We start from the raw sequence: 128,157 nt of genomic DNA, 5'->3' as shown, positions 1-128,157 counted from the left end.
ACAAGCCCAGATCCCCATGATTTGCGTGAAGCGGAGGTGGAGAAAAAGGGGACAGAGAGCGTGCTGCCTTCTGAGAATTCATAGGCGATCGGAAAAAAAACTCCACTTCCTTCCGTTCTGCTAGCAAATGTGCAATCTTTGGAGAATGAAATCGATGACCTACGTGGAAGATTAAACTAGCAACGGGACATTCAAATCTGTAATATCTTATGCTTCAAGTCGTGGCTGAACGAAAACACTATCAACATACAGCTGGCTGGTTATATACACTGTACTGGCAGGATAGAACAGCAGCGTCTAGTAAGACAAGGGGCGGCAGACTATGTATTTTTGTAAATAACAGCTGGTGCAGGATATCTAAGGAAGTCTAGAGCTATTGCTCGCCTGAGGTAGAGTATCTCATGATAAGCTGTAGACCACGCTATCTACCTAGGGAGTTTTCATCTGTTTTCATCTGTATTTATCATAGTCAGAGGCTGGCACTAAGACAGCATGGAATGAGCTGTATTGCGAGAGCAAGAAAAACGCTCACCCAGAGACGGCGCTCCTAGTAGCCGGGGACTTCAATGCAGGGAAACTTAAATCCATTTTACCAAATTTCTATCAGCATGTTAAATGTGCAAACAGAGGGGAAAAAAACTCTGGACCACCTTTCTCCACACACAGAAAAGCTCTCCCTCGCACTCCATTTGGCAAATCTGACCATAATTCTATCCTCCTGATTTCTGCTTACAAGCAAAAATTAAAGCAGGAAGCACCAGTGATTAGATCAATAAAAAAGTATTCAGATGAAGCAGATGCTAAACTACAGGACTGTTTTGCTCGCACAGACTGGAATATGTTCCGGGATTCCTCCTATGGCATTGAGGAGGACACCACATCAATCGTTGTATAAGTGCCAGCCATGGATTACAGGCAACATCCGCACTGAGCTAAAGGCTAGAAATGCTGCTTTCAAGGAGCGGAGCTCTAACCCGGAAGCTTTTAAGAAATCCTGCTATGCCCTCCGACGAACCATCAAACAGGCAAAGTGTCAATACAGGACTAAGATCGAATCATACTACACCGGCTCTGACGCTCGTCGGATGTGGCAGGGCTTGCAAACCATTACAGACTACAAAGGGAAGCACAGCCGAGAGCTGCCCAGTGACACAAGCCTACCAGACGGGCTAAACTTCTTCTATGCTCGCTTCGAGGCAAATAACACTGAAACATGCATGAGAGCACCAGCTGTTCCGGATGACTGTGTGATCACGCTCTCCCCAGCCGATGTGAGTAAGACCTTTAAACAGGTCAACATGCACAAGGCTGCAGGGCCAGACGGATTACCAGGATGTGTACTGCGAGCGTGCACTGACCAACTGGCAAGTGCTTTCACTGACATTTTTAACCTCTCCCTGTCCGAGTCTGTAATACCATCATGTTTTATGCAGACCACCATAATGCCTGTGCCCAAGAACACTAAGGTAACTTACCTAAATGACTACCGACCCATAGCACTCACGTCTGTAGCCATGAAGTACTTTGAAAGGCTGGTCATGGCTCACATCAACACCATCATCCCTAGACCCACTCCAATTTGCATACCACCCCAACAGATCCACAGATGATGCAATCTCTGTTATTATATGCTATTCATTGACTACAACTCAGCGTTCAACACCATAGTGCCCTCAAAGCTCATCAATAAGCTAAGGACCCTGGGACTAAACACCTCCTCTGCAACCAGATCCTGGAATTCCTGACGGGTCGCCCCGAGGTGGTAAGGCTAGGTAACAACACATACGCCATGCTGATCCTCAACACAGGGGCCCCTCAGGACCTCTATACCAGGCGGTGTCAGAGGAAGGGCCTAAAAATTGTCAAAGACTCCAGCCACCCTAGTCACAGACTGTTCTCTCTGCTACTGCACGGCAAGCTGTACTGGAGTGCCAAGTCTAGATCCAAGAGGCTTCTAAACAGCTTCTACCCTCAAGCCTTAAGACTCCTGAACATCTAATCAAATGGCTACCCAGACTATATGCATTGCCCCCCCTCTTTTACACCGCTGCTACTCTCTGTTGTTAGCATCTATGCATAATCACTTTAATAATTCTACCTACATGTACATATTACCTCAAATAACCGGTGCCCCCCGCACATTGACTCTGTACCGGAACCCCCTGTATATAGTCTCGCGATTGTTATTTTACAGCTGCTCTTTAATTACTTGTTACTTTTATTTCTTATTCTTATCCACATTTTTTAAAACTACATTGTTGGTTAGGGGCACATAAGTAAGCATTTCACTGTAAGGTATGCATCTGTTGAATTCAGCACATGTGACTAATAACATTTGATTTGATTTGATTTGATCTACCGCTTCTTAGACTTGTTATAGACAAATCTATAACTCACATTTCTATGTGAAATTGGTCGGGTCGCCCAAAAAGTTACATATTGCAGCTTTAGCCAAAACAGCAGCAAAAATATCAGGCTGTATGGACAGCAATAGATGTAACAAAGACATTCTGTAAAGGAAGAGAGATATAAGGTGTTGTCTGCATTACTTGAAGGAACATGAATTTCTGTCAACACAGCATGTTCACACTGAAACATCAGTGTCCCTCTATACCTACTGTCTGTTAGCAGTCCTGTCTCAGTTTCTACTGTAGCTGTCGCGTAGTGGGCTGACTGAGACGGGGCGTGACCAATGTTATTATAGTTTTGTGGTTTTATATTCATTTTTATTTCTGTTAGTTTTTCGATTTTTATTTCAAATTCAGTTTAGTCTCAATTAGTTTTCATACATGATTTACTAGTTTTTCTTTAGTTTGAGTTCTATAAAAATGGATATATTTACTTTTTATATTATTTTGTTTCAGTTTTAGTGTTAGGGACACAAAGTAGTGGATGTCTTCCTTGTTAGCTGGTGATAACTAGTGATTGTGATACACAAGCTAGGCCTTTTTGAAACATCGACATCTCCTGTCAGAATTTCCCTGGCAGATTCAGAAGCTTGAAAACCCCATTAGATTTTTGCCCAAAGTTTAGAAGAAAAAAAAAGAAAAAACATAATTCATGATGGTTCATTTTGGAGTCAAATATAATAGTTTCAAACGGGTCTGTTAATTATGTTATTTCAGTTTACATTTTTTTTTCATCTTTAGTTCAGTTTTAGTTTACTATAATAACCTTGGACCTGACACACACCTGGTTAGAAACTGAATCTGCGTCCTATGGGCACTCTATTTTTTTTACATAGTGCACTGCTTTGGACCAAGACCCTGGTCAAAAGTGGTGCACTATAAAGGGAATAGGGTGCCATTTGGGACATAGGCCTACAAAAATACTAAAATGTGGGCTTTGGGGTGAATACTGTGGGTTCATTGATCACTCGACCTCTCAATCCGTTTGGTCTCAAGTTGAACACACATCATACAGATACTTTATTCGAGTCAGATAAAAGGCGAGTATGTATTTCTCTATGGATACTGGGTGTGAACAGGAGCTGAGGCAGTTACAAAACCATTTTGGGTGGAGGTCAGCTAAGTAGAGTGAGCTCTAATATAGGACTTCCACTTTCTCAGCTGAAGTGAGGAGACAATGGGATAAAAAGAGAATCAGAGTGTTCAGACAAGCCTTGGGTCGTTCGGTCTCGAGTCAAAATAGAATCTCAGTGATGAAGTATAAATAGAGAGTCTGAAGCTGCACTTCGGTGAAAACAGTCTAGACATCACTTCAATTTCAACAGATATTGATCAAGTATAACACAACAACAAATCATGTCCCAGTGCCTCGTAGATTATAAATATGAGGCACTGGGATATTATGTGCATCCATATAAGGGTATGAATATTGGATGTGCATTTTCACATATGCGCACACACACACACACACACACACACACACACACACACACATTTTCTCATGTCATAGAAGCTATTAAAAATGAAAATGCTATTACCAGTAAAAAGTGAGTACAGTGGTCTATTTTAAAGAGGTTGTACAGGGTAACTTCCTTCCCTTTCTGTAATTTAGGCTCAGGCCTACATATTATGGGAAGAGTGATGCTGCAACCTCTCTCTGCCATTTGTAAATAGGTTCTCAAACACTTACTTCATGCTCAGTTATCATAAGTTCTCTGAAATTACACCACTTTCAATAGAAACTATGGAGGTTGTCGGTCATGTAAGGGACATGGGACATGACAACCCTAGTTTTCGAGAACCCATGGGGCCTGTCATGCCAAATAGTGTCCCCTCTACGTCATTGTTATTCGATAAACTATTAGTGTCCGGTGTGACAACCTAATGATTCAAATTTTGGAGATTACAAACTAAATGACGTTTTTTTTCATCATCGCTATGCAAACAAGGCTGATTTCCGAGACAATTTCGCTGTTTAAACAAGTTTGTTTAGCTAATAAAATGGAAACATTAATTTGAACTACTTGTGGGCACCTTGTTATCATTACAACATGAAATCCCTGTCTTAAACGTTGCTACGTTGCAGAAATGGCAAAGAAAACATAATCTGCCTGACACATTAAAGTTACATACATTACAGATCATGAAGTCAGCTAATTTCCACTCTATTCATATGCAAATCCATTTGATTCATACACTGGCTTGTCTGGCTGTCATTCATGTTTTTATCTTAAACTGCACTGAAATAATATAATTTCAGTAGTCCTCTATTTTTTATATTATTAGTAGGTTCTATGATACAACAATGAATAATGTGGAACAAATAAATACCATCAAAAGATACCTTACAACTTACAATAATGATGAAACTTTGATAGATTTTGGTAGTTGTCATTAATTTATTTTCACATACTTTTTGTACACTCACATGGCATTCATAGACTAAAATACTGAATTCTGGTGTGTGGAATTCTGCCTGTCACTTGTTCTCAATAGGCAGCCAGTCTCAGAAGGGGGACTTGAAGAGGAAGACAGCAAAGTCCAGGCACTGCTGCTCTCTTTGTTCTGACTGTTTGCAGTGCTAGTGTTTTTAGTTCATCTGTGGATCTCACATATTATGTGCCCAGAATGATAAGAGCAAGAAAACTCTTAGCAGATAATGACAACAACAGTAGCTGTAGATGATGTAATGAAAAGTTGGAGGGTGGTTGGTAATGGAGGACATAAGGTGGATCCAGGTCTGGGTGTTGGGCAGAACCCCTAGGTACTGGAGAACAGGAGCAGAGTTAAAATGAAAAAGGTAGGAGACAGAGAAGTAAACAAGCAAACACACAGGTTAGACTTTACTGTGAGAAAATTTGATGGATTACTGCAGCATTACAACATAAATTAACAGCGGGCAATCATTTTTCCTGGTCAAAAACCTCCACACCTGTCACGAATTCCGCCAAAGATGGTGCCTCTTCCTGTTCGGGCGGCGCTCGGCGGTCGTCATCGTCAGGCCTACTAGCTGCCACAGATCCCCTTTTCTGTTTCATTTAGTTGTGTCTGATTAGTTGCACCTGTTTTGGGTTTAGGTTGTGATTGTGGGCTATTTAAACCCAGTAAGCCCGCCGGCTTTTGTGCGGGCTTGTTTCTCTGTTCGTTTTGTGGATGTGATATTTTCTGTATTTCTCCAGACTGTTTGTGTCCTGTTTTTGGGCAGGTCATTGTATGCGCCTGGTGTTTTGGCGTGACCTACTTTTCTCCGGAATAAATACAGTTGTCCTTTACCCTCTGTGCCTGACTCCGCACCCACTACTCCTAGAATTCGTAACAACATCCTTCTCAGTCTGTGCCTGAAGGTGGTAATCGAAGGCTTTCTAATCTGGATCGACAACTTCCACCACATCAGGTGGGGTTTCAGAGATCTGAAAGTAAGTTATACAAAAATAGCAATAGACAAACAACAACACTAAAAGTCACTCACAAATTTGAAAGACTACAGTATATGCAATAATTCTATATACAATTGCATTGTTTACCTTAGACAACAGCTGCGGCTCCCATCCATACTTGGCCTGGATGCTGCTGTTTTGTGCAAAGAGAATTACCTTCAGGTTGTTCTCCCAGCCTTCCTGGTATCAAGGGACTTGCCCATGGCAGCCTTGAGGGTCTGGTTTGTCCATCCACCAAACCTGGTGGAGGGGGTAGAAAAGCAATATCTATTGACAACGTAAGATATTAAAATATGTCTGATTATGTACCATGGAATAACAAATTGTAAAAAACAAATAAAACAAACCATTGTTGACAGAATATAACATATTACAACCGTACCTTGTTCCAGCGTTCATGACCTCGGTCACTCAAGATGACCTCAGGAGAACCATGGGTGCTGAAGATAGTGGACTATCGCCTTGGAGGTGGCCTCGCTAGTCTCGTCCTTGATGGGTATCATACAAAACAAAAATCTATTTTTGGTTCCAAGCACCCTTTTTAATGGGTTACATTAGGGAATTTAGAGTTAAGCACATACTCTTCCTTTACTGACCTTAATGGGCATTGCCTCCACCCACTTGGAAAGTGATCGTCGCTGGAAGACACCAGCTGTTGCCATTCCTAGATTTCGTGAAGGGTCCAATGAGTTCCACCTCTAACATTTAAAAAGTGTTAGAGAGAAGATGACTTTATTCTTACCTGTATCTGTATCATACAGTATGCAGATTTGTGTATTTGTAAGGATACTGACACACACACACACACTATAATATTGAACTATGCTGTGGTCAAAAAAATAAACCATTCCAAAACAACTTACCAGGACAAAATTTGAATTGGGAGACTTACCGATCATGTGCCATGGTGAACCGATCATGTGCCATGGTGAAACAACTTTGATGGGCTTTATCTCCAGTGCCACAGTCTTCGCCCTCTCAAACTTCTGGCAGGCTAGACAAGGTACTGACCTTTAAGCAAAAAGTAACAAATGTAAACATTGTGTGCTCTCTGACATGACATTAATTGAAATCATAATCATTTCAGATATAATAGAATGTGATTGATAAACAAAAGGTTATTTTACTTGCCCAGCTGTCCACCTCCTTGACAATTTCACGTCAGAAGAAGAGTAGGTTGATTTTGGCATTCATGCGCTTCACTCCAAAAATGTCCACATGCATCTCTGTCAGCATGGCCTCCTTCTCCTCCTTAGTAAAAATCAACCTTCTGTGTGGCTGGCCATCCTTCCCTGTAGGTAGATATGATTGCCTAACAAGTTGGAAGAGAAGAGTTGTTGAAATACTCAAGTCTAAGTATATTTGCACTACTGTCTTTCTCTCTCCATCTCTGTCTTCCACTCTCTTCCTACCTCTCACTCCCTCTCTCACATGTTCTTCCTCCCCCTCTGTCTGTCTAGTGAAGACACCAAGTTTAAACCTATCCATTTGATTGATCAGGTTTAACTTATAGCTAGACACCTCAATATGACATACATATAACTATATCAGTGGAGGCTGCTGAGGAGAGGGTGGCTCATAATAATGTCTGGAATGGAGTCAATTGAACGGCATCAACCACATGGAAACCACGTGTTTGGTACCATTCCATTTACTCCATTCCATACATTATTATGAGCCATCCTTCCCTCAGCAACCTCCGGCTGAACTATATGTATAGCTAACAACTACTATAGCTAACGTTAGATGGAAAATGGTTGTTGAAAAATGGTTATACATAGCTAAATATGTCGTTATCTAATTGAAGTTAACTGCTTAACGTTACCCTGAATTTCTCTGAATGTTGAGCCTCTTGTCGACATCAGTGGTGTCTTCATAGTACTTCCTCAGGTTGGAAAGATAAAAGAAAATCTCCTCGAGGGATGCCATTGAAGTGCAAGCTACATACAAACAGAAAGCTGCAATAACACTTATAGTAGCTTGCTTGCTATCTAGCTAACTAATATTAGCTTAGCTAAATAAAACTGTCTGGCTAGGCATGCTGAGGTATAGAAGTACAGTAGCTAGCAACGTCGATCTATAAAAACAACAAATTATGTATTCCTATTTGACAATATGTACAAATACATGGTAAAGAAAGTGTTCTCTTTCCAGTCCTCTGAGGCAGCAGGTAGTCACCGTCAAATACACCATCCTTGGAGAGCAATTTTGAGGTAATAATGTTGCGCGGACTAAGCGAGCGTTTAAACGGTGAAATATAACTCGAACTGCCCGCATCCCCTACGAGGCCAAATGGAGCCAAGCAACCAGCATAGCAACGGACGCTATGGTTCATTACGTATTCCGGTCAGAATTTTGCAAGTTCAAGCAACAGCCCTAGCAACAGAAGCTAGAATGTATCGAATCCTATTGTGACGTAGTAAAGGGGGACGCTATTTGGCATGACAGGCCCTCTTTGGGGTTCTCAGCTGAAAGTATGGACCACAGATGGTTCCAGGTGAATTACAATCCCCAGACTCTATTTGGAACTTAACTTTCATACCAGCGAGAACGAATCTTTCAAATACAAAAGATACACTTACTGTATGCAGTTTAGCAAAGTTGCATCTGGCTATAACAGTCTCCTGCCGAGATATGACACATCTTCTCACCTTGTGCTGGCATTTCCATTGGACCATTCCATATTTCTGGTTGCAAACACGTGTTACTCAAAACACAGCCAGGTGCAACTTTGATAAACTGTTTACAGTAAGTGTATCTTCTGTATGTTTCCAAAACTGTATCGCAAGGCATATTTTAGTTTAGATCTAGCATTTTGGCAGCGTTGGGCATTTCCCTCACAAGGCTAAAGGGGACGTCCAATGACCCAATGTAATACAATGGAATTGGAGTCATGATATGAGCTAGCTAGACACCACCCTGCACACAGTCTAAAAAGTCTGACAACCAATTATTGTGTATTTGAATCATTTGAGCAAGGCTAAAGGAACAGATGCAATGCCATATGAAGCTGCCAGCACTTTTAAATTAAGTTTTAAATGGGTTAATTTTCGTTACAGGTAGGCTATAATTTAATGTCAATGTGAATGCACCCACGATTTTTGCGTGATAAAGTAGGTTGATGGGAGCCAATAGCATGCCCTAGGGCTAGGCCTATTGCATTGCTTACCTTGGATGCTGTGAAGGTAAACTTTTAAACCAGAGCGAAGCTGTTGGTCGTCGACCCTCTCCAACTGATTGAAAACTTTGGCAAAGTTGTTCTGTACAGTTTCATTCCGCCGTACCTCGGCCCGAATCATATTGCAAAGCGAAAACTTGTTACTGCTGTTCATCTTGACACCTGTCTCCGGAGATTACAGGCGCGAGATTGTCATTCGTTATCCAATTGAGCGCGCTTCTCCAAACACTTCAAGCAAGGCTAATCGAACCTTTGCATTTAGCTTGAGAACGTCTGTATGTAGCCTACATCATTAATTTAAAAAATACGTTATTAATTTCAGCAAATTTCCTGTTGCATGTTGAAATATCTCCGTTTGTGCCTTAATGTCTACTTCCTTGTTTTAAAGCACCGCATTAATGGTGATGAGTTTTGTTTTGTCCTCGGAAAATATGACACCATATGAAGAGATTGTGTGTGGCTTTGTTGCTATACATGTGAAGTATATGGCATATCATATAATATGTTTCAAGTTTTAATGTCACGTGCACAAGTAGAATGAAATGCCTTTCTTGCAAGCTCTAATACTAAAAATAACATAAGGTTGAACAAAAACACACGATAAATAAGATACAAGAAGAAGACGAGAAAGTAAGTAAGCATACTATATCCATGGTCAGTCAGTTCCAGTACCATATTTACAATGTCCAAATCAAAGAAAATTGTCACATGCTCCGAATACAACAGGTGTAGTAGACCTTACGTGAAATGCTTACTTACAAGCCCTTAACCAACAATGCAATTCAAAAAATTGAGTTAGGAAAATATTTACAAAATAAGATGACGTAAAAAATCTAATTAAAAGTAACCCCACTCACCACCTCGCTCAATTCTCGTTGCTGCGACTTGCTTGCTAGTTGAGATTTCACTAGTAATGACAAGTCGGTTTGGCTATTTGTTTCAAGTGTATTAGTCTATAAATAAATCATTTTGCCAAAATTCGTCATCCCTCCCATGCCCTATTCGACTATAGATGTTCTGAAATTTTACTCTCTCCTCTGTTTAATATAACACACATACATTAATTATTAATTTAGGTTGCCTATCCTGACGTGACGTTGGTTCTATAGAATGTATTTGAATCTAGTTACAAAATTAAGGAAATTAGAAGGGCGGGTGTTCGGCAACGCCATTGCGGACCCAAGCCAAATATGTTCAGACTCCTGAGGGGGAAAAGGTGTTGTCGTGCCCTCTTCACGACTGTCTTGGTGTGTTTGGACTATGATAGTTTGTTGGTGATGTGGACACCAAGGAACTTGAAACTCTCGACCCGCTCCACTACAGTCCTGTCGATGTTAATGGTGGCCTGTTCAGCAACTCTTTTTTCTATAGTTCACGATCAGCTACTCTTGTCTTACTCACATTGAGGGAGATGTTGTTGTCCTGGCACCACACTGCCAGGTCTCTGACTTCCTCTCTATAGACTGTCTCATCAATGTCGGTGATCAGGCTTACTTACCACTGTTGTGTCGTCAGCAAACTTAATGAGGGTGATGGATTCGTGCTTGGTCACCCAGGCATGGGTGAACAGGGAGTACAGGAGGGAACCAAGCACGCACCCCTGATGTGTTGTTGCATACCCTTACCACCTGGGGTGCCCCGTCATGAATTCCATGATCCAGTTGCAGAGGGAGGTGTTTAGTCCCAGGGTCCTTAGCATATTGATCAGCTTTGTGGGCTTTATGTTGTTGAACGCTGAGCTGTCGTTCAATGAACAGCATTCTCACATAGGTGTTTGTAAGTCGCTCTGGATAAGAGCGTCTGCTAAATGACTTAAATGTAATGTAAATGTAAATGTGTTTGTTTTGTCCAGGTGGGAAAGGGCAGTGTGAAGTGCGATTGAGTCATCTGTGGATCTGTTGGGGCAGTATGCGAATTGGAGTGGGTCTAGGGTTTCCAGCATGATGGTGTTGATGTGAGCCATGACCAGCCTTTCAAAGCACTTCATGGCTATAGAATACCGACGTGAGTGCTACGGGGCGGTAATGATTTAGGCAGGTTACCTTTGCTTTCTTGGGCACGGGGACTATGTTTGAAACATGCAGGTATTACAGACTTGATCAGGGAGAGGTTGAAAACGTCAGTGAAGACACTTGCCAGTTGGTCCGTGCATGCTTTGAGCACACGTCCTGGTAATCCGAATGGCCCCGCGGCTTTGACCTATTTAAAGGTCTTGCTCACATCAGCTACGGAGAGCGTGATCACACAGTCGTCCAGGAACAGCTGGTGCTCTCGTGCATGCTTCACTGTTGCTTGCCTCGAAGCGAGCATAAAAGGCTTCTCTGGTAGGCTCTCGTCACTGGGCAGCTCACGGCTGGGTTTCCCATTGTAGTCCATAATAGTTTGCAAGCCCTGCCACATCCGACGAGCGTCAGAGCCGGTGTAATAGGATTCAGTCTTAGTCCTGTATTGATGCTTTGCCTGTTTGATGGTTCGTCTGAGGGCAATGTGCAGGGATACTGGAGTCAGTTATCGCATGGTTGACCTGTGTAAATTGACTCGAGCTTCGCAACAATATGAGCTGTCATAAGTGTACAGCCAGATAATAATTTACAATAATTCCAAATATGGTTAGGAAAAAAAGACGTTGCGCAGTGGTCTAAGGTAGCTGTAGCTGTGTTCGAGTCCAGACTCTGTCGCAGCCGGCCGCGACCGGAAGACACATGGGGCGGCGCACAATTGGGGAGGGTTTGGCCGGCAGGGATGTCCTTGTCCCATTGCGCACTAGCGACTCCTGTGGCGGGCCGGGCGCAGTGCACGCTGACATGGTTGCCAGGTGCACAGTGTTTCCTCCGACACATTGGTGCGACTGGCTTCCGGGTTAAGTGGGCATCGTGTCAAGAAGCAGTGTGGCTTGGTTGGGTTGTGTTTCGGAGGACGCATGGGTCTCGACCTTCGCCTCTCCCGAGTCCGTACGGGAGTTGCAGCAATGAGTCAAGACTGAGAAAAAGGGGTAAAAGTAAAAAGAAATGTAAAATACAAAAAATTATAATTATAAATCCCAAAGCATATGTGTTGACATATGCATGGATATATTTGCAATATTTGATCATTTATTTGTAGTACATGGTCTCGACCATGATGATTGGTTGAAATATATAATCCTTGATATATCTAAACCAATGACAGACAAGTGAGAGCATCTCTCACCACGCCCACTGATATTGACAGAGACAGGATAGAGGGTTGTACGGTTGAAAGAGTGAGCGGTGCTTCGGTTTCGTGAAAGTAGACAAAATAGTGAACAACGACCAGAGGGAAATATTCCTTGTAGTTGGCAAAGTTAGATAGAATATCTTCAAGATGGTTTGTGGGGGATTTACGTGTTCTAAAAATGCTCTTTGTTCTCTCAACGTGGTGTACATGGTAAGTGTCGCTAACTGGCTGTTGCTAATGTTTCCAGCTAACGTTAGCAGAAGAATGATGATGCTAACAGTGGTAGCAGCAGTACTAGCACAGAGCTAACTCGGATCAATGTCCACTATTGTTTCACTGAGATTTAGCTAGAAGCAAACAATGGACTCCAATTTACTGTCATCTGCAAATGTTGTCACTATCAACAAGTTAGCTACTAACATTTATCTATGATTTCTGAAGGAGTAACGTTAACCAGCTAACGCTAGCTAGCTAACATATGATTTCACAAGATATTGAAAATGATTACACAATGATGTGTGGCGCTTACAACAGGCAGTAACGTGACAAATCATTTCTGATGATTGACTTGATTACCCGTTAGAGGTTGAATTGTATGTGTGTCGGGTATAAACATGATGGAAGGGTAGCTAGCTACAGTACGCTAATTAACATTTGATTGTATTTGGACCCATTCAGAGGGCATCAGATATGCTCTAGCTAACTCTAAACTTTACGTTTGTCAGATGACATAGCTGATTCTGTTGACAAGTGACGGGTAGCTAGCTATGTCACAGATCTCGTGATAGTAAACAGACAACAGCATTATCTCTGTAATGTCAACCACAGCCATAACTAGAAATGATCTGTATGTACGAGTCATTTGAGGGTTGAAACTCCAGTCATCATACATAGCTAACTGTTATTGTGCCCTTTAATGACCATAACCATAATAATAAGTGTCATTGCATTGCTACTGCACAGGGAACACATTGATATAAGATTAAATATATTGCTGCACATCTTGACAAGTGTTCAATCAGATATCCTGTGTTGGAAAATCTAAATGGTTTACATTGTCAGTGCTATGTGTAAATTGACTAACTTACCTCACCAGACATGCCACCAGGGATATTTTCAAAGGCCACAGGTCCAGAACAAATTCAAATAAACATACAATATTATACAGAGCCAAGATTGCATGAAACTTCCTTCCATCTCATATACCGCAAGTGAACAGCAAACCTGGTTTCAAAAACCAAATAAAGCAACACCTCACAATGCTTCTCCCCCATGTGACATACCTTTTGTGTGTTTGTACTGACATGTATGTGTAACTGATAGATGCACATGGACACTGTTAATGTTTTTAAATGTATGTAAATTGTAAAGTATTTTGTCTGTAATGTCTTTTTCATCATGCGTCAATCCCTAGTAAGGCTCGCTTTCGCCATTGGTATCAGCTAATTGGGATCCTAATACCATTAACAACAAAATCTCATGTATCAAATCTGTTGCATATGACTTGACACAATTAGATCATAGACATGTGAAGGTCTTGTGGAAAAAATAAATGTTAGCCAAGCACACATTCACAATAAGGTCTTGTCTCGTACCTAGAAGGTATATACCCCCTGACTGTTTCGGAGACAACCATTTTAAAATAGCAACCAATAGTCTCTGTGTTCAAGGTACATATTAGATTAGCTAGGCCAATTTTCTTTTCTTTTTCTGGTATAGCCTGGTTGTCACTAATAAAGGTTTACTTGTAGTTCATAGACACCAAGATGGACAAAAGTGTGCGTGCATAAAGGGCAATAGTCAGTGTCCGTTTCTTTGCCCATGTCTGTGTGTATTAGGGATTCATATTTTCCCGAAAATCAACCAAATTACAATCCCGGGAATAATTCATATTTATCCTATGGGTCCTGGGAAATACTGAAAAGATTATAAGTGCCCATTTTAAAGCGTTTAAAAGCAAGATATGGTCATTATGCCAGGGTTCTCCTCAAATAATGGGTGCTGCACTGCCTTGTCGGCTTGGCTGCACCACTATGTAAAGATTGTAAGTGTTGTCGGGACAATCCCGGGATCCCGGTTACTCATGTTATTCTCTAGTGTGTAATGTGTCAGTGTTTGTCTCATTCTCCCCTCACTTAGTTTCTCTCTCTTTAACCCCAGTTGGTTGGTCTGTTGCTGATTGGCGTTGCAGCGCGGGGGAAAGGCTTCGGCATCGTGTCCAGCATCCACATCATCGGCGGGGTCATCGCTGTGGGCGTCTTCCTACTGCTTATCTCCATCGTGGGTCTCATTGGAGCCCTCAACCACCACCAAGTCATGCTCTTCTTTGTATCCTTTATATAAAGGGTGTTTACAATCGCAACACACTTTACAATAAAACAATACAATTAAGGAGATCTTCACTGTCGGCCCTATTCATACCAGTATGGGCAGGCAGAGTTGGTCTATAATGTTCTAACAGTCTTTGGTATGGGTCACTGTGCGAGTTTCGTTTTACTTGACTGAATATGGGTCAGTAGTAAAAATGTATTCTCTGTCTGTGTGTGCAGCCTTTGAATGTTGGTCTGGTTCCTTGACTGCTCCTCTCTCAGTACATGGTCATTCTGTTCCTGGTGTTTCTTTTCCAGTTTGGTGTGTCCTGCTCCTGCCTGGCTATTAACAAGGGACAGCAGGTAGGTGTGCATGTGCGCGCGCAATCGTTTGACCTCTTCCAGCTCCTGTTTTCTATCTTATGTCCCATCGCTCTCTGTCTTTCTTATTGCACACTGCTCTCTATATATGGACGTGTGGTTGTCCCTTGCCTACTTCCGGCGCGTTCCTAGGAAACTGTAGTTTTTTTTTTTTTATGTGTAATTTCTTACATTTGTTACCCCAGGTAATCTTAGGTTTTATTACATCCAGTCGGGTGGAACAATTGGATATACGTCAACTCACCAACATTATGACCAGGAATACAACTTTCCCGAAGCGGATCCTCTGTTTGGCTTACCACCCAGGACAATGGATCGGATCCCAGCCGGCGACCCAAGACAACGGCGCCGTAGAAGGGGCAGACGGAGCGGTCTTCTGGTCAGGCTCCGTATACGGGCACATCGCGCACCGCTCCCGAGCATACTACTCGCCAATGTCCAGTCTCTTGACAACAAGGTAGACGAAATCCGAGCCAGGGTAGCATTCCAGAGAGACATCCGAGACTGTAACATTCTTTGTTTCACGGAAACATGGCTCACTCGAGACACTGAGTCGGTACAGCCATCTGGTTTCTTCACGCATCGCGTATCTCTCTGGTAAGAAGAAGGGCGGGGGTGTATGCCTAATGATTAACGAGACGTGGTGTGATCATAACAACATACAGGAACTCAAATCCTTCTGCTCACCTGACTTAGAATTACTCACAATCAAATGCCGACCGCATTATCTACCAAGAGAATTCTCTTCGATCATAATCACAGTCGTGTATATTCCCCCCCCCCCCAAGCAGACACATCGACAGCCCTGAAATAACTTCATTGGACTCTATGTAAACTGGAAACCACATATCCTGAGGCTGCATTTATTGTAGCCGGGGATTTTAACAAGGCTAATCTGAAAACAAGGCTCCCCAAATTCTATCATTGTGCTACCAGGGCTGGCAAAACCCTAGACCACAGTTATTTTAACTTCCGCGACGCATATAAGGCCCTCCCCCGCCCTCCCGTTGGAAAAGCTGACCACGACTCCATTTTGTTGCTCCCAGCCTATAGACAGAAACTAAAACAGGTCTGCGCTCAGGTCTGTTCAACGCTGGTCAGACCAATCGGATTCCATGCTTCAAGGTTGCTTCGATCACGTGGACTGGGATATGTTCCGCATTGCGGTGAACAACAACATTGACGAATACGCTGATTCGGGGTGCGAGTTTATTAACAAGTGCATCAGTGATGTTGTACCCACAGCGTCTATTAAAACATTCCCAAACTAGAAACCGTGGATTGAACTGAACGCGCGAACCACTGCTTTTAATCGGGGAAAGGTGACCGGAATCATGACCGAATACAAACAGTGTAGCTATTCCCTCTGCAAGGCAATCAAACAAGCTAAGTGTCAGTACAGAGACAAAGTGGAGTCGCAATTCAACGGCTCAGACACGAGAGGTATGTGGCAGGATCGACAATCAATCATGGACTACAAAAGAAAAAACAGTCCCGTCGCGGATCACGATGCCTTGCTCCCAGACAGACTAAACAACCTTTTTTCTCACTTTGAGGACAACATAGTGCCGCTGACACGGCCCGCTACCAAAACCTGCGGGCTCTCCTTCACTGTAGCCAACGTGAGTAAAACATTTAAAGGTGTTGACCCTCGCAAGGCTGCAGGCCCAGACGGCATCCCCGGCCGCGTCCTCAGAGCATGCGCAGAACAGCTGGCTGGTGTGTTTACAAACATATTCAATCAATCCTTATCCCAGTCTGCTGTCCCCACATGCTTCAAGAGGGCCACCATTGTTCCTGTTCCCAAGAAAGCTAAGGTAACTACCGTCCTGTAGCACTCACTTCCATCATCATGAAGTGCTTTGAGGACCATATCACCCCCACCCTACCTGACACCCTAGACCCACTCCAATTTGCTTACCGCCCCAATAGGTCCACAGATGACGCAATCGCCATCACACTGCACAATGCCCTAACCCATCTGGACAAGAGGAATACCTATGTAAGAATGCTGTTCATCGATTATAGCTCAGCATTTAACACCATAGTACCTTCCAAAGTAGTCATTTAGCTTGAGACCCTGGATCTCGACCCCGCCCTGTGCAACTGGGTCCTGGACTTCCTGACGGGCCACCCCCAGATGGTGAGGATAGGTAACATCTCCACCCCGCTGATCCTCAACACTGGGTCCCCACAATGGTGCGTTCTCGGCCCTCTCCTGTTACTCCCTGTTCACCCATGACTGTGTGGCCATGCACGCCTCCAACTCAATCATCAAGGTTGCAGATGACACTACAGTGGTAGGCTTGATTACCAACAACGACGAGACGGCCTACAGGGAGGAGGTGAGGGCCCTCGGAGTGTGGTGTCAGGAAAATAACCTCCCACTCAATGTCAACAAAACAAAGGAGATGATCATGGACTTCAGGAAACAGCAGAGGGAGCAGCCCCCTATCTACATTGATGGGACAGTAGTGGAGAGGCTGGAGAGTTTTAAGTTCCTCTGCGTACCCATTACGGACAAACTGAAATGGTCCACCCACACAGACGGCGTGGTGAAGAAGATGCAGCAGCGCCTCTTCAACCTCAGGAGGCTGAAGAAATTTGGCTTGTCACCAAAAACACTCACAAACTTTTACAGATGCACAATCGAGAGCATCCTGTCGGGCTATATCACCGCCTGATACAGCAGCTGCTCCGCCCACAACCGTAAGGCTCTCCAGAGGGTAGTGAGGTCTGCACAATGCATCACCGGGAGCAAACTACCTGCCCTCCAGGACACCTACAGCACCCGATGTCACAGGAAGGCCAAAAAGATCATCAAGGACAACAACCACCCGAGCCACTGCATGTTTACCCTGCTATCATCCAGAAGGCGAGGTCTGTACAGGTGCATCAAAGCGGGGACCGAGAGACTGAAAAACAGCTTCTATCTCAAGGCCAACAGACAGTTAAACAGCCATCACTAACATTGAGTGGCTTCTGCCAACATACTGACTCAACTCCAGCCACTTTAATAATGGAAAAATGTATGTAATCAATTTATCACTAGCCACTTTATATTATGTTTACATACCCCACATTACTCATCTCATGTGTATATACTGTACGCTATACCATCTACTGCATCTTGATGTAATGTATCACTAGCCACTTTAAACAATGCCACTTCATATGTTTTCATACTCTACATTACTCATCTCATATGTATATACTGTACTCTATACCATCTACTCCATCTTGCCTCTGCTGTTCGGCCATCACTCATTTATATAGTTTTATGTCCATATTCATATTCATTCCTTTACACTTGTGTGTGTATAAGGTAGTTGTTGTGAAATTGTTAAGTTATATTACTTGTAAGATATTACTGCATGGTCGGAACAAGAAGCACAAGCGTTTCACTACACTTGCATTAACATCTGCTAACCATGTGTATGTGACAAATAAATTTGATTTGCCTTGTGTGTTGCAGTCATTGCCATTCCGCAGCACTCCTGTCACTGTCCTCACCTGTGTGTGTTTGGTCTCCAACCCAGGTGAAGCTGTTGAGTGCTACCTGGGCATTGATGAGCAACGACACACAGCTGGGCGTGGAGAACAAGTTGAACTGCTGTGGGCTGCTGAACAACACCCAGAGCAAAGAGCAGTTCAACGAGGACGTGAAATTCTGCAATGCGGTGAGGGAGACACACCAGTTTGCTCTCTGTGCTCAGCCTTTAAGGCCTTTCTCTCTGGATGTGGTTCTCTGCATGTGGTTTAAGCCACTCTGGTTACTCTCTGCCCTCAACAGCTTTCCCAACCTGTCTTAACCATTACAGATCAAAAACAAAACCAGCACTGGACTGCCTATTATAGGTAGAAAGAAAGAAAAAAAACAGGATCGCAGTAGACCGTAATCTTATGGTTGGCCTTTTACTCTTTATGCAGATGCAGTCGTATGTTTGGACTTCCTCTCTTTATGTGATTGTTGTCTCATTGAAGGCTTTCTCGCTCCCTCTCTGTGTAGCCCTGTAAACATGACGGGTTATGTTTCACCTGCGGGGACTTGATGCTGCAGCACGCTGCAGAGGCTCTGAAAATCCTGGGTGCAGTTGGACTCTTCTTCAGCTTCACAGAGGTCAGGAAACTGCTCCTGACTATACATATAAGAGCTAAAATGCACACATCACAACACTCACACTCATCCCTAAATGCACAAAGGGGGGAATTCCGACCTGAGTTAAGCACGTAAATGGTTTGTAATTCTCTTTTTTATGCACTTTTCTCTCCATGCGTATTCTGACCTTGAACTTAAGCACGAGAATAGCATACTATTATCCGGCTATTCATTTGGATGGAGATTTAAGAAATGACGATGTCACACCGAATTCTGACCTTGACTTAATTCCCCTCATAATTCCACCACTTTTACGCGCAATTAATAAGGTTGAGCAACAACATCTTTAACTAACACCATTCTCCATGCACTGTAATTTACAAATTGACAAGATATCGATAAAAGCTAGGTAAATGAGTAAGCCATTTGGATAAGGTATTGTAAATATAAATTACAATTGTTTGAGATCTATTTTATCTTATGATCACTGGACACAAATGTGAAACCAGATATATATGGCAGCAAACTGCATCATATCAACATATTACCTTTTCCACTGTGAAGTTATGAAATGTTGGTTTTATACAGTAACTTGGGATGAAATGTGGAGGCTCAAGCAAAAGGCTTCTGTAGCCATGCACAAATGAAAGTATAGCGCCAAACCTATAGAGTTGATTTATGATTTCTACAATGTTTTAATTATAAGGCCAGACTTTTCAGAATTATTTTTTTATGTTATTATTATTATTTTATTTTTTTTTTTGTATCGTTAGCCGCTTTCAGTAGCCACCATCAGTTATACCCACATTTTATAATTGTCACTGACTTTAGTGTTGGATTCCATTACATTGTTAGTTTGTTCATGAGGATCACTAGCATTAGTGGATCATATTAGGCTACCGTATTACAAGTTGTGCAATAATTTGGGACATGTAGCCTTTTTGAGTCATTATGGAACTCAGACCACACTTAGCAGGTTAAACCTGGAGCCTGGCGCACTGTTCACAATGACTGGATTTTGTCACCACAGTTGCATGATTATTAGGGTAGATTTATAGGACTACTGTTCAACCCCTATTGTACACTTTTTTTCACCTTCCAATATTTCATGGATCGAACGATTGAATATGTCAACTTTCAGAATGAATCAAACTACTATATTTGATTCACAAATGTATTTTGTGTGTAAAGGCTCTCTAAACCAGCTTTTTATTATTCATAAATACTATCCTAACGCTAAATTGTATAGAAGATCAGAGCTTTTTTTTACCAATTGGTGCTGAAAAGGAGACGCGTGTATATTTACATGGCTTTCTTTCATTGAGCCCTAATATTCTGAATTGTTCTCTCCATTTATTTTAGTGAATCTGTCAAATTCTAATTAAAGGCAATCCATATTTAAAGGGATGGCTTTAGATAAATGTACTGCAAACTCCACGGGGAAATCTGTTGGCCAGCAAGTGGGAGGGTTTTCAGCGGTTTAATTAAATATATTCAGCAGGCGCAAGGGCCCACGCCTGTAAAGCCCATTACACAGCTGCATAAGGTAAATCTGAATACAAACTACGGAGAAGTGTGTAAGAAAGGCGTACATTTCCTTGGTCTGAATCGGGGCCCATACAGTATAGGTGAACACTATCACCATATACAGACACACACACACACATACACACTTCTCATCAATGTTGTTCTGTTTCAGATCTTGGGTGTGTGGCTGGCTGCACGTTACAGGAACCAGAAGGATCCAAGTGCCAACCCCAGTGCGTTCCTATAAGAGCAGAGCGTGAAGAGGTCCACAAGTAACGCACCATGGTATAGACATACACCAGGGTACCAAACATACACACACAAAATACAACATTGGAGATACACAGATGTGCCAATATGAAAAGAACAACACACACTCACAGCCTGATGCCAATTGACAACCCACTAAGGTCCTTCTGGTTCTCACATGTGCATACACACGCACTGGGGAAGAAAAGGCAATGTTGGTCTGTACAGTTTCTTCTCATGTATGATAGGATTGTTCAACAGCTTTTTTTTTGTATAACTTGTGTATGTCAGTGTTTCTCAACCTCTGGTCTGTGGACCTGCACTGCTCTTTGGGATAATGGGGACCACTCCCTCAGATGCTAATACTTATTTACTTGGTTCTTAATTAGAAGTTTTAAACAACAGTTCTCCAGAGGTATATCTGGTTCATGTTCATTAGGCACCAAACAGAAGAACATGTACAGAAACAAGGAGGGACCTGCACTTTTCCAATAAAAAGTTTTTATTTTCCTTTCTACGTTTTGCTACGGTGTGCCCTAATGAATATGAGCCTGTGCTCACTAGTCCCTGGGACCAAACCCATTCAGAGACCCCTCTCCCTGTCTGTCCATGATGTGGTTAGACTACACAGATGCAGCACCCTGTGCACCAACTACCAGCATAGCACTGTGTGTGATGGCATACACAGAATTGATCTTATTTTAACCAAGAAAAATCATTTATAATTTGTCTATGCCACAAAATGTTGTAATTGTGACAATTTTACATAGTAGGCTTCTGTTCATTTTTAACAAGATGTCATTGTGTGCGGTGTGGCCATCAATATTTCTTGACAAAGAAAGCGGTGCCATATAGATCATGTCATGTTAGTGCCTCGGGTGGGAATTAGATTTTGTGCCAAACTATTGATTAAGAGGGGATACTGAATTGGATAGTCTATAGTGACATTTCTCTTCCTTTGGAGCTAAAACATAACACTTTAATGGAGTTAAGAATGATGAGACATTTCAGACAAAAGTGTGTGTAATTCAGTTAACCCCCCCCATCCATTCACATAGCACTTTATTCAACACATGCATTTGCTCCTGTATAATATTACATTTGTTTTGTTTGTGGTACTATGGACACGAGGGCTTTTGACACTGAGTAAAAGTTGTCATTAAACAATTCATCTGGACCACCAGAGTTAATTGTGGAGATGCTACGGGAAATGCAACATGTTTTTCTCACATCTCTCCTTGGCCTGTCCTGATATGCACCACCATCGCCTCAATTGTCTCTAGACAGACCTAGGACATTTTAACATATTTAATGAACAAAACATGTTTGCCAGTGTTGATAGTTGTCACACAATCCTTTGTAAAATAAGTGCAGCCCGTTTCAAAAGTTGAGACAAACTGTAGTCTGGAGAATGTAACACTTTGATTAGGAATATACAATGAAGGGAAAATGTAGAACTACAGCACAAAGCAATGGGCAGCACAGTTTTTGGATGATCTAGCTTAAGTGGTGTTCCACTACCTGTCTTCATATATTGACACTGAACCATTTCAACCATCTGATCCTTTTCTGTGCATATGTTTCCACTTGATCTATTTTGTAATTAACCTGAAAGTGTTTTCCTAGTGGTACTTTGCCTGATTTTATTTATTTGCCTGTCATTGGAGGAAATTATTTTCTATGGCCTAATTGTTGTGATCTTGGAGGAAGTTTAAAACTAGGGATGTGCCTGTAGCTTTTAACCACCTGCCTAAATACTTAGCATACCAGTGACTGTTCACAACAATTGTCAATTTGCAGCGTCTTAACTGAGGAATGAGTTTTATTAAGTATTGCCCTTAATGGTAACCCTGCTAAAAGCCTTTGGTTGCACAGTGCCTCTGCACAGCAATGGGTTGTCAGAGTTAGTATGTTAGTTCCGTCACTTAAATTAGTTATGCGGCACTTCCAAAGGCTGTGAGACTGCCACTATACGTCCTGACTCAAGGTTTTGACCCCCCTAAAGTTTGTTCATGATTGACAGAATGACTTATGCTCACCCTCAGTGTTGACTTCCTGTTCTAGATTATGACAATGACTCAGCTTCCTGTTGCTTTTCACCCAAATGGCACCCTATTCCCTATATAGTGGACTGCTTTCAAGTAGTGCACTATATACAGAACAGGATGCCATTTGGGACTCAAACGTTCCTACTGTGGACTTGATTGCCTGCTTAACCTTAAGGTTTCTTTTTTGTGCAACACGTTTTTCCTATTAAATGTCATGATTCAGGAGCCTGGCTTGTTCAGTCATTTCATTCACTTCTGAATTTGTGAATCTGAAGTCATTTCAGATTAAAGAAGCAAACAAGACATTAATTAACACACTTTGAATTAACCTAGAAATTGAAAAGGGATATAAAATGTACAGTTAAATGCCTGTTAGTTGATTGGAGCAGCTTTATTAGTCTACATTGGGAGGGATGCTTGGTACAGAAAAATACATTGGGAGGGATGCTTGGTACAGAAAAATACATTTGGCCTGTAAACCTGTTCAACAAATGCCACTTAGCTACTTGTGTTCATGTGTGAATTTACAAAAATACATTAAGCTATAATATTAATGACTCAGGACAGTTATTCCATGTTGTATGTATGGGTGCACATTTCACTTGGGGAATGAACGAGTCAATCCCTCTTCAGGTTCATATCCATACGGTCCTAAAACCCCACTTCTCGCCTTACATTCTCCAGGTGGTCCACCGGGTGTGACTAGCTTGTGTAGTAAGATTTATTTTTTATTTTTTTTAAGGACCCACAATAGGAACCTGGCCTGAAATGCACTGAATGACAATTACACAAATGGAGTCAGGGTTACCATTCCTCATGGTACCGTCCTTCCATGTCATTAACTGCATTTCAACCATTTGTCACTTCTTCCTCATTCTCCTGGAAGTAAGGATGTTCTAGAGCATTCAGGGCAGAGATTCTTCTTAGAGGGTCAAAAGTTAGCATTTTCTGTGGGAAAAACAGAACACTTGAGTTTACAAATGTGAATCAAGTAAGACAATTACAAGTAGGGTTTGTCCTATCTTGTATACCGCCATAACTTTATTTTGTTAATCATAGCTTTTACAAGCATTGGTCTGGATAATAAAAGAATACACTTTTGGCCAGGATTCACACTAACCCAAGTGGATCCTGGACCGGTTTATACAATTCTACCATTTTGCATTTCAATGCTACAAAAAAGTTTGTTTTCAAACCGAATACCCTCCACAGCTGGTTAGAAAACCAAGAAGTCTCACCAGCAGCAACTCTGTCCCCTGTTTATTGATCTCTGGAGCGTAGTCGGTGATTGGGCGGGGGCTGATAGGACTGAAGTTGTGTCGTGAGAGGGTGACATCAGCAGGCCACTCCTCCTCAGGTGGCAGGCCAATCACACTGTGGAATGGCAGACAGGAAGTTTCAAGCCAGTCAGTTTGGCAAGCGTTTCAGAAGGAATTGACAGAAGACTGATCCAAAGTGACAAGACGGTTACGTCCCAAATGGCACTTGTCAAAAGAAGTGCACTATATAGGGTGCCATTTGGGATACAAACAAAGAGATTCCAGCCTATACTCACTTGAATATCTTTCCCAGTTGGTCCACTTCAGAGTCTCCACAGAACAATGGTCTACGTGAGAGAGTTTGGATTTGGGTTAAAGTGCTGTTGGCCAATTTCCCCAGCTGTGAAAAAAGCACTACCGTCTGTCTAAATGTCCCCATTTTATTGTACCGACCTATGGCCATGTCTGTGGGAGATTACAGGGGCCTGGCTGACCATTCTGTGTAGACTGGTGTGGCCTGGTCGTTAGTGTGGGACCATAATGATACAAGAAGAATCCCTGAGTGCCACAGCAGTAGTCTGCTATACTGCCATTTGACTACATGGTGGCAGCATAATCACAGAAATGAGTGCTCGGTCACACTACAGCCAGAAACAAATTGGGTTCGTCTTGCTCCATATGTGACTCGTTTCAGGAAACTAGGCATATGTCGCGGGTCACTACTTCACAGGAGAGCCATTTGAACAAAAATGTATTTTTTTAAATCAAAATGTGTTGTTTTTTTGGCAGAAATGCCTTCTGGAACACGTGAACTTTCATGTGCCTTAATAACAAATGTGTATGCCATCTGTAAATACGAATACAATTGTTAAATTACGAGCCTATTTGGTTAAGCCACAAAAAAAGCGAACAACCTTCTCACTAACCATGATTGGCTGGGATAATGAGTGGGCTGGACATGCCGAGAGGAGTTCAGATTGGTCTGCCATACAGAAGGCTTCTGTCTAATTGAGCTGATAAGTCTGTTGGTAATCTTGTCGATTACAGCTTCTTTTTTTTAAATTTATGTATCATGTAGTGGAGCTGCATCAGTGTTGATCTCCACTTTCTGGTGGATAGAGTTTTGAAATCAGTGGAATTAGAGTATGATAGCTAAAGAGATGGAAAAAAAACCTGTTTCTGGATTACATCTTCAAACTAAGGGCAACCATGGTATAGCATTCAGGGCCCCCGACCTCCAGCGGTCCACCAGATAGCATATGATAGCAAAAATGTGTAGAATTGGTCCAATTTCCTGCAATTCTACACATTTCTGCTATCATATGCTACCTGGGGGCCCCGGGGCATGTACCCTGGGTGCCCGTTCGGTAATCTGGCCATGAGTGTTTACTTTGCCGTGTGGAATATTATCGATAAATCCAATGGGAATCATGTTAGAATGTCAGATTAAGGGCCTCCCGAGTGGCGAGGTGGTCAAAGGCACTGCATCGCAGCGCTAGACCACCTTTATTCCACACACAGAGATGTGGACAAAGTTCTCCCTCCATTTGGCAAATCTGACCATAATTCTATCCTCCTGATTTCTGCTGTCAAGCAAAAACTAAAGCAGGAAGCACCAGTGACTCGGTCAATAAGAAAGTGGTCAGATGAAGCAGATGCTAAACTACAGGACTGTTTTGCTAGCACAGACTGAAATATGTTCCGGAATTCTTCCGATGGCATTGAGGAGTACACCACAACAGTCACTGGCTTCATCAATAAGTGCATCGGACGTCGTCCTCACAGTGACCCTAAGTTCATACCCCAACCAGAAGCCATGGATTACAGGCAACATCCGCACTGAGCTAAAGGCTAGAGCTACAGCTCTCAGTGAGCGGGACTCTTAACCCGGAAGCCTATAAGAAATCCCGCTATGACCTCCAACGAACAACAAAAAACAGGCAAAGCGCCAATACAGGACTAAGATCGAATCGTACTACACCGGCCTAGTTCTCCTGCCCAAGAAAGCGAAGGTAACCTGCCTAAATGACTACAGACCCGTAGCACTCACGTCCGTAGCCATGAAGTGCTTTGAAAGACTGGTCATGCTCACATCAACACCATTATCACAGAAACTCTAGACCCACTCCAATTTGTATACTGCCCCAACGGATCCACAGATGATGTAATCCCTATTGAACTCAACACTGCCCTTTCCCATCTGGACAAAAGGGCGGCAGGTAGGGGGTGGTGGGTACCCTAATGGTTAGAGCGTTGGGCCAGTAACCGTACATTGACTCTTTATCGGTACCCTCTTTATATAGCCTCGCTTGTTATTTTACTGCTGCTGTTTGATTATGTTACTTGTATTTTCTATTTTTACTTAACCAAGCATTGTTGGACATCCAGCCAATTTGATATAATTGGGATGCATTGGAGTCAACATGGGCCAGCATCCCTGTGGAACGCTTTCGACACGCTCCATGCTCTGACCAATTGAGGCTGTTCTGAGGTCAGGGGGGGGGGGGGGTGCAACTCAATATTAGGACGGTGTTCTTAATGTTTTGAACACTCATTGTACATTACGAGTCTCAAAAAGATAAATACAGGTATTTCCCAGTACATCAAATAAGCCTTCACAAGCCCTGACCACTCACTTGCGTCGGAACATCTCAGCAAAGATGCAGCCCGTGCTCCAGATGTCCACAGGCGTGGCGTAGGTGGACTGGAGCAGGACCTCAGGAGGCCTGTACCACAGAGTCACCACCTGAGAGTCGTGGAGGAGAGAGTTGGTAGTATTATGAATGCATATTAATTTTAATGCATGAAAACTTAAATCTGCCATACCGAATTTATACCAGCATGTCACATGTGCAATTAGACGCAAAACAAAACACTCTAGATCACCTTTACTCCACACAGAGACACATACAAAGCCCTCCCACACCATCCATTTGGCAAATCTGACCAGAAGTCTATCCTGATTCCTGCTTAAAAGCAAAAACTCAAACAGGAAGTACCTTTGACGAGCTCAATACGGAAGTGGTGCGATGAAACAGATGCTAAGCTACAGGACTGTTTCTCTAGCAAAGACTGGAATTTGTTCAGGGATTCATCCTGTTAGTCTATCCTGATTGCCTAGTCACATTTACCCCTACCTACATGTACAGATTACCACAACTACCTCCCCGGCACATTGAATCAGTACTTATACTCTTTGTATATAGCCTCGTTATTTTTTTTGTGCTACTATATCCTTTTATTTTTTGCACACACAAAAATACTGTCTAACTCTGCATAGTTGGGAAAGGGCTCATAAGTAAGCATTTCACCATAAAGTCTACCCTGTTGTATTTGGCACATGACAAATACATTTTTTTAATTGAATATTTAAAACATACAATATATACTTGCAGTGAAGCCGCTCAACAACTATATCACATTAGTGATGCAACCAGGGTCGACAGATCTCCCACAAGGTCAAAAACGGGGACCCGAACCAGCGATCCCTCAACCCAAGCTCCCAAACGCCAGCCCTCCAAGACCCCCCCCCCCCAGTTCCCCAAGAGATGCCACAAGAAGAAAAAAATGCATTTGATTTGATATGAGTAGGATGAGAGAGAAGTATGAATGCATATGAGTATTTATGCCAAGTGTAAAGCATAAGTAAGCATTATGGTGAATGCACAGAGACCCCTTCAATGCTCAACCATAGTGTGTGTCTTCCTACCACAGGAGTGAGGGCCATGTGGTAGCTGTAGATCCTTGCCAGTCCAAAGTCGGCCAGCTTCACCTGACCACGGCTGGTGACCAGGATGTTCTCTGGCTTCAGGTCCCGGTGCACCACGCGGTTCGAGTGGAGGAATGCCAGGCCACACAGCAACTGACGCATCAGGTCCTATCACACACAGGGGGACACATTTAACCTGCGTACCATGCTCGACCCACTGAACAGTCTTCCATCACAACCAGCCAGGTAGAATGAGAGGGAAACCTATACTGACTGTACAGCTGGTCCTGTGTGCAAACAAGCCTGGATAGGGCTGTGGTGGTCATGAAATTCTATCAGCCGGTGATTGTCAACTGCCGGTCTCACGGTAACTGACAGTTAAATAACAAACACATTTAGCAACTCCTAGCTTCCACGCGTAGTGTACCAGCCATTGATGCAGACCTTTGGAACATCTACATTTTAAACAGTCTAATAAATCCATGTAATATAACCTACACTATCACAATACATCCATTACATATTTTAGACGGGTCTAAAGAAACATGATATGAAGAAAATGTAATCTACTTCAGAAGAACAGAATAGCATACTCTGAGTTGTCCTTATGTTAGGCCCTGATCTGGCTATGCCAATTTTTTTATTTAACTAGGCAAGTCAGTTAAGAACAAATTCTTATTTACAATGACGGCCTAAACCAGCCAAACCCAGAAGACGCTGGTCCAATTGTGCGCCACCCTATACTCCCAATCATGGCCGGTTGTGATGCAGCCTGGGTTTGAACCAGGGTGTCTATAGTGATGCCTCTAGCACTTCCTTGGAAACCTCCAAACGAGCTTCAATGCCATACAACACTCCTTCCGTGGCCTCCAACTGCTCTTAAACGATAGTAAAACCAAATGCATGCTTTTCAACCGTTCACTGCCTGCACCCGCACGCCCGACTAGCATCACCACCCTGGATGGTTCCAACCTAGAATATGTGGACATCTATAAGTACCTAGGTGTCCGGCTCGACTGTAAACTCTCCTTCCAGACTCATATCAAACATCTCCAATCTAAAATCAAATCTAGAGTCGGCTTTCTATTCCGCAACAAAACCTCCTTCACTCACGCCGCCAAACTTATCCTAGTAAAACTGACTATCCTACCGATCCTAGACTTTGGCGATGTCATCTACAAAATAGCTTCCAATACTCTACTCAGCAAACTGGATGCAGTTTATCACAGTGCCATCCGTTTTGTTACTAAAGCACCTTATACCACCCACCACTGCAACCTGTATGCTCTAGTCGGCTGGTCCTCGCTACTTATTAATCACCTGACCCACTGGCTCCAGGTCATCTACAAGTCCATGCTAGGTAAAGTTCCGCCTTATCTCAGTTCACGATTACAACACCCACCCGTGGCACGCGCTCCAGCAGGTGTATCTCACTGATCATCCCTAAAGCCAACACCTCATTTGGCTGCCTTTCATTTGCTATCTGAGCAGCTAACCGATCGCTGCAGCTGTACATAGTCCATCGGTAAATAGCTCACCCAATTTACCTACCTCATCCCCATACTGTTTTTATTGATTTACTTTTCTGCTCTTTTGCACACCAGTATCTCTACCTGCACATGACCATCTGATAATTTATCACTCCAGTGTTAATCTGCTAAATTGTAATTATTCGCCTACCTCCTCATGCCTTTTGCACACAATGTATAAAGACTCTTTTTTTTAAATTTTTTGCTACTGTGTTATTGACTTGTTTATTGTTTACTCCATGTGTAACTCTGTTGTTCAGTTCACACTGCTATGCTTTATCTTGGCCAGGTCGCAGTTGTAAATGAGAACTTGTTCTCAACTTGCCTACCTGGTTAAATAAAGGTGAAATAAAAAATAGAAATACAAACATGACCTAATATGTTAAACACTATATATACAAAAGTATGTGGACACCCCTTCAAAATAGTGGATTCCACTATTTCAGCCACACCCGTTGCAGACAGGTGTATAAAATCGAGCACACAGCCATGCAATCTCCATATACAAACATTGGCAGTACAATGGCCTTACTGAAAAGCTCAGTGACTTTCAACTTGGCATCATCATAGAATGCCACCTTTCCAACAAGTCAGTTCGTCAAATTTCTGCCCAGGTCAACTGTAAGTGCTGTTATTGTAAAGTGGAAGCAACAACGGCTCAGCCGCAAAGTGGAAGGCCACACAAGCTCACACAAGCTCACCGAACAGGACCGGTGAGTGATTAAGTGCGTAGCGCGTAAAAAAAACATATCCTTGTTTGTAACACTTCCTACCGAGTTCCAATCCAAACTGCCTCTGGAAGCAACGTCAGTACAATAAATGTTCGTCTAGACCTGCATGAAATGGGTTTCCATGGCCAAGCAGCCGCACACAAGTCTAAGATCACCATGCGCAATGCCAAGCGTTGGCTGGACTGGTGTAAAGCTCGCCTCCATTGGACTCTGGAGCAGTTGAAACGCGTTCTCTGGATTGATGAATCACGCTTAACCATCTGGCAGTCCGACGGACGAATCTGGGTTTGGCGGATGCCAGGAGAACGCTACCTGCCCGAATGCATAGTGCCAGATGTAAAGTTTGTTGGAGGAGGAATAATGGTCTGGGGCTGTTTTTCATGGGTCGGGCCCCTTAGTTCCAGTAAAGGTAAATCTTAACGCTACAGCATACAATGACATTCTAGACGATTCTGTGCTTCCAACTTTCTAGTTTGGGGAAGGCCCTTTCCTTTTGGTCATGTAGTGTATTTAACTTGGTTTTACAGGGACCTAATAGGTTATATTTTACATGGTTTACGGGGACCTAATATGTTATATTTTACATGGCTAACGGGGAACTGAGGGGGCTTCTTACTTGGATGCGGCTGGGGGGCAGTCCTGGGGCGGGGGCCTTCTCTAGGTAGGTCTTAAGGTCCTGGTCCACGTGCTCAAACACCAGGGTGACTTTAGTCTCCTGATCCGTCCTCAGGGTGGCACACACGTCCATGAGCCTGACGTACACACAAACACAGAACACACACGCCCATGAGCCTGACGTACACACAAACACAGAACACACACGCCCATGAGCCTGACGTACACGCAAACACAGAACACACACGCCCATGAGCCTGACGTACACGCAAACACAGAACACACACGCCCATGAGCCTGACGTACACGCAAACACAGAACACACACGCCCATGAGCCTGACGTACACGCAAACACAGAACACACACGCCCATGAGCCTGACGTACACGCAAACACAAAACACACACACCCATGAGCCTGACGTACACGCAAACACAGAACACACATGCCCATGAGCCTGACGTACACACAAACACAGAACACACACGCCCATGAGCCTGACATACACACAAACACAGAACACACACGTCCATGAGCCTGACGTAGACATACAGAGTGTGTGAGTGATATGCACACATCCCTAACTTTTACACTAGTGCTGGGCCATCCACAACACCAGATAGAGAGCAAGCCCATTGTGTGTGCTGGTCTCAAGGGATTTAATTTAACCAGCACTACAGTTCAGGTAACATTTCAGCTGCCATGCCTTCTCAGAGATTAGTCATTATTGTGGTGCAGGTTAAAATCCAAGCACCTGACAGCAGCACACATACCATGTGTGGGATCGCTCTTAATACACAGTCAAACAGACAAGTTTATGGTCATTCATCATAATCTGAATGAGAGGCATGCCATGGTGAGTCCATCGCTAGCTAATAACCTTTATAGAACCTACTTATCAAAACATACCAGTCAGTCCTTAAGCATTACCCAGTTCTGTGGCTATGTGGGCGGAGGGCTGTAGAGATACAGGCGATCAGGTCAAAACTGAAGTCTCAGGCTACAAGTCACAACAAAACCAACACCAACTGTGTGATTGAGAGCGTTTGTGACTGTGTTAATGTGTTTGTGCATGTTTATGCAGTTCAAAGGCGCTATTGGTGGAGAGGAACAATTTAAGTGTATGGGTGTGTTGATTACTTTATGGGATTCATTCCCTTTTTAAAGTATTTTTTTTCTTCCTTTGCCTTTTTCATGATATCCAATTAGTAGTTACAGTATTGTCCCATGGCTGCAACTCCCGTGCAGACTCTGGAGAGGCAAAGGTTGAGAGCCATGCGTCCTCCGGGAAATGACCCTGCCAAGCAACACTGCTTCTTGACACACTGCTCGCTTAACCCAGAAGCCAGCTGCACCAATGTGTCGGAGGAAACACCGTAACGCTTGCAACCGTGTCAGCGTGCATGCGCCGGCCCCCCACGAGTCGCTGGAGCGTGATGGGACAAGGACATCCCGGCCGGTCATACAAGCAAACCACACAGTCCAAATGTGCACTTCACATTTCCATATCTGAAAACTCATGTAATTTACAGCATCAACGTTTATGATCGCTTTACAGTATCAACATTTCCAAGAATGACTTGACATACCCTAGGTCATCCTGACATGAATTAAGCTGTTTGTCGTATTGTGAAGAAAATTTGCCTCGGGAACCCACACTTGAATGCACTCATGACTCCATTCTATACGCACCAAAATTACAATTTGTTTGTCTGAAGTGCCTTGTGAAACACTATGGTCGTATTTTATTACTGAGCTAGTCATTTTGGCAAGAAGTTTTCAAATGATGCCCAGCTGACCCAGATTGCAAATTATAATAAAACGATTTTGGATTGCGTAAACAGTAATTGTGTGATGGTGGGGACGCAGGACTGTGTTCCAAACAAAAATTGTGCTTGCCTCAGTTCCTTCATGGCAGAGCTAGGAGAGCTAAAAAAAACACCTTTTAGTTGAAGGCTCTTTCCTTGAGTCATAAAAGTGCATTGAAATGACTTAGGAACTGTGCACAGTTTGGAGAGGTGTGGCCACTTGGAGACACCAGTTAGACCTTTTTCCCTCAAACATTTGAATTGTTCTTTCTTATGTTGCACCTACCCCAAAATGTACATGAATCTACTGACATTTGAAAGCAAGAGTATGTAACCAGTATGTGTGTTTATCGGTCGTCAAAGGCCTATTAGTGTGTAGGTGTGTTGGTTTTCAGACCTCGAAAGAAGTCTACTTAGGCTTATACCTAGATCTGCACAAAAGTCGCATGGAACGTGAACTCATCTGAAAACTAGACCTCTTTCCTGGCCTGAAAACATTTGACAATCTTTGATTTTGGTGTGAACTATCACTTTAAATAAAGGTTCAATGAATGAATGTGTTCTAACTTGACCACGTTGGGATGGTCAAACTGCTCCAGTCTCTTCAGCAGGGCCACCTCTCTGACTGTGGAGATAGGGAGGCCATCTTGGTCCGTCTGGACGCGAACGCTCTTCAGAGCTACAAACTGGCCGCTCTCCAGGTCCCGAGCTTTGTACACCGTCCCGTATGCACCGCCTCCGATCTCTGCCACCGGCTCGTACTGGACCTCACTGCCCTGGGCCATGGCCTGGCTGGCAGACGGAAAGAGAACAATAGGTACGGTATGACTACAATGTCCTTCTACAGTAAAACACTGTCACCTCCCTGCCACGTGCTTTCCAAAATAGAGGTCCACCTGTCTTAGGTCCAGCTCATTACCCCTCCAACAACCTTTCACCTTCTAGAGCACTTGACCTCATTAGCTGGGGTAACCTCTGCATTCCAGAGTGGAGAGGCTGTCAGGAAGATTGTGTGTGTTAGTGATGCGTGGGTTGACTCACAACTCGTGGATGGTGTAGGGTCACTACTGTCTGGCTGAAGGGCGGGTGGGTGGTGAGTTGTATAAAGAGAAACAATACCTTAAACCCATAAATCTAGCATTCTTGTGCAATTCATATAGGCTACATTGAGGTTTTTCTGTCATTATTTTAGGCTATCTGGTATTAGTGCATAAGCCTAAACATTATGGCTTAATTGTAAACACACCAAATTGCCTACACCAAATAATGCTTTTGGGAACGGGCAGAAAAAGTTAATATAATTCCACAGAGGCAAAAAGGTAATTTTCGAAGATTAACTCAATGAGACAAAAGCTGCAAAAAGGAGAGTTGAAAATAAAGAAAAGGGAGTGCCAGAAAAGTAATGTTTAGAAAATATTTGGTGAAGTTTTAAAAGAGGATGATAGTAGTGCTGGCTGGCTATGTTATGTTTGATGATTGTGAGGCGCTATACAAATTCGACAGTCACAAGACGGGACTTGAAATAGGCCCATGGCATGTCAAAGGAACTGTAGCCTACTGTCTAGATGGGTTCAATGGAAACTGAAATCTAAAAACACTATTTCAATAGAGATTCACCATATATAATGTCTAGGCTTAATCTGGGTCTGGGAAACCAGTCCTTAATGTTTTTACCAAGTTGCCATCCTTAGCTACTCCTAGAGCCAGCAAGTATACAATGGGTAGTCTCCTGGTTGACAACCAGGCCAGGACGGGACATTTTAACAAATTGGTATTTTTCCTATATTTAAAATGGTCCAAACAATGGTACATCAAATACATCTGAAATATTTCCTGTGGCTCTATATTCTACCCAAGAAAACAAAAGGTTGGACAACTTTCATTCTTAATTTACCTATGTCCATATACAATGGTAATAACCATCATGTAATATGTAGTTGTCCTTGTATTTTATCACCAGAATAAAACTTCTAAGCAAGCAAAAGTAGGTAACGCTAGCAAAATATTGGACAGAACTTGCGGCATAAGGAAGGAAAACGAAAGCCCCCTCCCCCCCCCCCTGAAACATGTGATTCCTCCATAACTCTTTTTTTGTTAATTAAATCAGTAAACACAGAATCGATATGCCACAATAACTCTTAAACGCAGTTTAAGACGTGCCAAAAAATATTTAATGTTAAATCATGGTTCCACACTTCTCTTTGGCATGGTAAACATTTGTAGAGGCAATAGGAAATCCATGCACCAAGTTGTGCAGAACTTGTGTGGTCAGGCCTATGATCTGACACTAGTGCCCCCAAACTAGCAGGAATACATTGCAACTAGCGACATCTGGTTTTTAAACATATTTACAAGATGATGTGAACAGTGTTTTAACTAAATTGGATCTAATAAGCTACTTACCACGTTTCTTGATGTTTTCGTTAACGTTAACTGGCTATACTGCTACATTTAGTGCATGAACGAAAACATGTTTTTCACTTGGTTATTTAGTATCAAACCACATTCGAGGTAGGTCGCACATAGATTTCACACTAAACTTGCGGATGTCTTCGATCAAATCCTTCGATTTAACTTCGGCCTTACTTCACTTTTCTTAAAACAGGCAAATCACTTGGTAGTGGAGGCGCTTCCTGTCGCCTTACAAGGCGGAGCCAAACATCTATTTACCCCCCCCCCAAAATAATCATGACAGCTTTGTAACATATAACTTAGCCACCCACTAAGTAGTTATGTTGTATGATACATCTGCCAATTAGCCTACATGTTCAAATGTTTATAAACGTTATGAGTGAGTGAATCTTTAATAAATAATGTTTTCTATGACATGCTAATTATTGACCTTTTTTTCTCATGTAAAACATTACCTGGTTTATTTCCTTCATAGACAATTTACACTAGAAACATTGAAGAAGAGTTTGTGACTCAGGTCTGCCCCGGCGCGCGCAGAGCTCCGTGAGTGATGAATGAGGACCGCGCACCAAACCCCTCCCAGCTCTTCATCGCGCTGCTATTGGCGGATAACTGCTGTTGCTAGGCTCATCTACTACTCTGGTTTGCTGTGAGAGACCAAACCCCCATGCATTCCAAAGGAAGTATTCAGAATGAGTTATTCAACTGAAATGATTCTGTATATTCATTTGGTTAGTGCTCTCCGTGATCTTGGGATGTCCATACCCTAACCCTATTTGTTTATTTTATTTTATTTGGATAACCATTAGCTTTTGCAGAAGCATCAGCTACTCTTCCTAGGGTCCACAAAAAAAACACAAAACATGACAAGTAACAGAACACGGATAGACAAGGACAGTCATTTAAATGTAAAATACGATATACAAACAATACAACAACAACAAAAAATACAAACAATACAACAACAAAAATGGTGTGTGTGTGTGTGTGTGTGTGTGTGTGTGTGTGTGTGTGTGTGTGTGTGTGTGTGTGTGTGTGTGTGTGTGTGTGTGTGCCTGTGTTTGTGTTTGTGTATCCTGCCGTTCCATGAGGTGTTATTTAATCCGTTTTTAAAGGTAATTTTGCTGTTTGCTTGAGTAATTGGAGATGGAAGGGAGTTCCATGCAATTATGGCTCTGTATAATACTGTGTGTTGCCGTGAATTTGTTTGGACTTGGGGACTGTGAAGAGAGACCCCTGGTGGCATGTCTTGTGGGGCATGCATGGGTGTCTGAGTTGAATGTTATTTGATTATGCTGACAATCTGGAATTGTCATCACAATAATATTTCTCATAAAAACTAGAAGAGAAGCAGTGAATCTCTCGTCGACCTGACTGGCATGTTGTTGATGTTAGTTCTGTATGTGCAGTTAAGAGCAAGGCATGCTGCTCTGTTTTGAGCCAGCTGCAGCTTTGCTAGGTCTTTCTTTGCTGCACTTGACCATATTACAGGGCAGTAATCAAGATGGGAGAAGACCAGAGCTGGAACCACTAGTACAGGTGATTTCTGTCGAAATCACAGAACATATTTTTATAACAGACATACCCCTCTCCATCTTCACAACAACTGTGTCAATATAACTTGCCCATGATAATTGATCATCCAATGTTATACCTAGGAGTTTATCTTCCTCAACTTGTTCAATGGTCACACACTTTATACACAACTCCAGTTAAGGTTTAGGTCTTAGAGAATGTTTTGAACCAAATACAATGCTTTTAGTTTTAGATCTGTACATAAGACCAGTTTATTACCATTCTGATAATGATTGTAACCAGTGGTGGAAAAAGTACTCAATTTTTTAAATACTTTTGATACCTAAGTACATTTTATCAAATATACCTAAACAAGATCCCACAAAGCACAAAGGGGAAATGGCTGCCTAAATATGATCTCCAATCAGAAACAACGATAAACAGCTGCCTCTGATTGGGAACCATACCAGGCCAACATAGAAATATAATCACCTAGATGACCCACCCTAATCACACCCCGACCTAACCAACATAAAGAATAAAAAACTCTCTATGGTCAGGGCGTGACATTCCAACTGGTTTGAAATTGGGAATGTCCTCAAATTGTTCAGAGAACATTAAGAAACAACATTCTTCTTTGAGAATTTCAGTACTTCAGCATAACGTTTCCTTCAGGTTTCCTTATGGTTCTATTTAAAGTCATGTTCTCACATTGTTCCAAGAACATTAAGAAAATATCCCATAAAAACCACAAGAAAACTTTAGTAATGGTCAGAAAACTTTCAGAAAGTATACCCCTTGACTTATTTCAGATTTGTTGTGTTACAGCCTGAATTAAAAATGGATTAAATATACTGAACAAAAGTACAAGCACTACATGTAAAGCGTTCAGTCATATGTTCATGAGCTGAAATAAAAGATCACAGAAATGTTCCATACGCACCAAAAGCTAATTTCTCTCTATTTTTGTACACAAATGTGTTTACATCTCTGTTACTGAGCATTTCTCCTTTGCCATGATAATCTCTCCATCTGACAGGTGTGGCATATCAAGAAGCTGATTAAACAGCATGATCATTACACAGGTGCACCTTGTGCTGGGGACAATAAAATGCCACTCTAAAATTTGCAGTTTTGTCACACAACACAATGCCACAGATGTCTCAAGTTTTGAGGGAGTGTACAATTGGCATGCTGATTGCAGGAATGTCCACCAGACATGTTGCGAGATAATGCAATGTTAATTTCTCTACCAACGTCGTTTTAGAGAATTTGGCAGTACGTCCAACCAACCTCACAACTGCAGATCATGTGTAACCACGCCAGCCCAGAACCGCCAGTCTAGTATGGCATCGTGTGGGCGAGCGGTTTGCTGTTGTCAATGTTGTGAACAGAGTGCAGTGGCGGTGGGGTTATGGTATGACCAGACATAAGCTACGGACAATGAACACAATTGCATTTTATCGATGGCAATTTGAATGCACAGAGATACTGTGACGAGATCCTGAAGCCCATTGTCGTACCATTCATCCGCCGCCATCACCTCATGTTTCAGTATGGTAATGCACGGTCCCATGTCGCAAGGATCAGTACACAATTCCTGAAAGCAGAACATGTGCCAGTTCTTCCATGGCCTGTATACTCACCAGACATGTCACCCATTGAGCATGTTTGGGATGCTCTGAATCGACAGCGTGTTTCAGTTCTCACCAATATCCAGCAACTTCGCACAGCCATTGAAGAGGAGTGGGACAACATTCCACAGGCCAGAAACAACAGCTTGATCAACTCTATGCGAAGGAAATGTGTCGCACTGCATGAGGCAAATGGTGGTCACACCAGATACCTACTAATTGTCTGATCCAGACGCCCCTAATTGTTTTAAAGGTTTCTGTGACCAACAGATGCCTATCTGTAATATATTTCAATTGACTGATTTCCTTATATGAACTATAACTCAGTAAAATCTTGAAATTGTTGCACATTGCGTTTTATATTTTTGTTCACTGTATATTTTTTCTCTCACCCATCTACAAACAATACCCCATAATGACAAAGTGAAAACATGCTTTTAGAAATTATCGCAAATGTATTAAAAATGAAATACAGAAATATGTAATTAACATCCGGATCCACACCCTTGAGCCAATATATGTTAGAATCACCTTTGGCACCGATTACAGCTAGAAGTATTTCTAGGTGAGTCTCAAAGAGCTTTGCACACCTGGATTATACAATATTTTAACATTATTATTTTTTGAATTCTTCAAGCTCTGTCAAGTTGGCTGTTGATCATAACTAGACAGCCATTTTCAAGTCTTGACATAGATTTTCAAGATGATTTAAGTCAAAACTGTAACTAGGCCACTCAGGAACATTCACTGTCATATTGGTAAACAACTCCAGTGTATATTTGGCCTTGTGTTTTAGGTTATTGTCCTGCTGAAAGGTGAATTTGTCTCAGAGTGTAACGGTTTTCGTCTGGTGAAGGAGAAGAGGACCAAGGTGCAGTGTGGTAAGTGTTAATTTTAATAAACAAAATAAACTGAACACTGAAATGACAAAAATAATAAAGAGCGAGAATGAAAACGAAACAGTTCTGTAAGGAATACGCACAAAACAGAAAGCAATCACTGACAACCAAAATGGGGAAACAGGTTACCTACGTATGATTCTCAATCAGGGACAACGATTGACAGCTGCCTCTGATTCAGAACCATACCAGGCCAAACACAGAAATGGAAAACATAGAAAAACAACATTGAATGCCCACCCCAACTCACGCCCTGACCAAACTAAAACAGAGACATAAAAAAGGAACTAAGGTCAGGACGTGACACAGAGTGTCTGTTCAAAAGCAGACTGAACCAGGTTTTCCTCTAGGATTTGACCTGTGCTTAGCTCTATTCCATTTATTTTTATCCTAAAAAACTCCCTAGTCCTTGCTGATAACAAGCATACCGATAACATGATGCAGCCACCACCATACTTGAAAATATTAAGAGTGGTACTCAGTGATGTGTTGTGTTGGATTTGCCCCAAACATAACACTTTGTAGTCAGGACAGTTCATTTCTTAGCCACATATTTTGCAGTTCTACTTTAGTGCCTTATTGCAAACAGGATGCATGTTTTGGAATGTTTTATTCTTTACAGTCTTCCTTGTAATTTAGATTAGTATTGTGGAGTAACTACAATGTTGTTGATCCATCCTCAAAGTTCTCCTATCACAGTCATTATACTCTGTAACTGTTTTAAAGTTACCATTTGCCTCATGGTGAAATCCCTGAGCGGTTTCCTTCCTCTTCAGCAACTGAGTTAGGAAGGACTCATCTATCTTTGTAGTGACTGGGTGTATTGATACACCATACAAATTGTAATTAATAACTTCACCATGCTCAAGGGGATACTCTATGTCTGTTTGTTTGTTTTTGCCGTCTACCAATAGGTGCCCTTCTTTGCGAGGCATTGGAAAACATCCCTAATCTTTGTGGTTGAATCTGTGTTGAAATGACCTTACAGGTAATCGTATGTGTGGGGTATAGAGATGAGGAAGTCATTCAAAAATAATGTTAAACACCTAATATTGCACACGAAGTGAGTCAATGCAACTTATTATGTGACTTGTTAAGCAAATGTATACTTAGAATTTATTTAGACTGCTATTACAAAGGGGTTGAATACTTCTTAACTCAAGACATTTCAGCTTTTCATTTTTTATTAATTTGTAAAAATGTCCAAAACCATAATTCAACTTTCACATTATGTGGTATTGTCTGTAGGCCAGTGACACAAAATCTCAATTTAATCAATTTTAAATTCAGGCTGTAACATAACAACATTTGGAAAAAGTCAAGGGGTGTGATTCACCATGTGAATACTTTGTGAAGACATTGTACGTTCCGTTCTCTGCATCAACAAAACTCTCTCTATCCTCTATCTTGTTAAGAGTGTTCAGGTGTGTTGGCCATGGCCACTAATTAACTACACCTGATCTTAATGAGTGCTCGTTTCCTTTTAAATGGGGTATGTTTGAGTAGACTGAAATGAACAGCTTTGTTTGAGTTTAAAAAAAACATGGCATACGAGATCCTTCCTGGTGGCTCAGTGGACTAATTCCATGGATTGAGAACAGAAGATCATAGGTTTACCTCTCACTGATGCCATGCCACAATAAAAAATAAATGTGTTTGCATGATTAATGCTTAGGGAAATAAATGTATTTCTGTGCTTGGAGTTCAAAACAGTTAAGCGAGCAGTGTTGTTAAAAGTCTTATTGAAACATGTTCTCAGAACGTTATTTAATTATCTTCAAAGAAACTAGAATTTCCACTCTCAAAACATTATTAAAACCCCAGGAAAACTTTCAGGGAACCATAGTAAAACTTTCTGGGAACCTCATAGCAACTTAAAAATGTATGTTCCCAGAACAGACAAAATATTAACTTCCATTCTCAGAACGTTTAAAAAACGTTCACTTTTAATGTTTAGGAAACATATGGCTTTGTTCCCAGAACCAATGGGAAACCAAAAACCTACGTTCCCACAACTCCCAAGGAACTAAATGTGCTAGCTTGGCACAAAAATATTTCTCTAATACCTTCAATGCTGTTCTATTTGTACTTAAGTTAACCGGGCTTCTTAATGATACTATTATATACTTCATCATGACCCAGTTGGGTCTGAACACCTATAACGATAACATTCTGAAGGAGGGAAGCTCTTGTCTTAGTAAGTTGCCAACACCATGGTGAAGTTGGATGCTCTCAGGCAAACGAGCACAGGGCCCTATCCTGTCTGTGGGCCCTCAGTGGGCCCTCTGCCAGGACCCTCCCTGCCATGCTGGCCCATATGCCAGGGTATATTTCACTCAGAGTGGCTGGCTGCAATAACGGTTGCGGTAGCACCACTGAGTTGGGATGACCATCTGTCCACCAAAGAGCTAACAGGGCCTGGGCAGCCTGCAGCCTATCAACTACTAGACCAGAGAGTAGAATGATCTCCAGTCAGTTTGTTTGAGGGACCAAGATTATCCAGTAGTGCCTACTTTTAAGTACTCTTATAAGTCAGGGTTATGGGTGGGTGGGGGGGCGTATTAAGAGCATCCACAACATTCTGTATCCTATTTTGTATCATTTTCACTTTTAGAGTTTATTATTCCACTCTATTTGTTTGTTTCCGATGGTCAAAACCGCAGCAAATGACAAAGAGTAGTCAGGCTGATCATTGATTTGTAAGGACCCACAATAATGGGAAGAGGATAATTGGGTGAGAAGTTCAGGGCCAGGGAAGATAAGTCTTGGTGAATGTAGTATTTCTGGTAAACAAGCTAGACAGCTGAACTGAGAGAGTTTTCTTTGTACTTTGAACACGCTGCCTTGCCAGTACAATCTGTGTGCATTTCGTGTGGGTGACGTGGCTGAGTGTAGACAGACTGTACTCAGCCAGGGCGGTGTGTGTGTGTGTGTGTGTGTGTGTGTGTGTGTGTGTGTGTGTGTGTGTGTGTGTGTGTGTGTGTGTGTGTGTGTGTGTGTGTGTGTGTGTGTGTGTGTGTGTGTGTGTGTGTGTGTGTGTGTCTGTGTGTGTGTGTGTGTGTGTGTGTGTGTCTGTGTTGGTTTGAGTGTCTAAGTGTCTGTTTTGTGTACCTGTGTCTGTATCTTGTCAGTGTTTTTTTGTGAGTGTCTGTAGTCTTCTAGTGTGCTGGTGTGTGTTATTATTCAGACTGATGGTCACAAAGCTGCTCAGCCCTTGCAGATAACCTATGAGACATAATGGTGTTGCTTTGTTCTTGACCAATAGCCAATATTACTAATGTCTCTATGACATAACCACCACCCTCTTTCACCCTCTCGCTTTGTCCATCTGTTCCTTTAAATTTTACACTATATTTGTTGATCTCTTCCTTTGAATTTTACACTATCATCTTTCTTCCTTTTGTCATTTCTGCTTTCTCCCACGGTAGTTATCTCCCAATTACTTAGCTAACATTGTGTGCTGTAGTGGTGTCTCTCCCACTGACAGAATCTCAGAGTTAGCCTGCCTGGACAATCCACTGGCCTTTCAAAGGACATTGCATTTGACATTTGTATTTAGCAGACGCTCTTATCCACAGTCAGTGCATTGATGTTGTAGTCAACAGTTAGCCTGTTGATGTCAACTGACTGAGCTTATTTAAGCTTCATGTTCTTAAATAGATAGTATGAAATGTGATGTAGGCCTACCTACCTGTTGTTGATTTTTTAACACTCATACAGACAGTGGTTGTCAATTTTCCATTGTAGACTCTAAACCTAAATCTATTTTTCTCTCTACTTCTGGGTTCCCTGTCCTCTCTTGGCTCTTGTCCTCCACACACATGATCTCATTTCAGCACTAATATGTCAGCATATAATGAATTGTACTGGTTTTAATTATCTTTAACACTCTTGTTTCATCAGTTTAATTGATTAATACATTTAGTGGATGGGAGAGTGTGAAAATACTTGAAGTCACTGAAAAGTTTGTGTTATATTGTAACGCTGAGTATAAAGCTGAGTTATGGAAGTGGCAGACTACTAATATCAGTCCCTGTCCATTGACATTACATACACCGTTTAGATTTCCCGGGATACACTGACTAGATACACTGACTAGCACGTGGCCGCAACGTCACATGAAAATCAGAACCTCGGATAGCGGCTTCTGCCAATGCGCAGTCACACGGCAGATATTTTTTTCCTTCGCGGATAGACTGAGGAAGGAATAATCTTAGGAAAACGAGGTGACAACAACGATACAAAAAAAAACACATATGTGTTTCAATTAGGCTAGCATGCATTTTTATGGCAGGGTCCTCTGTTTGTCCGTCCACCAAATCTATTTCGATGGAGGCACTGCTGACAGAAGCAAGTATTTATACAATGCCACGTAAAATAGCGTTTTATTGTTGTTGAATGGACGTAATTAGTTATTGGTAGTAAACGAACCCGTTATTTGGTGGCAAAGTTGATCTGGCATGGCGATGTAATCGGTTTGCTTCGTTCCCATACTCTGGGGGGTTATTCCGTGGCATCTCTGTTCTTCCTGGTGTGTGTTCTGCAGGAGTCGCTGCAGGAAGAACAAAAAACAGCATGGAATTTCAATGGCAAAGGGATGTGTGTTCTTCTACAGGTTTTTGGTGTCTCGTCCTATCCTGTTTAAAATGCGAACACGTTGGATAGCGAAGTGGCTCTCGGACTTAGGTGGAGAGGGAACCGTGTGGGACATATTCTCTATCTATCAGCCAGAAAAAAACAGTGATGAAACAGGGGAAGAGAAAAATACGGTGTTCTGAAGTCTAGCATGCCATTGAGGGACAAACAAAAGAGATGGTTGTCAACTGGCCTTTTTTGTACGGACTAAACAGAGGAAAGCAACACCCAAAAATGAATCGGTGGAATTACTGATGACATAGCGACATCTGTTTTTTAATAACATTGTATATTATCCCTGAGCCTTCAACGCTACCCGCTCCACTCTATCTTGCTCCCGCTCAGCTTGCGATAGAATTTTCTTTCTGAACCTTGGACAGCTCCCGTTAAACGCAAGCTTTCCCATTGTGCCGTAAGTGACTGGATCGAAAATGTACATGAGGGGATTCAGTTTGATCCTATTGCTGTTTGGTTATGCTCATCACTCACACTGAAAGCTATCGGGAATTGTTGTATCGGCATCCGTTGAATCCCAAAAGAAACTGCCCATCCATGAAAAACTTCCGCATTGTCTATCGGCTACACATGGTAACAGAGAAAATGTAACAAGGAGTGATACAATATATTTACATTGTAATATTTTGATTTCCATTGACCAATATTTTTTGGTCGGCAGTCATGCTTTTTATAGAAACGTCTGATATTTTTGTTTTGATAGTATAGCCCATAGCAAGAGAAGGCGATTTGAACCAAATAGGTTTGCACTTTGTAATAATAATAGGCTACTTTACAAAGCCCATTTTGTCTCTCAAATCGTGCATAAGAAATGCCTGATTTATACAACTCAATGTATTGATACCTTCTATTTCACCCTACAGCCGCATTTTTCCTATGTGGGCTAGTTCATGATGTTAAAGTACCGGATCCGTATGTTTTTCAATGAACTGAAAGTGCTGGTTTTGATGCGGTCTGGCTTAAGACGGGGGACCGATTCTGACACAAACCCAGACAGACGAACAAGCAGCATGCGAGGGCTCGGGATAGGAGGCTGCGGGTGGCCACCCTTCGACTGCTCTACCCGGGACGACGAGGAAGAGTACTATGGCACCAATCCCCGGCCGCGGAGCCTGGCATTCGAGGAGAAGAATGCGAAGCTCCAAGCGAGCCTGGACACTGTATCGCTCACAAGCAGCTTGGACAGTGGCATGCGCTCGCCGCAGTGCCGAATCTGCTTCCAGGGCCCCGAACAGGTAGGCTTTCCTGTCCTTCACCTATCCATCCACGTCTACGCTACAGTTCCCTATGCCCCTGTTGGTTACCTATCGTCTCCCCATTGTTTCCAGGGCTATGCCTGTAAGTCCCTTCAAGGCTTCAAAGTTGGTTCTTCACATGTATTTTAGGTTTATACATAAGCCCATACTGCAGGGAAGCTCAGGCATCACCGTATGGCTAAGAAAAACAAGCATGTCTTTGATCAGGGCAAATACCAAACTTTTCTACAATAGATAAAGTCAGCCTTTGTCTCCAAAGACCCCATAAGATATACATTGGCTCCATGCAGACTGTTACCTTCTCTTGGAATCCAGAATAACTAATGCTGATACAAAGCTTTTAACTAAAACTTTGTTGACATGTTTCTGCATCCTCATGTTCCCGCTGCAGCCCAAACAGACAGTGATACAGCTTCCTCCCATTGAGGAGCATAAGCAGGGTTTTCCATCAGTGACTAACAGCTCCAGTTAAATTTAAGCAATGCAATTGTGACCCCATTAGGGTGCCACAAGTTTGGTTTCATGAAGCAACTCATTAAACATCAAATCTGGAAATGTCTCCAATGGGTCAAACTTTCACAAAGTGTTATAGAGAATTTACATCATGGAAGGCTATCAGTGCTGTGCCAATATTAAACATTATTGTATTGTTATCCTGTTTGAGGGACAGTTTTCCAATAGACAGCACTTTTTTTCTTCAATATAGTTGTTCGTATTTGGTTCCATACATTGTTCCATACACATATTGTTCCATACATACAGTACATGCAGTACCTGTCAAAAGGTTGTTCACACCTACTCTTTCCAGGGTTTTTATTTATTTGTATTACTTTCTACATTGTAGAATAATATTGAAGACATCAAAACTATGAAATAACACATATAAAATCATGTAGTAACCAAAAAAGTGTTAAACAAATCTAAATCTAAATATATTTTAGATTTTCAATTCTTCAAAGTAGCCACCCTTTGCCTTGATGGCAGCTTTGCACACTCTTGGCATTCTCTCAACTAGCTTAATGAGGTAGTCACCTAGAATTCATTTAAATTAACAGCTGTGCCTTGTTAAAAGGTCATTTGTGGAATTTATTTGCTTCTTAATACATTTCAGACAATAATTTGTGTTGTGACAAGGTAAGGGTGGTATACAGAAGATAGCCTTATTTGGTAAACAACAAAGTCCATATTATGGCAAGAACAGATCAAATAAGCAAAGAGAAATGACAGTCCATCATTACCTTAAGATTTGAAGCTCACTCAATCTGGAAAATATCAAGACCTTTGAAAGTTTCTTCAAGTGCAGTCTCAAAAACCATCAAGTTCTATGATGAAACTGTCTCTCATGAGGACTGCCACAGGAAAGGAAGACCAAGAGTTAACTCTGCTGCAGAGGATAAATTCATCAGAGTTACCAGCCTCAGAAATTGCAGCCCAAATAAATGCTTCACAGTGTTCAACTAACAGACACATCTCAATATCAACTGTTCAGAGGAGACTGCGTGAATCAGGCCTTCATGGTCGAAATGCTGCAAAGAAACCACTACTGAAGGACACCAATACGAAGAAAAGACTTGCTTGGGCCAAGAAACATGAGCAATGGACATTATATTAGTGGAAATCTGTCCTTTGGTCTAATGAGTCCAAATTTGAGATTTTTGGTTCCAACCGTTGTGTCTTTGTGAGATGCAGAGTAAGTGAACGGATGATCTCCGCATGCATGATTCCCACCGTGAAGCATGGAGGAGGAGGTGTGATGGTGTGGGGGTGCTTTGCTGGTAAGACTGTCAGTGATTTATTTATAATTCAAGGCCCACTTTACCAGCATGGCTACCACAGCATTCTGCAGCGATATGCCACCCCATCTGGTTTGGGCTTAGTGGGACTATCATTTGCTTTTCAACAGGACAATGACCCAACACACCTCCAGGCTGTGTAAGGGCTATTTGACCAAGAAGGAGAGTGATGGAGTGCTGCATCAGATGACCCGGCCTCCACAATCACCTGACCTCAACCCAATTGAGATGGTTTGGGATGAGTTGGAACGCATGAAGTGAAGGAAAATCAGCCACCAAGTGCTCAGCATATGTGGGAATTCCTTCAGGACTGTTGGGAAAGCATTCCAGGTGAAGCTGGTTGAGAGAATACCAAGAGTGTGCAAAGCTGTCATCAAGACAAAGAGTGGCGACTTTGAAGAATCTCAAAAATAAAATATACTTTGATTTGTTTAACACTTTTTTGGTTAGTACCTGATTCCATATGTGTTATTTCAAAATGTTGATGTCTTCACTATTATTCTACAATTTAGAAAATGTTTTTTTTAAATTAAAAAACCCTTGAATGAGTCCAAACTTTTGACTGGTACTGTAAATACATACATACTGTACATAAATACATACATGTTGTTTCATATATTGTGCCAATGCAGATCTTTTAAGGTTAAAACAGGCAGTGGTTCCACCACCAAGAAACAAATAAAGATTAATACTGTAGCTATATAACAAGTAGTGTAAGACACTATTGTCACGACTTCTACCGAAGTCGTTGCCTCTCCTTGTTCGGGCGGTGCTCGGCGTTCGACGTCACCGGTCTTCTAGCCATCATTGATACATTTTTCATTTTCCATTGGTTTTGTCTTGTCTTCCCACACACCTGTTTTCAATCCCATTCATTACCTGTTGTGTATTTAACCCTCTGTTTCCCCTCATGTCTTTGTCAGAGATTGTTTATCGTCAGTGTAGTGTTTTTGTATAGGTGCACGATGGGTCTTCGTACCCATATTTATTTATTATTTCATTTGTCTATTTAGTGTTATGGAGCATGTTACTTGGACTTTATTAAAAGACTCCATTTTACACTCCGTTTGACTCTCCTGCGCCTGACTTCCCTGCCACCTATACACATATGCCTGACAACTATGAAGAAAACAATTGCTTTAATATTTATTGCTCCGAATTTTAAACAAAGAACAATAACCTGTAGGCCTAAGTGTACAAACATATATTTTTTTTACATAGTTTGCATATATAGCACAGGAGGTTGTTGGCATCTTAATTGGTGAGGACGGGCTCGTTGTAATGGCTGGAGCGGAATTAGTGGAATGGTATCAAATACATCAAACACGTGGTCCTCCTCTCAGTAGCCTCCACTGATAAATAGAGATGGATAATGCTAGCTAACTCCTGTGCATACCTCCTGTGCATACCCGGATATCTCAGAGGCGTTTTCGTGTGTCATGTCATAGATAACATGGGTAGAGCAGAAGTGCTTTCAATAATAATCTGTTATAATTTGCTTCACTGTCAGTCAGAACCTGACACTACCTGACACATCATTTCATTGTCTAGTTTTGTGTTACATTTGATGAATATACATAAAATCAACAAATGTCACCATGTCATTGGATTTAGGTTAAAAGTTTTTTTATTTTTTATTATCTTACCCGGTGGGAAGGTCCTGTGACTTCATCACAGGCAGAAAGGAAAACACAAATAACTTCAAAAGAAGTGTAACATGTGAGGGACCAACAATGACAATAGGACATCCATCAGATTGAATACAGTAGGACATACAGTAGATACATTGAAATACAGTAGTAAAGTGCATCATGGGGTAATGCATTTAATGACATTTGCCCATTTATCATGACAACGAATCACAACTAATCAACAAAGATTCTTGTCTGTGCAAAATATTTGAAACACTGACAAGAAACACATACAAAAACAACCCTTAAAAGTCTATTAGTGATTGTAGAAAATGTCTTTTTCTCTACCAAATACTTTTCCTGTATACTTGAGTGAATTAAATGAAAATGTGTTTTGTTAGAATTATTTGACTGTTTGTTTAAAAGCAACAACAAAAAAGGCCTGAGCTAAGTCTCCCTGTAAGCGAGCCTTGGGCTGTAATATTATAGTTAGAAACTGTCTCTGTTCCAGCACCATGTCCCATGATATAAGTATCCACTGAGGGAATCAAATGAGACAGAACCCCTGAATACTTTTAATTAGCCTTGGTGGTGTCCTTTGAAAGGAGGCACGTGGATCCATTGATAGAACGGAAATGACAACATTGTGTGGAGTTGATTTATAGGAGTGTCGTGATGGGGACTTACTGTGCAGGAGAATAAGAGAGATGAAGAGAGGACTGTGGAGTCTGCAGAAACCCTGTACCTAGGGGTATAGTGCCCTAACCTTATCACAAATCTACATACAGTGTATTATTCCACCGCTGCACTGGGGAATGATAATCCTTTCAAACCTCTAACTGTACATGTATATTAAATGGGTAAAATGTTCTCATTAGTTGAAAGACTGCAGATAAAGAAAAGCTTAGGAAGGGGGTTTCAAATGGGAGGTCGAGGAGTCTCTTATCCTAGATGAGAACATGTTTTGAAAGTGTATTAAGTATAGTTCTAAGAACATCCTTGAAACAGCTGGCTATAGCTCTATGTTATTTGCAGTGAAGTGGTGGTGGTGCACGTGTATGGACCCAGGCTCTGCTGGTTGGAAAGGGCTGATGTGTAAGGCATTGGACTGCAGGCAGAGTCTGACATTCATCCAACATCACTGGAGAGACATGCTCATGGAACCTATAAGTGCCCACAGTGGATTGTCAAGATGGACAACTGTCCCACATGCAATCCCATGGTTTTAGCTGAAACTCATACCATGAAGATTGTACTCACTCCACCCTTTGTCTTCCTACACATTCTTCTATATACCTGTGTATTAGTGCTCTAAATAGAAACGATACAGAAAGTGGTCATTACCATATGGGTGGAAGAATCTGATCACCTTGTGCATGAATAAATATATGCTGTTTTTTTCACATGGGTCTAGTCAGAGAGGAATGTTGTAAATCATGTCCCCGTCTGGTGTTTCTGGAGCAGTAGTAACTCTGGAATTATGCACATGTCAAAATATGTGTGTTTGCGTGTGTATGTGTGTGTTTGTCCGAGTGTGTGCCAGTGTGTGAATGCATGCGTGAAAGTGTGTGTGTGCGTCTCATTTATATGGTACAGGCCAAATTATATGGACCAGGGCGAGAGCAAGATCATAAAGTAGAGATGATAAGAGATGGAGAAAGAGAATGGGGGAGGGGGAGGGGAGGGGAAATATACAAAAGAGAGAGAGGGCTTCAGAGAAAAGGGGGGAGAGATGGACAGTAAGGTAGAATAGTACAGTGGGGAAAGAACAATAGAATGGGGAAAAAGGTGATGAAAATAAAATGAATATTTTAGGCATTCTCTTATCTCTTTAAACCACATGGTTAATTGAGAACCTACATTTTTTATTTGCCTTTGCAGCTTTTGTCATGATGATTCTGTGTAAGCTATTCACAAAGACTACTCCTTGGCTTTGATATTGTTACAGTATGACATTTCCATGCATCAGCCCATTCTGTAGCTAGGTTATATTCAACTTGATAAACACTTGAATGCCAGTTATTTTTTCAATTCAGGAAGTAAACTAGAATTCCAATTCCATTTCCAAATGTTTATCATTGAAAGTCATTGAGGGAACAAGCAGAGTATTTGGAAGCGCACAACATTAATCACCTACAATACCACTACAACAACTATATGACTCCTCTATAAGTTTCTCTAGTACAGTCCCAGAAAAAATAGTGATATGTAGCTCCATTTGTCCCTTCAGGAGAACCCTGTGAAAATAGGCTCCAGATAGAACCCTTTTCAGGTCAGATAGAAGCCTTTTGAGTTCCAAATTGAACCTGGGTTCCAAATACAGATGTAGGATCTTATTTTGAGGCAGTTTGCCACAGCAGGAAAATAACCCTGCAGCAACAGGAAATGTGAATAGTATGTGGATTATAATTAATGGACATTTTTGTAGGGTTTGATAAATTTTTTGTTAGGGCAAATCAAGTCTGACATTTCAAAAGGGGAAATTGCAAACTTTAGAAGCCTAAACCAAAAGTTTGCATTTCTCAGCAACACAAGAGTGACATCTGTAGAACCTGTTAAAGGGTGCTATTTAGAACCAGAAAGAGTTCTATCTGATCTTAAATTATTCTGTAGGGGAATCTTTTTGTAAAGGGTTCCTCTAAAGCAGGGGTGGGCAGCTCCAGTCCTCGAGGGCCTGATTGATGTCACACTTTTTCTCCATCCCTAGCAAACACAGCTGATTAATCAAATTACATTCTGAACTGAAGATCATGATTAGGTGATTATTGGAGTCAGGTGTGTTAGCTGGGGCAAAACTGTGACACCAATCAGGCCCTCGAGGACTGGAATTGCCCATCGAGGACTGGAATTGCCCATAGGGACAAATGGTGCCATATAGAACTATTTTTTTCTGAGAAAGTAGTCTATTCTCTCCTCTGTCTCCTCATCGATTTCTCAGGTTAAGTGTCTCAACAGATGATGGCCCAGCCTCCCTGGCGTTTGCCATTTACCTTCGACAAACACAACTAGCCACCTCATCAGGTGGTATCAAATATTCATGCTCATTAGCAGGCCACCCTCCAGTGATGGGGGTGACTCCCTGTTGACACTCAACCTGAGACAGAGAGATGGACATGCTGTGTCACTGTGCATCAACCAGGCCTGGGCCTGTATTCACAAAGTGTCTCAAAGTAGGAGTGCTGATCTAGGATCAGGTCTACCCTGTCCACATAATCTTATTCATTATGATCATAAAGGAAAACTCCCTCCTGCTCTGAAACTCTTTCTGAATACAGGCCCTGATGTGTGTCATGTCATGTAAACTGTCTGTCTCAGCCTCTCACATTCTGTACCTTTATTGCTTTCTCTGTGTATTGTTTTTCTTGTATCTGTCGTTTCCAATTTTCCCAATAGTTCTACAATTGTTGCTTCTGTTCTTCCATGTTCCATACTCCAAGCTTCCAAGGCTGTTGTGTGCTATTATACATGGCCTATAAGTACATTTCCTTGGTTACTAAAAATATGTTGTTGGCATGAAGGGTATGTCATCCCTTGGTTCGTTAATAACCATTGATTAATGATAATATTATCACCTAGAGCCATATGTATCAAGCGTCTCAGAGTAGGAGTGTTGATTCAGGTAAATGTTTTCCTTTTTTTATCACAATGAATAGGATTACATGGACAGCAAGAACCTGATCCTAGATGAACACTCCTACTCTGAGACACTATATAGACATGGCCCCTTATCTGCCTATCTATAGCTTCCAAATTATAAAGACATCCTCCGCATTTCATAGTCATGAGATTATCACTCCAGCTCACAACATTGCATCAGGCTTATATCAATATCAACAGGCGACACCATTGAATTCATGAAGACATTACTGTTACACCGATCTCCTGGTATCTTTCAATCATAATGTCATCATTGGTCCACCTGTCTCTCCATAACATCACATTAACAAAGACCATTGGTTCACCTAGCTGTCCACTTTATTTGATTCATTAAGGCATTATGCCCAAGGAGCAGATTCACGTACCCTTGACTTACCCCGTTTAATGTTGCTGGTGCTTTTTTGCCCCAGTCCCTTCCATCCTTGCCAGCTGAACCATCAACTCGCGTGGATATTTACATGCCCCGAAACAAATCATATTTATATAACGTTGTTGTGATGGGCACTCTGTGCGTGTTTTGGGATGGGAATCAAGTTTGGTCCCACCCATGCCCCACACCCACCCATCCCCCACACACACCCATGCCCCACACGGCCACTCCCTTCCCTAACCCCATATTCTTTATCCGCCAAAACATCATAGGGACAGAAAGGCAAAGATACATATTGTCACGTTCTGACCTTAGTTCTTTTGTTATGTCTTTGTTTTAGTATGGTCAGGGCGTGAGTTGGGTGGGTTGTCTATGTTCTTTTTTCTATGATTTGGGATTTCTTTGTTTGGCCTGGTATGGTTCTCAATTAGAGGCAGCTGTCAATCGTTGTCCCTGATTGAGAACCATACTTAGGTAGCCTGGTTTCACCTTTGAGTTGTGGGTGCTTATTTCCTGTTTAGTGTTTTTTGTCTTTCACCTTACGGGACTGTTAATTTGTTATTTATTGTTTTGTTCAGTGTTCTAGTACGTCATTAAAAGCTATGAACACTTACCACGCTGCGCATTGGTCCTCCTCTCTTTCTCCCAACGATGAACGTTACACATACAGTACAATCCAGCTAACAATTGTTGGTTCTCAGAATGTTCATAGGTATTTCTATAATAGATTTGTATCTGCGTATTCAAGGAATGATCATGCCAGATACATTCCATGAATAGGTCAGAAACGTTTTCATAACACTGAGGAGACATTCTTTGAAAATGTCATTAGCATATGAAGAGAATGTTTTCTATTGACCATGTCTGTGAGCATTAGATGCTTGCTGAGAATATTACTTGATTGACGATGAATTCACTGTTGCTCAATTACTACACCCAGACATCTTACTTTATTCTTACTGAACCCCAAGACTGCGATACACTTGCTTTCAGGTTTGAAATACAATAACATTTTCACAGAATGAACAACAAGGAGACCAATAACACTATTCAATGCAGAGAATAAAATATGTGCAATAGGGGTGAGAGAAATTAGTCATAATATTTTGGATTACTTAGAGGATTGATCACATTGGAAAAAACTCCCTCTGTGATGTCACTACTATGAAGGCGCTGACCAGCACTGACAGACTGATTACTCCACATAAAATACGCCCATGAAAAATTGACCGCATTAAAGTTCAAGTGTGTTTTGCAAGTGTGCGTAATGGTAGGGTTTTCATGGCACAAGCCATTGGCTTTCAGGATGGCCATGCCACACTGACAAACAGGCAGTGAGCTGACTCACCGTCCACTCCATCCCCCTCCCTCCCTTCATCCGTCCTCCCCTCCGCCTCTCTCTCCTCTCCCTCTCTACAACAGCCCTGTGGCTATCTGGAACACAGAGAGAGAGAGAGAGAGAGAGAGAGAGAGAGAGAGAGAGAGAGAGAGAGAGAGAGAGAGCAAAGACAGAGCCTTAACTAAACTCACAATAACATGGGCTTTCCAGAGAGGGGAGAGGAGACATAAGAAGTGAGAGAGGGGGAGTACGAGAAAGAGAGAGAGAAAGGTAGCGGGAGAAAGGGAAACAATGAGAGGGGGAAACAGGAAAGCGAAAGGAGAGAAAGAGAGTGAGGGGGGAGAAGGAAAGGGGGATGGGAAGATAAAGCTGTTTGCACTTTAGGCATTTAGAAAAGAGCAGGAAAACGAATGGGAATCATTATCGCTGTGGTAATGAGAGCATTTACAAAAACATACAGGCTTATTCCAACACACTCCTCTGGTAGCCACTGTCTTTTCATTCATTATCCCTGTTACATTTAGCTGTAATCCGCACAGCCAGCCCTTACCATTACACTCCATCTCCGTTTTTCTTTATCCTTCTCCTGCCCCAAGTCTGCTTTCTCAAACCCAGACAAATGACAACAGCAACAACAACAACGATTGTACACAGTATGATGATCAGAATTGTGCTCCAAACCTATCTAGACTTTCACTGCTACGAATACTGATTTTATTTTTGAAGATATATCCTGTGAGTCAATGATTTTCATTTAATATAATGTTAGGGTAGTTCGGCGGGAATCTGGATTAGCATCTGGATTAGCAGCAATGCCATTCTCTCTCAAATCATGTTCCACTAGTACACATTCTTTAAATCAATACATTCTTGCCATTCTTATTTACATTTTTGAAAAGATTTTCTGGAATCGTGCCAATCATTTCCAATTAATGTGGGGGCTATATCTGGATTAGCAATGTCATCCTCTTCCAAATCATGTAAAACTATACATTCTCTCCCATGAACATCCTTGATTATCAATCATGAGCTAAGATCATTCTCAGCATTTAACAATTTCCTTTCATGTTCTGTGCTTGTGTACAGTAACCACAATGCAAACTTTAATGCCCCAGTCACTTATCCACTGACATTTATATGCCTCTTACTGTATACACAATGTACAATCCCTGTACACAATTTTGTAATGTGTTGTAGTGGGCTATCCTGGCGAATGTATACCATCTTATTACCATGGAAATGCTTGTCCTCTTCCATCCTCCATCCTTCCTCTACCACAGTGAATAATGTCCAGCACTTGATGGCAGGACATAATGGAATGGAATAAATTATCTGACCCTGACCTCTCACCTCAGCCAGTTGCTATATGACATCACAATTTCAGAAAGCAATCCAGGGATATTGCTAGATATCAAGTTGTAGGTGTACTCATGTGTGTCTCAGATGACAGATGGATTGGCAGAGGCTGTACAAACAACACCCTTATTCAGTGGGAAAAGTAAAGAGAAAACCCTGTGTACAGCAGTGCGTCTAGAAGTCCAGGTGCTGGTTTTGGCAGGAACAACTATTATTCCAAAACAAGTGTAAAAATCCCACATGTTTTAGAACATCCGTGTCAGCTTCACCAACCATTCAGTGCTTATCCAGCTAAAAACTAACATTCCCACAACTTTAGAGAACCTTCCCTTTAGGTTTCATTAGGTCATTAACTAACGTTTTCAGAGGAATGTTCCTGTGATGTGCAAGCAATGTTTCCAAGAGACCAATCCCTTAATGTCAAATAGAACTTACCCAAAACGTGGTTACCATTTCTCAGAACATAAGATATTCATGTTATAAACACGTTTCATAGGAAGATTGTGAGAACATTCATGTGTCCAGCTTTCTGTGGGTTAGGAGAATATTCCACTAACGTCCCACCAAATATACACAGAACATGGTTGGCATGTTATCAGAATATAAAATAAGGTTTTAGAAACATTTCAAATCAAATCAAATGTTATTGGTCACATACACATGGTTAGCAGATGTTAATGCGAGTGTAGCGAAATGCTTGTGCTTCTAGTTCCGACAGTGCAGTAATATCTAACAAGTAATCTAACAATTCCCCAACAACTACCTAATACAAACAAATCTAAAGGGATGGACAAAGAATATACACATATAAATATATGGATGAGCAATGCCTGAGTGGCATAGGCAAAGTGCAATAGATGGTATATGGTACAGTATATACATACAGTGGGGCAAAAACGTATTTAGTCAGCCACCAATTGTGCAATAGGTACACTTCAATTATGACAGACAAAATGAGATTTTTTTTCTCCAGAAAATCACATTGTAGAATTTTTAATGAATTATTTGCAAATTATGGTGGAAAATAAGTATTTGGTCAATAACAAAAGTTTATCTCAATATATACAATATATACCCTTTGTTGGCAATGACAGAGGTTAAACGTTTTCTGTAAGTCTTCACAAGGTTTTCATACACTGTTGCTGGTATTTTGGCCCATTCCTCCATGCAGATCTCCTCTCGAGCAGTGATGTTTTGGGACTGTTGCTGGGCAACACGGACTTTCAACTCCCTCCAAAGATTTTCTATAGGGTTGAGATCTGGAGACTGGCTAGGCCACTCCAGGACCTTGAAATGCTTCTTACGAAGCCACTCCTTCATTGCCCAAGCAGTGTGTTTGGGATCATTGTCAAGCTGAAAGACCCAGCCACGCTTCATCTTCTCAATGCCCTTGCTGATGGAAGGAGGTTTTCACTCAAAATCTCACGATACATGGCCCCATTCATTCTTTCCTTTACATGGATCAGTCATCCTGGTCCCTTTGCAGAAAAACAGCCCCAAAGCATGATGTTTCCACCCCCATGCTTCACAGTAGGTATGGTGTTCTTTGGATGTAACTCAGCATTCTTTGTCCTCCAAACACGACGAGTTGAATTTTTACCAAAAAGTTCTATTTTGGTTTCATCTGACCATATGACATATGACAATCTTCTTCTGGATCATCCAAATGCTCTCTAGTAAACTTCAGACGGGCCTGGACATGTACTGGCTTAAGCAGGGGATACGTCTGGCACTGCAGGATTTGAGTCCCTGGCGGCGTAGTGTGTTTCTGATGGTAGGCTTTGTTACTTGGTCCCAGCTCTCTGCAGGTCATTCACTAGGTCCCCCCGTGTGGTTCTGGGATTTTTGCTCACCGTTCTTGTGATCATTTTGACCCCACGGGGTGAGATCTTGCATGGAGATCCAGATCGAGGGAGATTATCAGTGGTCTTGTATGTCTTCCATTTCCTAATAATTGCTCCCACAGTTGATTTCTTCAAACCAAGCTGCTTACCTATTGCAGATTCAGTCTTCCCAGCCTGGTGCAGGTCTACAATTTTGTTTTCTGTTTCCTTTGACAGCTCTTTGGTCTTGGCCATAGTGGAGTTTGGAGTGTGACTGTTTGAGGTTGTGGACAGGTGTCTTTTATACTGATAACAAGTTCAAACAGGTGTCATTAATACAGGTAACAAGTGGAGAACAGAGGAGCATCTTAAAGAAGAAGTTACAGGTCTGTGAGAGCCAGAAATCTTGCTTGTTTGTAGGTGACCAAATACTTATTTTCCACCATAATTTGCTAATAAATTCATTAAAAATCCTACAATGTGATTTTCTGGATTTTTTTTCCCTCATTTTGTCTGTCATAGTTGAAGTGTACCTATGATGAAAATTACAGGCCTCTCTCATCTTTTTAAGTGGGAGAACTTGCACAATTGGTGGCTGACTAAATACTTTTTTGCCCCACTGTATGAGATGAGTAATGTTAGATATGGTAACATTATTGAAGTGGCATTGTTTAAAGTGACAAGTGATCCAATTATTAAAGTGGCCAGTGATATGAGTCTCTTTGTAGGCAGCAGAATCTCTGAGTTAGTGATTGCTGTTTAGCAGTCTGATGGCCTTGAAATAGAAGCTGTTTTTCAGACCTTCGGTCCCAGCTTTGATGCATCTGTACTGACCTCGCCTTCTGGATGGTAGCGGCTGAACAAGCAATGTCTCGGGTGGTTGTTGTCCTTGATGATCTTTTTGGCCTTCCTGTGACATCGGGTGGTGTAGGTGTCCTGGAGGGCAGGTAGTTTGCCCCCGGTGATGTGTTGTGCAGACCACACCACCCTGGGGCAGCAGGTAGCCTAGCGGTTGGAGCGTTGGGCCTGTAACTGAAAAGATGCTGGATCGAATTTCTGAGCTGACAAGGTCAAAATCTGTCGTTCTGCCCCTGAGCAAGGCAGTTAACCCACTGTTCCCTGGGCGCCGAAGATGTGGATGTTGATTATGGTAGCCCCCTGCACCTCTCTGATTCAGAGGTTAAATGCGGAAGACACATTTCAGTTGAATGCATTCAGTTGTACAACTGACTAGGTATCCCCCTTTCCCTTTCTGGACAGCCCTGCGGTTGAGGGTGGTGCAGTTGCCATACCAGGCAGTGATACAGCCTGACAGGATGCTCTCAATTGTGCGTCTGTAAAAGTTAGTGAGGGTTTTAGGTGATAAGCCAAATTTCTTCAGCCTCCTGAGGTTGAAGAGGCGATGTCTGTGTGGGTGGACCGTTTCAGTTTTTCCGTGATGTGTACGCCGAGGAACCTCTCCAGTACTGTCCCGTCGATGTGGATAGGGGCGTGCTCCCTCTGCTGTTTCCTGACGTCCACGATCATCTCCTTTGTTTTGTTGATGTTGAGTGAGGGGTAGTTTTCCTGACACAACACTCTGAGTGCCCTCACCTCCTCCCTGTAGGCTGTCTTGTTGTTGTTGGTAATCAAGTCCACTGCTGTGGAGTCGTCTGCAAACTTGATGATTGAGTTTGAATCGTGCATGGCCACGCAGTCATGGGTGAACAGGGAGTACAGTAGGGGGCTGGGCACTCACCCTTGTGGGGCCCCAGTGTTGAGGATCAGCGAAGTGGAGATGTTTTTTCCAACCTTCACCACCTGGGGGTGGCCCTTCAGAAAGTCCATGGCCCAATTGCACAGGGCGGGGTCGAGACCCAGGGCCTCAAGCTTAATGATGAGCTTGGAGGGTACAATGGTGTTGAATGCTGAGCTGTAGTCAATGAACAGCATTCTTACATAGGTATCCTCTTGTCCAGATGGGATAGCGCAGTGTGATGGCGATTGCATCATCTGTGGACCTGTTTGGGCAGTATGCAAACTGAAGTGAGTCTATGGTGGCAGGTAAGGTGGAGGTGTTGTGATAAGGGGTAAGTCAAGTCCTGTACAATGCTTTAACCGTATCATACAAATTATCCTTAAAGGGACCACTCTGAACATTCCTCAGAATACTTTGTCACCACTCACGTACGTCAACGTGTTAGTGTGCTAGTTGTATATTATTATTTTTCTATTCTTACTTCAAATGATCATCATAATAACCCATTATACTCAATATTATGTTACTTTATCTATAATAACCCATTATACTCAATATTATGTTACTATAACTCTAGTAACATTATACTCAATATTATGTTACTTTAACTCTAGTAACCCATTATACATTTGCGTTACATCACAAATTCCTCATCTAGATTAGTGTTCTATTCATACTGGGGTTTAGATATTTACACTAGCTCTATTTAGCATCTTATTCGGAAATAGTTCTCTCTTCTTTCATATCCCCATACATAATAAAGTTATACATCAAACTCCACTGATGAGACATGTTATCCTCATATAATCTAAAGTCATGTTATCCTCAGAAACATGTTATCCTCGTTACCAATGAGACATGTTATCCTCGACATTAACGAGGCATGTTTTCCTCCTTACTAATGAGACATGTTATCCTCTTTACTAATGAGATGTTATCCTCTGAGATTTCTGAGATGTTATCCTCCTTACCAACAAGACATGTTATCCTCTGAGACATGTTATCCTCTGAGTTTTCTGAGACATGTTATCCTGCATTGTAGATCCAACGGCGGAGTTGGCCAGACCTTAGATAACGTTACTAATCAGCTCCCACAGATCCCACAGAACTGGAAAACTCAGCTCAAAGAACTAGTTGTTGCATTCATTCACCTCTTTCACACATAAGCTAGTCCCTTGACAGCTCTCATTCACTCAATACTTAATAGCTAAATTTCAATACTCTTATTATCCATACTTCAATCTTATTATCCAAATTCCAAAAGTCATAATTTCAATCATTTGTTATCCAAATTTCAATCAGCAAAATTTAAATAAAGTTAAAATGTCATATCTCACAATCACACACCTTTCACATCCACATTCACTGAGTACTATTCCCAAATACACTAGGTAATTTCCTCATTAACCACAATCTCCAATGATTCTCTCTGTCATAACTTGCTATGCACATAAATAACACCCTGTACTCAAAAACACCTAGTGTTATTTTTTATGGCTGCAGACCACATAGACATTTCTTGTAAATGCCTACAGACAGCTGTCAGCGAGGCTTTCCATGGTACCGTTACACGCTCGCTCTAGTCTTCTCATTAAACGAGGGAATAGTCTTCTCTCTATAAGACTGTGGGTACCTTTTTATGCATTACTCACCTTGATTTTCTTTTTACACAGATTCATTTAAATTGATTTACTGAAATCAGTTGCCGTCCCTCAATTGTTAGTGGATGATGTGACTCCTCCTGGGCAGATCACAGTAAGAGTCTGGTCTGGGTTGGGTCCTCGCCCTCTTTTGGTCAGACAGGAATTTCCCTCACGCTTCATAAAATGCGCCACCGGTTTTCCTCGCAGACCCCCACTGGAAAACTCCGCAGGCAGAATCAATCATGCTGTTCGTTGACACCAAATTGTTGTGGAAAAATTACACAGGGACACTCAATGTCAATTTTTCTCTTTATATTTATTTCTTAGCTTGAAAAAGTGGTAGAATTTGCGAAATAATTTACCCTACCCTACTCTTGATGGCTATTTCTCAAAAGTTTCCGACAGCATGTCAAGCAGAACTACTAAGAAGTAGACCAAAACCATTGCTGATCCAGGCACAATGGATCTAGTGATCCAAAAGATGACTGATAACATTACTAAAGTGATCGATGTCAAGATAGGAATGGTCTTAGAAGCAATAACAGGCCATTCAGCCAAACTACAGAAGGTTGTCAAGCATGGAAGGAAGAATTGCTACTGTGGAAACTTCAACTACACCAATGCACCTGTTTCTCAAGACACTTGAGAAACAGGTGCATGAAATGGCGGAGCACATTGATGACCTGGATAATTGAGGACGGAGATGCAATTTCCTTAGAAATGTTTACAAATTCATTATAAATAAAAAACTGAAGGGACACGCTCAGTTAAATTCTTTGAGGAATGGATTCCTTGGTGCTGAATCTGATGGTATTCAGCACACAGGACCAAGGGTCTCATTCTTCAAAGACTACTCCACGGCGGTTGTACGAAGGCGTTTGATGAGGTGAAGAACCAACTCGAGAGAATGAAGATAGACTACTCACTTCTGTACCGTGCCACATTGTAGATTATGGTCAACAGAACGAACGCCTAAGAAGCTTTACACGGTCTTACCTATTCTTTGCACTGACTAAATTTAGTCTAGGTGACAACTTTATAGAATGTGTTAAGGTTTTGTATGATGACCCTCAGGCTAATGTCCTTACTAATGGGCTAAGGTCAAATAGCTTCTCCACACACAGAGGTACTAGACAGGATTGTCTTATGTCCCCTCTCCTATTTGCGCTCGCTGGCGGAGGCCATCAGAGTAACGCACGCTATATGGGGTCTGCTCATTGGTGACGTTCATCATAAAATAAGCTTGTATGCTGATGATGTTTTGATATTCATCTCTAGCCCTGAGACTTCAATTACATCTCTTGTTAATATTATTGAATTATTCAGTGTATTCCCAGGCTACAAGATTAACTAAATCAGAGGCTATGCCACTTGGTAGTTTTAGCTTTGTACCTACTACCGCTCCCCCCTTTCCTTTTAAAATGGTCTCCCTCAGGTTTAATGTATCTGGGTATTTTCGTAACTCCCAAATTCTAGCAAATGTACAAAGCCAATTTTGACACAATAAGACAGGATCTGGAGTGCTGGAACTCTCTTCCGATTTCATTATTGGGTAGAATATCCCTCTTGAAAATGAATATTTTACCTAGACTACTTTACCCAATCCAAATGATCCCAGTCTTACTTTCCAATAAGGTAATAAGATATTTAAAAGGCTGGTTAAGTTCTAGGGGACTTGGATCTGCCCAATATGAGGTTTTATCAATGGTATGCCCACTTAAGTTATATTTCTGACTGGATTACAAGTGATGACTCCTCTATTTGGTTAGATATTAAGACTTATTTTTCAACAACAAAAAAAACTTGCATAATCTTTTATTTTTCAGAAGCTTCAAATCTGTAAAAGATTTCTGCAATAATCCCATCACACTTAATACACTCAAAGCATGGAGGTCAGTTCAACATTTTTTGGGAAGGTCCAAACTAACCTCTGCTCTTACCCTGATTCTTAACAACCCAGATTTTGGACCTGGATTGCTGGATGCTGGCTTTAACATTTGGTTTAATAAGGGTTTAGGCAGACAAAATAATTTATTCAGTGATAAGATGTTATTGTAATTTGAGCAGATGAGAAACAGTGACTCCCAAAGCAGGACTTTTTCTGCTTTCTACAAGTTGGACATTATATTTTGAAGAGCACCACCTTGATTGGCAACCCTGATGTGTCTGTCATTGAAATAATGTTTTTTTTCTTACAAAGGAAAATGTCTGTGAGTGTATTTTATGATGATTTAAGGTCATTTTCTACTGTTAACACAAGTGTGGGAGAAAGAATTGTCTGCTACTATTGACGAGGTGACGTGGGAGGACATTTGGAGATATGCAAAAACAAGATCTGTAATCGTACTAGAGCAATCCAATTAAGAATAATACACAGATTGCATAGATCCCTGAATCACAGACATGCTTTTAGCATGCTCTTCCTCTTCTCCTCAGTGTCTCAAATGTAAAACTGATACAGGCACCCTAACACATTGTTTATGGTCACGTTCCAAAGTACAAAGGTACTGGTCTCATGTTCTTCAAGAAATCCTAGGGCCGACCTAGAATTGGACCCAGTTTCTTTGCTATTAGGTCTCCCTAATAGGCATGTTACTTATGTGGGTAAGAGGAGGCTTTACAACATCCTTACCTTCTCAAAAACATCCTCTTACAGTTGATTAGTGTGAGCGGACCAAGTAATTGGGCGTCACTCTAAAGCGGGAAGGTGGAATAAACGAGTCAGGAGTAGGTTTTCTTGATTGAACACAGTTCTCTATTGAGGGCATTTGGTCAACAAAAACATTCCAACATAATCAATGAAAATATTCCAAGGAAAAACATACATCTTCTTCTCCAGATGAAACAGGAACACAATAGGATTATCTTTAAACAGTGTGGGAAGTGTTGGATGAGAGCGAGAGGGGAAAAGGATACAAGGTAGTGGTCGGAGACTTGGAGGGGAGTTGCAGTGAGGTTAGTGGAAGAACAGCATCTAGTAAAGATGAGGTCGGCGTATTGCCTGCCTTGTGAGTAGGGGGGAAGGTGAGAGGGTGAGGGGGAGGAGAGGAAACAAAAGGTTAAGTCGCCCAGGACTGTGAGAGGTGAGCCGTCCTCAGGAAAGGAGCTTATCAAGGCATCAAGCTCATTGATAGTCACGGGATTGTCACCGTCTTAGTGGTTCTTCCTGGATAGCTTCTCTCTCTCGGTGGCCATCTTCCAGAGATAGTTTTCCCCTCCTCCTCTGCTGGTCCCATTCTCTCTCTTACAGGGGAAGGAGAGTATGCCATTAGTACCGTCAGCTGTGCTTAATTGCCTCTGGTTACCTTGTCTCCCATGCCTTGTTGGGCTACTATCCGTGAGCCCAGCCTGCCCTCTGGTGGTCCTTCCACATACCTTCCCCCCCAGGACCAAACCGGAGGGTCGGGCGCCAGATGCACCGTTCCACGATCCGGCCCTGTGGATGACATGGAAAGAGAACGGTTGTAAAGACAAAAACCATCTGGCTATTCTGTTGTTATTGTTTCTCTTACCAGCCATCCACGTGAGGGGCGCATGGTCAGTAACTAATGCAAACCTCCGACCCAGTAGGTAGTACCGGAGATAATAGAGGGCCCACAAAGAGGCTAAGGCCTCTTTCTCTACGGTCGCATATAGAAGAACGTCTTAGATACCAAGTAATTGTAGCGTCTGTTCCCGGTCGCTGAGCTTCCTACTAATGAAGAGAATCGGCTTCTCTGCTTCACCTTTACCCTGAGCTAGTACGGCCCCGGTCCCCCTGTATCCGAGAAGCGTCGACCTGCACAATGAACTCTTGTGAGAAGTCCGGAGCCTGTAGAACGGGATCAGAACACAGGCCATCTTTTAGCAATTGAAAGGCCTCTTCCGTCTCGTCTTTCCACTCTACCTGGTTTGGCAGGTTTGTCCTGATGAGGTTGGTGAGGGGGTTGGCAATGGTTGCATATCCCGGGATAAAACGGCGATAATATCCTGTTATCCCTAAGAAGGCCCGAACGTCTTGCTTGGTCCGGGGTCGAGGCCAGTCACAAATTGCCCTGGTCTTCTCTGCCTGTGAGCGTATTTTCGGACAGGCCCAGGCAGCATTTATTTGGATTGGCTGTCAACCCTGTGGCTTCCAAACTCACGAGCACCGCCCGTAATCGCAGGAGGTGACTATCCCAGTCCTCGCTGTGGATGACCACATCGTCTATGTATGCCGCTGCATACTCTTGATCCATGAGGCGTTGGAAAGTTGCAGCGGCACCATGCTGTCCGAAGGGCATCCTCACATACTGGAAAAGCCCCTCTGGGGTGGCAAAGGCAGTCTTTGGGCGATCCTCCGGAGCCACCAGCACTTGCCAATATCCCTTCGTCAAATCCAGGGTAGTGATGAACTTGGCCTTTCCCTAAGCGCTCCAAGAGTTCATCCACGCGGGGCATGGGATACGCATCGAATGTAGAGATGGCATTCACGCCCCTAAAGTCATTGCAGATTCTTATACTACCATCGGATTTGGGGACCAGGACTATGGGACTGGACCACTCACTCATCGATGGCTCGATCACGCCCATCCTCAACATCTCCCTTACCTCTTTCTTAGCGATGACTCTGCGAGCCTCAGGAATCCTGTAAGGGCGGATATGCACCTTCTTGCCGGGTTCAGTGTGGATATGGTGGAACAGGACATCTGTTTGTCCTGGGAATGGAGAGAATATTCGACCGAAGTTCATAATCAGCTTGTCTAGCTGTCTTGACTGCTCCGGTAGGAGAGTTTGGCCACGGCGCACCTGTGGTAGAGCCTCTTCTTTTCCTTTGCCCTCCAGGGCCATCAAAGCCACCTCCTCCTCTCGTCCATGGTACGTCTTCAGCAGGTTTATGTGATAGAGTTGGACCTTCTTCCTCCTGTCAGGTTGCTTGATGAGGTAATTGACCGGTGAGACCCTTTTCATTACCTCGTAGGGCCCCCTCCACTGCGCCAGCAAGCGATGTTCGGCCGTGGGCACAAGCACCATCACTTTCTATCCCACTGTGAACTCACGGGGGGTCGCGGACTTATCATAGGCCCGGCCTTGGGTCCTTTGTGCCTTCTCCATATGCTCCTTGACTATGGGCCACACTGCTGACAGGCGGTCTCTCATCAGGGTAACGTGTTCTATTGTGGATCGAAAAGGGCATGGTTGGGTCTCCCAGGTCTCCTTGGCTAAGTCGAGGATTCCTTGACAGGGTCTGCCATAGAGCAATTCAAACGGAGAGAATCCAGTGGATGCCTGGGGTACTTCTCGCAGGGCAAACATTAAGTGTGGGAGAAGCATGTCCCAGTTTTTCTCGTCTCTGGACACCACTCTTCTCAACATGCTTTTAATCGTTTTGTTCAAGCGTTCACACAACCCGTCTGTTTGAGGGTGGAATATGCTTGTACGTATCTGTTGAACCTGATATAACCGACACAAGTCCTTCATCAACCGGGACATGAACGGGGTTCCTTGATCGGTTGAGATCGTCTTGGGGAGGCCCACACGAGAGAACATCAGGAATAACTCCTTGGCAATTCCCTTTGACGACATGTTACGCAGGGGTATGGCCTCCGGGAACTTGGTAGCGTAATCTATAACCACTAGGATGTATTCGTGTCCTCTGCCGGATTTTGGGAGGGGTCCTACGAGGTCCATAGCTATGCGTTCAAAGGGAGTCTCTATGATGGGGAGAGGAATCAAAGGGTTACGTAGGTGTGGCCTGGAGCTGTATGTTGACATTGATCACACGTCCTACAATACCTGGCCAATAGAATCTCTGCATGATTCTGTCAATAGTCTTGTCTCGTGCCAGGTGTCCTCCTAGGACGTGGGAATGGGCTAACTGTAGAACTGTATCCCTGTATGGTCTAGGCACCATTAGTAATTCCTGGTTTTCCCCCCTTCGTCGTACGACCCAGTATAAGAGACCCTGCCTGATTGCATAGTAAGGAAGAGGGGGCTCACCTGATCGGTCGACTTTCCTCCCGTCGATCACCTTCACCTTCCTTATGGCCTCCCTTAGGTCTGGGTCTCTATGCAGCGAGGTGCCAAACTGTCTCTTTAATTCCTGGGGCAGGTCGACCTCGGTAGAGGGATGTGGAGGTTGTTCCCCATCCCCATCAGGGGTGACCAAGGAGAATCCCATCCAGGTTCCCTCCTCGGATGGAGCTTCAAATATATCCCTTAGCGCCTGGTTGCTCCTTCCTTCCTGCGTTGTGTATAACCCTTCACATGTGTCTTCATCGATGGTTTCCTGGAAAATCTGTCATAAACGTCGGGTCGCTATTTCTTCCTCTGCTGCAGAGGACGAGGATGCGGCTACGTCTCCTTGTAGGACTACTACCTCGGGCTTGGATTTTCTCTTCTCTCCTGTCCCCCTTCTTCCCGTGCATAACGTTATCTGCCGAAGCTCCTTATGTAGGGGACAATCTCTCCCGATCAATAATGGCACCTTCAGCTGGGGCACTTTCCCTGCCCTGACTGTACACCTTCCTTTTGGAGTGAAAATAGGCAGATTCACAGTGGGGTAATAGTGGGTGTCTCCATGGATACAGGATACAGCTACTTTGTTTGTTCGCTGTGTTGCGAAAATCACCAACCGCTCCTCTACTAATGTAACCATACTTCCCGAGTCGAGAATTGCTACCACATCTTGTCCTTCGACTCGAACCAGAATCTCTGAGGCTGGGGCTATCTCTGCTAACCAACAGTGTTGATCCTGCCCCTTCAAAACGGGATGTGTGGGAGTAGGCAGTGATGACTCTGTGACCATGGGCTCATCCTTGCTAGGACATTGTGGGGCATAATGGTCGGGAGACTGACATTTATAACACCGACCCTGCTGTGTGGTGGCTGACTTCTCCCATCTCCTGGGGGACTTGGACGTTTCGGTGGCGGGCGCGCCAGGGTGAGTCGTGGTACGGGATTGGAAGACTCCTTCCGTTCCTCCTTGTCACTTTTTAACAACTCCCCTGTAGACCAATATGTTTCCACCGCCTGGGCTATGTCGTCGGCTGACAACGGGATGGCTTGCCCCACAATGCTTTTTAAGTCACTGGGTAATTCTCTCAATATCTTGTCCACTACAAGTGTCTCTATCACATGTCCTACTCCCTTTCCAGGTTCTAGCCACTGTTTCGTCAGTCGTATTAATGTGAAGATCTGGGCACGGACGGGTTGATCAGCTGTATAGGTCCATTGATGGAACTTTACAGCCCTATCTCTGGCAGTCAGCTGGTACCGGGACAGGATCTCGGTTTTTAGTCGCCCATAGTCCGCAGCTTCCCAGGAATCCAGGTCAAAATAGGCTTCCTGAGCCACACTGGTCAAAAGAGGGGCTAATACGCTCGCCCATTCTGTGGACGGCCACTCTTCCAAGGTGGCCGTCCTTTCGAAGGTCATGAGGAAGGCCTCAATATCATCCTCCTTGGAGAGACGAGGTAAGATGGTGTGAGCAGCCGCTCTTGACCTAACTCTGGGTTCTTCTTGTCGGCTCAGCTGTTGTTGCAGGAGTTCTATGGTTGTCTGCTGTGCCGTGATCAATTGTTGTAGTAGGGCATTATCCATCGTTCTAGAATGGTTCCTCCGGGTCTACTGGAAGAATCTTGATTTACTCACTTATCCTTGTGTCACTCCACTCGTCCACCTAATTCCCGCATTCTCCACCAATGTGAGCGGACCAAGTAATTGGGCGTCACTCTAAAGCGGGAAGGTGGAATAAACGAGTCAGGAGTAGGTTTTCTTGATTGAACACAGTTCTCTATTGAGGGCATTTGGTCAACAAAAACATTCCAACATAATCAATGAAAATCTTCCAAGGAAAAACATACATCTTCTTCTCCAGATGAAACAGGAACACAATAGGATTATCTTTAAACTACAACAAAAAGTCACGGGATTGTCACCGTCTTAGTGGTTCTTCCTGGATAGCTTCTCTTCTCGGTGGCCATCTTCCAGAGATAGTTTTCCCCTCCTCCATGCTGGTTCCATTCTCTCTCTTATAGGGGAAGGAGAGTATGTCATTAGTACCGTCAGTTCTGCTTAATTGCCTCTGGTTACCTTGTCTCCCATGCCTTGTTGGGCTACTATCCGTGAGCCCAGCCTGCCCTCTGGTGGTCCTTCCACATTAGTGACAAGGTCTCTTCTATTAAAGATTGGCGTAAGATAATATTTGAATGGGTTCCATTTGAATATTTGACTTGTACATTACATTCTAAAATAGACAAGTTCTACAAAGTTTGGGGACATTATTTTATTTACCTAGAACCTGATTTATCAGATTTTATGCTGCAAGGATTATGCTGCAAGGATTTTCTTAGAATGTCTCAGGATTACAATGTATGTTCCATGTATTTCACATAATTCCTTTATTTAAAAATGTGTGTTTAATTTCTGTCTGTCTGTTAATTTAATTTTTGTTCTTTGTTATTCTTATTTTCTCTTTGTTACTGTATCTCTTAATGCGGGAGAAAATTGTGAAATTCCAATAAAAATACAATTCCAATAATTACTGTAAAAAATGAACATGCACGTAATCATGTATGTCAAAATGTGTCAAATATGTAAGTTGAAAACACTGTATGTTAAAAACACTGTGTGTGTGTGTGTGTGTGTGTGTGTGTGTGTGTGTGTGTGTGTGTGTGTGTGTGTGTGTGTGTGTGTGTGTGTGTGTGTGTGTGTGTGAGTGAGTATCCCCAGTGCTTAATTTGTAAATCGGGAGATGCCGGAACAAAAAGTGAACGTGAGAGGGCGGTGACCTCGGGAGTGCTGAGGTACCGGAACGCATGAAAAAAACAAAATCACCTTTATAATAAAGCATTGCATGCATACCATCACATTTGAGTAGTTGCATAGAACCGTAGAGTAGAGGCACTTACAGAAGTTGCAAACATGGGGAACATTTTTATTAGCCTACGGTCCGGGAAAATGTTGGCCTTTTATAAATGCATTTCATGCAATTATACTCATTTTACATGTCTGGAGACAATGGCGAAATCTTTTTCAATACCACAAAAATGATCCAATTGCCAGGCTACATTGACTGACAAACTGAGAATTTGAGATCAATAAAAACGACCTTGTCTTGAATCCATCAATAGCCTAGGCCTAGCTGTGTGAAGACACACATTGTAGGATACAATCTGAGGAGGAAATTATAGTCTTAAAAATGGTTTTCAGTTTCACTGACTCACCCAATGATGGCAACTCACTCGCTGGTGATGGCCGATGTACACGTGCCAAAAGCCTGTATCTCTCTCTTTTGTAAAATAATATAAGTTGATCAAATATTTTGTTAGCCTACAGCATAGAGTCTTCTCTTTTCAGCATTAGCCATTTGCTTTCCACCCTGTGTTATCCCTCGATTGGATTCAGTGGTGATTTTAACATATACAGTGTATTCGGAAAGTAATCAGACCCCATGACTTTTTCCACATTTTGTTACAGCCTTATTCTAAAATTGATTAAATAAAAAAATTACTCATCAAATTACGCACAATAACCCATAATGACAAAACAAAAACTGTTTTTTTTCTGCAAATGTATTAAAAATAAAAAATATGTAATCAGAACCCTGGCCATGAGACTCTAAATTGAGCTCAGGTGGATCCTGGTTACATTGATCATCCTTGAGATGTTTCTGCAACTTGATTGGAGTTCACCTGTGGTAAATTCAATTGATTGGACTTGATTTGGAAGGGACACACCTGTCTATATAAGGTCACACAGTTGACAGTGCATGTCAGATTGAATACCAAGCCATGAGGTCGAAGGAATTGTTCGTAGAGCTCCGAGACAGGATTGTGTCGAGGCACAGATCTGGGGAAGGGTACCAAAACATTTATACAGCATTGAAGGTCGCCAAGAACACAGTGGCCTCCATCATTCTTAAATGGAAGAAGTTTGGAACCACCAAGACTCTTCATAGAGCTGGTTTCCCGGCCAAACTGAGCAATTGGGGGTGAAGGGCCTTGGTCAGGGATGTGACCAAGAACCCGATGGTCACTCTGACAGAGCTCCAGAGTTCCTCTGTGGAGATGGGAGAATCTTCGAGATGGACAACCATCTCTGCAGCACTCCACCAAACAGGTCGAGCACTGGTCTGATGAAACTAAGATTGAACTCTTTGGCCTGAATGTCAAGCTTCACGTCTGGAGGAAACCTGTCACCATCCCTATGGTGGAGCGTGGGGGTGGCAGCATCATGCTGTGGGGATGTTTTTCAGTGGCAGGGACTAGGAGACTAGTCAGGATCAAGGGAAAGATGAATGGAGCAAAGTACAGAGAGATTCTTGATGAAAACCTGTTCCAGAGAGCTCAGGACCTCAGACTGGGGTGAAGGTTCACCATCCAATAGGACAACGACCTGAAGCACACAGCCAAGACAATGCAGGAGTGGCTTCGGGACAAGTCTCTGAATGCCCTTGAGTGGGCCAGCCAGAGCCCAGACTTGAACCAGATCTAACATCTCTGGAGAGACCTGAAAATGGCTGTGCAGCGAAGCTCCCCATCCAACCTGACAGAGCTTGAGAGGATCTGCAGAGAAAAATAAGAGAAACTCCCCCAATACAGGTGTGCCAAGCTTGTAGCGTCATACCCAAGAAGACTTGAGGCTGTAATCGCTGCCAAAGGTGCTTCAACAAAGTACTCAGTGAAGGGTCTGAATACTTATGTAAATGGGATATTTCAGTTTTGTGTTTTTTTGATTAGTCATGAAGGGGTATTGTGTGTAGATGAATGAAGGAAAATAACGATTTAATACATTTTAGAATAAGGCTGTAATGTAACAAAATATGGAAAAATCTTGGTGGGGCAAACTCCCATTCATTTTTTTTATACATGCCAGCAAAGTCACTGCACAACACAACAGAACACTAAACAATACATTAATTAGACTATAACAGTGAAAAACGTTGCCCGCAAGCTGTTAGGGCCTACATAAAGCTGTCCCAACAGCAGAGTCCCAACAGCCGTTCCAATGCCTTACCACTATTATAGCTGCCTTGTCTTGCAACGAAACAGTTAATTCAGCCTTATTAATTGCCTTAAAAAAAGGCTGACTTGCTTAAACAAATGTGGTTTCTACTGAGAATTGAGATGTACAAACTATGGCATAAGGGGATGACGAGCGGATAAAAGGCAATCCGTAATTTCGATAAAGACATTAATTAGCGAGCTAGGACGGACGTAGTCAATATAACTATTTGTTCAGCACTTTTGAAATGTACAGTGACAGACTTCAGAGCATGGGCGGTTCTTACAGTGTTCTCTGTACACCAAGTTAGAAGCGTAGGATAAATAAAGGGGGCATATAAGAAAACAATGAAAGCTCTTACAGAATTCGATGATGATATTTCTCTAAAACAGGCTATAGGCTACATGTGCTCCACCAAGTCAGAAGAACAGTAGGCTAAATTATGAGGGGAAACGGGACCAAATTATTAGGGACAGGCACATAGGCTACGAACAGTTTACTACACAACATACACTTAGTATTACTTTCTTTGATACAGTATATCATTTACATAATCTATGCCACATCATACAATACATTTTTGGACTTTGTTGTGCTCACTTGAACAGGAAGGTGTTGCTGCAGTCCTTCATGTGGGGCAATCAAAGTCTGGCATTCTCTGGATTTATGGTGTTTTCAAGACATCTGGGATCTTGGAAAAACAAGATTGAATCATGATGTTAGTGATCCTGTACACCCGCACATTGACTCGGTACCGGTACCCACTGTGTATAGCCTTGTAATTGTTATTTCATTGTTGCTCTTTTATTGTTTACTTTAGTTTATTTAGTAACAACATTTTTCTTAACTCTTATTTTTTTTTAAATGCATTGTTGTTTATGGGCTTGTAAGTAAGCATTTCCCAGTAAGGTCTACACCTGTTGTATTTGGTGCATGTGCCAAATACAATTTGATTTGATTTGAAGTCAGTGCTCTAGAAAGAGGCCCAGATCCCGACTTGGAATTGTGAGTTGGATGACCATTCAAAATGTATTTTCCCAGTCGGAGCTAGTTTTTTCCCAATTTCATAGCTGTCATGAACTCAACTGAAGTCAGATTCCCCAGAGTTTCCAGTTTTTTGAAAGCGGCTGGAATGACAGCACGGCCAATGTTGAATGTTTCTCCTTTTAAGCTTGGAAAAGAGACCCTTGCGGGCTCCCGAGTGGCGCAGTGGTCTAAGGCATCTCAGTGCAAGATGCGTCACTACAGTTCCTGGTTGAAATCCAGGCTGTATCACACCTGGCCGTGATTGGGAGTCCCATAGTGCAGCGCCCAATTGGCCCAGCATCGTCCGGGTTTGGCCGGGTTAGGCCGTCATTATAAATAAGAATTTGTTCTTAATTGACTTGCATGGTTAAATAAAGGTTCAATAAAAATAAAATAATAATACAATTTTCAACCCGGACTTGAACCAAACATCCAATCCACTGAATAGCAGGCCAGTGATTGCTTGCAGTTAGCCATAGTTTCCTTCCAAACCACTCATTGTTGAATTTGCGATTTCTAACTTGTTGTGTAATGTTTATGTCCAATGGCCGATGAACACCGATACATTTTATCTATAACTTTTCTTCATAATTTCTCTTCATATGACAAGGGTTGAAAAGGATTTGCCAGTAGATTGTCGACTTGATTCTTGATGATGACTTCAAGCTTGCAAGCTAAAATTTTGGAAGTATGATGACATGATCAGTCCAATCAAACCTACTGTAGATATAACAAGATTGGACATAATTTTATCTGTGGTCAATGACATTGAGCCTTCTTCGATGGCCACTTCTAATGTAACTCTATGGCAGCACCCAAGAGGCTTAAATTTTCGAGCTCTCCCTGTTGATTTTGCGGTGACATAGTGTCCCCATGAGTGACAGAACACTGAGCCAATCATGGTGCAACTAGAGAACATAGCCAATCCCTATGCTCCGTATTTCCCTTCCAACCTCACCATCACAGACAGCACTGAGCTCGGCTGAAACGCCTGCATTTTCGAGCTGCCTTACTCAAGAAAGCAAACATTAGACTATGTTTGTATGTGGCTTTATTAACTCAATTATGTTTATTTTTAGTTTGTACATTGTTTGCAAACTGGTATGTGACACGCATTAATGGGAAATTAATATGCTTTTACATTTTTTTTTATGAATGATTGGTCGCCACTGATTGTATTAGAAATATTGCGAGAAAACTTTTTTGTTGTTGTTTTTTTACTGACAGATATGCAGCGCGTTCCCAATTCCTTGTTATTGGGCTACAATCAACAGCTAGGCAATAATTTTTTTTTTTAACTATTGATCCTCTGTGGCTAAATTATAGGCTTTCTCATGGTGTAGTAGGCTATTTTTAATGATTTCATTTATTTCTGAACAAAGCAGTACTTCTATAATTTTGGAAAATGTATATTCATCAGGGGTTCGCTTTTATTAGAATTTTAGAATTTTAGAATTATTAGAATTTTTACATTGCAAAACGTGAAAATAAATGTTCATGCCACAAGAGGTACGGGATATAGCCAAATACACTACTGGTCAACACCTACTCATTCAAGGGTTTATATATATGTTTTACTATTTTCTACATTGTAGAATAATAGTGAAGACATCAAAACTATGAAATAACACATCATGTAGTAACCAAAAAGTGATAAACAAATAAAAAAATATTTTACCCACCCTTTGCCTTGATGGCAGCTTTGCACCCGCTTGGCATTCTCTCAACCAGCTTCATGAGGTAGTCACCTGGGAATGCATTTCAATTAATCAATCAGTTGTGTTGTGACAAGGTAGGGGGGTATACTGAAGATAGCCCTATTTGGTAAAAAACCAAGTCCATATTATGGCAAGAACAGTTCAAATAAGCAAAGAGAAATGACAGTCCATCATTACTTTAAGACATGAAGGTCAGTCAATGTGGAAAATTTCAAACCTTTGAAAGTTTCTTCAAGTGCTGTCGCAAAAACCATCAAGAGCTATGAAGAAACTGGCTCTCATAAGCACCGCCACAGGAAAGGAAGACCCAGAGTTTCCTCTGCTGCAGAGGATAAGTTCAGTAGAGTTACCAGCCTCAGAAATTGCAGCCCAAATAAATGGTTCACAGAGTTCAAGTAACAGACACATCTCAATATCAACTGTTCAGAGGAGACAATGTGAATAAGGCCTTCATGGTTGAAATGCTGCAAAGAAACCACTACTGAAGGACACCTATAATAAGAAGAGACTTGCTTGGGCCAAGAAACACGAGCAATGGACATTAGATCAATGGAAATGTGTCCTTTGGTCTCGAGTCCAAATGGGAGATTTTTGGTTCCAACCACTGTGTCTTTGTGAGATGCTGTGTGGGTGAACGGATGATTTCTGCATGTGTGGTTCCCACCATGAAGCATGGAGGAGGGGGTGTTATGGTGTGGGTGTGCTTTGCTGCTGGAACTGTCTGATTTGTTTCGAATTCAAGGCACACTGAACCAGCATGGCTACCTCAGCATTCTGCAGCGATATGACATCCTATCTGGTTTGGGCTTAGTGGGACTATCATTTGGGGCGGCAGTGTAGCCTAGTGGTTAGAGCATTGGACTAGTAACCGAAAGGTTGCAATTTCAAATCCCTGAGCTGACAAGGTACAAAATCTGTCGTTCTGCCCCTGAACAGGCAGTTAACCCACTGTTCCTAGGCCGTCATTGAAAATAAGAATTTGTTCTCAACTGACTTGCCTATAAAATTTGTTTTTCAACAGGACAATGACCCAGCACACCTCCAGGCTGTGTAAGGGCTATTTGAGTGCTGTATCAGATGACCTCGCCTCCACAATTTCTGACATCAACCCAATTGAGATGTTTTGGGATGAGTTAGGGTGCAGAGTGAAGGAAAAGCAGCCAACAAGTGCACTGCATATGTGGGAATTCCTTCAAGACTGTTGGAAAAACATTCCAAGTGAAGCTGGTTGAGAGAATGCAAAGAGTGTGCAAAGCTGTCATCAAGGCAAAGGGTGGCTATTTGAAGAATCTCAAATATAACACTTTTTTGGTTACTACATGATTCCATATGTATTATTTCATAGTTTTGATGTCTCCACTATTATTCTACAATGTAGAAAATCAGGGGATGTCCTGATAACTGACAACTGATGCACAAATGTACAAACGTTCCCATGAAACGTGTCTAGAACTTTAATATTTTACGTTCTGAGAACATGGCAACCATGTTCTATGTACACTGTATATACAAAAGTATGTGGACACCCCTCAAATTAGTGGATTCGGCTATTTCAGCCACACCCATTTCTGATAAATATATAAAATTGGGCACACTGCTATGCAATCTCCAAGCTCCGTGACTTTCAAAGTGGCACCTTCATAGGATGACACCTTTCCAACAAGTCTGTTCGTCCAATTGCTGCCCTGCTAAAGCTGCCCCGGTCAACTGTAAGTGCTGTTATTATGAAGTGGAAAAAACTAGGAGCAACAACGGCTCAGCAACAAAGTGATAGGCCACAGAAGCTCACAGAACGGGACCGGCAAGTGCTGAAGTGCGTAGTGCGTCTCTCCTTAGATGCAACACTCACTACCAAGTTCCATACTGCTTCTGGAAGCAACGTCAGCACAAGAACTGTACGTTGGGAGCTTCATGAAATGGGTTTCCATGACCGAGCAGCCGCACACAAGTCTAAGATCACCATGTGCAATGCCAAGTGTCGGCCGGAGTGGTGTAAAGCTCGTGGAAATGTTATTTTTTTATTTCACCTTTATTTAACCAGGTAGGCAAGTTGAGAACAAGTTCTCATTTACAATTGCGACCTGGCCAAGATAAAGCAAAGCAGTTCGACACATACAACAGCACAGAGTTACACATGGAGTAAAACAAACAGTCAATAATACAGTATAAACAAGTCTATATACAATGTAAGCAAATGAGGTGAGATAAGGGAGGTAAAGGCAAAAAAAAGGCCATGGTGGCAAAGTAAATACAATATAGCAAGTAAAACACTGGAATGCTAGATTTGCAAAGGAAGAATGTGCAAAAGTAGAAATAAAAAAAATGGGGTGCAAAGGAGCAAAATAAATAAATAAATTAATTAAATACAGTAGGGAAAGAGGTAGTTGTTTGGGCTAAATTATAGGTGGGCTATGTACAGGTGCAGTAATCTGTGAGCTGCTCTGACAGTTGATGCTTAAAGCTAGTGAGGGAGATAACTGTTTCCAGTTTCAGTGATTTTTGTAGTTCGTTCCAGTCATTGGCAGCAGAGAAGTGGAAGGAGAGGCGGCCAAAGAAAGAATTGGTTTTGGGGGTGACTAGAGAGATATACCTGCTGGAGCGTGTGCTACAGGTGGGAGATGCTATGGTGACCAGCGAGCTGAGATAAGGGAGGACTATACCTAGCAGGGTCTTGTAGATGACATGGAGCCAGTGGGTTTGGCGACGAGTATGAAGCGAGGGCCAGCCAACGAGAGCGTACAGGTCGCAATGGTGGGTAGTATATGGGGCTTTGGTGACAAAACGGATTGCACTGTGATAGACTGCATCCAATTTGTTGAGTAGGGTATTGGAGGCTATTTTGTAAATGACATCGCCAAAGTCGAGGATTGGTAGGATGGTCAGTTTTACAAGGGTATGTTTGGCAGCATGAGTGAAGGATGCTTTGTTGCGAAATAGGAAGCCAATTCTAGATTTAACTTTGGTTTGGAGATGTTTGATATGGGTCTGGAAGGAGAGTTTACAGTCTAACCAGACATCTAAGTATTTGTAGTTGTCCACGTATTCTAAGTCAGAGCCGTCCAGAGTAGTGATGTTGGACAGGCGGGTAGGAGCGGGTAGCGATCGGTTGAAGAGCATGCATTTAGTTTTACTTGTATTTAAGAGCAATTGGAGGCCACGGAAGGAGAGTTGTATGGCATTGAAGCTTGCCTGGAGGGTTGTTAACACAGTGTCCAAAGAAGGGCCAGAAGTATACAGAATGGTGTCGTCTGCGTAGAGGTGGATCAGAGACTCACCAGCAGCAAGAGCGACCTCATTGATGTATACAGAGAAGAGAGTCGGTCCAAGAATTGAACCCTGTGGCACCCCCATAGAGACTGTCAGAGGTCCGGACAGCAGACCCTCCGATTTGACACACTGAACTCTATCAGAGAAGTAGTTGGTGAACCAGGCGAGGCAATCATTTGAGAAACCAAGGCTGTCGAGTCTGCCGATGAGGATGTGGTGATTGACAGAGTCGAAAGCCTTGGCCAGATCGATGAATACGGCTGCACAGTAATGTTTCTTATCGATGGTGGTTAAGATATCGTTTAGGACCTTGAGCGTGGCTGAGGTGCACCCATGACCAGCTCTGAAACCAGATTACATAGCAGAGAAGGTATGGTGAGATTCGAAATGGTCGGTAATCTGTTTGTTGACTTGGCTTTCGAAGACCTTAGAAAGGCATGGTAGGATAGATTATTCCTCCTCCAACAAACTTTACAGGTGGCAAATTGGGAAATGCGTTCACTGGAGTGATGAATCACGCTTCACTAACTGGCAGTTGGGTGAATCTGGGTTTGGCGGAATCTGGGTTTGGCGGATGCCAGGAGAACACTACCTGCCCCAATTTGCCACCTGTAAAGTTTGTTGGAGGAGGAATAATGGTTTGGGGCTGATTTTCATGGTTCGGGCTAGGCCCCTTAGTCCCAGTGAATGAAAATCTTAACTCTACAGCATACAATTACATTCTAGACGATTCTGTGCTTCCGACTTTGTGGCAACAGTTTGGGGAAGGCCCTTTCCTGTTCCAGGATGACAATGCCCCCGTGCACAAAGCGAGGTCCATATAGAAATAGTTTGTCGAGATCGGTGTGGAAGAACTTTGACTGGCCTGCACAGATCCCTGACTTCAACCCCATCAAACACCTTTGGGATGAATTGGAACGCTGACTGTGAGCCAGGCCTAATCGCCCAACATCAGTGTCCGACCTCACTAATGCTCTTTTGGCTTAATGGAAGCAAGTCCCCGCAGCAATGTTCCAACATCTAGTGGAAAGCCTTCCCAAAAAAGAGGAGGCTGTTTAAAGCAGCAAAGGGGGGACCAACTGCATATTATTGCCCATGATTTTGGAATGAGATGTTCGACAAGCAGGTGACCACATACTTTAGTAGTGCATGTTTGTGGCATTGATGGAATATTCTCCTAACACTTAGAAAACTGCACACAGGAATGTTCTTGCAACGTCCCATAAAATGTCTATGACATTAATGTTGTTTATTCTGAGAACATTGTAACCACATTCTAGATAAGTTATATAGAAATGTTCTCAGAAGGTTTTTGCTAACATAGATAGAATATTCCCTTAACAATTGCTAAACTGGACGCTCAAATATTAGGGGAGCATTATGGGTAACATTACAAAAATGTTCTCTCTCCCTAGAATTCACAGGAAGTTGGTGGCACCTTGGGGAGGACGGGATCATAGTAATGGCTGGAATGGAATTAATGGAATGGTATCGGGCTCATAAAACACATGGTTTCCATGTGTTTGATACCATTCCATTCACTCCATTCCAGCCATTATTATGAGGCGTACTCCCTCCAGCAGTCTCCTGTGCTAGAATTGTTAGCTGGGTAGTGCCTGGTCCCAGGGTTTGCAGGCGTATAGCAACCTTTTACTAACAGACTGGATTCAACAAATCTAGTAATCATCCACACCATGCTTAGCTGAATCAGGTATTCTAGTGCTGGTATGGATCAAAAGTCTAGGATCAAAGTATAGGAGTTGTTGTCCATGCCTTCAGGAGATATATAGAGAGATTTAACAGAATACTGTCTCTGTTTTCCTTCTCTGTCTCCTGCAGGGGGAGTTGCTGAGCCCGTGTCGCTGTGACGGATCTGTGCGCTGTACCCACCAGCCCTGCCTCATCCGTTGGATCAGCGAGAGAGGCTCCTGGAGCTGTGAGCTCTGCTACTTCAAGTACCAGGTCCTTGCCATCAGCACCAAGAACCCACTGCAGGTACAGTGTGTGTCTGTGTCTGTGTGTGTATGCATGTGTGCTTGCGTGTTTTTGTGTCTCTATAAGTACTGTCCCCTCCTCAGGAGTTCCATATCAAATCTAATGTTTTGTGTGGATGCTAAGCATATCGTCCCACTCGAATGCTCCCAAAATACTTACAAATATAACAAAACTAATCTTCTTGCCTGTGGCTGCATGACATCAGTGCACAGATAATTATCCCCACCAAAAAGACACACATTGATCCACCACCTCCCCTCTCTCCCTCCAACCCCTCTATCTTTGTCTCTCTACTTCTCTCTCTTCCCCCCCTCCACCCCATCCCATCTCCCTCAACCTCCCCCTCACTCTCTCCAGTGGCAAGCCATCTCTCTGACTGTGATAGAGAAGGTGCAGATAGCAGCCATTATGCTGGGTTCTCTGTTCCTCATCGCCAGCATCTCCTGGCTGGTGTGGTCGTCCTTCAGCCCCTCGGCCAAGTGGCAGCGCCAGGACCTGCTCTTCCAGATCTGCTATGGCATGTACGGCTTCATGGATATTGTTTGCATAGGTGAGCTCGACGGTTCTATGACGTAGACCTCACTGACATACTGTCAAAGATAAACATACTGTCATGTCTTATTATGTCTGTTCCTGTTCTTTCTCTTCACTCTGTCTCTCTCTGCTGGTCTTATTAGGTTACCTTCTCTTTCTCTCCTTCTCCAGCTGTTCCTCATCTCCTCTAACTACCTTGTTCACCCTTTCCCCACCTGTTCCCTTTTTTCCCTCTGATTAGGTCTCTATTTCTCTCTCTGTTCCTGCTACTTTCGGTGTCAGATTCTCGTTTGAGTTTCTCATGCCAGAAGCAAGCTATCGTCTCGTTTGCTTCATCCTTGTCCTATCCTGTCGGAATCTGCCTGGCAGGTGCATCCTGTACACTACTAACTGTCTTTCGTTTGCACTGTGTCCAGTTCATCTGATGCTACGTGAGATCAGGTACCACTGTTCCTCTATGACCCGTGCCTACCCAGAGCGACCTGCAGCCTGTCGCCGCTAACCCAGCTATCCTCCTCTGCTGCTAAGAAGGGGACTCTCTTGTTATTTATCAGAGGGACTTTATGTTTCATTTGTCGGCCTCTCTGCGGGTTGTCTATTTTGCCATTATCAACATCTGAAGAGGATCTATGTCTTACCTGTGTTCTCATTAAAGAACTCTGTTTTTGTTAAACTGCTTTTGGGTCTTCACTCAAGTGCACAACACATATGGTTTTGTGATTGCAATTGCAGGTATGATGTGTAGAGTGGCGTATGAAAAGAAAGGAGAATACTTCCATGCTCCCAGAGTTTGAATTTAGGAATGGTGGTTGAAACGTTCCAGTGTTCCAGTAAGACTTGAGGTGTGTGTGTTAGAGAATGTAAGTGAGTGAGAGCAATTTGTTTGTTTTGGTCTTTGTTTCTCAGAGAGGTCGTAGCCTGTGTGATATGTCTTAGCTGAAAATGTACAACCACTTCTGAAGTGCCTTGAACATCCAGACTGTTTAAATATTTATAGCACACTTGTGCAAAGGTGGCCTATGATACTTTCTGCTTGAAAGAGTTTTTTTTCTTACTTTCTCTCCCGTCTCTGCGTCCTTTCATCTGTTTCCCTCTTTGTCTGGCCATTCACATTCTGCAATCTTTCACCTCTCTCTGTCTGCTTGCCTCCATCTCTCTTCTATTCACCGTCTCTCTTTCTCCTACCACTTGTATCACTCATGCTTCTCTCACTTTCATACCTGTGCTCTCTCTCTTCTCTCACTTTCTCTCACTCTCTCTCTTACTCCTCCCTAATTTTCATGTTTGTCTGGATTCTCTCTCCAGGCCTTATAATCCACGAGGGATCGTCAGTATACCGGATCTTTAAGCGCTGGCAGGCAGTGAACCAGCAGTGGAAAGTACTGAACTATGAGAAAGCCAAGGACCTGGGCGACCCCATCAGCTCCAGCGGAAGTGTGGGGGGCGTGGGGGTCGAAACCCTCCCCACGAAACCCTCCCCACGGCTGACAGGGTGGGCCGGACAGGCCAACGTGTTAGGACTATTCTCAACCACCACTGTGGCTACACCATCCTGCACATCCTCAGCCAGCTGAGGCCCAGCAACCCTCGCATCAGACCCACATCCAACCGCGAGGTGGTTATGAGGGTCACCACCGTATGAGACCGGACCCAGCAGGGGTGGCGACGACAAACATAAGGGCGTGGATGCAGACATCCTGCTCCTGATAAACCCACCCTACGGACACGAGGGGAGGGAGAGCAGCACAGTTAAAGTTACAGTCACAGACAGTAGGAAAAAATCATTAAGAAAAAATTAAGAAAGACAAAAGAAATAGCTCCGATTAAAAAAAAGCTGGAGGACTTTCTTTCACCAACTGAATTACATACAGCATTGTCATTATTCCTGTTCGTCTGTTTTCTAAGAAAAAAATGCAAGTATTATTATTGATTTAGATTTTATAATCGAGAGCAGGTTAAGGAGGAAAAATGGAAAGGGACAATTTTTTACATCTGCCCCCACCAAATGATGACTTTACATCTCCTCCCCCTCCTCAACCCCCTTTCTCACTCTTCAAGGTGTCTGTGACAGACATTCTCTGTCCACCTGTAACACCTGAACTGTCCCTGTGGTGCAAAGCATACCGGGAACCACCTAAAGAATGAGCAAAAAGTGCAATAAAACAGTTTAAAGAGATATGATTGACATAGCAAAATAAATGAGATTCCAACATTACAATGCATCTTCTGCAATAAAGAAACATGTACATGTCATGGTGAACCCCTATGTGATGTCACAGCTTTATTGTACACAATGTTTGATATCAATATTGTATGTTCTGTTTTCTTCATTTACTGTGTGAAGTTGTGTGATTGGTACCTGGGAATATTTGAGTATTTGTTGAAGTTAACAATACAAGCTAGGTAAATATTAATAATTAGAGTTGATCAACTGGAACAGATTCGTTTTGTTTTTTATGGTTTGAAATATAGGCCTGGTAATGCTGAATAAATGTTCTTGACAGCGCTACAAACGGCTATATCAAACCACTAATACAGGACTTTTAAAGGCCTAGTGCACTCATCATTCTTTTTATTATTCTTTTTTGATTTCCGATTTTCCAGGGGGTTCTGCAGCACCTTTGGCACCCTTACTTCCCAGGGCTATGTGCTTACCTCCATCAACTGGAATTGACATGGAATCAGAGCCCCATCTTCAAATGGGTATGGTAAGTATTCAAGTGAAGAATGGTGTGTATGATATTATGGCCTTTCACAACAGAAATGTTGATGCTTTGTTAACCCTCTATTACCATATTGTCTGTAGTCTGACTGGAGTTTATAGAATGCTGGACAATGCTATGCCAGACCTATGCGTTAGAGTGGACCACTTATACCCTCTGTGTTTTTGAAAAACAATTATTTTGAAAGGGTTTCAAATGATGGCCATAAACCAATTCAGTAAATGTGGAGTAGGCCAACAGATGGCGACAAAATTACCAATATAAAACATTGATGGTCTGTTGAAGTTCTCTGTAGGCAGCAGTACATATTTTGATTCCGTTAATATAATAAATGGTGAAAAATGCAGAAATCGCAGACCTGGGTGCTAAAATGTTTATGGTCTGCCTAATTTCAGTTTACGTGACAAACAAGTCATGTGTAGAGAATCATTGTACCATCTAAACCGCTGTGGATTATCTTTTCAATAATATTGTATTTTCAGCTGTTTGAAGCTGGGGCGGCAGGTAGCCTAGCTGTTAAGTGCGTTGGTCCAGTAAGTGACAAGTCACTGGGTCGATTCTCTGAGCCAACTAGGTGAAAAATCTGTTGATGTGCCTTTGAGCATGACACTTAACTCTAATTGCTCCTGTATTTCGCTCTGGATAAGAGTGTCTGCTAAATGAATCAAATGTAAATATTTGTATTTATTATGGATCCCCATTAGCTGCTGCCAAAGCAGAAGATAATATTCCTGGAGTCCAGCAACATTAAGGCAGTTATAAACAATTAAAAACATTTTGCAACAAATTAAGTGTGTTCCCTCTGGCCACTACTCTACTACCACATATCTAGAAAACAAAATCTATGTATACGTGTGTGTATAGTTTGTATGTTATCATGTGTGTGTCTGTGCCTGTGTGTGTGTGTGTGTCTCTTCACAGTCTCCACTGTTTCATAAGGTATATTTTTATCAGTTGTTTTATCTGATTGTCATGATTGCATGAGTTACTTGATGTGGAGTTTCATGTAGTCATTGCTCTATATAGTACTGTGCCTCCTATAGTCTGTTCTGGACTTGAGGACTGTGAAGAGACCTCTGCTGGCATGTCTTTTGGGGTATGCATGAGTGTCTGAGCTTTGTGCTAGTAGTTTAAACAGACAGCTCGGTGCATTCAACATGTCAATACTTATCACGAACACAAGTAGTGATGAAGTCAATCTCTCCTCTACTTTGAGCCAGGAGAGATTGACATGCTAATTATTAATGTTAGCTCTCCATGTACATTTAAGCAGTAGCATGTAAATCTTGGTGGGGCAAAGAAAGAAAGTGGGATGCATGCCAGCAAAGCCAGTACACAACACAACACTAAACAATACATTAATCCCACTATAACAGTGACAAACGGTGCCCATAAACGGCCTACATAAACTGTCCCAACAGCAGTCCCAACATCTTACCACTGCTACACTTGGCTTTCAGTGGAGCCAGTTCATTCAGCCTCATTTACTGCCTTTAACAGAAAGCTGATATGGCTGACTTGCTTTAACAAATGTGGTTTCTCATAACAATTGAGATGTACAAACTATGGCATAAGGGGACGACAAGCGGATAAGAGGCAATCCGTAATTTCGATAAAGACATTAATGAGCGAGCTAGGACGGACGTAGTCAATATAACTATTTGTTTAGCACTTTTGAAATGTACAGCGACAGAATTCAGAACATGGGCCGTTCTTACAGTGCTTTCCTTGTACACCAAGTCAGAACCATAGGATAAATAAAGGGGGCATATACGCAGACAATGAAAGCTTACAATATTCGATATTTCTCTAAAATAGGTTATAGGCTACATGTGCATCACCAAGTCAGAACAGTAGGCGAAATTAAGAGGGGTAAAGAGACCAAATTATTAGGGTGAGGCACATGGGCTACTAACATCTTACTACACAACATACACTTAGTATTACTTTCTTAGCTACAGTATACATATCTCCCTGGCATATTACATCACTTATGCAGCAGCATACAATACATCTTTGGACTCACGTTGTTGTGCTGTGCTCACTTGAACAGGAAGGTGGTGTGGTGGTCCTTTGTGGGCAAATTTTGTCATCAAAGTCTGGCATTCTCTGGATTTATGCTGCTTTCAAAACAACTGGGAACTCAGAAAAAAAACAAGGTTGAATCATGATGACGTCATTGATCTTCAGGTCGTAGATCTAGAAAGTGGCCGGATTTACAATTCCGAGTTGGATGACTGTTCAAAACGTATTTTCCCAGTCAGAGCTCCTTTATTCCCAACATTCCAGTTGTCTTGAACTCACTGAAGGCAATTTTTTCGCTGTTCCAAGTTAACAGTTGTATTGAGCACGGCACAGATCATGCTTTATTGACAGCATGGTCAAAGTTGAATGTTTATAATTTTAAAGTTGGAAAAGAGCCCCTTAATCCCAGATTTGGGACCACACACGCACTTCACTGAAAAACAAGCTAGTGATTGCTTTGTAATGCTTGCAGTTAACGTTAGCCACGGCCACTGATTCCTCCCAAACCACTCATTGTTGAATTTGCGATTTCCAACTTGTGTAATGTTTATGTCCAATGGCTGATGAGCACCCATACATTTTATCCATAATTTCTCTTCATATGACAAGGATTTTAAAGGATTTTCCACTGGATTGTCGACTTGATTCATGATGATGACTGCTAGCTAAGATTTTCAAAGTATGATATTGACATGATCAGTCCAATCAAAGCTCCTGTACATATTACGTGATTTGATGTCATTTTATCTGTGGCCAATGACCTTGAGCCTTCTTGGATGGGAACCTCTAATGTAACTCTATGGCAGCACCCAAGGGACTAGGATTTTCTAACTCTCCCCTTTGACTTAGCGGTGACGCAGTGTCCCCATGAGTGACAGAACACTGAGCCAATCACGGCGCAACGCTCCGTATTCTCTGCTGGCTTGCCCCACTACCACAGAAAGCACTGAGCTAGGCTGAAACACCTGCATTTTGGAGCTGCCTTATTCAAGAAAACAAAAAGAGACCATGTTTGTATGCGGCTTTATTAACTTAGTGATATATATATTTTTACATTGTTTGCAAACTGATATGTGACACGTATTAATGCCAAAATAACATACAAAACAGGCAAGCCTGTGCAAAAAATTCCCCGAATGACGGGTTGCCACTGCATTTGAGGTCCAATTGTAATTTTTCTAAGTCCCTCTTTGTCGCACCTGACCACAAGACTGGACAGTAGTCAAGGTGCGACAAAACTATGGCCTGTAGGACCTGCCTTGTTGATAGCAATGTTAAGAAAGCAGAGCTGCTCTTTATTATGGACAGAGCTCTCCCCATCTTAGCTACTGTTGTATCAATATGTTTTAATCATAACAGTTTACAATCCAGGTTGACTCAATTTCCACATCATTCATTACAAGATTTACACAGAACAAAAATATAAACGCAACATGCAACACATTCAAAGATTGTCTGATGATTAGCTGAGAGAAATCGATAATAAAAAGATTGTGGATTAGGGCCTAATTTATTTATTTCAATTTGAATGATTTCCTTATATGAACTGTAACTGTAATTTGTGTAAGTGCCCCCTACATGTTGAACGCACTTGCTGAAAGTCTGTTGTTAATTTGTTAATTTGTTTACTGTGAAATAGCATTGTATCTGGTCAAACACTATTTTTTCCAAAAGTTTTCTAAGGGTTTGTAGCAGGCTGATTGGTCAGCTGTTTGAGCCAGTAAAGGGTGCTTTGCTATTCTTGGGTAGCGGAATGACTTTTTCTTCCCTCCGGGCCTGAGGGCACACACTTTCCTGTAGGTTTAGATTAAAGAAATGGCAAATAGGAGTGGCAATGTCATCTGCTATCATCCTCAGTAATTTTCCATCCAAGTTGTCAGACCCAGGTGGCTTGTCATTGTTGATAGACAACAACGTTTTCACCTCTTCCACACTCACTTTACGGAATTCAAAATTACAATGCTTGTATTTCATTATTTGGTCAGTTATGCATGGAAGTGTCGGTTCAGTATGTTGTTGGTATGTCATGACTAAATTTGCTAAACTTGCCAAAGAAAAAAATCCTTAAAGTAGTTGGCAATATCAGTGGGTTTTGTGATGAATGAGCCATCTGATTTAATGAATGGAGCTGAGTTTGCCTTTCTGCCGAAAATGCCATTTGCTGTTTACTATTGTTCTTTATATAATTTATCTTTGTTTCATAGTAAAGTTTATTCTTCATTTTGTTAAGTTTAGTCACATTATTTCTCAATTTACAGTACATTTCCAAATCGGTTGTGCAGCCAGACTTATTTGCCATTTATTTTCCCTCATCACTCTCAACCATACAATTGTTAAATTGTTCATCAATCCACAGGGATTTAACAGTTTTTACAGTCATTTTCTTAAATGGGTGCATGCTTATTATGCTGAACAAAAATATAAATGCAACTTGCAACAATTTCAAATATTTTACTGCGTTACAGTTCATATAAGGAAGTCAGTCAATTTAAATACGCTCTTTAGGCCCTAATCTATTGATTTCACATGACTAGGAATTCACATATGCATTTGTTGGTCACAGATATCTTTAAAAAAGGTAGGGATGTGGATCAGAAAACCAGTCCGTATCTGGTGTGACCACCATTTGCCTCATGCAGCGTGACACATCTCCTTCGCAAAGAGTTGATCAGGCTGTTGATTGTGGCCTTTGAATGTTGTCCCACTTCTCTTCAATGGCTGTGAGAACTTGCTGGATATTGCCAGGCATTGGAACATTGTCGTACACGTTGATCCAGAGCATCCCACACATGCTCAATGGGTAACATGTCTGGTGAGTATGCAGGCCATGGAAGAATTGGGACATATTCAGCTTCCAGGAATTGTGTACAGATCCTTGCGATATGGGGCTGTGCATTATCATGCTGAAACATGAGGTGATGGCGGCGCATGAATGGCACGACAATGGGCCTCAGAATCTCATCACGGTATCTCTGTACATTCAAATTGCCATCGATAAAATGCAGTTTTGTTCATTGTCCGTAGCTTATACCTTCCCATACCATAACCCCACCGCCCTAATGGGGCACTCTGTTCACAATGTTGACATCAGCAAACCGCTCACCCACATGACGCCATACACGTGGTCTGCGGTTGTAAGGCCGGTTGGACATACTGCCAAATTCTCTAAAATGACGTTGGAGGCGGCTTATTGAACAATTAACATTATTGATTCAATTAACATTGAATTCTCTGGTGGGAAAAGCTCTGGTGGACATTCCTGTATTCAGCATGCCAATTGCACACTCCCTCAAAACTTGAGACATCTGTGGCCTTGGGTTGTGTGACAAAACTGCACATTTTAAAGTGGCTTTTTATTGTCCCCAGCACAAGGTGCACCTGTGTAATGATCATGCTGTTTAATCAACTTCTTGATATGCCACAGCTGTCAGGTGGATGGATTATGTTGGCAAAGGAGAAATGCTCACTAACAGCGATATAAACAAGTTTGTGCACAAAATTAGAGAGAAATTAGCTGTTTGTGCGAATGGACAATTTCTGTGTTATTTTATTTCAGCTCATGAAACCAACACTTTACATGTTGCATTTATGTTTTTGTTCAGTGTAGTAACTGGAATAAGCAATTTCCTAAATTTCCTAAACGTATTGTATGACTTCTTATACACTATATTAAGCCCATCCTTTGAAACTTAGTTTTTTCTAGGTATGGCTGATATATTATCACTACATCCGGTGGATTTGAATACTGCTTTAGAGTAGATATCTGTAGCTTTAGTAATGATGTGATCAATACATGTGAATGATTTCATACCTGTGCTGTTTGTAAATACCCTGGTAGATTGACTGATAACCTTAACCAGGTTACAGGCACTGGTTACAGTTAAACATGTTTTCTTGAGTGGGCATCTTGATGAAAGCCAGTCAATATTTAGGTCACCCAGAAAATGTACCTCTCGCTTGATATCACATATATTATCAAGCATTTCACACATATTATCCAGATACTAACTGTTAGCACTTGGTGGTCTATAGCAGCTTCCCACAATAATAGGCTTTAAGTGAGGCAGGTGAACTTGTAGCCATGTTACTTCAACAGCATTTATCATCAGATCCTCTAAACTTTACAGGAATATGACTCCGAACATAAATGGAGACACCTCCACCATTGGCATCCATTTCTCCTCTGAAGATGTTGAAACTATGTATTGCTACTACTGTATCATGAAATGTATTATCTAAGTGAGTTTCAGAGATAGTCAGTACATGTACAAAAGTAAAATATGCCAAAATGAAACTTAAGAACGGAAAGCATAGAAATAGCACACAAAACAAATGTGAATTTGGTTGGGTCACCCAAAAGTTAGATATTGCAGCTTATAAGGAAGTGCATTGGAGATGTTGTACCCACTGTGACTATTAAGACAGATCGAAAACAGAAACAGCACATCCTTAAGGAATCCTTAATATTGAACAGGTAAAATAGAATAATGTCCAAATAGATGTGTCCTGGTGCAAATAAACTGGTATGCAACAGTTCTCTTTCATTGAGGTGAGAAACATAATGTAAACATTTGAATTGATACAATTCAGCAGTGGATCCATATTTATTAGCTATAGACGCGTTGGATGGCTTGTAGCACCACAACCAATTAAAATCCAGAACATGTGATCGTCATCTGGTGACGTTAAAAGGAAGCGACCGAAAACGAACACCGTTCGAGCGAAGTACATACGTCCTTAGTGCATTTCAATCTAATCACTAAATACTTAAATTAAAAACAAAATGAGCGTGTCGATGCCCCAGAAGCGATATTACAGGCAGCGAGCCCACTCGAATCCAATGGCAGACCACACGTTTGAATAGTGAGTCACTCGTCATTCCGTTTGGTAAAAAGTTTAGCAAGCTAACTGTTAGCTAGTTAGCTAACGCATGTTGCCCAAGCTTCTGGTCGATGTACTACTTACTGTATGTTGTAACTCATTTCACACCTCTGCTTTATATAGCAATAAATTGTCAAACGCAAAACGTTCTCTAAGCTAGATTGCTTTTACGCCTCTATGCTTCCGTGTGGAGTTTGTGTCGCTTGTTTAGATGCCAGACGACGGAACAGTCATTTTACAAGTCACAATGTTGAATAAACTCATTTGAACCTTTTCAAAATATCGATAGGAAAGTAAGTATCATTAAAACGACTTTCCAAAACGCGTGGCTTTTGGTTTGTTTATCACTTAACACAAGCTCACACATTTTTAAGCGAAAAGTCTGTTTAATAAAACCGTTCTGTGGTTATTTTTTCCAAAGTTTCCAACGTCATAAAGGACAACCAGCAGATTAAGTTCAAATGACAGTTTATACAACATTCTGGCTACACAAGTCCAATTGTATATATACATCATTGCACAAGACACATTACGAACATGTAAATGGAATAAAGGCTTTTCCTAATCCGCAAGCTAGCTTGCTTTTATGTCAGGAAGCTGGTATTAAGGAATAGGATAAAGTAATCCTTCTCACCCCCCCTTAAATGATTTAGATGCACTATTGTAAAGTGGCTGTTCCACTGGATGTCAGAAGGTGAATTCACCAATTTGTAAGTCGCTCTGGATAAGAGCGTCTGCTAAATGACTTAAATGTAAATGATTAAAGGCTACTTTTTGTAAACATAAAGAAAGTACTGCAAGTCAAATGTTGCTGATGTCATTTACATCTGTTTCACCTCGTGCTGGTCAACATTTGCTGAGGTATGTTGATTTCATACACACTTTTACCTATTTCACCATGACCTCTCAGCCCTGTCTGTCCAGAGGACATGGACTGGTCCCAGCTGTACCCGGAGTTCTTCAGTGACCACCAGTCAACCCAAAAGGCTGCACAAGTGGAGTTTGCAGACATCGGCTGTGGATATGGGGGACTTCTAGGTATGGGATGATCTTCTAATCCATATTTCCTCAGCCTTGTTACCCTAACTCCAGTCTTTATCATTCTCATGCTTACTAACTAAAATACTCAACCATCAATTGTTGACAGGGGACTGTCTGCTCTACACTGAAATTATGTGAGTGAGATGGTCCTTTTTAGGTGTTGTTTTTTGTACACTCAGTAACCAGTTCACAAATATGGCTTGATGCTATAGACAGTGAGTCACATGGCCTTGACTTGTTATATAAAACAGGCATTTAGGCATTCAGTTACTGTTCGCTTGAACATTAGAATGGCAAAAGGACTGACCTAAGCGACTTTGAGGGTGGTATGATCGTCGATGCCAGGCGCGCCGGTTCCAGTATCTCAGAAATGGCTGACAGTGTCTAGGGTTTACCAAGAATGGTGTGACAAACAAATAAAATCCAGTCAGCGGACGTCCTTTGGGTCGAAGGAGAATGGCAAGAATTGTGCACACTAACAGGCGGGCCACAAACAGTGGTGTGCAGAATGGCATCTCGGAAATCACAACTTGTTGGTCTTTGTCACGGATGGGCTGTTGCAGCAGACGACCACACCGGAATCCACTCCTATCGCCTAAAAACAAGAAGAACTTCAGTGGGCACGTGATCACCAACACTGGACAATTAAGGGCTTGTAAGTAAGTATTTCACGGTAAAGTCTACACTTGTTGTATTCGGCGCATGTGACAAATTAAGTTTGATTTGAATTGAGGAGTGAAAAAACATTGCCTAGTCTGACGAATCCCGGTTCCTGTTGTGTCATGCTGATAGCAGAGTCAGGATTTGGAGTAAGCAGCATGAGTCCATGGCCCCATCCTGCCTGGTGTCAACGGTACAGGCTGGTGACTGTGGTGTAATAGTGCAGGGAATGTTTTTGCCTGGCACACGTTAGGTCCCTTGATACCAATTGAGCAACGTATCCATTTCCCCGAAAGAATTCAGTCTGTTCTGGAGGAAAAGGGTAGTCCGACATGGTACTAAATGGTTGTACCTAATAAATTGGCCACTGAGTGTACAGTATATGTCTATTCCTGGATTAACTGAAAATATCATATTGTGTAGTATTTTCTCTGTGAATTTTTATTAGGATCCCCATTAGCTAACGCCGTAACATTAGCTAATCTTCCTGGGGTCCAACACCAATTAATAAGACATTAGGAAAAATTACAAATTAAGACTTTACAAACTATCACCAGTTTATTTCCTTACTTCATTTGCACACAGATTTTTCTGTTGTGTTATTGACTGTGTGTTTGTTTATTCTATGTGTAACTCTTGTTGTTTTTGTCACACTGCTTTGCTTTATCTTGGCCAGGTCAGAGTTGTAAATGAGAACTTGTTCTCAACGTGCCTACCTGGTTAAATAAAGGTGAAATTTAAAAAAATACTTTAAACATTTAACAAGTATACAATACAGACAATTAAAATACCTGACAGGAAACACATTTAACATTCAGTTGATGCTTTCTATTTGCTGTCCAGTCATATGGTCTATCACATTAGATGTTCTTTCTATTTCCTGTCCAGTCATATGGTCTATCACATTAATGTTTAGATTTTTTCCTGAAGGTGGATTAACTTTTTGCCTGAGAAATATGGATTGGTAAAGAGTTCCATTCAGCTATGGCTTTATATAAAACTGTAGATTTAAGGTGATTTGTCCCTGGGTTGTCTTAGATGCCCTGAATTTACCTGTCTGGTTTAGTGGTTATGCATGTTGCTAGTATGTACTACCTGGCCTGAGAATATAACATTCCTGAAGAAAATCATAAGACTGGATAGTAATTTGTTTTCAACGTGAAGCCATGAGAGATTCTGATGCATTTGGATAATATACGGTTAGAGCAATGAAGAGCTAATCTGGCAGCCCTGTCCTGAGCAATGAAGAGCTAATCTGGCAGCCCTGTTTAGAGCAATGAAGAGCAAATCTGGCAGCCCTGTTTAGAGCAATGAAGAGCAAATCTGGCAGCCCCGTTTAGAGCAATGAAGAGCTAATCTGGCAGCCCCATTTAGAGCAATGAAGAGCTAATCTGGCAGCCCTGTTTAGAGCCATTTAGAGCTTTTTAAAATCTTTCTTTGCTGCCGACATAAAAAAAACAAATTATTATGCCTTTGTATTGAATATACAGAGAAAATAACCTATAGAGATTAATGCAGGGAAAGCAATCTAATCGTATTTGTCACATGCACCAAATACAGCAGGTGTAGACATTACTGTGAAATGCTTACTTATGAGAACTTTCCCCAACAATGCAGAGTTAAAAAATATGAACAATGTGCAAAAAAGGAAACGGTAACACAATAAAATAACGAGACTATATACAAGGAGTACTGGTACGAGTCAATATGAAGGGGTACTAGGTAATTGAGGTAATATGTACATGTAAGTTGGGGTAAAAGTAACTAGGCAATCGGGATAGATAATAAACAGTAGCAGCAGCGTGTGAATGTGTATGGTGTTAATTTGCTTGTGTGTGTTGGAATGTCAATGTAGTACGTGTGAGTGCATAGAGCCGGTGCAAGAGAGTAATTGCAAATGGTAAGAGTAGCCACTTTTATCAACTGTCAAGCAGTCTTGTGGCTTGGGGTTAGAAGTTGTTCAGGAGCCTTTTGGTCTCAGGCCTGGCGATACTGCATGCTGTGCGAATCGGAGTATGACTTTTCAACATTCAGTATCCTCTCTTTTTCCACAGCCATCATTATCATAATAGACTGTTTTAGTGGTTCTTGCAACTCTTTTTTTTGGCCGCCTGTTCCCAGGTCAGATTAATAACCTACCTCCTCTCTGTCTCAGTGGAGTTATCCCCGCTCTTTCCAAAGCAACTGATTCTGGGCCTGGAGATCCGTGTCAAAGTGTCTGATTATGTCCAGGACCGTATCCGCTCCCTGCGTGCAGCAGAGACGGGCAGCTACCAGAACATCGCCTGCTTACGGAGCAACGCCATGAAGTACCTGCCCAACTTCTTCTCCAAGGGACAGGTACTTAACCATTCCCTCTCCTTTTCTGTCATATTTTACCCTTTTTTTCTGTGAAGTGTACTGTGACAAATTTGTTTGTAAAATACACTTTAAATAAATGATGATGATGAATGACATAGCCAGAGACCATCTGGGGTTGTCAGCCACATAACACAAATATTATTTATTTGTAGACACATCTGTCAAACACCACACCTCTAAATAGTACTGCACCTTAATCCCTTCAGCAAGTTTTCAAAGTGTTTTGATGCCTGGCAAAGATGCTCAAATTCAAATGGTGTTTGCTATACTTTTGTACAGCTTTCTGACCATTGGGCATTGAGGGTTTGTGAAGCTATCCAGCGTAGTAATTTTTAAATAAAGTGTCCTTCCTATCAACCACAATATAAATATTTCTAAACATGAAATGCCCATGTCTGTTTTAGGTAGTTTACAGCCCTCTAGTGGCAACAATAGGAAGTGTTTGATCAGCAGCAGTAGGTATCAATATGATAAGTTAAGAAACTTAGTTCTCGTGTCTATACCAGAGAGTAACAATGGCTAATGATTTCCAAACCTTATGTCACAACCCAGAGATTTTAGCCTCTAATGAATTTCTCAACAAAGGTGAAGCCGTGCCAGTGACCACATGCCAGGCGTCACATCAGCTGAGCATACACTAATCAGTATTTTACAGCCTAATAGTGGAGGGTTTATCCTTTCAATTCAACCCAATTAATCAGAATGACTTTGATAAAACAAGCACTAGCTTAGCCTACATAGTGGAACCTCCAGTACCAGGACTGAGTAACCTAAATCAAACTTTGTAAAGCACATTTAAAATCGCAGCACCGATTAGTGAAAAAATAAAAGTGAAAATATTACATGTAAAAGAAAATAAGAAATTATAAAATGTCACATTTTCCTTCAACTTCTTGTGCTGGAGTATAGCTCCTTGGCTGGGTTTGAATAGATACATTGACACGATGTGAGACATAGCAGACAGTAGTACATCAGGTAGGAGACAGTAAATGTGTTGATGCCGGAGGCTGACAACTGAAAGGAACGCGAAAACGGTGTAGATTTTATCTATGGAAGAAATAGCCCCACGGTACTATTTTCACCGTCTTGGCTGTAATGACATCATTGAGACCTGCCCATTCTGTGTAGAGGATTAAGTGCTTTGGAAAAACACAGACCGACCGACACACACACATTCTCTGTCATATGTACACACATAAACGGGAGCCCCTGAGCGATATTTGCACACCCACATACATGATGTCGTGTGGGTAGAAACGGCGCTACTCCCCAATATGTCTTCTCTCTTTGTTTCCCCTCAGTTTTTTACACTGTGCCAGAGCACTAATTAAAGTGTAGTTTCTTTTCCATTTTGTGAAGAGCGGGGCTGTCTCAACCCCCCTGGGGCGACGGCAGTCCTCTGTGATTATCCCCCCGTTTTCTGTCTTTACATTATTTATTTGAATTAATAAAAAAGATTGACCTGGAACAGTTTTTAATATTGCAACCAGACTAATAGTTGTGTACATCTTGTGAAAGAGAGGGGGACTTTATCTTAATAAAAATCCCTTAGAGGGAATTTCCACCTTTACAATCCGGGCTGCCTGACAACTGACACAAAAATATTATGAGAACTACAGAGAGCTGACTCTAATAACTTGATAGACTGGTTTGAATAATAGCCACATTGATACACTGGTTTGATACAAGAGAATATTTAGCACCATAGTCCTCGTTTTCACAAACTGGGAGAGTAGTACCAGAGAAAGTAAAAGCTGGAGGACTTCATTTATCTTTGTTTCTTCACTGAGGTCAGTTGAACTTGAGATGCCTGGTCTGTCTGTCTGGTTTTATTTGCATTGTGACCATTTTGTTTTGTTGATTTCTCTGTTCAGCTCAGTAAGATGTTCTTCCTGTTTCCTGACCCGCACTTCAAGAAGACCAAGCACAAGTGGAGGATCATCAGTCCCACTCTGTTGGCCGAGTACGCCTACACACTGAGAGTAGGGGTAAGGACAGCGCATAGTACCCCTACACACTGAGAGTAGGGGTAAGGACAGAGTATAGTACCCCTACACACAGAGTAGGGGTAAGGACAGCGCATAGTACCCCTACACACTGAGAGTAGGGGTAAGGACAGCGCATAGTACCCCTACACACTGAGAGTATGGATAAGGACAGAGCATAGTACCCCTACACACTGAGAGTAGGGGTAAGGACAGCGCATAGTACCCCTACACTTTTTGATCCTTCGATGTCGGCTCTTCCTATCATTGTGAAGCAGAATTCACCAAGCGTTGGATTGTTCATGAGAGTAGGGGTAAGGACAGCGCATAGTACCCCTACACACTGAGAGTAGGGGTAAGGACAGCGCATAGTACCCCTACACACTGAGAGTAGGGGTAAGGACAGCGTACCCCTACACACATATGGATACCCCTACACACTGAGAGTACACACTGGAGTATGGATAAGGACAGGGCATAGTACCCCTACACACACACCCTACACACTGAGAGTAGGGGTAAGGACAGCGCATAGTACCCCTACACACTGAGAGTATGGATAAGGACTGGGTAAGGACAGCACTTAGTACCCCTACACACTGAGAGCATAGTACCCCTACACACTGAGAGTAGGGGTAAGGACAGCGCATAGTACCCCTACACACTGAGAGTAGGGGTAAGGACAGCGCATAGTACCCCTACACACTGAGAGTATGGATAAGGACAGGGCATAGTACCCCTACACACTGAGAGTAGGGGTAAGGACAGCGCATAGTACCCCTACACACTGAGAGTATGGATAAGGACATAGTACCCTACACACTGAGAGTATGGATAAGGACCCCTACACACTGAGAGTAGGGGTAAGGACAGCGCATAGTACCCCTACACACTGAGAGTATGGATAAGGACAGAGCATAGTACCCCTACACACTGAGAGTAGGGGTAAGGACAGCGCATAGTACCCCTAAACACTGAGAGTAGGGGTAAGGACAGCGCATAGTACCCCTACACACAGAGTAGGGGTAAGGACAGAGCATAGTACCCCTACGTTTAAATTTGTCATTTAGCAGATGCTCTTATCCAAAGCAACTTACAGTTAGTGCATACATCTTAAGATAGCTGGGACAACCACATATACACAGGCATAGCAAGTACACTTTTCCTCAAAGTAGTCGAGGTGAGGAGGGGGATTATTTAAGATACTGTTTTAAGAGGTAGAGTTTCAGGTGCTTTCAGAAGATGGGCAGGGACTCTGCTGTCCTAGCTTCAGTGGGAGGCTGGTTCCACCATTGGGGTGGCAGGATAGAGAACAGCTTGGACTTGGCTGAGTGGGAGTTCCTCCCCTAGGGGTGAGGGCCGAGAGACCAGAGGTGGCAGAATGGAGTTCTCGGGTTGGGGTGTAGGGGCAGTTCCTCTTGCTGCTCTGTAGGCACACACCATGGTCTTGTAGTGGATGCAAGCTTCGTGTGGAAGCCACTGGAGTGTGTGGAGGAGCAGATAAGTTGCAGGGGTTTGATGGCGTAAGCAGGAAGCCCAGCCAACCGCGAGTTGCAGTAGTCCAGGCGGGAGATGACAAGTGCCTGGATTTTCCTGTGTGAGGGAGGGTCGTACTCTACGGGTGGTGTAGAGCTTGAACCTGCTGGAGTGAGTCACTGCTTTGATGTTTGCATAGAACAACAGGGTGTTGTCCAGTGTCACGCCAAGGTTCTTTGTACTCTGGGAGGGTGACACTGGAGTTGTCAACTGTGGTGGAGAGATCTTTGAGTGGGCAGGCCTTCCCAAATCAAATCAGAATCAAATCAAATTTTATTTGTCACATACACATGGTTAGCAGATGTTAATGCGAGTGTAGCGAAATGCTTGTGCTTCTAGTTCAGTAATAACCAACAAGTAATCTAACTAACAATTCCTAAACTACTGTCTTATACACAGTGTAGGGGATAAAGAATATGTACATAAGGATATGTGAATGAGTGATGGTACAGAGCAGCATAGGCAAGATACAGTAGATGGTATCGAGTACAGTATATACATATGAGATGAGTATGTAAACAAAGTGGCATAGTTAAAGTGGCTAGTGATACATGTATTACATAAGGATACAGTCGATGATATAGAGTACAGTGTATACATATGCATATGAGAAGAATAATGTAGGGTAAGTAACATTATATAAGGTAGCATTGTTTAAAGTGGCTAGTGATATATTTACATCATTTCCCATCAATTCCCATTATTAAAGTGGCTGGAGTTGAGTCAGTGTCAGTGTGTTGGCAGCAGCCACTCAATGTTAGTGGTGGCTGTTTAACAGTCTGATGGCCTTGAGATAGAAGCTGTTTTTCAGTCTCTCGGTCCCAGCTTTGATGCACCTGTACTGACCTCGCCTTCTGGATGATAGCGGGGTGAACAGGCAGTGGCTCGGGTGGTTGATGTCCTTCTGGATGATCTTTATGGCCTTCCTGTAACATCGGGTGGTTTAGGTGTCCTGGAGGGCAGGTAGTTTGCCCCTGGTGATGCGTTGTGCAGACCTCACTACCCTCTGGAGAGCCTTACGGTTGAGGGCGGAGCAGTTGCCGTACCAGGCGGTGATACAGCCCGCCAGGATGCTCTCGATTGTGCATCTGTAGAAGTTTGTGAGTGCTTTTGGTGACAAGCCGAATTTCTTCAGCCTCCTGAGGTTGAAGAGGCGCTGCTGCGCCTTCTTCACGATGCTGTCTGTGTGAGTGGACCAATTCAGTTTGTCTGTGATGTGTATGCCGAGGAACTTAAAACTTGCTACTCTCTCCACTACTGTTCCATCGATGTGGATAGGGGGTGTTCCCTCTGCTGTTTCCTGAAGTCCACAATCATCTCCTTAGTTTTGTTGACGTTGAGTGTGAGGTTATTTTCCTGACACCACACTCCGAGGGCCCTCACCTCCTCCCTGTAGGCCGTCTCGTCGTTGTTGGTAATCAAGCCTACCACTGTTGTGTCATCCGCAAACTTGATGATTGAGTTGGAGGCGTGCATGGCCACACAGTCGTGGGTGAACAGGGAGTACAGGAGAGGGCTCAGAACGCACCCTTGTGGGGCCCCAGTGTTGAGGATCAGCGGGGAGGAGATGTTGTTACCTACCCTCACCACCTGGGGGCGGCCCGTCAGGAAGTCCAGTACCCAGTTGCACAGGGCGGGGTCGAGACCCAGGGTCTCGAGCTTGATGACGAGCTTGGAGGGTACTATGGTGTTGAATGCCGAGCTGTAGTCGATGAACAGCATTCTCACATAGGTATTCCTCTTGTCCAGATGGGTTAGGGCAGTGTGCAGTGTGGTTGAGATTGCATCGTCTGTGGACCTATTTGGGCGGTAAGCAAATTGGAGTGGGTCTAGGGTGTCAGGTAGGGTGGAGGTGATATGGTCCTTGGCTAGTCTCTCCACGCACTTCATGATGACGGAAGTGAGTGCTACGGGGCGGTAGTTGTTTAGCTCAGTTACCTTACCTTACCTCTCTTCCCCGGAAGAGAGGCTCTGTCTTGTTGAGCTTGAGGTGGTGGGCCGACATCCAGGCTGAAATATCTGCTAGGCACGCAGAGATGTCAGAAGGGGGAAGGAGAAAAGTAGTTAAGTGTCACCCACATAGCAATGATAGGAGAAAGACCATGTGAGGATATGAAAGAGCCGAGTGACTTGGTGTAGAGAGAGAAGAGACGACGGCCTAGGACTGAGCCCTGGGGGACACCAGTAGGGAGAGTATGTGATGCAGACACAGATCCTCTCCACGGCACCTGAAAGGAACGGCCTGCCAGGTAAGATGCAATCCAAGTGTGTACAGAGCCTGAGACGCCCAGCCCTGAGAGGGTGGAGAGGAGGACCTGACAGAGCCTGAGAAGCCCAGCCCTGAGAGGGTGGAGAGGAGGATATGATAGTTCACGGTGTTGAAGGCAGTGGATGGATTTAGGAGGAGGAGAACAGAGGAGAGAGTCAGCTTTGGCAGTGTGGAGAGCCTGAGAGAAGAGCAGTCTTGGTTGGAGAAAGAGGTCAAGGCGTAGCCTATACACTGAGAGTAGGGGTAAGGACAGAGCACAGCGTATGGGAGGGGGGTTCATCAGGGGCACCCAAAGTCAACATTTGATTTAGGTAGGTGGTTGAGCAATGGCTCTTCAGTTCCCTTTTCCAACAGCAAGACATATGATACATATGAGAGGACAGTACTAGCTACATTGCATACATGGCCTGGAATTGACATAACCCTCACTTTCTCTCTATCCTGCTCATTTGTCTATTCCCCCCCCCCATGTTTCATACCTGTCAGATTTGTGTGGGGCTCTTGGTGTCGGTTCACTGTGGCAGCGAGGAGAGACTGAGGATTGGGAGAACAATGGGAGTCTTGTGTGTGTGCATGTGGGATTTTAATGTGCTCACGTGCGTCCGTCTGTAGGCTCTACCATTACACTCAGCAGCACTGACACAGGGCCCATGCCAGACACTGATCTCCTCTGGGGGGTGGAGAGGAGAGCTGTCTATAGAATTTCCTCTACGGCAATTTAGACTACAACATCGATCCGCCCGAACACACTCACACACCTCCATCACACCCTCCCCCGCGTCCAGGGCTCCCCACCTCCTGGCCTCAACTTGAACGCTACATCACTGAACTAACATACGGGCTCTGTGCAAATCTATGCCATCGCTTAGTTTTCCAAGAAAGCCCTGTTCTAATTATACTATCTGTCCATGCTCCAATGTAAACTACAATGACACAGGTTATAAACCTTGATGTTGGCGTTGGGTTATTTCTGTCCTTTTGAGGAAAAAAAGAAACCTTTGCTCTTCAAAGTATTTAAGGCCACCACACTAAGGCATGTTTCAAAGAAAATGTTATTGGTTAAATGCTTACTTATGAGCCCGTTCCCAAAAATGCAGAGTTAGAAAGTGAGACAAATAGTAGCACAATAAAATAACAATAACGAGGCTATATACAACAAGTATCAGTACCGAGTCAATGTGCAGGGGTACGAGGAAGTTGAGGTAATACATTATGTACTGTACATGTCGGTAGGGGCAAAAGTGACTAGGCAATCAGGATATATAATAGAGTAGCAGCAGCATATGTGAGAAGTGTGTGTGTGGGGTCAATATGCATGTGTGTGTGAGCTTATGTAGTGTGTGTTGGCGTGTCAGTGTAGTATGTGTGTTCATGGGTAGCGTGAAGTGAGTGTGCATAGAGTCAGTGTAGTATGTGTGTGTTCATGGGTAGCGTGAAGTGAGTGTGCATAGAGTCAGTGTAGTATGTGTGTGTTCATGGGTAGCGTGAAGTGAGTGTGCATAGAGTCAGTGTAGTATGTGTGTGTTCATGGGTAGCGTGAAGTGAGTGTGCATAGAGTCAGTGTAGTATCTGTGTGTTCATGGGTAGCGTGAAGTGAGTGTGCATAGTCAGTGTAGAAAAAAATTGCAATAAATAATAAAGGGGATCAATGTAAATAGTCCAGGAAGCCATTTGATTAACTGTTCAGCAGTCTTATGGTTTGGGAGTAGAAGCTGTTCAGGAGCCTTTTGGTCGCAGACTTGGTCCTCCGGTACCGCTTGCAATGCAGTAGCAGAGAGAACAGTCCATGACTTGGGTGGCTGAAGTCTTTGACAATGTTTGGGGCCTTCTTCTGACACAGCCTGGTATAGAGGTCCTGGATGGCAGGGAGTTGGACTGCAGTGATATACTGGGCCGTACGCCTACCCTCTGTAGCACCTTGTGGTTGGATGCCGAACATTTGCCATACCCAAGTGGTGATGAAGCCATTCAAGATGCTTTCAATGGTGCAGCTGTATAACATTTTGAAGATCTGAGGGCCCTGACAAATCTTTTCAGCCTCCTGAGGGGGAAGGGATGTTGTCGTGTCGTATTCACGACTGTGCTGGTGTGTTAGGTTCTTACTGATGTGGTAACTTGTGGAATAGACACCGGCGAGAATGCGGTTTTAACTGCATTCAGGATTAGTCTCACCCACTGTATAAACTTTAATTATGAGGACATTGTGTTTAACTCTTGTTTTGTGTTTCCCAGGGTTTGGTGTACACCAACACAGACGTGGAGGAGGTGCATCTCTGGATGCTAAAACACTTCAGTGAGCATCTGCTGTTCACACGTGTCCCCAATGCAGAACTGGTACGATGACCGACATTTTAGACAGTCCTTCTCAACAATTAATATCGATTCTGTTTTTACTTATGTAATACTTTGTCATAATATTTATCATAGAGAAGCCAACCTTGAACCCCATGTGAGAAATTGATTGTAACAAAGAAGTGAAACTCCTTGGGCCGGAGTTACACAAAGCAATTTTCATGCAAATCTGGTTGCTTGTAACTGAATTGCTTCTTGATTGCTTTGTGAAACACCCCCCAGCAACTTGTTTGCATCCAGTTGCAACTTTTCCACTTTGTGCAACTAGTTGTGTACAACAACAAATCAAAGCAAATGCTTTTGTAACATGATCCATTTCGAAGGTTCGGAAACTCTGACCCAGTTGTCATGTCAACAACACAGCTGTCAGTGCTACAGTAAACCCGCGATCAAGGTGGACACAAGACATTTGGTAGCTAGTTTGATAAAACAGTACTGGCATTTAAGTTGTACAGACAGTATTTTGTCTAAATCAATCATACAATAATTAAACGGAGAAACAAATGATTTGTGAAATCATGATGTAATGCAGCAGATGACAATGGGTGAGTTTAGAATTCTCAAACCATATGGAGGAATGATATGACAAAAGCAGCTTCAATTTGATTGGCTGTTGCATTTATTCTTGTATCAGCAAATTTGCTTGTAATTGTCATTTGCAACCTGCTAAGCTTAACTCCAGCCTTACGTTCAGAACTAGATTTTTGTGATGTCCAACAATCTTCCTACTTTCCAATTTGGAAAACATTGTCAGCATACTTACCAGTATCATACCATTTTTATGCGGTCACAAATATTTACCAGATTAGGAAACCTGGTAAATGAGACAATCGACAAATAGTAATTTTACTATTAAAACCCCCAAAATAGTCATGGTAATTTTGGGGTGGCACTCTTCAGACCCTTCAAAATTGTCCCTTTGTTTGGCAGGTTGATGATGTCATCATCAGTCGCCTGGGAACATGCACAGAGGAGGGGAAGAAGGTGCAGAGGAATGGAGGGAAGAACTACCTGGCAGTTTTCCGGAGGGTAGAAGACCAAAACTGAAACCCCAGTATTACAGACATCTCAGATGGTTAAACTGAACATTTTGCCTTTCTGATAGGAGTACCAGCTCTTCCCATGCAAGGACAGACAAATGGATGACCAAAATGACTGCTAGCAAAGATTGTCTATTATATTGGCAAGATAGTCAAGTGACTCCTCTAAAAATGGAAATACATGTCCTCAAAGATGGAAGGCAGGCCGGTGGAGGCGAGATTAGGTGGGACCATTCTAGGCAATGAGAGAGCAGATATGAGAGAGCAGATATGTGTGAACAACATGCCATAGAGACAGAAGACTCGTCTTTGTATCTATGCCATAAGTGTCTGTGACAGTTTGGGCATCGCCATCTTTAAAGTAGTCAATTTGTATCTTCTTCATTGGCTGATTGCTCCCAACTAATAGGAATCCCCACCCAGTTGACTACTTTAAAATGGTGTAAGCCCTCAATTGCAATTTCCATGCTAAAAATGGTTATCCATGATGAGTCCTCTATCACTGACAACAGGCTGAAATGTTGCCGAAATGCCATGTCCACTTGTATCCGTTTATTCGTAACAACCAAAACAATTACGAAACTTCTATTAGATAAAATAAGCCATACGTAGAAAATAATCAATAAAAAAAAGTGTTTACCAATTTCGACACTCATTGACCTTCATACAAAGATTCCTAACTTCGGTGCTTATTTTCATGGCTGGATTTTGGCCTGAATAAAACCTCTCACATTGCCTCTTCCTATCTACTGCTAGGTTTTCTCCAGGGGTAAAACTGGGCTTGTTCATCCCAATTGGTAGACAGTAATATGAATGTGTGGTCATTGGTCAAGGGTTTAAATGGCCAAACTGAAGCATCCACCATGACCTTTTGTGCCTGAGTTGAGATTGTGATTCTCTGTTTTATGTATTGTTTTTTTTACTTATGCAAGAAGATCAACACTTTAACCATTATTTATACTCAAAACCTGTTGCTAATTAATACTGCTCACAAAGGCATGCTAAATTGGAGATTCATCTGCAATGAAGCTTTGTATTGAGTCATTATACTTTCATGACAGCATGAATAAATATTTATTTTTCTCATTCCACTTTTTTCCCCCACCTTTTTAATTGTGGGATGCAATCACTTGTTCCGACCATCTGCCAAACGTTGACTGCTATTTTGGGGTTTTGGTTGAGCCTCCGAGGCTTTTTCTGTTCCAACTTGACAGGGGAAGTGTTGGTTTTGGCTTAGAGCCACTAGTGTTGGAGACTTCACCCTAAATAAAATGAGAGAAACATTGAAGTATAACAGTCATAGATTGAGTTTGAGGGAGACCAGGAGAGGCTTCAGCTAAAACATAGAGGCTTCTTCATTATCTGAAAAATCTGGAAGCATTTGCCAAATAATGTTAATTGCAGTTATTTAATGCAAAAGTGCATTGACTTCTTTCTGCATGTTACAATGGATGACACAGCTAATGGTATCCCAAATGTTTTGCAGACAGTAAGAAGTTTATTGAATGTGTATTGTCTGTAAATGTACTTAAGAATGCACTTGCTGTCTGAGACCTACAAGAATCATCCCATAACATATTCAGTTGGCTCTGTCCTGAGCAGGGAGAGAGGAGATTGGAGGCATCTGCTTCGAGCAGCATCTGTGTTCTAAATGTCACCCTATTCCCTACATAATGCTCTACTTTTAACCAGTGCCTTATGGGCCCTGGTCAAAATTACTGCACTATTTAGGGATTAGGGTGCCATTTGGGTCACATCCAGTGGGCCCGTTTAAACTTGAAGTTGGACTTTGCCAGGACTTTGGTCCTTTCAATCCACACTGGTATATTATTCCTGAATCAGGATCAAATGTGTTCATTCAGCACACCTTGGACCATATGGTTTGAAGCATGTCTGTAGAAAAGCCAGAAACGGGATGGTGCAGGTTTGAAATTAGCCTGTTCTACCGCTGCAGGGGGTGTTGGCTAGGAACAGGACAGCACATGCCTCAATAGAGGAACTCCACAGTCAGGAAACCAGGGATGGATACAGTCTGAAATCTCAGGTTCCCTTTGAGTACTTTGGTACAACACAACTATGGGCAGTCTCACTATCGCAACTTTGATTGAAGAACAAAAATCCCACCTGACAAGGCCAATGAAATCGGCCTTCCACAGCCCCGCCTTCCACAGGTAATAAACGTGAGGCTCAGATTAATTCCTTAAATTCTTCTGCTCTTCACCTCATTGTGAGCAGGAACGATTCAAATCTAATTTTATATGTCAAATGCCCCGAATACAAATACTGTGAAATGGGATGCCCTTAGTTTAAAAAAAGTAAGAACAATTTGCTAAATAAACTCAAGGAGAAATAGTAACACAAAATAACAATAATGAGGCTATATATAAGGGTACAGAGTCAGTGTTTGGGGTACAGGTTAGTCAAGGTAATTCAGGTAATATGTACATGAGGAGTAAAGTGAATATGCATCGATAAGAGTAGCAGCAGTGCATGTGGATTTGAGTGTCAGTGTAGTATGTGTGATTGTTTGGTTACTGTCCAGTGTATGTACATGGAGCCTGTGCTCCATGAGAGTCGGTGCAATAAATATGAATAAAATAAGGGTAGTCATTTGCTTAACTGTTCAGCAGTCTTCTGGCTTGGGGGTAGAAACTGTTAAGGAGCCTTTTGGTCCCAGACTTGGCCCTCTGGTACTGCTTGCCGTGTGGTGGCAAAGAGAACAGTCTATGACTTGGGTGGCTGGAGTCTTTTGACAATTTTTAGGGCTGTCCTCTGACACTGACTAGTATATAGGTCCTGGATGGCAGGAAGCTCAGCTCCAGTGATGTCCTGGGCCGTAAGCACTACCCTCCGTAGTGCCTGTGGTTGGATGCCGAGCAGTTGCCATATCAAGTGGTGATGCAACCAGTCAGGATGATCTCGATGGTGCAAATGTAGAACTTATTCAGGATCTGAGGTCCCATGACAAATCTTTTCAGCCTCCTGAGGGGGAATAGGCATTGTCGTACCCTCTTCACAACTGTCTTGGTGAGTTTGAACCATGATAGACCCTTAGTGATGTGGACACCAAGGAACTTGAAGCTCCACTACAGCTCCATTGATGTGAATGGAGGCGTGCTTGAACCCTCCTTTTCCTGTAGTCCACGATCAGCTCCTTTGTCTAGCTCACATTGAAGGAGAGGTTGTCGTCCTGGCACCACATTGCCAGGTCTCTAACCACATCCCTGTTGGCTGTCTCGTCGTCTTGTGATCAGGCCTACCACAGTCGTGTTGTCTGCAAATATAATGATGGTGTTTGTGTCGTGGGTGAACAGGGAGTACAGGAAGGAACTAAGCATGGACCTCTGAGGCGCCCCCGTGTTGAGGGTCAGCGTGGCGGATGTATTGTTGCCTACCCTCACCACCTGGGGGTGGCCCGTTAGGAAGTCCAGGATCCAGTTGCAGAGGGAGATCTTCAGTCCCAGGGTCCTTAGCTTAATGAGTTGAGGGCACTATGGTGTTGAACGCTGAGCTGTCGTCAATGAACACCATTCTCACATAGGTGTTTTTCCAGGTGGGAAAGGGCAGTGTGGCGTGCAATAGAGATCGAATCATCTGTTGGGGCGGTAAGCAAATTGCAGTGGGTCCAGGGTTTCTGGGAATGATGGTGTTGATGTGAGCCATGACCAGCCTTTCAAAACATTTCATGGCTACAGATGTGAGGACTATGGGTCGGTAGTCATTTAGGCAGGTTACTTTGGTGGTCTGCTTGAAACATGTAGGTATTACAGACTCGGTCAGGGAGAGGTTGAAAATGTCAGTTTAGACACTTGCCAGTTAGTCAGCGCATGCTCTGAGTACGCGTCCTGTTAATCTGTCTGGCCCTGCGGCCTTGTGAATGCACACATTCTTCCAGAGCAACTGGTGCTCTCGTGCATGGTTCAGTGACGCTTGCCTCGAAGGAGCATAAAAGGCCATATATCTTGGCTGGGCAGCTCCCGGCTGGGTTTCCCTTTGTAATCCGTGATAGTTTGCAAGCCCTGCCACATCCGACGGTGTCCAATTTAATGTCCAATTTGCCAAATATTGTCCCGAGAGTAATGACTGAAAGGGAACATAACGTTATTACTGTAACTACTGTTCCCTGAAGGAGGGAAACAAAGTACAACACCAGTTTGGCCCCGCACCGCCTGTTCCTGGGCTTGATGAAGAGCGGTACTGAATTGAAGGAATGAATTCGAGCCTCCCGCTTATTACCTGTGAAGACGAGGCTTCCAGGAATGCGCAGATTTCATTGGCCTTGTCCAACTTGATTTTAGGTCTTTAATCAGACACAAAAGTGCGACTCCCCAAAGTTTCCCTCCATCAGGGAACAGTAGCGATTAACCAACGTTTTTTTGTTGTTTTTTTTGTTTTTTGTTTTCTTTGTGAACTCAATGCATACATCGCACAGTTTCTCTAGTGATAAATCAGATCCAGCCTGAACTGTTCTAATATTCTATATAGTTTAGTGCATAAAATGTGGTAATTAACTACAATGAGCATAATCCATTGCGCATCTACTTGTCCGGTCTTTCTTTTACGACTGCTACTGAAGAGAGAAGAATACGTGATCGTGAGGTGATCGAGGGCAGCCGTTGCTTTTGTCAGAAATCATAGGCAGCAGCTTTATAGAGAAGATGACTTGGAATTAAATAGTCATCAAATAAAATAAATGTAATACCTTTTTAAAGTAATGTAAATAAATGATGGTTAATAAGTAATACGCCGTAATGGACAGTCACTACCATCATGGGACTTTTATTAAATGTTTTATTCTTTGTTGTTACATCATTCAACCCACATGAAATTACCTCAGAAAGCACTAATCCCTCAGCACTAGTCATAACGGTATGATCTTTCCTACACACGCATACAGAGTAAAACAATTCCCCCGAATCTCAAAAAGGAACCATTGACAACCTGAGACAATCTGTTCATTGTGTATATTTGTATTTCTTTTATTTTTATGTATTACTTTCAAATTACAATTTATCCCGCTGCTGGCATTGTGCCAATCATAAGGATTCCCACCCCCTACCCAAGTTTAAATTCTGACTTGAAATGCATGTGCCCTACTCAGACTTTCACGCTAAGCTCCCATTGATGCATGATCTACTCGTACGTTTGACTTACATGCAGGTATCTAAAGTTATGATTCTGCTTTATATAACCAACAACTGAGCTGTATCAATGGAAAGCTATGGCTTAGCAAATGCACACTCTTAGAAGAGTCAGATGCCCCATCCCCACTTCTAGTCTTCCACTTGTATGAATATCAGTTTTACCCTCTATTTCTGTTTAGGCTATATGCATGGACTTTACATACCAGGTTCCATATACTGGTTTTAGCCCGCACTAAGAGCACTACTTCTCACACCTGTTCCAGTGCCTCAACCTCTTTTCCACTTTTCTAACTATGTGATATCGCTTTTAGTCCCAAACATTCTGCAATACATTTTTGTGAGACCTAAGTATGTGACACAGACTGTACAGTGACATTGGGACGGACACATTTTTGCTGGTTTTAGCTCTGTACTCCAGCACTGTGCAGACTGTCAGCTATAATTTGAGGGTATTTTCATCCATTTAGAAATTACAGCAATTTTTGTACCTAATCCCCACATTTTAGGGGATCGAAAGTATTAGTACAAATTCACTTATCTGTAGTAAAGTTCAGTTTTTGGTCCCTTATTCATAGCACACCATGACTACATCAAACATTTGACTGGAGTTACTTTTATTGTAAATAAGAATACTGTTTTTAAACACACCTACATTAATGTGGATGCTACCATGATTACGGATAATCCTGAATGAATCATGAATAATGAGCGCGAAAGGTACAGAGACACAAAATATCATACCCGCCAAAAATGATAACCTCGCTTGTTATTGTAATGGTGAGAGGTTAGCATGTCTTCGGGGTATGATATTTGTGCGCCTGTGACTTTCACTCATCATTATTCATGATTCATTCAGGATTATCTGTAATCATGGTAGCATCCACATTAATGTAGAATAGTTTAGAAACATATTCTTATTTACAATAAAAGTGACTGCAATATGACAATACATTATTTACCATTCATTTCTGTTGCGCACATAATCTGAAACACAACCAAAACAAACAGCAAATGCATCCAACAAATTTGTTGATGTCATTAGCCAGTCCCAATGTATGGTCAAACCTCGTCTGGGTCTCTCGCTCTGCGTTGAGAAGTGAAGAGACCAGGCTGTCCACAATACACTTGGGCACGGTCCTCAGCAGACCTTTACCCTGGTCAACATGACCATGGCATGCAGAATCCCAGACGTGTGTGTGTCTCACAGGAGATATTCCAAGCCAATTGTGCCTGAAATCCATAGCCATTCCTAAAACCCAATCAGCATTTCTCTGAATATGCAGTCAGCCAGCAATGTGTTTTAACACTCCTTCCTGTCAGTTCCGTGTATATTAAATTATTCACTATGCATATGGTTAACTTCCAGCTGGGGAACCACAAAATAGCCAGCAACACACACACACAGCCAACCGTATTTGCAAACACATAGCCACACACAAACACACAGCCAATGTGTTTGCTCTGACATGTCCCCCTTCTATTCCCATGCAGTTGCAACAGGAAAACTGTTCAATAGTGCCACAATTTTCTTAACTAGTCACCAATAAGTGCTTTTGCCCTGTCTGTCAATATTGTAAGATTGGTATTGATTTTGCATGTTTTCATGCAGAATATATTATTTTGTGATTTTTGTCAATGATATTAACATTTGTTACTGAAATTGATGTTGTCCATAACTGTCATCTACCTAATTCTTTCATTAGTTGTTTTCTCACTTACACCTGACTGCGTGACATTTTTCAAAATTTCTTTAGAGCTTTTGAAGTATCCCAGGACTTGACAAAGAGTTGATTTGGGTGTGGCTCTAGTTCTGGTATTGACCCTGTGCTCTTGGCAAATCAGGCTGATGGGTGATCTGATTTTCCTCTGCCAAAGCTAAGTAAGTAGAAGAGGTTGTTTTCCTCTGTGTAGGGTTAGTATGAGCAGAGGACACATTTCTTCGAATGGGTAAACATATGACAGGGACAGTAATGAATCGGTATGTCATGGCAGAGGTGCATGATGATCTACTGCCAAATGGTTCATGGAGTTCTTGGCTTTCAGAAAACTGAGTCACTGACCAATAAAGCCAGGAACTTTGTGGAACGCCAAGCCAACCATTACTCATCGAAACAAAGTACTTTGTACATCCAACTATTTAACTTTGGTATTGACATTTGAGCCCTGAAGAAATGGATGGACAGTTGTTTAGCTATATTTTTTGTTACCTTTATTTAACTAGGCAAGTCAGTTAAGAAAATATTTTTTTTTTTCAATGACGGCCTCGAAACAGCCTTTTTCAAGGGCAGAACGACAGATTTTTACCTTGTCAGCTTGGGGATTCGATCTTGCAACCTTTTGGCTACTAGTCCAACGTTCTAACCACTAGGCTACCTGCCGCCCCAATAGATATACAGTTGAAGTTGGGAAGTTTACATACACCTTAGCCAAATACATTTAAACTCAGTTTTTCACAATTCCTGACATTTAATCATAGTAAAAATTCACTGTCTGTGGTCAGTTAGGATCACCACTTTATTTTAAGAATGTGAAATGTCATAATAATAGTAGAGTGATTTATTTCAGGTTTTTTTCTTTCACCACATTCCCAGTGGGTCAGAAGTTTACATACACTCAAATAGTATTTGGTAGCATTGTCTGTAAATTGTTTAACTTGGGTCAAACATTTCGGGTAGCCTTCCACAAGCTTCCCACAATAAGTTGGGTGAATTATGGCCCATTCCTCCTGACAGAGCTGGTGAAACTGAGTCAGGTTTGTATGCCTCCTTGCTCTCGCACACGCTTTTTCAATTCTGCCCACAAATATTCTATAGGATTGAGGTCAGGGCTTTGTGATGGCCACTCCAATACCTTGACTTTGTTTTCTTTAAGCCATTTTGCCACAACTTTGGAAGTATGCTTGGGGTAATTGTCCATTTGGAAGACCCATTTGCGACCAACCTTTAACTTCCTGACTGATGTCTTGAGATGTTGCTTCAATATATCCACACCATTTTCCCTCCTCATGATGTCATCTATTTTGGGAAGTGCACCAGTCCCTCCTGCAGCAAAGCACCCCCACAACATGATGCTGCCACCCCGTGCTTCACGTTTGGGATGATGTTCTTCAGCTTGCAAGCATTCCCCTTTTTCCTCCAGCATCTTCACAAGGTCCTTTGCTGTTGTTCTGGGATTGATTTGTACTTTTCACACCAGAGTGCGTTGATCTCTAGGAGGCAGAACACGTCTCCTTCCTGAGCGGTATGACGGCTGTGTGGTCCCATGGTGTTTATACTTATGTACTATTGTTTGTACAGATGAATGTGGTACCTTCAGGCATTTGGAAATTGCTCCCAAGGGTGAACCAGACTTGTGGAGGTCTAAAAAATAAAAAATCTGAGATCGTGGCTGATTTCTTTTGATTTTCCCATGATGTCAAGCAAAGAGGCACTGAGTTTGAAGGTAGGACTTGAAATACATCCACAGGTACACCTTCAATCGACTCAAATGATGTCAATTAGCCCATCAGAAGCTTCTAAAGCCATGACATAATTTTCTGGAATTTTCCAAGCTGTTTAAAGGCACAGTCAACTTAGTGTATGTACATTTCTGACCCACTAGAATTGTGATACAGTGAATTATAAGTGAAATAATCTGTCTGTAAACAATTGTTAAGAAAATTACTTGTGTCATTGACAAAGTAGATGTCCTAACCGACTTGCCAAAACTGTAGTTTGTTAACAAGCCATTTGTTGAGTGGTTGAAAACAAGTTTTAGTGACTCCAACCTAAGTGTATGTAAACTTCTGACTTCAACTGTAAATATGTCATTTTTCTCTCTCTAAAGTAGGAATGTGAATTACTTTTCTATATTGTTTTTTTTTGATCAGCCAAGCCTTTCCTTCAAAATGGCTATCCATGTTTTGACCTAAGACTTAGAAACTCAGACTTTTGCTACTGTGTTCAGTTTCCCCAAAAAGCTTGTCCATTTCATGTAACATCCATAACATTCTTATTTGCTTTATTTCTCTAACATAACATTTAGAGGTCTGTTTTGGGAGATATACAGTACCAGTCAAAAGTTTGTACAGACTTCCTCTTTCCAGGGTTTCTCTTTATTTTTTTACTATTTTCTACATTGCAGAATAATAGTGAAGACATCAAAACTATGAAATAACACATGGAATCATGTAGTAACCAAAAAAGTGCTAAACATATGAGATTCTTCAAATTAGCCACACTTTGCCTTGATGACAGCTTTGCACACTCTTGGCATTCTCTCAACCAGCCTCACCTGGAATGCATTTCAATTAACAGGTGTGCCTGGTTAAAATGTAATTTGTGTTATTTCTTTCCTCAATGCGTTTGAGCCAATCAGTTGTGTTGTGACAAGGTAGCAGTGGTATACAGAAGATAGCCCTATTTGGTAAAAGACCAAGTCTATATTATGGCAAGAACAGCTCAAATAAGCAAAGAGAAATGACAGTCCATCATGACTTTCAGACATGAAGGTCAATCAATCCGGAACATTTCAAGAACTTTGAGTTGGACAGCAGAGTGAAGGAAAAGCAGCCAGCAAGTGCTCAGCATATGTGGGAACTCCCAAGACTGTTGGAAAAGCATTCCAGGTGAAACTGGTTGAGATAATGCCAAGAGTGTGCAAAGCTGTCAAGGCAAGGGGTGACTACTTTGAAGAATCTAAAATAAAGTTTGATTTGTTTAACACATGATTCCATATGTTATTTCATAGTTTGTCTTCACTATTAATCTACAATGTAGAAAACTGTAAAAAAAAAAAAAAAAAAAAAAACTTGAGTAGGTGTGTCAACTTTTTTGACCGGTACTGTACACAAAGATTAATTTCAATTTTGTTTTTACATTGTGAGACATTAAAGTTCTGATTTGCGTACAAATGTAATGTCCATAATGCTGGAATCACCCCAAGTGTTATATCCTATTGAGAAAAGATTTGTCAAATTAATGAGACTTTCATGTGAATTGATTTGAATGAAATTCTACTTAAAAAATATTTTTCTTTATATCACTTCAGTTCAATTTAGATTCTGCTTCCTGTGGGGTGTGGCCAATTCAAATGTGGTGTTTAAATTCATTCAGAATTGGCTCCAATGCTACGGTGCACACACACACACACACACACACACACACACACACACACACACACACACACACACACACACACACACACACACACACACACACACACACACACACACACACACACACACACACACACACACTCATTCCCATAGGTTTGAACACATACAGACACACTCCTGCCAGTGCACAGACAGACAGGCATGCAGCAGCCATGAACTTTCACACACTAGTCTGGGCACTGAGCCAACACGGTACGGGGAAACACCCCCACCGTGCTCCACTCCGCTGCGCTGCATAGCAAACAAGCTCTCCAACTGGGCCAAACCAATGCTCAGCACTCCACTGCACAATGAGCCCTATTCTTCCACAGGATTTTTTATTTTTTTATAATCAATATTAATCTCCTCGTTCAGGCCCGGAATTTATTAAAATGTCTGGTGATAGAAAGGAAATTTGTGTGGTCTAGCTGCCACCAGTGTACTTAGTTACCAATAGTCAGTTATCTTGCATGAAGAATTGGACAGGACCTAAGATGCCTATCCTAACATAAGCTAAGAAACCATGGTACATTGATGCCTATATCTGAGATGACAAGAAGTGCACTGGCGGGAATGGAAACTTGGCTCCTGCTTGTACAGAGGTCCATGCAGCCATCAATATGCAACAGGAGAGCAGACAGACAGAATTTGATGACCTATCATAATGTCAAACAATTATGAAACTCTGAATTGCATAACCCTGAAATGGAAACATTATAAAAAGGAGGGAGACCTTTCCAATTTTTTTTCTCTCTCCAATTTTGGTCTTTAATGTAGGGCCTACAGACAAGTTCCTTCCACTTGCCTCCTCCGTTTTTGCAGTAATGCTGCAATCAGTTGATTGTAATTTTGGATAGAGCAGAGCAGGCATTTCCATATATTTTTGTTATCTCAATGTATGACATTCCACCAGTCCTATTTACAATATCATTAACAAAAATGAAACCTTTTTATTTTTTCTATTATTATTATTTTTTATCAATTATATATTGAGTTTAACCATAATATTTATTGTAATATTTGTTCTGTCATTTCTGGTGGATAACACTGAATTTGCAACCAGCTTTCTATAGATCATTTAAAAAATATAAATATTTTCAAGATGATTTCATTTTCAAATAAGGGAAAGTGCGAGGTTGCAAATAAGGCAAGTTTTTTATTTTTTATTTTTACACGGGCTGAGCCATTCTAAATAATCTGCTGGAGAACCAGTTTGGATTTAAGTATACATTTTCTATGACTGAAGCCTTTGAGAGGTTCATTGCTTTAATATTTAATCATTTAATCCTACAAATTATATTCATTATATAAATAGACCCATTTAATTTTGTCAGGCTTCCCGTTCCATTTAAAATAGAATATGTTTTGCTCATATAATTTTTTAAAAACCAAGTGGTTCGGTGTAAGCAGGGCCATAAGTAAATAGGTCAACTGGGATATGACTAAATCATTGATAGACAGGTATTTACAGTTGGAGTCAGAAGTTTACATACTTAGGTCATTAAACCTTGTTTTTCAACCACTCCACACGTTTCATGTTAACAAACTATACAAACAAACTATAGTTTTGGCAAGTCAGTTAGGACATCTTCTTTGTGCATGACAAGTAATTTTTCCAACAATTGTTTACAGACAGATTATTAAACTTATAATTCACTGTACCACAATTCCAGTGGGTCAGAAGTGTATATACACTAAGTTGACTGTGCCTTTAAACAGTTTGGAAAATTTTAGAAAATGATGTCATGGCTTTAGAAGCTTCTGATAGGCTAATTAACATTATTTGAGTCAATTGGAGGTGTACCTGTGGATGTTTTTCAAGGCCTACTTTGGGGAAAATCTAAATAAATCAGCCAAGACCTCAGAAGAAAATGGTAGACCTCCACAAGTCTGGTTCATCCTTGGGAGCAAATTCCAAATGCCTGAAGGTACCACATTCATCTGTGCAAACAATAGTACACAAGTATAAACACCATGGGACCACGCAGCCATCATACCGCATAGGAAGGAGATGCATTCTGTCTCCTAGAGATGAATGTACTTTGGTGCGAAAAGTGCAAATCAATCCCAGAACAACAACAAAGGACCTTGTGAAGATGCTGGAGGAAACAGGAACAAAAGTATCTATATCCACAGTAAAACAAGTCCTATATCGACATAACCTGAAAGGCCACTCAGCAAGGAAGATGCCACTGCTTCAAAAGCGCCATAGAAAAGCCAGACTACGGTTTGCAACTGCACATGGGGACAAAGATCATACCTTTTGGAGAAATGTCCTCAGGCCTGATGAAACAAAAATAGAACTGTTTGGCCATAATGACCACCATTATGTTTGGAGGAAAAAGCGGGAGGCTTGCAAGCCAAAGAACACCATCCCAACCATGAAGCACCGGGGGTGGCAGCATCATGTTGTGGGGGTGCTTTCCTGCAGGAGGGACTAGTACACTCCACAAAATGGATGGCATCATGAGGTAGGAAAATTATGTGGATATATTGAAGCAACATCTCAAGCTTGATCGCAAATGGGTCTTCCAAATGGACAATGACCCCAAGCATACTTCCAAAGTTGTGGCAAAATGGCTTCAGGACAACTAAGTCAAGGTATTGGAGTGGCCATCACAAAGTCCTGACCTCAAACCTATAGACAATTTGTGGGCAGAACTGAAAAGGCGTGTGCGAGCAAGGAGGCCTACAAACCTGACTCAGTTACACCAGCTCTGTCAGGAGGAATGGACCAAACTTCACCTAACTTATTGTGGGAAGCTTGTGGAAGGCTACCCAAAACGTTTGACCCAAGTTAAACAATTTAAAGGCAATGCTACCAAATACTAATTGAGTGTATGTAAACTTCTGACCCACTGGGAATGTGATGAAAGAAATAAAAGCTGAAATAAAGTGGTGATCCTAACTAACCTAAAACAGGGATTTTTTTTACTAGGATTAAAATGTCAGGAACTGTGAAAAACTGAGTTTAAATGTATTTAGCTAAGGTGTATGTAAACCGCCGACTTCAACTGTAGATTTCCATGGTAGCAAGATCTTATCTATTTTTACTAACTTTATATTAACATTTATTGTAGTGAGAATTTATTTACTTTGAGATATGAATCCCGAATATGTCTACTTCACCGTCAGACCATTTTATTGGTAAACTACACGGTAATGTAAAATTTGTATTTTTTTGCGATCCAATATGGTACACTTATCATAGTTTGGTGGAATCCAGAGGTTAGAGAAATTATCTAGATCCTCAGAGTCTGTGCAAGGATCCAGATTGCGGATTTAAAAGAAAACATGAGTCGTCTGTGTACAGTGATACCTTTGCTTTCAAGCCTTAGATTTCCAGCCCCTTTGTATTATTGTTGGATCTGACTTTAATAGCCAACATTTCGATGGCCATAATAAATAGATATGCCGATACAGTACATAACTTTAACCCATTGTATAAGAGATTCTCCAAAATTTAAATATTCAAGGCATTTATATATAAATTGAAGTTGTACGTTATCAAATAAAATTGTATTTGTCACATGCACCAAATACAAGAGGTATAGACCTTACAGTGAAATGCTTACTTACTTAACCAACAATGCTTTGAGAAAAAAAAGTGTTAAGTAAATAATAGAAAGTAAAACTAACAAATAATTCAACAGCAGCAGTAAAATAACAATAACGAGGCTATATACAGAGGGTACCGTTACAGTCAATGTGCGGGGGCACCGGTTAGTCAAGGTAATTGAGGAAATATGTACATGTAGTCAGAGTTAAAGTGACTATGCATAGATACTAAACAAAGAGTAGCAGCAACGTAAAAGAGGGGTCTGGGTAGCCCTTTGATTAGCTGTTCAGGAGTCTTATGGCTTGGGGGTAGAAGCTGTTAAGAAGCTGCTTGCCGTGCAGTAGCAGAGAGAACAGTCCATGACTAGGGTGGCAGGAGTCTTTGACAATGTTTAGGGCCTTCCTCTGACGCCACCTGGTATAGAGGTCCTGGATGGCAGGGAGTTGGACTGGGCCGTACGCACTACCCTCTGTACTGCCTTGCGGTCAGAGGGTGAGCAGTTGCCATACCAGGCAGTGATGCAACCAGTCAGGATGGTGCAGTTGAAGAACCTTTTGAGGATCTGAGGACCCATGCCAAATGTTTTCAGTCTCCTGAGGGGGAATAAGCTTTGTCATGCCCTCTTCACAACTGTCTTGGTGTGTTTGGACCATGATAGTTTGTTGGTGATGTGGACACCAAGGAACGAGACGCTTTCAACCTGCTCCACTGCAGCCCTGTCGATGAGAATGGGGGCATGCTCAGTCCTCCTTTTCCTGTAGTCCACAATCATCTCCTTTGTCTTGATCACGTTGAGGGAGAGGTTGTTGTCCTGGCACCACACGGCCAGGTCTCTGACCTCCTCCTCATGGGCTGTTTCATTATTGTTGGTGATCAGGCCTACCACTGTTGTGTCATTGGGAAACTTGATGATGGTGTTGGAGTCGTGGCTGACCATGCAGTCATAAGTGAACAGGGAGTACAGGAGGGGACTGAGCAAGCACCCCTAATGGGCCCCCATATTGAGGATCAGCGCGGCAGTTGTATCAGCGCGGCAGTTACCTACCCTTACCACCTGGGGGAGGCCCGTCAGGAAGTCCAGGATCCAGTTGCAGAGGGAGGTGTTTAGTCCCACGGTCCTTATCTTAGAGATCAGCTTTGAGGGCACTATGGTGTTGCACGCTGAGCTGTAGTCAATGAATAGCATTCTCACATAGGTGTTCCTTTTGTCCAGGTGGGAAAGGGCAGTGTTGAGTGCAATAGAAATTGCATCATCTGTGGATCTGTTGGGGCGGTATGTGAATTGGAGTGGGTCTAGGGTTTCTGGGATAATGGTGTTGATGTGAGCCATGACCAGCCTTTCAAAGCACTTCATGGCTACAGACGTGAGTGCTACGGGTCGGAAGTCATTTAGGCAGATTACCTTAAGAGTTCTTAAGATATCCACAGGGACTATGGTAATCTGTTTAAAACATGTTGGCATTACAGACTCAGTCAGCGACAGGTTGAAAATGTCAGTGAAGACACTTGCCAGTTGGTCAGCGCATGCTCGGAGTACACGTCCTGGTAATTTGTCTGGCCCTGCGGCCTTGTGAATGTTGACCTGTTTAAAGGTCTTACTTACATCGGCTACTGAGAGCGTGATCACACAGTTTTCCGGAACAGCTGATGCTCTCATGCATGCTTCAGTGTTACTTGCCTCGAAGCAAGCGCTTCCCTTTGTAGTCTGTAATATTTTGCAAGCCCTACCACATCCGACGAGCGTCTGAGCTGGTGTAGTACGATTCAATCTTAGTCCTGTATTGACGCTTTGCCTGTTTGATGGTACGTCGGATGGTATACTGGAATTTTATATAAGCTTCCGGGTTAGAGTCCTGCGTTGCCTGTAATCCATGGCTTCTGATTGGGATATGTACATACAGTCACCGTGGGGACGACATCATCGATGCACTTATTGATGAAGCCAGTGACTGATGTGGTGTACTCCTCAATGCCATCAGAAGAATCCCGGAACATATTCCAGTCAGTGCTATCAAAACAGTCCTGTAAGCTTAGCATCTGCTTCATCTTACAACTTTCTTATTGACCAAGTCACTGGTGCTTCCTGCTTTAGTTTATGCTTGTAAGCAGGAATCAGTAGGATAGAATTATGGTCAGATTTGCCAAATGGAGGGAGAACTTTGTACGCATCTCTGTGCGTGGAGTAAAGGTGGCCTTGAGTTTTTTTCCCTCTGGTTGCACATTTAACATTCTGGTAGAAATGAGGTAAAACAGATTTGTGTTTCCCTGCATTAAAGTCCCCGGCCACTCGGAGCGCCTCCTCAGAATGAGCGTTTTCCTGTTTGCTTATGGCCTTATACAATTCCTTGAGTGCGGTTTGTGGTGGTAAATAGATGGCTACGAAAAATATACAGTTGAAATCGGAAGTTTACATACACCTTAGCCAAATCCATTTAAACTCCATTTTTCACAATTCCTGACATTTAATCCTATTAAAAATTCCCTGTTTTGGGTCCGTTAGGATCACCACTTTATTTTAAGAATGTGAAATGTCAGAATAATAGTAGAGAGAATTATTTATTTCAGCTTTTATTTCTTTATTCACATTCCCAGTGGGCCAGACGTTTACATGCTACCAAATAATAATTGAGAGTATTTCCTTTGCATTGCTTAACTTGGGTCAAACGTTTCGGGTAGCCTTCCACAAGCTTCCCAGAATAAGTTACAATCCTTTTATAAGTTTGTTTCTTTTTTTATTGGCAAAATTTTTTTGTGGAAGCCTGGCTTCCCTTCGAATCCATTAATACATGACACTTTGTAGGCTGAATGTCATTACACGTATGGTGTTTGTAATAGATGTCCTTTTCCATTCAAATGGCGTGTGCACAGAGCACTGTTCAGATGCTGGACTTATTTTGAAGTGTGCAAATAACCTACTTTTTGAAGGGATTTGTTTGACAATCAGACGAAATCAAGACTGTTTGTGTTCATGACACATTAAAAGGTAATACAATATTAGTTAAATTACATATTTACTATAAAGCTCAAGCTCTGTCTGTTGTTCCCATTTTGCCTTTAGTTCTACCTCTTGCAGTTGCACATCTATGAGGTGTACTCTACCACCTGTGGGACCCATTTCATCAACTTTCCTCTCCTGAAGGATATCCTCCTCTACCAAAGTAATACCAATCAACTCTGACTACCGCTGTTGGATTGCCAGATGCCACTTTAATGCCATAATGCTTTGCAATGACGAGCAGATTTGCATTTGTACATTTATCTTGCATCTCCAATGTAGGGTTTTCCAACTTAAAGTCCATGGCTTTATTTTAATTTTATTATCTTGTGTTCATGCAGCTTTCAAAATGATTCCACCTATCTTATAACCTCTCAAGGTGGAGGTCAGTAACAGAAACTCTACCACAAAAGTGTATTTTGAACACTCAAATATCTGGGCACAGAGCTTCAGAGTCCCGGACGAGCCCCCATTTTGTTACGTTCCACAGCAAAAAAAAAATGTAGCTCAAACAGAAGAAGGAACTAACAGTCACTGACCAACAACCAAAGCAAAACAAATGGGGTTTTAGGAAGGGTTCTGAAAGACACTCATTGGGGTGTCCACTGAAAGTTGACTAGCAACAACAATTGGAACCTAAGACACCAAACATGAGCGGCCACTAAATTTGCCCGAAAAGAAGCAAACTAAAGAAAAACCCAAACATTTCGCTACACCCTCAATAACATCTGCTAAATGTGCATGTGCCCAATAACATTTGAAGACAACACTTAGTTAATGATTCAAAAATTGTAAAGTCTCATGTCCAGGGTGAATACATTTGTATTCATGTATATTAGACACCTCACATAGGTGTATCAACTAAAATATATATAAGACTAGATTGAAGAATGGGACAATGGACAAGTGAATATAAGTCAGTTATTGCATTTGTATGAATGATTGGTTAAGATATGTAGATCTTCCAGACACAGAAGGGTGTTCTACACTATTTATTTAACAATGGCTAAGTCCGAAGTGGACAAGTCCAAAAAGATCAAATGCAAAAGTCTGATTTTAATAGCCCTTAGTGTTCTGTGGTCCCACCACGGCAGGGACACTGAGGGATCCAAGCCAGTGTTCCAAGCCTCCTCTCTGGTTCACAGTGTATGCACTGGCATTAGCAAGTGCATAGCACACAAAGCAGTAGAGAACGTCGGCAGGCACTGCTAGCAGATGAAATGTTGGAAATGGAATATGAAGAGGTACTTAGCTTTGGGCAGGGTGAAGCGTTCACCCTCCCAATTTCCCAAAGGCCTCCTCTCCGTTTCTTCTCGCTCACCAGCAGCCGTCAATCTAATCCACAGTTGATTCGTAGTTCCTCCTCCGGTCAGGTCACACTGCAGCTATAGTCTCAATCCACAGGCACACTGGCATTAATGAGTGCATAGCACACAACACAGTAGAGAATGTTGGAATACAGCTCTATCTGGCACTAAGTTAAAAATGGATATAAAGAGGTACTTAGCTTTGAGAAGGGTTAGCGTTCACCCTCCCAATTCCCATAAAGGCCTTTTCTCTCCATTTCAACACTGGTCTCGGTCTGCTCCAACAACAGCCCTCGTTCTCGCCTCGCCTCCGGCTCTACAGCCTTGCTTCTCCCAGTTCACATCGATGGTGTGCTGCTTCTGGCGTTCACCTTAAATAAAGAACAGCCGTGGGAAGTAGTCCTGATACTTCAAAATTAAATAAATATACTAGGCCTTTATTACGCCTGTATGAGCGGAGGAAAATACTAATTGGCACTAAAGTTTGTGAAAATGCTTTGTTACTCCAGGTAAATACACCCCTATAGATAATAGAAATATTTGTTTTCCCCTCGCATCTAGAGCTGCCTAATATAGCAAGCCAGTTGATAGTACAGTAGCTAGGATGACTGAAATGTGTGTCATTGCTTGCTCCGAGGCATGCATCTAAATCGCTAAGCAGCTATCATGCTGACCACACAGCTTGCGTTGCGTGTAAGCGCCTGCGGAGCCAGGTGCTAAAATATAACTTGGTTCTATTTCAACATGCTGCAAGTCCTGCCTCTCCCATCTCCTCATTGGTTTTTAGCAGCATATATGTGCTGTCTCCTCATTGGTTTTTAGGAGCATAAACCCACGTGGGTGATTGAAAGATTAACTTAGGTCCACACTCCAGTGGAGTTGGTTGTGGTAATGCACCTTAAAGATGGTTGCCAACCACCATATAAAATCCAAAGAAAAAGAAGCCTGAAGTAAGGATTACTAGAAACAAACTCAGTTTACCGTTTTAGCTGTGGATGAATTGTCGGAGTAGAAGATGTTGTGCATTTCAGGTAAAATAACAACCCAATGTTTATATCCCAGGACAAATTAGCTAGCAACAGCAAACTAGCTAGTTCAATTGCCATAAATGTTTAATGCTTTTCGACCTGTCCCCAAATTAATATAATTGGTTGAGAGTTTGTTTTGATATTTCAACCAGCGTGTCCTGATCACGTCTGGTGTGGGTGGACAAAATCAACTTGCGCGTGATGGTGGACGCATGCACGTGTGCGGTCTGGTCAGCATGTAACTTCAAAGCAGTGTGCAGATGCGTGTATCACTTTATCAGAAGTACGTCATCAATGTCCGAAGCTTTGTTTGATCAGATGCTTTTTCAAACCGTGTGTTGCAAAATGCGAGACCCCACTGATTTTGGTGCTCTCTTTGATTCCAAGGGGCTTTCAAACACCGACCTCTACTACACACCATAATTACAAATAGTTAGAATTTTGTACAAAACATTTCACCTGACTGGTATCTTAGCAAGTAGATTAGGGAACTATGGAACGGTCAGGGGTGTGAGGGTATGAAGTCTAATCCTGTTGAAGGCACACTATTTAGAAAATGTGTAAATATTTGTATGAACATAACAAGATTCAACAACTGAGACATAAACTAAACAAGTTCCACAGACATGTGACTAACAGAAATGGAATAATGTGTCCCTGAACAAAGGGGGGGGTCAAAATTAACAGTCAGTCTCTGGTGTGGCCACCAGCTGCATTAAGTACTGCAGTGCATCTCCTCCTCATGGAATGCACCAGATTTGCCAGTTCTTGCTGTGAGATGTTACCCCACTCTTTCACCAAGGCACCTGCAAGTTCCCAGACATTTCTGGGGGGGAATGGCCCTAGCCCTCTGATCCAACAGGTCCCAGACGTGCTCAATGAGATTGAAATCTGTGCTCTTCGTTGGCCATGGCAGAACACTGACATTCCTGTCTTGCAGGAAATCCCGCACAGAACGAGCAGTATGGTTGGTGGCATTGTCATGCTGGAGGGTCATGTCAGGATGAGCCTGCAGGAAGGGTACCACATGAGGGAGGATGATGTCTTCCCTGTAACACACAGCGTTGTGATTGCCTGCAATGACAACAAGCTCAGTCCAATGATGCTGTGACACACCGCCCCAGACCATGATGGACCCTCCACCTCCAAATCGATCATGCTCCAGAGTACAGGCCTCGGTGTAACACTCATTCCTTCGATGATAAACGCGAATCCGACAATCACCCCTGGCGAGACAAACCCGCGACTCGTCAGTGAAGAGCACTTTTTGCCAGTCCTGTCTGGTCCAGCGATGGTGGGTTTGTGCCCATAGGCGACGTTGTTGCAGGTGATGTCTGGTGAGGACCTGCCTTTCAACAGGCCTATAAGCCCTCTGTCCAGCCTCTCTCTCTATTGCGGACAGTCTGAGCACTGTTGGAGGGATTGTGCGTTCCTGATGTAACTCGGGCAGTTGTTGTTGCCATCCTGTACCTGTCCCGCATTTGTGATGTTCGGATGTATTGGTCATGTGCAGGTGTAGTTACACGTTACACCATTCCACAGGTTCATGTAAATTAATTGTTTATGGTTCATTGAACAAGCATGGGAAACTGTGTTTAAACCTTTTACAATGAAGATCTGTGAAGTTATTTGGATTTCTACAAATTATCTTTGAAAGACAGAGTCCTGAAAAAGGGACATTTATTTTTTTGCTGAGTTTGTGAAACCACACTTTCTGCACTGTTGTTGAAGTAATTATTTTATTTACACTGAACAAAAATAAACACAACATGTAACAATTTATAGATTTTTACTGAGTTAGTTCATATAAGGAAATCAGTCAATTTAAATAAATTGATTAGGCCCTGAACTATGGATTTCACATTACTGGGAATAGATATAAATCTGTTGGTCACAGATACCTTTAAAAAAAAGTAGGGGCGTGGATCAGAAAACCAGTCAGTATCTGCTGTGACCACCATTTGCCTCATGCAACACGACACATCTCCTTTGAATATACAGTTGAAGTCGGAAGTTTACATACACTCAATTAGTTTTTGGTAGCATTGCCTTTAAATTGTTTAACTTGGTTCAAAAGTTTCGGGTAGCCTTCCACAAGCTTCCCACAATAACTTGGTTGAATTTTGGCCCATTCCTCCTGACAGAGCTGGTGTAACTGAGTCAGGTTTGTAGGCCTCCTTGCTCGCACACGCTTTTTCAGTTCTGCCCACAAATTTTCGCTAGGTATGAGGTCAGGACTTTGTGATGGCCACTCCAATACCTTGACTTTGTTGTCCTTAAGCCATTTTGCCACACCTTTGGAAGTATGCTTGAGGTCATTGTCCATTTGGAAGACCCATTTGCGATCAAGCTTTAACTTCCTGACTGATGTCTTGAGATGTTGCTTCAATATATCCACATAATTTTCCTACCTCATGATGCCATCCATTTTGTGAAGTGCACCAATCTCTCCTGCAGCGAAGCACCCCCACAACATGATGCTGCCACCCCCGTGCTTCGCGGTTGGGATGGTTTTCTTCGGCTTGCAAGCCTCCCCCTTTTTCCTCCAAACATAACAATGGTCATTATGGCCAAACAGTTTTATTTTTCTTTCATCAGACCAGAGGACATTTCTCCAAAAAGTATGATCTTTGTCCCCATGTGCAGTTGCAAACCGTAATCTGTCTTTTTTATGCCGGTTTTAGAGCAGTGGCTTCTTCCTTGCAGGTTATGTCGATATAGGACTCGTTTTACTGTGGATATAGATACTTTTGTACCCGTTTCCTCCAGCATCTTCACAAGGTCCTTTGCTGTTGTTCTGGGATTGATTTGCACTTTTCGAACCAAAGTACGTTCATCTCTAGGAAACAGAATGCGTCTCCTTCTTGAGCTGTATGAAGGCTGCGTGATCCCATGGTGTTTATACTTGCGTATTATTGTTTGTCCAGATGAACATGGTACCTTCAGGTGTTTGGAAATGTTTCCCAAGGATGAACCAGACAGGTGGAGGTCTACAATTTATTTTCTGAGGTCTTGGATGATTTATTTTGATTTTCCCATGATGTCAAGCAAAGAGGCACTGAGTTTGAAGGTAGGCCTTGAAATATATCTACACGTGCACCTCCAATTGACTCAAATGATGTCAAAGCCATGACATCATTGTCTGGAATTTTCCAAGCTGTTTAAAGGCACAGTCAACTTAGTGTATGTAAACTTCTGACCCACTGGAATTGTGATACAGTGAAAAAATCTGTCTGTAAACAATTGTTGGAAAAATGATGTGTCATGCACAAAGTAGATGTCCTAACCGACTTGCCAAAACTGTAGTTTGTTAACAAGAAATTTGTGGAGTGGTTGAAAAACAAGTTTTAATGACTCTAACCTAAGTATATGTAAACTTCCGACTTCAAATGTAGTTGATCAGGCTGTTTATTTTGGCCTGTGAAATGTTGTCCCACTCCTCTTCAATGGCTGTGTGAATTTTCTGGATATTGGCTGGAACTGGAACACGCTATCGTACACGTCAATCAGGAGCATCCCAAACATGCTCAATGGGTGACATTTCTGGTGAGTAGGCCATGAAAGAACTGGGACATGTTCCACTTCCATGAATTGTGTACAGACCCTTACGACATGGGGACATGCATTATAATACTGAAACATGAGCTGATGGAGGCCGATGAATGGCATGACAATGGACCTCAGGATCTCATTACAGTATCTCTGTGCATTTAAATTGCGATCAATAAAATGCAGTTTTGTTCATTGTCCATAGCTTATTCCTGCCCATACCATATCCCCACCACCATCACGGGGCACTCTGGTCAGTGTTTATGTCAGTCTGCCATCTGCCTGGTACAGTTGAAACCGGGATTCATCCGTGATTAGTACACTTTTCCAGTATGCCAGTGGCAATCGAATTTGAGTATTTTCCCACCGAAGTTGGTTACGATGCCGGTGCTGCATTCAGGTCAAGAACCTGGTGAAGACAAGCACAGAGATTAGCTTCTCTGAGACGGTTTCTGACAGTTTGTGCAGAACTTCTTCAGTTGTGCAAACCCACAGTTCCATCAGCTGTCCGGGTGGTTGGTTTCAGACGATCCCGCAGGTGAAGAAGCCAGATGTGGAGATCCTGGGCTGGCGTGGTGACATGTGGTCTGCTGTTATGAAGCCGGTTGGACATGCTGCCAAATTCTCTAAAATAACGTTGTAGGCAGCTTATGGTAGAAAAATTAAATTAAATTCTCTGACAACAGTTCTGGTGGACATTCTGTAAGTCAGCATGCCAATTGCACCTCCCTGAAAACTTGAGACATCTGTGGCATTGTGTTGTGACCAAAGTGCACATGTTAGAGTGGCCTTTTATTGTCACTGCATCAGGGATAGCATACACAGGCACAGCATACACAGGATACACAGGCTGCGCTACGGAGTTTTAATGAAAAAAAAACATGCCAGCAGTCCAAACATTGATGCACCCATCCCGTTAGCAGGATCATTTTCATCAACATCCGCTGAATTGCAGAGCGCCAAATTAAATTACAAAAAATATTTAATTTCCATGAAATCACAAGTGCAATATAGCAAAACACAGCTTTGCTTGTTGTTAATCCACCTGGCGTGTCAGATTTCAATAAAGCTTTTCGGCGAAAGCATACCAAGCGTTTATGTAAGGACATCTCTCTCAGTAGACAAAATATTACAAACAGCTAGAAGCCAAGTAGATAGGTCACGAAAGTCAGAAAAGCAATAAAATGAATCGCTTACCTTTGATGATATTCGGATGTTTGCACTCACGAGACTCCCAGTTACACAATAAATGTTCCTTTTGTTCCATAAAGATTATTTTTATATTTAAAAAAACTCAATTTGGTTGGCGCGTTATGTTCAGAAATCCACAGGCTCGAGCGGTCACGACATCGCAGACGAAAATTCCAAATAGTATCCGTAATGTTTGTAGAAACATGTCAAACGTTTTTTTATAATCAATCCTCAGGTTGTTTTTACAATATATAATCGATAATATTTCAACCGGGACTGTAGCTTCGTCAATAGGAGAGAGAGAGAAATGTCTGCTCCGCTCTGTTGGCACATGCAAAACGCAATGAAGCGATGTAATCTTTCTTGCTCATTTTTCAAAATAAAAGCCTGGAACTATGTCTAAAAACTGTTCACACCATGGGAAGCGATAGGAAAAGGAATCTGATTGATATTCCTTTAAATGGAGCGAAGGCAGGCTATGGAACAGAGAGCTTTCAGGAAAAACAACACTTCTGGGTTGGATTTTCCTCAAGTTTTTGCCTGCAATATCAGTTCTGTTATACTCACAGATAATATTTTGACAGTTTTGGAAACTTTAGAGTTTTCTATCCTAATCTGATAATTATATGCATATTCTAGATTCTGGGCCTGAGAAATAGGCAGTTTAATTTGGGTACCTTTGGCATCCAAACATCAAAATACTGCCCCCTACACTCAAGAGGTTATTAAGCCACACCCTATCCCCTCATACCTCAAATTAAGTGGGCACTTCTGATGACGTATCTTTACGTCTGATGAGTATACACTTGCAGGGCAAGAAGCTAGGGAGGACTAGGGTTGTACTTTTACTGGTACAACACCAAACATGAGAATGATGAGTTGCTTGAGTCTGTAGAGTTGCTTGAGTCTGTAGAGAAACATATACTTCATTGGTTATCTAAATTTCCCAATTTGTTATTATTTATAGAAGGGGGCTATAACATTACTATAGATAATTAATCTGATAGATGGCCACCAGGTAGAACAACCAGTCAGAATTTGGGTTTAATACATTTTATGGAAAAGTTTGATCTTACTGATATATGGAGAGAGAGGTTTCCGGCCGACAGATCCTTCACTTAGAGTAACAAAACAGGTTCCAGACAGTCCAGAATATATTTTTGGTTTATATCCAAATGTATTGATAGTGAGTGTGTTACTACAGATATTTGTATTACTCCCCTCACAGACCATAGGGCCATTTACATTGACATCAAAATATTTACCGCCTAATATTTACCTTGGTAGAGCATCCTACTGGAAGCTAAATAGCTCATTATTAAATAATGATACAGTTACGTTTGAGGTTAAAAATCTTCTCTCACACTTCTTGGGAAAGGGCTTTGAAGAAAAATCTTATTGCAAGAACTGGGAGCTCTTTAAATGTGTGTCCAAATACCTTAGAAATTATGGTAGTAACCTTGCTAAGACCAGAAGAGCTGAGGAGGAAAAGGTGATCAGGTGATCTAAATAACAATAAATCACCAGGTGTTGATGGAATTCCTTCTGAATTTTACAAATTATTTTCTGAACAAGTAGCTCCCTTCCTATTTGAAGTCTTTTTTAGAGAGTATTAAAAACAGTGTTGCCCCTTCTACAATGAGTCAGGGGTTAATAACACTGATGCCTGAAAAC

The 128,157-nt window shown here is 42.2% G+C and overlaps 3 protein-coding genes and 1 pseudogene across 4 annotated transcripts; 3 read left to right on the top strand and 1 right to left on the bottom strand.

Moving 5' to 3' along the window:
- The first annotated feature begins 12,221 nt into the window (after window positions 1-12,221).
- Window positions 12,222-23,056, top strand: LOC135541846 (tetraspanin-31-like). Its single transcript, XM_064968265.1, has 6 exons — window positions 12,222-12,428; window positions 14,379-14,546; window positions 14,810-14,890; window positions 18,448-18,588; window positions 18,918-19,028; window positions 20,707-23,056. Exons 1-6 carry the CDS (start codon window positions 12,366-12,368, stop codon window positions 20,779-20,781), a joined length of 639 nt encoding a protein of 212 aa, XP_064824337.1. The 5' UTR covers window positions 12,222-12,365; the 3' UTR covers window positions 20,782-23,056.
- A 151-nt stretch (window positions 23,057-23,207) lies between these two features.
- Window positions 23,208-35,129, bottom strand: LOC135541845 (cyclin-dependent kinase 4-like). Its single transcript, XM_064968264.1, has 8 exons — window positions 34,886-35,129; window positions 33,050-33,274; window positions 30,676-30,811; window positions 27,800-27,967; window positions 26,727-26,836; window positions 24,387-24,437; window positions 24,070-24,205; window positions 23,208-23,779 (listed from the first exon to the last, which is right to left on the bottom strand). Exons 2-8 carry the CDS (start codon window positions 33,265-33,267, stop codon window positions 23,681-23,683), a joined length of 918 nt encoding a protein of 305 aa, XP_064824336.1. The 5' UTR covers window positions 33,268-33,274; window positions 34,886-35,129; the 3' UTR covers window positions 23,208-23,680.
- Window positions 35,130-43,138: 8,009 nt separating this feature from the next.
- On the top strand, window positions 43,139-81,962 carry LOC135541060 (E3 ubiquitin-protein ligase MARCHF9-like; annotated as a pseudogene).
- A 7,179-nt stretch (window positions 81,963-89,141) lies between these two features.
- mettl1 (methyltransferase 1, tRNA methylguanosine) lies at window positions 89,142-103,667 on the top strand. 2 transcript variants are annotated; one of them, XM_064968262.1, is made up of 6 exons: window positions 89,142-89,314; window positions 90,243-90,370; window positions 93,189-93,373; window positions 95,269-95,382; window positions 101,417-101,518; window positions 102,467-103,667. In XM_064968262.1, the coding sequence occupies exons 1-6, from the start codon at window positions 89,235-89,237 to the stop codon at window positions 102,581-102,583; spliced, it is 726 nt and encodes a 241-aa protein (XP_064824334.1). In that variant the 5' UTR covers window positions 89,142-89,234; the 3' UTR covers window positions 102,584-103,667. The 2 variants fall into 2 exon arrangements, with proteins under 2 accessions (XP_064824334.1, XP_064824335.1); XM_064968263.1 differs by lacking the exon at window positions 89,142-89,314 and adding an exon at window positions 89,343-89,625.
- The last annotated feature ends 24,490 nt before the right edge of the window (window positions 103,668-128,157 follow it).

The sequence above is a fragment of the Oncorhynchus masou genome, chromosome 6, assembly GCF_036934945.1.
Source record: "Oncorhynchus masou masou isolate Uvic2021 chromosome 6, UVic_Omas_1.1, whole genome shotgun sequence".
NCBI classification, from domain to species: Eukaryota; Metazoa; Chordata; class Actinopteri; order Salmoniformes; family Salmonidae; genus Oncorhynchus; species Oncorhynchus masou.
This window is presented reverse-complemented; position numbering and strand designations above follow the sequence as displayed.

Coding starts and splice junctions, on each gene's coding strand:
- LOC135541845 (XM_064968264.1), bottom strand. CDS start 33,267: ATGGCCCAGGGCAGTGAGGTCCAGTACGAGCCGGTGGCAGAGATCGGA. Junction 26,837..27,799: donor ACATGGCCCTCACTCCTGTG/GTAGGAAGACAC, acceptor CACGACTCTCAG/GTGGTGACTCTGTGGTACAG. Junction 23,780..24,069: donor AGGGGACAGAGTTGCTGCTG/GTGAGACTTCTT, acceptor TTTTTCCCACAG/AAAATGCTAACTTTTGACCC.
- mettl1 (XM_064968262.1), top strand. CDS start 89,235: ATGAGCGTGTCGATGCCCCAGAAGCGATATTACAGGCAGCGAGCCCAC. Junction 89,315..90,242: donor GCAGACCACACGTTTGAATA/GTGAGTCACTCG, acceptor ATGACCTCTCAG/CCCTGTCTGTCCAGAGGACA. Junction 93,374..95,268: donor ACTTCTTCTCCAAGGGACAG/GTACTTAACCAT, acceptor TTCTCTGTTCAG/CTCAGTAAGATGTTCTTCCT.
- LOC135541846 (XM_064968265.1), top strand. CDS start 12,366: ATGGTTTGTGGGGGATTTACGTGTTCTAAAAATGCTCTTTGTTCTCTC. Junction 14,891..18,447: donor CTATTAACAAGGGACAGCAG/GTAGGTGTGCAT, acceptor TCTCCAACCCAG/GTGAAGCTGTTGAGTGCTAC. Junction 18,589..18,917: donor ACGTGAAATTCTGCAATGCG/GTGAGGGAGACA, acceptor CTCTCTGTGTAG/CCCTGTAAACATGACGGGTT.